Source organism: Vicugna pacos, chromosome 17 (assembly GCF_048564905.1).
Source record: "Vicugna pacos chromosome 17, VicPac4, whole genome shotgun sequence".
Lineage (NCBI taxonomy): Eukaryota > Metazoa > Chordata > Mammalia > Artiodactyla > Camelidae > Vicugna > Vicugna pacos.
The window spans coordinates 10,300,037-10,402,434 of NC_133003.1; the positions used below are offsets into that span (position 1 = coordinate 10,300,037).

Consider the following 102,398-nt stretch of genomic DNA (forward strand, 5'->3'; position numbering starts at 1 on the left):
CCTTGGATGTCTACAACCAGCGGCGTCAGAATGTCGGCTCCAGAGTGCCAGGGATTTTAGTCTATTTCTTCACTCCGGGTCCCCCCAGTGCCCAGACCAGGGCTTGGCACATAGTAGCTTCTTACTATCTCCTTGTTGCACCAATGAACAAAGGGTGAAAATTATACCTGACTTTCCTATGTCCAGGAACCACACTGCATACTTTACATGCGTGAACTCATTTGATACTTACAATGACGCTATAATCATAAATGTTATCAGTTGCTATTTGGTGGCAGGTGGTGGCTGTTCTCAGGGCTTTCCAGTATTGATTAACGTCATTCCGACAATAGCACTAGAAGGCTGGTTCTCTTACTAAGAGCCTGAGTTTCCCAGATGAGAAATTCAAGGCACAGAGAGGTTAAGTTACTTGCCAGTTGTCACACAGCTACAAATGCCAGACCTGGGATTCAAAGCCAGGTGTTCTGGTTTCAGGATCTGTGCTTCTGGTTACACTCCTGTCTCCCAGATAAGGCTCAGAGAGATCCAGGGACCAGCAAGAGATAAAATCGGATGGCTTTTGTGCATGCCTGAAGTCAGTCCAAGTCCCTGGCATTTGGCTATGGAATGCAGTCCTTAGATACCACAAATATTGACTGCTCACTAGCAAGGGAGACTAATGTGTCTCAGTTTAGTCTCGATTGGAACCCAGACTTCATTGAAACATATGAGAAATGGAAGAACTGAGTTGAAATCATACTGTAAACCTACTTGAAAAAGAGAGGGAAATGTTGGGCATCTTTCTGTTCGAAAGGCATTGATTTCCAAGTTCAGAGGGAGTCACCTTAATTACCGTCTCCCCTTCACCATTGCTTCCTGCTTTCAGCCAAGCTCCAGGTGCAGTCTGGTGAGAGAAACTTTTTTCCAAGTGAGACTGTTTGTCATATATAATATCTAAAAGGAGAGGGTAGAGCTCAAGTGGTAGAGTGCATGCTGAGTATGCATGAGGTCCTGGGTTCAATCCCCAGTACCTCCTCTAAGAATAAATAAATAAACCTAATTACTCCCCCCAAAAAACCCAAAAACAAAGAAAGGAGATTCAGATATATTTAGGTGATGTCCCACTCCCTCCACCACCACCAAAAAATAAAAAAACTTGCTCTCATGATATCAAGGAATTTGGATTCAAAGACGTACTTTTAAGGAGGATGATGGGGCCATCCCTTTGGGAGCACCATCCATTTCCTTGTATCCTTGGGAAAGTGATGTAATCTTTTGAGCCTTTCTGGTTTTCCCACTGAAAATTAAATCAAGACACCAATGACTTCCGCAGCCCCTCTAGGTCTCCTCTCTACCCTTTGCCATCTTGCTCTGATACCAGGCTGTCCAGGAGGCCGCCGTCTTTAGCCAATAGGGAGCCCCAGCAGGAAGTTGGAGGGAAGAGGAGATGAGGTCCTTGTAAGGTTGGCACAGGCTGGCTGCTTCAGCCTCGCCCCTCACACTGCCTCTCCTGTCCTCCCTCATCCACGCCTAGAGCAGCAACAGCCCCCAACTGGTATTAACCCTGGGGTCCTCACCCTCCCACCCTTCTCACAACTTTAGTCCCTTTACTAAACTTCTCAAATTCCCTGGACTGAGCAGTGCCAGCAGGGTCCCTGACTGATGCAGGTTTCTTACCAAGTAGGATGTTGTGCGAATCAGGGAGAAAGCAACTTTGGAAGACTGTTCCCCCTGCTGGCAGTTAGAGTGAGCCCTCTGGGCCTTGGGTGAGGCCAGGGAAAAGGTAGGGGGGATTGAGTGCACGTCAGCCACAAGCCCCCACCTCCCGCAGCCCAAATAAATCCCACCTGGGGCAGGTGAAGAGCAAAACCTTCAGGCGAGGAATCAGTCTCAGGACTGAAACTGCTTACAAAGACCCCATTGGAAAGCCAGCTGTGTTGGTTATTAAACGACTCTGCCAGATCACAGCCCTGAGTGCTCGGCCTGCGGGTGAGAACTCCAGTGAGAGAATTCCTTGGGCATTTACTGTGTGCCAGGCACAAATCTCTCAGCTTGTTCTTTTCTTTTCTTTTCTTTTAATTTTTAAAATATTTTTTCATTCCTTATATATTTGTTTGATTATTTTATTTTTATGGAGGTTCTGGAGGTGGAACCCAGGACCTCGTGCATGCTAGACATGCACTCTGCCGCTGAGCTACACCCCACCCTCTCTTAACATATTCTGGCCTCATACAAACCCAGTTAGACAGCAGGTAGTATCATTAACACCCCCATTTTTCAGATGAGGGGCCTGACAGTGTAAGTAGAGCTTGCACAAGATGAAAAAGCTGATGGTGGCTGTGCTGGTTATCTGCTGTGCTGTAGCAAACCATCCTGAAACTTAGTGATGGAAAACAAGCTATCATGTCAAGGATTCCAAGAAGCAGGAATTCAGACGGGGCACCTCAGAGCTGACTTATTTTTGTTCAGTAATAATAATGGACTGCTGGGCTGGAAGAATCTGAAAGCATTCTCACTCACATGCCTGGCATCTGGGCTGAGACGACTCAGAGACTGGGCTCAGCCAGGACAGCAGGCTGAGTGCCTCCCGTGCGCACGGCCTGTGCGTGCGGCTCGGGCTCCCTCAGGTCCTGGAGGCCTCACGAGAGCTGAACTTCCTACGTGATGGTTCAGGGCTTCAGAGGGAATGTCCCCAGGAATAGGGCAGGAGGAGCGTAGCTTTAGAGGTCACGCGCCTCACTCCACCCATGTTCGAGGGTGGGACATAGATGAGGGGAGACAGACCCCATATCTTTTTTTTTATTATTTAATTTTTTAAGTGGCAGTCTCTTTATTTATCTGTTTATTTTGTGCGGAGGGAGGTACTTAGGTTTATTTATTTATTAATGGAGGTACTGGGGACTGAACCCAGGACCGCCTGCATGCTAGGCATGTGCTCTACCACTGAGCTGTACCCTCTCCCTTCAGAACCCATATCTTGATGAGAGACGTGTGAAGAATTTGCATCTATTTTTTTATGTAGGGGAGGTAATTAGGTCTGTCTGTCTGTTTGTTTATGTATCTTAATGGAGTTACTGGGGATTGAGCCCAGAACCTCATGCATGCGGAGCTCATGCTCCGCCACTGGAGCTATACCCTCCCCTCTTGCAGCTGTTTTTAAACCACCACCAGAGTGAAACGTGAATTTGACCCTAGTTAATGTCTCAGCGTAGCTAGTATTTTATTGAGAATGACCTTCAAATGCAATCCAGGGCCTGAGACGTGTACAGTCCTTTACACTTAACAAATCACTGGCCTTATTTGTGAAGACTGGATATTTCTATTTTTGTTGTACAGCTAAAGAAACGAAGGCAGCTCCTACCTTTTGTTGCCGCCTAGAATTACACAAGTAAGACTGTACAGTTTCTCTGGGGTCAGAAGGCTTTGGTTCTGTGCATGATGGACGGGAGATGGTTGCAGGATCTTCAGTGGAAATGCAAACAGCGTAAGGTGGGCCTGGACAGTTACCTGTGCCCCCGACCCCCACAGGACACGAGGAGGCAAAGTCCGGCTGGCAAGCAGAAGGGGCTTGGGTGGTGAGGGAAAAAGGGTCAGGGGAGAGGAAGCATGTTACCGGAAGACCTCCTATGAGCCTGCACTTAGGCCAGGTGCTTCACTTACCTCATCTCACTGACTGCTTCTGGAGATGACCATCCCTCCCCTCCCGTCCCGTCTCCTCTTCTCTGCTTTGACACTGCCACTCCTCCAGCGAGAGGTGCGGTCTGACTCCCCTACCTCGAACCTAGGTGGGTCCTCTGACTCAGTAGCCACCAAAAGAAGGTGAAGATGATGCCGTGTGACCTCTGACGCTGGGTCACTGGGTCAGAAAAGGCTATAAGGCGTCTGCTTGGTTCCCTTGGGATGCTCACCGTGGGATAAGCCAGCTGTCAGGTAACAAGTCCAGCTACCTTAAGACTGCCATGCTGGGTAGGTCACACACAGGATCCCCCCACTGCAGTAGTCCCAGTGGAGCCCTGCCTTCCAGCTGTCCCCATCCCGCAAGATGCCAGACAAGATTGACACTGTCCTGGACGCTCTGGACCAGTCTATCCATCAGCTGAGCGATCTCGACAGACACTACAGGGACCAAAACAATCACCTAGCCAAGTCCTGCTCCAATTCTGACCCACAGAGTCTGTGAGATAGAATAAAAACGTGGTTGCTTTAAGCCACTGTGTTGGGGTAGTTTGTTACGCAGCAGTAGTAACCAGAACACATGCCTGTGTCTCCTGTGATCCTTATGGCAACCAGCAGGATGAGAAAACCAGGGGAGGGGAAGTTAAGGAGTTAACTGACTCTGCTCCACTAATAGCTGGGGTTATAAACTGAATCTTTATGAGCAGGCAATGTCTGCTGTCACTTGCTGCCTCCAGAGAGTGAGAAAGAACCTGGACAAGAGACTACAGAAGGTTAAGACACTCTCGATGCCTCCTTCATGTTTTTATCTGGCCAAGCTTGTCCCGAGATTACTAATTATGAAAGTGAACTCTTCTCCTCAAGGCTCTAGGGCTAGACTCCAGGACTCACCACTATGGCTCCAGCCTCAGAAGGGTCCGGTTTGTTTGTGATATTTCCCTGTGTTTCATAAAGGACAGGAAGCAGCAGGAGAGTGTGGGAGGCTTATGTCACCAGTTGTGATGTTACTCTGGGGCACTGATCCAGGCCCCCTTTATTGTCCTCCCACAGACTCACTTCCCATCTCAGTTAATGGCAATTCCATCCTTCCTGATGCTCAGGCCAAGTACCCTGGCGTCTTTGTTAATTCTTCTTTTCTTGCATCCCCATCCAATCCATCAGCAAAGCCTTTGGCTTTATTTTCATATTCTTTTTCATCACAAGTTACTACAAGATATTGAATATAGTTCCCTGTGCTATACAGTATAAATTTGTTTATCTGTTTTATATATAGCAGTTCATATCTGCAGATCTTGGACTCCCAGTTTATCTCTTCCCACTCCCTTCCCCACCTGATAACCGTAAGTTTGTTTTCTACATCTGTGAGTTTGTTTCTGTTTTGTAAATAAGTCCATTTGTCTTTTTTTTTTTTCCAGACTCCACATAAAAGTGATATCATAGGGTATTTTTCTTTCTCTTTCTGGCTTACTTCGCTTAGAATGACAGTCTCCAGGTCCATCTATGTTGCTGCAAATGGCATTATTTTACTCTTTTTATGGCTGAGTAGTATTCCATTGTATAAATATACCACAGCTTCTTTATCCAGTCATCAGTCCATGGACATTTAGGTTGCTTCCACGTCTTGGCTATTGTCAATAGTGCTGCTGTGAACATCGGGGTGCATGTTTCTTTTTGAATTAACGTTCCCTCTGGATATACACTTAGGAGTGGGATTGCTGGATCATATGGTAAGTCTATATTTAGTTTTTTGAGGAATCTCCATACTATATTTCCATAACGGCTGCACCAAGCTCCATTCCCACCAGCAGTGTGGGAGGGTTCCCTTTTTTCCACACCCTCTCCAGCATTTATTGCTTGTGGACTTTTGAATGATGGCCATTCTGACTGCTGTGAGGTGATACTTCATTGTAGTTTTTGATTTGCATTTCTCTGATCATTAGCGATATTGAGCATCTTTCATGTGCCTATTGGCTGTTTGTATGTGTTCATTGGAGAGTTGCTTGTTTAGGTCTTTTGCATTTGGCTCTATTTTGAAAATACATCCAGAATCCAATCACTTGCTGCCTCCAGGTGGTCTCACTGAGACTTAACCTGGATTACTGCAGTCACCTCCTTACTGGTCTCCCTGCTGTCTGCTCCCTATAGTCTATTCTTAAGGACCATCTTAAAAACCCATATTTGAAAGTGCTCGTCCTCTGCTTGAAACATCCAGTGGCTTCTTCACCTCCCTTAGAAGAAATTCCAAGGTCCTCACCATGGTCTAGAAGACCCTTCAGGATCTGTCCCCAAGCCCTCTCTGACCTCACCCCCAGTGCTCTCCATCCTGCTCTTGCCCCTTCAGCCGCAGTGGCATCTTCCCGGCCCTGAGATGCCTTTCCCTGGGGCCTGTGCTGTTCTCCCTGCCTGGAAGGCTCTCCCAGATCTTCCCTCCTGGGTCTTGGGATAGATGCTGCCGTTTCCTGGCCACCCTAGATGAACAGCACACACCTCCCTTCCTCTTTTTATCTTTATCTTTCTAACTGGCATTTATCACCACTTATGATTTATTTTCTGTCCCCCTCCTCTTGTATGGAAGTTCTATGAGGGAAGAGATTTTGTCTGTTTTGTTCGCTGTTTTATCCGCGGCACCTAGCACAGTATTTGGTGTGTGATGGACACACAGGAGTTATCCAGGTTGTTGAATTGAGTCACAGACTCTTAAAAATCTGATGACAGCAGAGATCTTCTCAGATAAATGCCCAGATGTACACAGTTTTGCAGACAATCTCTGGGGGTTCCTAGGCCCCCAGAATCCATGCAGGTTAAAAATCTCTGCTTTAGAATGACAGTTTAAATAAGCAGGAACTTCAAGTTTCAACTTAGCTGGATGCCTAGCTCTGGTTAGACTGTAGTTAGGCTGGGGTAACTAGTTCGATTATTCATACATTGACTTAATATATATTCATTGAGTGACAGCTGTGTGCCACATTCTGTGTGTAACCCTGGGGAAGAGATGCTTGACCTCAAGAGACTCGGTCCAGAAGAAAAGACTGCCAGGTAAATGCCTGTCTGTAATAAGGTCATTCCAATAGTAGAGTGATGCACATGGTCCAATGATGGCACGAGGGAGGCCATGAACTCTTTTAGGAAGAACTCACAAAGAAGGACAGGCTTGAACTGAGTCTTGCCGCGTGAGTAGGAGTTTGTCTAGCAGAGACGAGGGCAATCCAGTCAGAGGAACAGAAAGCAGCACAGCATCTAGAAAGAGAAAGCTACGCATTTGTTCTAAAAGTTCTACTTGAACAAAACTGTCTTAGCTTAGATTTTCCCCAGAAGCAGACACCAGATGAGGATTTGAGCACAAGTCGTTTATTTTGGGATCTGAAGGGAACAGGAGAAGAGAGGAAGTGATAGGGGAAGGGAAGGCAGCCAGTAAAGGGGGCATTGTTAAGTTAGCTACGGCCTCAGGGCCCCTCAGCTGAGTCCCTCAAGAAGCTCTCGGAGTTGGCGTGGAACACATGCCACAGATTTCTCTCGACCCAGGGCGGTGGAAGCTGGGCTACGTATGCACTGACTCCTCAGGGCCGCGTCGAGGGCTCCATCTCTGCTTTTCCCTCACGTGGGTTTGGTCCCCAGTCCAGCTCCCCTTCACAGTATTGAGATAGGCTTCTCTTCCAACCAATCAAGATGGCAAAGGTGGGATGATCCCGACTCCCTGAGCCAATCAGGGACCAGCTGTGGGGCTGAGCGTGGAGTCAGACTCATTCTCCCTTTGCGGCCACCCCACAACGATGGAGGGGTATGGTGGACGTTGGGGAGACAAACACAAAGTCCACCAAACCCACCCTGTCACACAGGAACTCACCCTTCATCTTCAAGACCAGGTTCAGGAAGATCGAAGGACGCGTGGCATATTTTCTTAGTTCCAATTGGCTGCTGCTTGGCCCCAGATCTGGGGAGGTGACCCAGTTACCCTGTCATTCAGCCTTGTATCTCTACTCCGCCGTATTTCATCGGTCACCAGTGCTGCAGACGGCTTCGCTTTAAGATGGCTTAGATTTAAGTTCTCTGGTTTTGAGTTTCAATATCAACTTCAACCCATTTTAGGAAACACGATTCTTTCCCAAGAAAAAGAAAAAGGAGGGAAGTGGGAAGATTGAAAGGTGACAGAAAAGCCCAGGATTGGGTTGATGACTGGCTTTCGGGGGGAGAGCACAGACCCTCTTCTGTGAGGCTGATCTGGAGACTAACAAAGCAAAGGGGTCCCCTCCCCCAGTGAAGGTCGCCGTATACAAAAGGACAACTGTTCGGTGTTGGATTATTTCCCTCCGATGCTGTCTGCCCTGCTTGATGGGTGCTGGCATGCTTTTCACTGTAACTGCTCAGAGCCGGGGCAAAGCATAAACTGAGCAGCCCAGAAGGCTGCAATCTTAGGCAAAATGGAAAATGTCCCTGAGTTGAGACGTCAGATCAATAAAAAACAAACAAACAAACAAACTCTTCATCCTGTGCTGAGGAAAAGGAGGTGAGTGTCAGGAAGCCTAATATGTATTCCGCCTTCCCCTACCCTCAAACAGCAGCTTGGAGAGAACTCCAGGCTGACACCTAGGGGTGCGGCTCTGGAGAGGGAAGGAGTAGAGAATTAGACATCAGGTTTCCAAATCAATCCTTGTAAGAGTTCAAGTCAGATCTTTAAACGCTGTATTTTTGCCTGGAGCTATTCACCATCCTTAAGCCTAAATCAAACAGTACAAATAGAGTAACTGCTTTCTTGGAATTCACCATTCTAATAGAGGTGGGATCTTTGGTACTGATTCCTCTGGTTGTTTTGGGGGGGGGGCAAGGAGAGAAGTGGGGTGGGGAGTTGGAAAGGGAAGACTCGTAAGGCCAGAGTTCTCAAATTTTGCTACCTATTTCAGTCATCTGGGGAGCTCTTAAAAATCCCAATGCCAAGACTGTACGTCAGACCAATTAAATCAGAATCCCCTGGGGAGTCTGGCCTCAGTAGTCTTTAATACTCCCCAAGTGACTGCATTGTGCAACTAGGTTTGAGAACCGGGGGCTTAAAGCAGTGCTTCTCAAATTCTAATGTGCACTGAAGCAAGCAGGATCTTGTTAACACACAGGGTCTAGTCCAGCAAGTCTGGGGTGGGGTGGGCCGAGGTTCTGCAGTGCCCCTGCTGTTGCTGGTGGTCCAGGGACCACTCTTCCAGTAGCAAGATCTTCAGATGTTTCTTTAACATAAGCGGGGAATGGAGCCACTGACAAATCACAGAGCCAAGCAAGCAGCTTTTCAAACACACAGCTTCCTGCTAAAAACTTTTCTGAAAGGGTTCCTCTTTGCTGTGAAGATACATTGCAAACACCCTACTCTGACCTACAAAGAATCACCTGGGGAATTTTCCCCAAAACATTAATTCCGGGATTCCATATTCCATCCCATCCAGACCAATCACATAGTCTCTGACGTGGGGATTGGACTTTGGTAGTTTTTTAAGTCTCCCAGAGTACTTTGATGTGCAGCTAGATTTGAGGACCCTTATGCTAAGTCGCCTGACCTCTACTGTTTCCATGGGAATGGTCCTCCCCCAAAACCTACATGGTTGCAGTGCACCAGCCATTGTTGATTGGATGAGGGGGAAGGTAGAGGGCTTAAGCTACACCATTTGGGCCCCTTGTCTGGGAATTTGGGTGGGAGATGTAGGTTCCAGTGTGGTCTGTCTGCCCTTGTTAACTCAGAGATGTGGAGTAGAGAACTTTTGACCATTTCCCCCAAGACAGACCAGGAACAGAGAAAGCTGGTCTCCTACAGGAAATAAGAGAAGAGGCAGGACAGTACTGAGGACATGGGGGTCTCCAGATCACCCATCTTGAGGGCTTCCATGGCCAGAATGAGAACCTCAGTGACCCTACCCTGCGGTGTCTCTAGAAGAGGGCCAGCTTCCTGGCTGGGGGCTTTATGTAACTGTCCCCTTCAACTCAAAAGAGTTGGTGTGACCGACAAATCTTGAATAGCCAAACCTGATAGGAAAAACCTCTAAAATTCAAATTTAACACAGCACTTTTGTATTATCAGCAACTGACCTCCCTCCCCTTGGATCTCCCACCATTAAAATTCATGAAAAATGAGAAGACACTTTGCAAGTTTCAAAAATAAGGACTTCTAGTGTGCGTTGGTGGTATAGTGGTGAGCATAGCTGCCTTCCAAGGATAAGGACTTCCGGGTTCTCAGATTGGTTGTTTGTAGAGGAGTCATCAGCCTTGAATTTGTGCAGCTGGTTTCTAAATCTAAGCCCTCTGTTGACTTTGGAGATATAATCGTGTGTCATGTCTGTTTTCTCACCTACATAATGGAACTAAGTCACAACAATCTGATCAGTTTGCTTTGAGGAGTAAGTAGTTAAAGGGTTATGAATCATGACACAGATGTTGTAGAAATGCTTATGAATGAGTCATCTTTTCCCCAACTGTCACTGTAGAATAGTGGAAAAGAGGTCGTTGGAGAAGGTTTGTTGAAATCTCAGTCTCTCCACCTACCAGCTATGTAATCTTAGGCAAGTTACTTAACCACTCTGAGCCTCAGATTCCGCATTCCAGATATAGGCTAACAATGCCTATTTGCAGAACTCCTGTGGGGAGTGAATGAGATAATGTGTGAAGACAGTGGGTATATAGGAGGTGCTCCAAGTGTTTCCCTTCCCTCTGCAACTTCTCTCTTGATCTAAGGTGGATTAGCTAGGTTATATTCTTACAGTTTTACTGTAACAAAGTCTACCCATCCTTAACCCTTCCTTGGCCCTCAGCATCCCACCACTGACTTCAGAGTTTACTCACCTCAGTAGTTCCTCCATGGTGTTGGGTACCCAGGCTCCTTCCATCTTGTCCTGACATCTTCAACAGGCGGTTTCCATCTTGTAGTTTCAGATGACCATTTCCAGCCAGCAGGAAGGAGAGACAGGGCAATGGGGAGCAAGCCTCTCCCCTTTGAGGGCATGACCTGGAAGTTCTGCTCCCATTCCATTGGGCTGGATGTGAGCTAGAATGCAAGCTCTGGGGCCCCACTTTTTGGGCTGACTTCCCAGTTCTACCACTTACTATCTGTAGTCTTGGCCAAGTCAATTACTATCCTTGCACCTCTGTTTCCTGTTTTTTTAAATTGGAGTATCATTGATTTACAATGTTGTGTTAGTTTCTGATGTCCAGCATAGTGAAACAGCTGTGTATGTGTGTGTGTGTATATATATATTTTTTTTTCATATTCTTTTTCATTATAGGTTACTACAAGCTATTGAATATAATTCCCTTGCTATACAGTAGGGCTTTGTTGTTTATCTACTTTATACACAGTGTATATCTGTTAATCCCAAACTCCTAATTTATTCCTCCCCCTACTTCCTCTTTGGTAACCATGTTTATTTTCTATGTCTGTGAGCCTCTTTCTGTTTTTGTAAATAAGTTCATTTGTGTCATTTTGTTAGAGTCCACATGTAAGTGATTTATGATATTTGTCTTTGTCTGACTTACTTCACCTAGTGTGATAATCTCTGGGTCCATCCCTGTTGCTGCAAATGGTATTCTTTCATGCTTTTTATGGCTGAATAGTATTCCTTTGTATACGTACATGACAACTTCTTTATCCATTCATCTGTCAGTGGACATTTAGGTTGCTTCTTCATGGCATTACTGTGAAAGTTAAGTGGGTTAATACATCTAAAGCACTTAGAGACTGTAAGCTGTTGTTACTGTTATTATTTGTTTAGCCACATGGCCACACCTCACTTTGAAGGGAGGCTGGGAAATGTGCTTAACTAGGTGGCTGTGTGTCCAGCTAAAACTCTAAAGTTCTATTATTAAAGGAGGAAGGGGACAGGGGACATCTGAAGACAATGAGAGTCTGTCATGTAAGAATTGCTAAAACAAGTACTGGAAAAAAGACTGCTGGGGAGAGGTGATTGTAATCTCTAATTTAGGCTGAAAAGTCCTCCATAAGCACCTCCTCTTGTGATAGGTGGGTGTGATCCATTCCCAGAGATGGAGACAGTCAAAAAAATGACACTAATAACGTGGGAGGCTCTGTGCCCGCAGTCTCTGTGCCTGTTCCGGTCTGCTTAGGGGTCCCATGATACTCTGGTTTTATGAAAAGTATCACCTCTTTTTACCCTACTTTCTGCCCAGATCTGGTTGCATGCTTATCCAGGCACTAGGCTATGAAGCCCTGGTGAATTCCGCTTTCACTGGCAGTGAGTTTCTAATACATTCTGAGGCTCTCACAGGATCCCCCACTCTGAAAAGCACAGATCCCACGAATCTAGTCCACCTGCTCCTTCTCCATCAACCCCAACCCCTGACGGTACCTGGAGACCAAACTGGCTTTTCTGGTTACAGATTCACCAGGCTGAGGGTGGGGAGAAACCAGAGTGCAGTTTGTCATCCATTAATAAGCCTGATGCTAATATGACTTCGGCTTGTGCAAAGGAGGCTGAGGCCATGCTACCCAGGCTCAGAGCCTCTCCCCCGCCATCTGAGGCAAGCATGTGCTGGCCCGAAGGAGCAGTAACTTACCTGCGAGCAAAGTGGACTTGAACATGGGAATTAAAAGGCAAATGCACAAGAGGGTGATTCTTGACTTTATCAGCAGGCTATGGAATTTCTAGAGCAACCCCATAATGCATTTTACCTTTTATTTGCCGGCAACTCTTCAAGAATGCCTATTTAAATGGGTCCTTTTATACAAACGTGGTGTTTCATTGGTGCTTCCTGGACTCTTTGGACAAAGATGCTAGCCACCTTGAAATTTCTCAGCTCCACCATCTCTCCTCAGTCAAATAGTTAATCGTCTATAAACAAATCCTCCAATTAATTCTTTCTGTCTTTTTTTGGCGAGGGGGTGACAGGTTTATTCATTTATTTAATAGCGGTACTGGGGATTGAAGCCAGGACGGCGTGCGTGTTACGCATGCACTCTCCACTGAGCCGCACCCTCCCAGCTAATTAATTCTTTCTAAAGCAAAAGTACTCAGTAAGCAAACATTCACTCCCTAAATTGCTTGCTTAATGTGCTCCTCCCGGAGAGTCTTCTGGTGAGACACATGACGTGTATAACAACCCTGCGTTTTATCTCTGCTGTCCAGTTTTTGCATGCGCTTCTGATTTCATTCGGGAAGATTCCTGGCGCTTCTTTGAGGTGTAGTCAGCTTTGAAAGGACAGGTCTTTGCGCATCCAGTACCTTGGGCAGAGGAATTCACACATGGGCGCCTAATTAACGCTAATGAATAAAAAAGTGTTGGCAACAGGACTCTCAAATTCACCTCTGTTCCAAATTGTTCTAAGAGCCTAGAATTTTTTCAGTCTTGCCAAATAAAACCGGTAGGTTTTGACCCACGGAACCTCCACCAGGTGCTATTAGCAAGCACAAGGTATTTTTAGCAGCCGCTGCCTTCCGATTTCTCACCACTCTTCCAAACTTCTAGGGCGGCTTCTCCAGTCTCATCGGGTCTCCTCTCTGAATCCAAGGTCTATGCCGCTTGGGTTTCATTCTCAGACACAGTCTATTCGGGGGTTTTCGTCCATTTTTGATTGATGCCATCTGTTTCCTTGTTTGAATGTGATAAATGGGCCTTGCGAGACATGTTGGAGGAAAACTTGCCCTTCCTTCCACAAACCTTAGTGATTTTCCACTCTAGGACCTGCTGTGGGGGTCAGTTAAGCTGCCCAGGAGGGGGTTAACTGGTACTCACTCCCATCCTCAAGTCCTCTTGTTGGTCTTTGGTTTGGTAGAAATATTATTTGTATCTTCAATTTAATTTTTTACTGGCTAGTGAAAGTACTTGCAGGGAAGAAGGTATATAGCTCAGTGGTAGAGCCCATGCTTAGCAGGCACAGGTCCTGGATTCAGTCCCCAGGACCTCCATTAAAAATAAATAAATAAAAGTAATTGCAGAAAAAGTAAAAAGACCAAGAGAGCCTCAAGTACTTGACCTTGGCTTTATTCGCTCTCTAAGAAGATGATACACACAAGTGTCCGTACATCTCTGTCTCAAACAGGAGAGGGTATGATATATGATCTTGAGCTTCATAAATGCTCATTGATGGAATTTCTCCATATCTTCCCCTTTGTCAAGCACAGTTTAATGTTTATTGACCCAATGGAGAGGGAGCAGGGAGGGCCCATTGTTCCTTACCCTGGAAGGCCAGGAAGGCTGAAACCCCCTTCCCGCCACATCTCTCAGCAAACACACTGGTCCAGTGCTTCCTGATGAGGGGGAAGGGTCGGTCGTGTCCCTCCTCTGGAATTTCCTCCTCTATCCTCTGTTTCTTTGCTTAATTAACGTTACCCCTTGAAAACAAATTTCAGCTCCTTGAGGAAACTGTCCCTGGTCCCCAGGCTGACCACGCTGCCCTCCCCCTGTGCAGACTGACACTTGATCCCACCCATTGCTGGTTTACTGCTCTCTCTCCCCTCTTTTTCCTTTTTGTTGGGGGGAGGTGCTTAGGTTTATTTATTTAATTTTCTTTTTTTAAATGGAGGTACTGGGGATTGAACCCAGGACCTGGTACGTGCTAAGCATGTGCCCTACCACTTGAGCTATACCCTGCCCCTCCCTTGATGACACATTCATTAAGGGAAGGAACAGTGACATACTGAGCTATAGTCCAGTAATGCATGACATATTGTAGATATTAGATAAATGTTTCTTGAGCCCTAAGAACTTTGGGGAGCCTGTCTTTTTCATTGAGAAGACCCTTAAGAAGATTTTACAAAAATCGATTAAAAAATAAAAAAAAATAGAATTGGAGTTAAGGTAATTCTTGACATAAAATAGGCCAGTAATAAATTATTTGCTACTTAATTATTATTACATCTTCCAAACACCTACTTCTAAATAAGCTGATTCTTAACATCCCATCCTTAACCCTTCCTTGGCCCTCAGCATTCCCACCACTGACTTCAGAGTTTACTCACCTCAGTAGTTCCTCCAGCTCCTCTGCTCTGAGTTGCCCCCTCTACCTAGACTCTGCATCCTCCCAGGCCTCTAGAGGGCCTCCCAGAGCAAAGGAGGGGGTCTGAGAGGGCTGGGGAGGGAGAAGATAATGAATCAGATAGTGCCAACTGATGGTTTCTCAGATACATCATTCAGCCCACAAAGGTAGCCCATAGAGTATTTTAAAACAATGGACTCTCGTCAATATTTTAAAAATATTTATTATTATTTTTAATTGAAGTATAGTCAGTTTATGTGTCAAATTTCTGGTGTACAGCATCATGTTTCAGTCATACACACACACACACACACACGTTCCTTTTCATATTTTTTCATCATAGGTTACTATAAGATATTGGATATAATTGCCTGTGCTATACAGTAGAAACTTGTTTACCTGTCTTATATATAGTAGTCAGTATCTGCAAATCTCAAACTCCCATTTTATCTCTTCCCACCCCTTATCCCCTGCTAACTATGAGTTTGTTTTCTATGTCCGTGAGTCTGTTTCTGTTTTGTAAATAAATTCATTTGTGTCTTTTTTTTTAAATTCCACATATAAGTGATATCATATGGTATTTGTCTTTGTCTTTCTGGCTTACTTCACTTCGTATGACATTCTCCAGGTCCATCCATGCTGCAGCAAATGGCATTATTTTATTCTTTTTTATGGCTGAGTAGTATTCCATTGTATAAATATACCACAGCTTCTTTATCCAGTCATCTTTCAACGGACATTTAGGTTGTTTTCACATTTTATAGTTGGCAATATTTTAAAACTGCAATTTCTAGAAATATCCAGAGTAAGGCCGAGAGTTTTGCATGGAAACAATCGGGTGGAGCAGAAACCCAGCTGGCCCTTTTAGAGCATTTGTGCTCTTGTTCGCCACAGACCCCACCACACTATTACATGCCCACAACAGAGTTTGAGTGTTGGGACTGATCTCACTGCATTCCCAGGTTCCCAAATGTTGCCTTATGGTAACAGGAAAGTGAAGTATTTCTGGTCCCCGGGTCTAAAACTAAAGCACAAAAATAAAGCATGACCCAGGAGATCATAGATTTCAAGAAAAATGGGAGTGAATGTATTCCTCTGTGTGAGTGAAGAACTTTATACAAAGTTAATATTTAAGCGCAAGTGTATCTGGTTCAGAAGACTACAATTAAAGTCGCCATTCCAAAACAAGACTGGCTGATGCACTTACTGGTCTTACCTTATCTGCCTAACCCCAGAAGATTTAAGACCTCTGGTCAAAACGGTAGAGCCTCTTGGAACCCAAACAAACCCCAGACCCAGAGGCTCACTGGTGAATGGATTTGGGCCCCATGTCTGTCTGTTTTCAAACTGAGGACAGACCAGACTGACTGGTAGCTTTCAGGGCTGAGTGGAAAGAATATTCTCTGGGGGAGGGTATAGCTCAGTGGTAGAGCACATGTGGTTAGCATGCAGGAGGTCCTGAGTTCAATCCCCAGTACCTCCATTAAAAATAAATATATAAAAACATCTCCCTCAAGACAAATTTTAAAAAGAATACTCTCACTTCTCAGTCAAGCTCCTGGTTACAAGATGCATTAATAGTAGAGGAGGGGAGGCAGGAAGTTCTGGGCTGGACAAACCACAAAATCAAATGTGTTTGGAGAATGTGAATTACATCTGGAATGAGAGAACTCTATCGATAATCAACCAAAAGTAATTATTTTTATTTTCTTAATTTTTTAAAATAATTTCAGGCTAGCAAAAAAGTGGCTGAAAAAAATATTTCCTGTAAACTTGCACCCAGAGTCTGCAGACGTTAGCATTTTACGTAACAAGGGTACCAAGACTGAAATCATGGAATTAACATTGAGACAATGCTGTTATCTAAGATACAAAATTTATTCAGAATTCACCCCCTGCCTCACTAAGGTGCTTTTTCTGACCCAAGATTCCTCTAGGATTTCACCTTGGCACTCGGCTCCCAGGTCTCCTAAGCCTCTTTGAGTGTGGAACAGTTCCTCAGTGTTTCTCTGTCTTTCATGACCTTGAGACACTTAATAAAATGTCCTTTAATTTTGGTCTGTCTGTTCTTTCCTCACAGCTGAAGTCAGGTTATTCATTTTGGTAAGAAGACCACAGAAGTGATGTTGCCTCCTTATTGACGCGTCAAATCAGGAGGTGCAGGCTATCTGGTGAAGCTGACTTTGTCTGGTGGTGTCGCACAGTTCTCGGCACTGCAGAGTTACTTATGAATTCATCTGTGTTCAGATGAAGACAGCATCTTCTGGGGAGACACTCTGAGATGATGTAAATATCCTTTCCTGACATCCTGCTTTCACTAGTTCTAACATCCACTGATGACTCTTGCCTGAAACTGCTATAATTAATTTTAAACTAGAATAATAACGAAGAGAAATGTGTGATAGGTGAATCGATAAGAAGTTCTTTATAAATGAGAACGTCCCTTGGTCCTCTTTCGGATAGCAGATGCAAGTCACAGGGTGTCCACTTTTTAATTTAAAAAATATTTATTTTTTAATTGAAGTATAGTCGATATACAATGTTGTCTTAGTTTCTGATGCACGGTATGGTGATTCAGTTATACATACATATATATTCCTTGTCATATTCTTTTTCAATATAGGTTATGACAAGATATTGAATATAGTTCCCTGTGCTGTACAGTAGGACCTTGCTGTTTATTTTATATATAGTAGTTTGTATCTGCAAATCTCAAACTCCCAATTTACCCCTCCCCACCCTCTGCCCTACTCTGGTAACCGCAAGTCTGTTTTCTATGTCTGTGGCAAGGGGTCCACTTTGAGTTACTGGTGAGCTCTGGGTCCTCATGGAATGGCCTGGGCTCCCTGGACTCTTGGCAGTGCTGTCTCATAGCTCACTGTTGGTCACATGGCCTCGGGGAAACCATATATCAGACTATGTGAACCCTCAGCGCTACACCCAACACAGGTACCTTCTTCCATGCAAACAGGGCTCCTTCGATTTCTCTGTATCTGTTTGTCTACGCCAGCTGGCACTTGTGGTGTCACTTGGCCAGTTCCTGTAGGCTGGGGTGATGTCTTACCTGTCCACCTTCTCCTCCATTTAACAGATTATATTACCTCCCACAAGGTCAGCTCAGACCTCTCAGCTCAGACCTCTGTTCTGCATGAAGTCTCAGAGGGCAGGGCCTACCTTTTCTTCCTTTGATATTTCTCTGCACTTAAGAATAATGTTTTTTTGGGGGGGTGGGAGTATAGCTCAGTGGTAGAGCACATGCTTAACATGCACGAGGTCCTGGGTTCATCAATCCCCGGTACGTCCATTAAAAAAAATAAAAGAATAATGTCTGGGTCTCAGTGTTCATTCTATACCTCCTCTGGTGTGAAGGGAGATAAAGAAGGGTAATTCACAGTCCCTCAAGTAGTGGTAAAGATCTTGTAATAACCTATAATGGAAAAGAATATGAAAAAGTATATATATATAAAACTGAATCACTTTGCTATACACTTGAAACTAACATTACATTGTGAATTAACTATATTTCAATAAGAAAAAAAGGCTAAAAACAGAAGTGGTAAAGAGAGGTGCATAAAATTAATGAATTCTAAAGCAAAGGACAGGTTTTATGGAAATCTAGAAGAAATCACAGACAAGATGGCTTTTGAAATGGGCCTTGAAAGATGCAGATTTTGCTCTGCAGGTGAAGGTTGGAGGCTTTCTAGGCTGAGACAAGCTGGTTATGGGCATAAAGTGGTCACGCCTAGAGACATGTGAAAATGCATTTGGGGTTTGAATGGGAGGCACTGCAAAGCAGCTGGGGAAGAGGCTGGAAGCGAGGGTTGTGCCACCTTCTAGTGACTTTTACACTGTGCACAGTGGGATGTGAGCCCAGGACAACAGGACAATAACTCTTGCAGGAAGATGAAGGGTGGACTGGGTAAATATGTCACTGGAGGGATGGACATCCAATCAGGAGTGATCCCAGTAGAAGATGAGCACCTGAATTTGGGCAGCAGTTGGAAAGGTCAACAACCAGGGTACAATCGCCTCTTTGTGATTCTGAAATCTAAGAAGCTGAAAACCCAAAGTTTCTTCTCAAGTTTGCTGAAAATTGATTTGGTAGAAACACCTGACTTAACCTGGTGCAGAGCTATTTATTGTCTTTACCTATCCCACTTCATGGATTAAAAGCTAGCTACAACCCTTTTCTGCTCCTCATCCAGACTCGGTGTCTGTTTTCCCTCTGTCTGAATCTAGGCTGCCCTGATCACCAGCTTTGACCTATAGAATGTGGCGGAAATGATGCTGTACAGCTTTCAAGGCTGGGCCTTAAGGGATCTGCAGCTTCTCCTTTTGCTCATCGTGTTCTGTCCTAGAAGCCTGTTACCATGTAGAGGTCCACCTGCTCTGCATTCGCCAGGCTGTGAGGAAGCCTCACGGAGAGAGGCTGGGGAGAGGAGCACTGAGGTGCCTGAGTGGGAGTGACAGCCGTTCAGACTTCCCAGGCCTGCCCAGCCACCCGCTGAAAGCAGCTGAGTGAGTGACTGCAGCCCACACCACGTGGAGCAGAAGACTCTACCCATCAAGCTCCGCCTAAATACCTGACCCACAGATTCATGAGTAAGTAAGATGGTTGTGATTTTACACCACTGATGTTTGGGAGCATTTATCACATTGCAGGAGAGAACCCAAACACACATTTCTGTCATTCATACATTTTCATTGCAGAAAACTAGTGCATGTGATTAAAGTACCACTCCAGACCTCACAGAGAGTGTTATATCATGTATGGTGTATGTACATTTTACCTATCTAGAATATATGTATATTTTTAATGAAGGCACTGGAGATTGAACCCAGGACCTCGTGCACACCAAGAATGTGCTCTGCCACTGAGCTATACCCCCATTTTACCTTTCTTAAAAAAAAAACAAACTGAGTTTTGAAATCCATCTGGTCTCAGGGGTTTTCTGAGAAGGGGCTGTCCTTTGTCATACAGAAATAGAGTTGTCTAGACTTCCTTCCTGCCTTCCTGCCTTCGCTCAGTGTCCTGCGTGATGCCACACACTGCTTCTCCAGCCCTGTCACGTGTGTATCTCCTATTTCCGCAGCAGCACTGTCAGTTTCTCTAAACCAGTAGCTCTCAAACTTCAGTGTGTAGCAGAGTCTCCTGGAAGCTAGGAAGTCTCCTAGTTCAAACACAGCTTCCTGGTCCCATGCCCCCATAGTCTTTCTGATTCAGTGGGTCTGGGGTGGGGCCTGAGAACTCACATTGCTGAGAATTCCTAGGTGGTACTGACGCTGCGCGGCCGGGCACCGCACTTTGAGAACCATTGCTCTAGTGGAAAGTGCTATATTTTTAGTTCTATTTACCCAGCAGCCCAAGATGCTTGGCAAATGCTCACGGATGGAATGTCTCTAAATCGTCATCTTTGTAATGCTTTTGAAGCCTTAAGGTTTACTCCCTGAGGTCCTTGTCGACTGAAATAAATGCGCAGCCTTAAAGTTAAGAGCTATATTTTATTTAGCGGGAGGACTCGAGCCGGGATGATAGCCTCTCAGATGGTTCTGAGGGACTGCTCTGAAGAGGTAGGGGAGGAGCTAGGATATATAGGAGCTTTACAACAAAGACCAGGTAGTTGGAACTATAAAAGATAACTTGTTATCTAAAGAAAACTAGTCATCTCAAGTTAAAGAATTTAGTGCTTTTCTGTCTATGGGAGGAAGCAAACATTTGGGCTCATTGAATTCATTCCTTTGACAAGCACCTAGCTATCTAGGGCCAGTATCCTTTCCTTTCTTATTCTGAGTCTGCTCAGAGTGCACCATTGTGAGTGGCTGCAGAGGCTGGGCTGCAGGCCTGTCCCCACGGTGGGGGGAGGGGATGGCGGCAGCCACTGATGACTTGGTGTTAGCATTCTTTGTTTACTGATATGGTTGCAGTATTTTCACTCACATTGCAGTATTTTCGTTCACATCCTTCTAAGTAGGCCCTAGACCTAATAGAAACTAATGCCTTGTTTTGTTTTATTAGATTGTAGTTTTTGCTTTCTTTTCAGCTCAGCTGATAGGACATCGTGAAAAAAATGTCCCTTGTGACCTTTTTTTCAAACGTGTTTTGGAACAGATAAAAGCGAATGCCTTTGCTGTGACCCCAAAGCAACTCTCTATATGCGAAAAAGGATTATTTTCTTTTCTTTTGGTGGTTTCCGAATGAAATAGAACGTTTCTGGCCATCCTTTCACAAAAGAGGAGAGACAGCCAGGAAGATGCTCTTGTTAGCAAGAGACCCATCTCTGCCTTCTCCAGATGGCACCGCCGAGGCCTAGAGAGGGTGGAGGTCCTCACAGGTGAGAAATGGAAGTGCGGGTGTTGGGGGTTAGGGTTAGGCGGAGCCTGTAACAACCTGCCTCACTGTCTAGAGCTCCCCACCACCCAGGAAAGCACAGGCTGTTCGTCGGAAACTTCGGTTTGCACAACCCACCCCTTTCCAGCTTTCCCCCAACATTTCCTTCCGAGGGTGATTCATCATGACCAGGGACCCCAGATATCTCCCCGCTCCCATCCCCGGCCAGGCGCCGGCACCGAGGCTCCGCGGATCCCCGCGATCAAGCCATTGCGAGCGCCTGGAAGCGCCAAGCCTTCAAAGCCAGAGATTAAGTTGGTTCCTCAAATTGTTCCCGACGGGAGGGGCAGGAAATCACGCCGGGCTTCGGCGGCGGCCGCAGCGGGAGGGGGAGAAGCTCAGTCCGGGCTGTCCTGGCGGCCTCGCATCGACCTCGGGTCTAAGGTCCGGCCGGGTCGTAATTCCAGCCGCTCTTTCGCCCCTTCGAGTCGCCACCCCCAACCCCCGCCTCCGTTCCCGGGGGCCCCGGAGCCCCAAGCCGGCCGCCGCCAGGTGGAAGGAGACAGGTTCGCAGCGGCCCGCCCGCGGGAGGCGGCGCCCGGAGGGGCCGGCGCCGTGCAGGGTGCAGCCGGCGGCCGCGACCCCCGCCGGCTCCCCGGCGGCGCCGTCGCCCCGTCACCCCGCGCGCGCCCCGCGCCTCCCGGCCGCGCGCTCCCCGCAACAGGTGAAGCGGCCGCCGGCCCGCGGCGCCTCCTCGGGGCGGCCCCTCCCCGCCAGCCGCGCGCCCGCCCCTCTCCACGCCCCCGCCCCTCCACCCGGCCTCCGCCGCCTCCCTCGGCCGCCGGCGGCCTCCCCCTCGCCCGGTCTCCGGCTCCGGGGCCCCCGAGAGCCAGCGCACCGAAGAGCCGGGGGCGCCGCGCACTCGCCGGGCACGCGCCGCGGCCAGACGGGCACCCGCGGGCGCCCCCCGCGCGCTCCGCTCCCGGCGCCGCCGCGCTCCCCTCCCCCTCCGCCGGTCCCCGGGCTCAGGGCCGCGCGTGCAGCCCCGCCGCGCCGGGGGTCTCCGAGGCGGGGTCGGCCCGGCCCGGCCGAGGCGCGACGATGGAGGAGCCGCAGCGCGCCCGCTCGCACACCGTCACCACCACCGCCAGCTCCTTCGCCGAGAACTTCTCCACCACCAGCAGCAGCTTCGCCTACGACCGCGAGTTCCTCCGCACCCTGCCCGGGCTCCTCATCGTGGCGGAGATCGTGAGTGCCCGCGGGCGGGCGGGCGGGGCGGGGGCGCAGGTGGACCCCGCGCCGTGCTCCTCACCTGGGAGCCGGCTCACACCCAGGGCGGGCTTCGAAGGAACCCTTTGCTCAGCCTCGCCTTCATCCCAAGGTGCAAAACTCAGAGACCCCCCCCCTCTGAACGAGGTCCCATCACCTTGGGCTTTCTTAGGGGAGAGGGCGGTGGCTCTTGGCATGTCTGCTGGGGGGGAGCCCAACTTGCTGGATTCTCTCTGGGTCACGGCGTGTACTGGGAGCAGGATGCTTGGTGGACATTAAGTTTGTGTTAATGAGTGTCAGGGACACGTGATGCCTCCCTTACCTGATCTCCACATGGGTGGCTTTTCCCTAAAGAAAAGCTTTCGGAAGATCAGGGGAGAGGAGAAGACTTCTTCTTTTTCCTAATTATCTCCTTGGTAGTAAAATTCAGGTGAATCAGGAAACGTTTACTGAATAAAATCTCAGGGTCTGAGGGCCAAAGGGTGTCCTCTCTGGTGCTGTGGACATCCTGATTAGGCTCAGAACGTTCCTGGGAAGGAGGCCGTGCATGTGCATCCTCCTCTCCGTAGGAGAACACGGAGGCTGAGAGAGAGGTCAGCTGATTGCCCCTTAAGGCCCTTTATGGCTGAGAAAGTTCCCTGGCCTTGTTAACAGCTAGAGGGTGGTCACTGGTCACTGTCTTCACCATGTGCCAGGGGCTCGTCAAGCCTTTTAGATGCCTTCATGCCCTCACATACCACACAAGAGCCCTAGCCTGAGACGGTAGCTTCAGTTATTATCCCATTTTATGTGTGAAGAAACTGAGGCATAGAGAAAGGAAATAAGTCACATCTGTGGTGGAGATCGGATTCAAACCCAAGCCTGCCTGTCTCCAGGGCCCTGCTCTTTAATGGCTAAGGGCAGCCCTTCCACCGTATCTCACATGCTTTTCATTTAAACATTTGTGAGATTGAAGTCTAGCTTATGAGGGGCCTAGAGCATGGAGCCATGATGGTGTAGAAATGACTGAGGACTCCAGTGGTTCCTCTGAGAAACGTTCAGCAAAAACCTGTGTCCAGCAAGTAGCTTACTTGCTCCTCCTGAGTCTCAGACCCCACCCCAGAGGGAGGGAATCAATCCCAGGTGGTTCCAGTGCACAGAAAGTTTGCAAAGGGTTGGCTTAGCCCATCCCCCAGCTGGTTCCCTCAGCTGGCATTGAGGACTTCAGGAGAGCCAATAAAAAGCGGGGGTATTGGAATCACCTTGCAGGGCCCGGCTTGTAGGAATTCAACAAATATTTGCTGTGTGAACGAAGGAGTTGGCAGGCTCCCCTGCTCCAGCAGGGCGAATGAAAGCTAAAATGACAGAGAGAGGGCTTCTCCCCTGGGAGATGTGGGTGTGGCCCAGGCAATGCCTCCCGTTTCAGATTTGTGATCAGTAAGTTCCATGGTCCACACTTTTTCTGAAAATAGGAAAATGAAAGAAAAATTGTAAATGGCCCACAATCCTATCGCTAGAAATAACCACTGTTGATATGTTGGCATGTATACTATTCGATTTCAATACATTTTTTGGAAAAAAAAAAAAAGGAAAAAACGTGTAAGAAAAATTATCCTTATTACTACTATAGCTGAGATTTTATTTTTGACCAAGCTCTATGTACACGTGTTTTAAAGAGTCCTACAGGGAGAAATAGCAGTTCCCCCACCATCTCCATACCTAGAGGTACCCACAGTCACTGACTCTACCTTAGTTGTTTAAAACTCACAGGAAACTAAGAGACAGCAGGTATCCTATCAAGGTCATCCTCATGACCAGCCACCTCTACCTGCCTTGCTCACCTGGGTGCAGCTGGGGGCCTGGAGTCTCCTGCACATAACCCTTTCCCTCTCTCCTGGGTTGGATCCCCTCCTCCCCATGACCAGTGTCCTTCTCTGTCTTGACTTACTCCCATGGAGGGAACACCAGCCTCTGCTAGTTTCCTAAGAAAGGATGCGTGTGTAAACTGAGATTTGCATCTTTCGAAATGTCTTGATTCCACTGTTACACATAATGAATAGTTTGACTTCGTAAAGAAAGGTTGGAAATTGTTTTCCTTCAGAATTTTGAAAGTATTCCTCTGTTAACATCTAGCCATTCTGATTTTTTTTTTTTGCTTTTTTTTTATTAAAGTATAGTCAGTTTACAATGTTGTGTCAATTTCTGGTATACGGTATAATGCTTCAGTCATACATGAATATACATGTTTGTTTTCATATTCTTTTTCACCATAAATTAGTACGAGATACTGAATATAATTCCCTGTGCTCTACAGTATGAACTTTTATCTATTTTATGTATCTAGCTATTCTGATTTTGTTTTTTAATTCCAATTCTTGATTCTTTCCCCACCCCCGTCCTTTCTGGAAGCCTATAGAATTTTCTTTCTCCCCAGAGGTCTGTAATATCACAGTGACATGCCTTCATACGAATCCGTTTTCTTCCTGGTGGACCTGGTGTGTTCTCTTAGTCAGGAAAACTCATGAATGTTTAAGATTTTTAAAAATTTGATCTTTATCCTTCCATATTCTCAGTTTTTTTCCTTTCATACTTTTTTTTTTTAATGGAGATACTGGGTATTGAACCCAGGACCTTGTTCACGGTAAGCAGGCACTCTACCACTGAGCTATATCCCGACTCCTCCTTTTATACTTTTTTCCCTATGCACATATTTTGCTATAACTTTTCTCATGGATTTGTGACCTGCTGTGTTTACTTACCATGAGCATTTTTCAGGGTCTTATATCTCTTGCATAATACATGTGCAGTGTGTCTGTCGTACAAAAATACTCTTTTTGATTTCTCCAGTCTTCTGTTTTAAAACAACATGTTTAAAACGAACATGTTTCTAGGTTTTACTAGGATAGCCAGGGCTGTAGCAATCTTCCTTTTTTGCCTCATTGCACATTTGTTCAGTGACTTTCTTGAGGGAGAGTTCCTTAAAGTATAATTGTTGTGTCAAAGGGTACACAGATTTTACGTATTCTGTTTTGATGCATATTGTGAAGTTATCTTTCCCCAAAGTTGTATTAAACTGTCATCAGTAGTGTGAGCCTATTCAACAACAAATACTTTTTTTTACATTAGAAGAACTCTTAAAATTAAAAATGTTAAGGATCACCCTAAATGGTGTACTACTATGTTTTATTGATCCAAGGTACTCTTTTGTTCATGTCTTACTATCTGAATCAGGGTGCAGCTTTACACTGGATGGTTTCTTACATATGATGAAAAAATGGTACCATTGATTGTTTATCCAGGGGTGGGGGTGCCAGATTTCAAACTGTTGCTGTCCCAGCCCTGAGATTACGGTAGACCTTCCCCCAGAAAAATGTTACTTTCTGCCTTGAAAAAAGCAAAGTATTGAGATGAAGAATTACTAGGGACCTGACTTCCTGTGCTTGAACCTTGGGAAACTGAAATAATAGAGAACAAAATACAATGTTTCCCCAAATCTGTTGTCAAAATCGGTTGCCTTGGCTTTCTTACAGGAGTGAGGAGGAGTAGCCAGCTACTAAAACATTCCAGGTTGTGCCAGCGTAACATCGTGTTGAAACCAAATTGTAGTTATTTCCTTCCTTTTAAAGTTTTATAACAAGCTAGAAGCAATCCAATGCTTGACCTGTGACTTGTAGGGTGCCGTGATCTTGTAACAGTTATGAGTACTGGGAGAATAAAAGTGATTTGTCAGAAACTGAGCTAATTGCACCCTTCCTGTTGTTGGTGACTTCAACAAGAATTATATCATCCGTGTAATAGTGTTAGATCACCTTTCATTTACTTACTGTCATGTGCAAACTTAGTTGGGGAAGGAAGTTACTGAGAGTTGGAATCTAAATTATTCTATCCTGTTGAGTTCTTTTTAAAGAATAGTGAACATAGTTTCCACTTCACAAAAACAATACCTAGTCTTTGTCGAAAAATAAGAAAAATGCAGGTAAGGAAAAAAACCCAAAACCTAATTGTAGCTCCCATGGTGGTTCCTAACAGGTATGGTACCACCCTGTGTCTGGGAGTGGATAGACTTTTCAAAAAATTTTGGTTATTGTAATGCCTGAGATTTCTACTGGTGTTGAGTGCCCTGGGGGCCAGGGACAGTCCCCAACCACGGAGAATTGCTCCCCCAGCTTCCAGAAGCAGCACTGTTGAGGAACTTGGAGTGAGCCATTCCAGAGTTCCTGAAGTGGTTTTATATCACTTATCTAGAGTTTTTTTTTTAAGTGCTGTCACTTGTAAACTACTTTTTGTTTACTGCTGTGCCCATCCGTGTTGGACATGTTCCATCCATCCCTCAGGTGCACTCTCCACCCTGATTCAGCTGACTTGCATGGACTGTTGCCAGGGTCCGCTCTGATGTCCCACTGGATTCTGATGTCCTCCTGGCCCCGAAAGGAGGCTGTAGGGTGAGGGGGAGCAGAGAGGGTCCTCATTTCCTAGGATTCCTCGCTGCCGGGACTTAGGACCTTGGCTGAGTCCCCTCCACTCAGCTGTTTTCCCTGGCCCTGCTGACTCTTTCCCGGCTGCCGGGTACTGCACTGCCACTGAGGTTTTCCTGCACCCTGCTTTCTAAATAAGACCTTTATTAAACTCCACTCAGGTTACCCAATCTGGATGTGCCAGTTTCCTGGGGAGACCTGATAAATTACCTTTCCTCATCAATGATTAATTTCCTATGGCATTCTTAATGGCCATCTAGTTTTCCATAAACATCCAGGCTCCTACTGATCACCTTAGGTTTCTTTCTTTCCTGTAGCAGCGTAGTAACAAACATCCTTTAAACTACATGTTTCTGGATGTTCTGTAATGTTTTCTAAGGATGAGTACTTAGAATTGAGTAAAGGAATATATGCATTTCCTTTCAAGTCCTCTTTATTGAGGTATACAGTAAAATTTCCCCTTTTCGGTGTAGGGTTCGATGAGTTTTGGCATATGCATTTTTTAAAAGCAGCTTTATTGAGATATCATTCATAAAATGTTGACCTTTTTAAAGTGTACAATTCAGGGATTTTTAGGGTAATCCTAGAATTGTACAACTTTTACCAATATCTATTTAGAGCATTTCATCACAGCAAAAATAAACCTCATACCTGTTAACAGTCACTCCGTACTCTGTCCTGCCCTCAGCCATCGGTAACCACTAATCTGCTTTCTGCACCTGTGGATTTGTCTGTTCTGGTCATTTCTTATGCATGAAATCCGATAATAGCTGGCCCTTTCTGTCTGGCTTCTTTTACTTAGCATGTTTTCAAGGGTCATTCATGCTCTAGTATGCCTCAGTACTTCATTCCTTTTATTGCCTAATAATATTTCATTGTATTTTATATGTAACATTTAGTTTATTCATTCATATATATAACATTCATATGTGTAACATTTAGTTTATCCATTCATCAACTGATGGACATGTGGATTATTTCCACATTTTGACTTGATGAATAGGCTGCTATGAACCTTCAGGTACACGTTTTTGTGTGGACGTATGTTTTCAGTTTTCTTGGGCATTTACCCAAGATAGGAATGGCTGGATCATATGATAACTCTTTGTTTAATATTTTGAGGCATTGCTAGGCTGCTTCCAAAGTGGCTGCACTGATTTACAATCCCAACAACAATACGAGTGTTCCAGTTTCTCCACATCCTCACCAAGACTTGTTATTTTCTGTCTTCTTGATTCTCACCATCCGATAAGGTAGAAAGTGGTACTTCACTGTGGTTTTGGTTGGTACTTCCATAGTGACTACCGATGGTGAGCACCTCTTGAGGGGCCTATTGGTCATTTGTGTATCTCCTTTGAAGACATGTCTATTCAAATCCTTTGCCATTTAAAAAATTACATTAATTTCTTTTATTTTTGGCTTGTAAGCATGCTTTTCATATTCTGGATACAGGTCCCTTATGAGATAAATGATTTGCAGATATTTTTCTTCCATTTTGTGTGTGTGGAGCACAAGTTTCTTAATTTGATTATGTGCAGTTTATACATTTTTTTTCCTTTTGTTGATTTTGATGTCATCATGTCTAAGAAGACAGCCTAATATAGGTCACAAGGATTGACTCCTGTTTTCGTCTGTAAGTTGTGAAGTTTTATATCTTACATTTAGATGTATGATTAATTTTGAGTTTATTTTTATGAAGAGTATAATGGAGTCTGACTTTGTTCTTTTCCTTATGGATATCTAATTGTCCCAGCACCGTTTGTTGAAAAGACTTATTTTTTTCCCCATTGAATTGTCTTGGCACCATTGTTGAAAATCGTATGTCCATAGGTGTAAGGGTTTATTTCTGGATTCTCAGTTCTGTTCCATTAATCTGTATGTCTATCCTTAATGCCATTACCACACTATCTTTATTACTGTAGCTTTGTAGAAAGTTTGAAATCAGAATTATGAGTCTGCAACTTTGTTCTTTTTTCAAAATTGTTTTGACTGTTCCAGGTCCTTTGCACCTCCTGTCGTGTTAGCGTTAGCTTGCCAGAGTCTGCAAAGAGGGCAGCTAGGATTTCAGAATGGATTGTGTTGAATCTGTAGATCAGTTTGGGGAATATTGCCATCTTAAAAAATTAAGTTTCCCAACTCATGAACATGAGATGCCTTTCCATTTATTTAGACCTGCTCTCATTTCTTTAACAGTGTTTTATAGTCTTCAGCATCCATGTCCTGCATTTCTTTTGTTGAATTTATTCCTAAGTGTTTTATTCTTTTTGCTTCTATTGAAGATGGAATTACTTTCTTAATTTCATTTTCAGATTGTTCATTGCTAGATCATAAAGAATCCAGTTGAGATCTGTATCCTTGACCTTGTATCCTACAACTTTGCTGACATCATTTGTTAGTTCTAACAGCTTTGTGTGTGGTGGGGGGAGGGTTCGGCTTTTGTGTTTTTAAGGCCTTTGATATTACTGCCAAGTTGTACATGAAGGTTTATACCAATTTGTATTCCCTCTAGTGGTGTTTCAGAGTGTGACAGGGTTGTATTTGTAAATACTCAAACTTCTACTGTTAGCCAGTTTTCTTGGGGTGGGAGACATTCAAATTAATAAAAACCTATTTGGCACAGGCACCCACTAGTCAGAACATCACCAAATACTTAGGTGAGCCCCGGACGTGTGAAAAAAAGCAGTGTTTTTATTTCTATTTCTGTGATTATTAAAGTTGAACATTTTATTTATTTTTTTAATTGAAGTATAGTCAGTTTACAATGTTGTGTCAATTTCTGGTATATAGCATAATGCTAAAGTTGAACGTTTTAAATACGCTTTTATTAGCCATTTATTTCTTCTTTTAGTAATTGCCTGTTTTTGCCCTCTACCCATTTAAGAAAAATGAGGCTCTTTCTTTAAAAAAAAGTTTTCAAGGGGGAGGGTATAGCTCGAGTGGTAGAGCGCTCGCCTAGCATGCATGAGGTCCTGGGTTTCATCCCCAGGACCTCCATGAAAAAAATAAATAAGTAAACCTAATTACCTCCCCCTATAAAAAAAATGTTTTGAAGATAAAAAAGGGAGTGAAAACTTTAATGAAAATTACCTCTCTGGAGGGATTTAAGATTGGTTTGGGGGCTATTTGGATAGAGAAGTTTGCTTTATAACTCCTTATCTTTTTTATACGGTTTACACTTTTTATGAGAATATATTTATGCATTAATGTAATTAAAGAAACTTAAAGCAATGCATTCATTGTTTTAAAATAAATTTCAAATCATTTATATGTAGAGTGAAAACTGAAAGTCTCTGCTAACCTACCTCCTTTACTCCACCCCTGGCCTCCCCCTGCCCTGGTGTGCTTACCATTCACATGTCTCCCAGACCTTTCTCTGTACGTGTGCGAATCCACACATGGTATAAGACACATGCATACATAAATGAGAGCATTATACACAATCTGCAACTTCTTTTTCATTGGATAATGTTTTGATATTGTTCCGTACTGCTTTTTTATTGACTTATGTTTCCTGTATGTCACAGGCATTGTCTCATCTGTCACTTGTTACTAGCATCATCCATGCCATTTTTCATCAAAATAAGTTTCTCATTTGCATGAAATCTAGACTGTTATATTTATCTAGCCTTCTGGGGTTTCCTTTGCTTCAACATGGCTTCCCTAACCCCAGAATTATACAAATATTTGAAGAAAATATGGGGGATTTTATTTTTAAATGTTAAGAATATTTACCATCTAAAGCCATTAGTTCTTTTTGTGTAGATGTGAAGAATGTAATTTCACTTTTTTCCCCAAGTGGATGTCTAGCTGTCTTATCCTTAATCACATCATATTCCCACATATTGATCCTGTTCTGTTCTATTCCTGAGTCAATTCCAAATTGACTGGAGCTTTATCATGCATTTTAACATCCAACAGGGCAAGCCATACAACTTTTTCTATTTCTTTGCCATCCTTGTATACTTAAGCTAACACTTAGAGGCGATTTTTAGAATCAGTGCTCCTTATGTTTCACTACAACTTTGATGTTGCACTAAATTTATAAATTAATTTGAAGAGATGGCTTTATGATATTGAATCTTATCTCCTAGTAATATTGTATCTCTGTTTATTTAAGGTCATTTTATGCTCTTGAAGTCCTAAGTTTTTTCCAAATGAGTTTTACATGCTTATTACTACTTTGGATAAGTGGAATTTGTCAAAAATGAGTTGGATTCATCAATTTCTGATTATTTGTGGTTTGTAAGAAAGTTGTTCATTTTCTTATTTTACTCTTGGTTAGCCATTTTATTTTAGTAATTAGTTCTAATGATTTTATTACTTTGTGAGTAAATTATACTAATATCTGTGAATAAAGATGATTTTCTTTTCCTTTTTATATTTATGCTTTTCTTTTTTAAATGATTGCATAGGTTAGGACTGCCAGTGTAATGTTGAATGATTGGGATGTGGTGGGTATCCTTGGCTGGCTCATAACTTTAATTGAGGTGTTTCTAGTGCTTTCTGATAATACAGGTTTAACTGCAGGTTCTGGTAGATAATTGTATTGAGTTAAGGAAGGGAGGTTTAACTGTGTTCCCATTTTAATCAGGAATGATTGTTGAATTTAGAAGATAGGGTTTGGCTGGCGGGGAGGAGCCTTTTTAGTATTCGATCATACAGGTTTTGGTTTCCTTCAGTTTGCTGATGGAGTGAATTATAGTAAAAGATCTAAAGCTGAAGTATCCTTGTACTTATATAAAATAATCTCTACTTAGTTACAATGCATTCTTTTAATAAACTGTTGTATTTTCAAGCTATTTTAACTCTTGAATTTGATTTGTTAATATCACATCTAAGGGTTTTGTGTCTATTTCATATGTAAGACTAGCATTTTAGATCACTTTGCCTATGGTCTATTTGTCTGACTTTAATATTGCCACCCCAGATTTTTTTTCTAGCTAGCATTTATCTGATACGTTCTTGTCCCTTTATTTTTTAATTGAAGTGAGAATCGTATAACATACAGGAATATCTCAGAGATAATTGTGATTCCAGATTACTGCAATAAAGCAAATATAAAAATAAAGCTAATCAAAGGAATTTTTTTTGGTCTCCCAAGTACATATAAAAGTTATATTTACACTATACTGTAGGCTATTATGTAATGCTGTAGTGCAACAGCATTATGTCTAAAAAGACAATGTAGATACCTTAGATAAAGAAATACTTTATTACTAAAAAATGCTACCCATGACTTGAGCCTTTAGCAAGTCATAATCTTTTTGCTGGTGGAAGGTCTTGTCTGGATATTGATGGCCACTGACTGTTCAGGAAGTTTGTTGGTTGCTGAAGGTTGGGGTGGCTGTGGCAATTTCATACAGTGAGACCGCAGTGAAGTTTGTTTCATCAATTGACTGTTCCTTTCGTGAACAATTTGTCTGTAGCATGCAGTGCTGATTGATAGCATTTGACCCACAGTAGAACTTTCAAAACTGAGGTCAGGCCTCTCAGACTCTGCTGCTGCTTTATCAGCTCGGTTTATGTAATATTCTAAATCCTCTGTTGTCATTTCAGTAATTGATCAAATTCACTGTCTTAGGTCGGCAGGGTTTGTGGTGCCCCCAAAACAATTACAGCAGTAGTATCCGAGATCACTGATCACAGATCACCATAACAAATACACTAATGAAAAAGTTTGAACTATTGCCAGAAGTAACAAACGTGACAGCGACATGAAGTGAGCAAATGCTGTTAGAAAAATGGTGCCAATAAGACTTGCTTGATGCAGGGTTGCCACAAATTTTTAGTTTGCGGGGAAAAAATCTTTTTTGAAGAAATCTCTTCGAAGTGCATTAAAAGCGAAGTGCAATGAAATAAGGCATGCCTATAAAATTAACTACTTTTAAAAGAACAATTGAATGGCATTTAGTACATTCAGAACATTATGCAATCACTTCTATCTAGTTCCAGAACTTTTTCATCTTCTCAAAGGAAACCCTAACTTTAATTTTTTTCCTTTCTCTGTCATCTTGTTAAATCTTCTGTATTCATCATACAACTAGATTTTAGTTCTATACCCAGTCTGAGAGCTTACTTGTCTTTCAGTATAGAAATTTTAACACATTTATATTTTTTGTGATGACTTATTTAGAATTCTTAGTTTTCCCTAGTGATTGAAAGTTATAAATTCTATTTTGATTTGGTTCAGAATTACTTTTCAAAATTTACCCAGGGTATTTAAACATTTTTCTAATTACCCGGAGAATTGATGTGTAACCACATACTTCTATCCAGAAGATAACACTGTCCTCCTTAGCTATTCCTCACCATGCACTTTTTTGTTAGACAATTTTTTATGGATTTTAAAGTAATCTTTATTGCGATACAATTCACATACTATACAGTTCACCCACTTAAAACATACAATTCAGTGGCTTTTAGAATATTCAGAGTTTCGAACTACCACCACAATCAATTTCAGAATAGTTTCATCATCCCAGAAAGAAAACCCATACCCAATAACAGCCTTTCTCCATTTTCCCACACTCTCTCTAAGGGTGTCCCTAATCTGCATTCTGTGTCTATAAAATTTGCCTATTTTGGACATTTCATATAAATGGAATCCCACAATATGTGATCTTTTGTGACTGGCTTATTTCACATAGCACATTGTTTTCAAGGTTCATTCACTTTGTGCCATGAATCAGTACTGCAGTTCTTTTTATTACCAAATGTTATTTCATAATGTGGCTGAACCACATTTTATCTATCCATTCATGAGCTCATGGACATTTGGGTTGTTTCCACCTTAGGTATTGGTAATACTGCTAAGAACAGTCATGTACAAGTCTTTGTGTGAACATACATTTTCATTTCTCTTGGATGTATTCCTAGGAGTGGAATTGCTGGATCGTATGATGATAACTCTACATTTAACTGTATAAGGAACTGCCAGACTGTTTTCCAAAGTGGATGCACCATTGTACAATCTCTGGACTACTTTTTAGAAGAATGATTTCTTAGGAATCATTTCTTGCTGGTTGTCTGAAGCTCTCCACCCATATTACCAAACAGCTCTTTTGACAACTACAAGTTAAAATTTTTTCATGCTGTTTTTTGCATGCCATTTTTCGTGTCATTTTCTTTGTGGTTAATTTTTTCACTTTCAAAATATCTCCTTGAGTAATTCTTTCAGAAAGGGTTTGAAGGTGTTGAACTTTTTGAATCTTTGCGCATCTAATAACATCTTTCTTTTACCTTTATTTTTGAATAATTTCGTTGATATAATTGTAGGTCTTACAGTTTCTTTTCATTAATCCTTGGAAGGGTTGCTTCATTGCCTTTAGCATCCAGTGTTGTTAATAAGAGACCTGATGGTCTGGTAGTCCCTGGTCAGGCCTGTTAGGTTCAGGCCCCCTCAGGCCTTGTGACTACCATTCCCACAGACTTAGCTGCAGTGCAAGCTTGCATGGATGGTGCCTTCCACAGTAACTTACCCATGAGAATCTAGGAAGATGGTATTGAAGGTGTAGCAAGAAATTGTAGATGGAATGTTACTGCTGTATTGAGGTGAAATGGCTCATGAAAGGCAGTTCTGCAACCATATGGGGTAATGATACTGGCGCTTCAGGTTGATGTGGGTGGAAGTAAAAGAAGGCTGTTGAGCCTCCACCGAGTTTCCTCAGTCCTCGTGCTGTCTGGGCAGGCAGAATGCCCTCACCCCTTCCTGGGAGAAACCAGGCAGACCTGAAGTCCCCCCTCGGGACAGCTGTAGCCCGATTCCCTGCTGAGAACGTGTCCTCTGCATCTGTTGCGGTAAACTGTGAGCTTTGTGGTGTTTAAGTCAGAGCTTGCTTCACCAGGCTTCAAACCCACTTGTCTGGGGAATCAGGAGCTCATCTCCTTTTTTTTAAATTTTCATTTTATGTAGTCACAGTTGTATTTTTTTTTAAATGTCCCTAGAAGCTTTTGGAATTTTCTCCCCCTCTTTGAGATCATGTTTTACCACTGTGTGTCCAGAAGGGCATTTTTAAGTTTATCTTCCCCAAAACTCATTTGGCTCTTTACAACTAATATTCAAATCTGTGTTCAGTAAAAGGAAATACCTTGTATTTCCTGCATCAATTTTTTTTTCTGTTTTCTCCTTAAGAAACAAAACAAGCAAACTTCAACAGAAGTTCCAGAAGAGATTAAACTGTCTCTAGTATCTCCTCACTTTCCTCGTATACTTTCCGTCTTTTTGTTCTTTTGCAGAGTTCTAGGGAAGTAACACTTCCAGTCCACATTCAGGTTTTCAGCTGCATATGTGCTGCTTTTCAGTCCAATTGTTGAATCTTTATTTTGGGTTTGATAGCTTTCATTCCCAGTATCTTGTCATTCTTTGTACTTTGTAGTCTGATTGCTTCTTGATTGAAACACTTTAAGAACCTTGGGTATACAGCTGGCCCTTGAACACCATGACTTTGAACCGCCTGGTTCAATTTACATGTGTGCATGGTTTTCTGTAGTAGATGCCACAGAACTACACCACCTGCAGTTGGCCAACTGTAGGTTATACTCGATTTCTCAACCACGGAGGGTCATCAGGGCTCCTAAGCCCTGCTGTTCAAAGGTCAACTGTATTTAAGCTTTTCTTTGTTTACAGAGAGACCACTTCTGCTTCTTGAGTCTGTTGCTTCTCAATCATTGGCTGTTTCCCTCAGTCACTTGGTGATTCACGCTTGTCCATTTTTAACTGTAGGTGAGGTGGTTGGTCTGTTAGCTCAGCTTAGGTGAGAATCCCTATGCCGCAAGCAGTGAATGATTTACATCAGATGCCCTGCGTCTAGTGGTTTTTTTGTGTTTCTTTTTTCTTTTTTCCCTGAGGAAGGGAAATATTAATGGGGTCAGAGGCGCATGGTGGGCAGTGAGGCTGCGTGTACTTTGCTACGAGGCAGGAGACAGTTTGTTGAAGGATCTGGAAGTGTTGAAGCTTTATCTTGGGGACTTTTTCCAGAAGTAATTGTTGGAGGGGATGTGGAGAGAATGATTAACTTGGCAGGTTTCTAAGCCTTTAAAAGGTATCCCTTATCACTTTACCCTTGGCCATTCCTTTCCCCACTTCTGATGTTATGACTGATCTTTGAATTTTTCTGAGCGTCTGCCTGGAAACTGCCCTTTCTGGTAGGTTTCTGGGGCTGAAGACTGGAAGCGCCATTGCTAATCATTACCTTGTTCCCACATGCCCCCTGGGAGTCCCTCACTGATACAGATCTCTGCTGCTATTCTTTGCAGCTTTCAGCATTGCTGTGTATTTTTAAATTATTTGTGTGTGTGTAGTGGTTTTTGGTTTTTTGTGGGGTTTATTTTTTGGTGTTTTTTTGGTCATTTCAGTGGAATTTTAGGGAGGATGGAGAGAGAAACATACAGGTCTAGTCAGTTACCTTAAGAGAGAAGTTCAGCTGTTTTATTATCCACGTAAAGGCATTTTTCATGCATATCAGGAATATCAACCTCCTTTCTGTGTTGCAAATTTTCCTTCTAACTTGTCATGCCTTGATTTTATTTACACAATGTAAAGTTTGTCTTTAAATCTATCCGTCATACTTTTCCTTACATCAGGTTCATTAGAACAGTCTACATTCCTAATAAAACTGAATATAATTAATTATACATTAATATTTACCCTGTATTTTTCTTATAGTATTTTTGAATATTTAACCTTAATATTGAAATTTGTTTTAACATAGAGTCTAAAGTTGGGCTCTCGCTCTGTTTCCAGATGTCTCCTCAGTTGTCCCAATATGATATATTGATAATCTGTAAATCTGTTTTCCATTCTCTAATCTGATTGCTTCCTTTTGTTCATTCCTTTAGTTTGTGTGTCTCCTTGGCTTAGTTTTTCTTTTTTTCTTTTTTTTCTTAGTTTTTCTTTTTTTCTTTTTCTTTATACTGTGATTCAGTATATTTATTTAATTATTATTTTTTTAATGGAGGTACCGGGGATTGAACCCAGCACCTCGTGCATGCTAAGCACACGCTCTATCGCTGAGCTGTACCCTCCCCTGTCTGTCTGCTTGGGTTCAATTCTGTACTTTCTAGTCTGTTCTAGTTTTTGTTCCCGTGTTTTAACATCTGTAGTTCGAGGTAGGGTACGTTTTAACATCTGACAGGGTAAACCACCTCAGCCATAATCTTTAGAATTTCTTTTTAAGTCGTACACTGCTGTGCCCCTCTCCTCTGTCAGATTGTGTTGGCTTTTGATTGGGTTATTATATAATGCCGATAAAAGAAATTTTCACATACTGAGGTATGGAGAAGTCATTCTGGCTTATACATGAGTTGACTTAAATTTTATGCTGAAACAGCCTGTTTGTGGCCTGTCAAACATCCATTGGACATCTGCTACAATTATTAAAGAAAATGGCACATTGAATAGAAGTAAAGAATGTCCATGTTAAAAATGAAGATTAAATGCCCCTCTTCCTGGGATGCCAGCACTGGTCTTTCTTTGATGAGAAGACTCCCTTCCCAGACGCCAAGGCTGCACCGTACATGCTGGACGTGTATGTGCTGGTCTGTTTTTTGCAACCTTGAAGAAACGTACCCCTGAGTTGTTTCATGTTCTTTGTCCTGACGAGATACAAAACCGCTGAGAACCCTGCTCCTCCAGAGCAGTTTCTTCCCTTTCTGGGAAGCCGGCTTCGGGGCTAGTCCTCAGTTTGGCCCAAATAAAACTCTTTTCTGTTCTTATTACTGATAGTTTCTTATTTTCATCGACATGATATAGATTAATTCATAATTAATTTTTGGAGAAAGGAGGATTTACACTACTTAACAGTTCCTAAGAAGAAAACGCCTCAGCTGTTCCCTTGTCTTCTGTTATATCTTATTCCTGATTCTTAAGCTCTCCAAGGTCTTCTCCAGTCTATGATTCTGTGAGTTTTACAGTGTCAATTAAGAATGCATGTATTATTTAGTGACCAAATATGTGTTGAGCAGTGACTGTGTTCCAGAATCTTTGTCTAGCATTTAGAATCTAGTGGTGTAGGACCTTTCTATTTTTATTTAAAGAAATGATTTAGAGTAGGATGTAAGACATTAAAAGAAAAATATGCGTAGGAAGATATTGAAAGATAGTAAAAGAAAAAAACCCTCAAGTTTTCAAATTTGAGCAGAAATTCAAGAGGCATTTGTTCCTTGATGTCCTTTGGTCTTTTATTCATCTCGGAGACCGAAATCTAAATTTTAAACAGATGCAAAATACATATATTTCTTGTTTTGCTACGATTTATGGCTAGAGTTATTCTCGGGAAGGTGGTAGTATTTTTCCTTAGATGATCATTACCGTTAATTTTCGTTGAAGAGTAAATGAGTTTTCACATTGATTATCTCACTTGATACGAAGCCAGCCCCAGGTTTGTGGGAATCCCTTCTTCATTCCCATTTCTAGTTGAGCATGATTTGAGGAAACAGCACCCAAGTTACACAAGAATGAGTCAACCACATCTTGTAGAGCGCAGGGCATAACACTTCCATCAAATCGGTTCCCCCTTGTCCACACCCACCGTGAAGTTCGTGGAAACCAGCCCAGGGGACTGTTCCTTCCATGAGAAAGTAGTATATCCATTGTCTCGGTCAAGCAAGGTTCAGTTGCTGATGCCAGCGTCCAAGCAGCAGGAGACATGTTGTACATCATTAGATGGCTTCCAAAATTTTTGATAGGGCTGGAGGAGGCAGGCTTTTGGCCAGGCTTCCAGCACACCGCCCACAGTCACAGCACGGAGCTGGCCTTTCACAGGAAGGCAGGGACGCAGGGTCTCCTCGCACAGTTGCTGGGTCTTGGGTCTCCACTGTGACACGTGGTCCCCCACTGGCTGCCCCTTGATTTGTCTCTCAAAGTTCTGAAGACAGGGATGGGGCACTGGGATTTCAGGTCTAGCTGCCACAAAAAGCCAAATGCTTCCTCAGCTGAGTCTGCCAGCGGGAACGCATCAGCTGCCGAAGCACGTCTTCTGGCCCCAAGATGTTGTCTTTGGCTTCGAGTCCTGCGTGGGAAGCTGCATCACAAGTGGGACCTGAGGCTGTGGTCCTGCTTTCCAGCCCCCGCTGAGAGTGGGGCAGGCTGCAGGGGGGCAGAGTGGAGCCGAGATGAAGCACGTGCAGCACTTGCCGCAGCCCCCTTCGCTGGGTTCTACCAGGGTCACTGCGCTGGAGGTGGAAGACCACCGGTGATCTGTCGTGCTTCCAGAACGTTCTAAGGACTTGCCCTTTTCCCATCTAGATGTGCATTTGATTTCCAGTTATACGTAAGGCCTTGCACAGCGGACGTAAAATTCCCAGGATTTCCATCTGTGATAAGAAGGGTGATGATGTCACAGGTTAGCAGGCAAAGTGAGCATAAGTACATGGAAGTCCTGTCTCCAAGGGAAATTATTAGTTTATTTCTTGGGTAAATGTAGCTATCTTTATTTCTTCCCTTCTTCTCACAGTAGGTCCAGACTGTAGATTAATGCCACTGGAACAGCGCTGCATTTGGAATGAGTAGTCAGATCTTAGCTTCTGGTGAGTTTTCATGCATCCAGCAGTGAGCGTGAACGTAGAATTTAGCCTCTGCAGTGTGTGCCTGGGTTGGGGTTAGGAGCAGACTTTTAACTAAAGAAAGCTTAAAAGTTACACTGAGAGCCACAGAGACCTGCTCACTTTAACTTTCAACATGACTAGTTCATTTAGACTGAAAAATTTAGTAGAAAGACCTAGCCACAGTTATGAACGATGCCAGCTTCGCAGGTGCAGTGAAAGGATATCGATTTGTGTTCCTGTGTAGACTTTATTCAGAGGAGATCTCAAAAGCCGTAAGGTGGGTCAGTTCTCCAGAGGTCTGAGTTTAATGTCCTGTTTCGGAAAACATGCAACCTTGATTCTTATCTTGCATGACTTTCCTTCATCTGTCCAAAATCTAATTATAAGAAGTGCCACTTTCTGGGGGAAAAGTAATTCAGGGGAGGAAAGACATCTTTATTGTTGATTTATCGCCTGCCTTGTTTCCAGAAAGGACTTGAGGCAGGACAGACATCTTTAAATTGAGGGCTGCAACAAGAAATCTCTATCTGTCAAGGATTGGCAGGCATAAAAGGTTACTTTAGAAGAAGAAACGCTTTATCTGAAGCACTAAACCTTGAGCTGACTTGAAGGGGCATTCTTGGGTAAGAGTTTTTAGAGACAGAAAGCCGTTGTATTGCCTGACACCGTGTGGCCGTCAAGGGGAGAAAATGTGGAGGACTTGTCTGCTAATCTTCATCTTTAGGGGTACTTTAGGGGAAAAAAAGTCTGTGTGGTTGGGAGCTCTGCCTTCTTCTGATTTCACAGGCCCAGAAGTGTCCTTTGAGATGGAGAAATTAGAGATTTGTAATAGCTGTATTTAATATTCTACTAGCTTATACTTTGGAAATTATGTCTAAGGTTCCTTTAACTGTGACATGAATTTTGAGTGGTTTTTTGTTTTTTTTTTTTCATTCATGTTTCACATCACCAGCTTATGTTTGCCCTGCCCTGGGAAGCTCCTGTTGGACTTTTTAACTTTCCTCGATGTGATCAGGTTGATTTAGTGAGAGGTAGAAGACCAAAGCTCAGTTAACTGGGTCGCTCGTTAATATCAGGCTGGTTTAGCTGCCGGCTGTGGAAGGAAGCTCAGGTGGGAGTTGAAACCCCGTGCTCTCCAGCTCCCGGTACTTAAAATAAGGTCAGGCCACCATCATTCAGTTGCTGGCTTGCATAACTGAGAAGTGGGAAAACGTCATCTGCAGATTTGCCTCATGCGCCTCGAACTCTTAAATTCCTTAAAACCCTTTTGTGTGAGATAGCATACAGTGCTAAAACCTGTGTACAATTTAAAGAATAATAAAACAAGTAACCAGCTGCTACCCACTTGGTTTAAGAAATAGAACATTATCTTAGAGGCCCGGGTGTGCCCTGCCTGCTTCCCCAGAGGGAACCGCTGTCCTGGCTTTGTATTCTGTGAAGTTCGTATTCTGGTCATCGCTTGGCCTTGACTTATTTCAAACTTTACAAAATATAGAAGCACAGAATATTTTCTCCTGTGACTTGGTTCGTCATTCAGTGTTTTCCATGTTGCTCCACGGGTTGTTCACTAACTTTCACCATTGTACTGCGTTCCGTTATGTGAAGGTACTGGTGCCTGCCTCTTCTGTGCTGATGGCCACCTGGGTTGCCAGGTTTTAGGTGGATTACATTTTCCCTTTTGCATTTCTCATTTTTTTTCTTTGTCCTATTTGTTTGGAAGTGATGCTCTCTCTGCTCTTTTTGCTGATTCCCTAGCTGTTGTGACGTGCATGCTTCCTCTGTCGCGTAGACATTTTCACCCCCACGTCAGCATTCTTACCCTGCTCTTAAACAAAAACAAAGACCTCAGAACTCTGGCTCAGATGACATCCCTCACAACTGAAAGTATGTCTAGCCGTTTAGTGCTGTGCTCTTTCCACCGCATGAGGAGCATTCTTCCACTCGCTGTAGACAGTCGACAGCCACGTGGTTGCCTGACATCTTTGCTCACTGTTCCGTCTAACATCTCAGACCTCCCATCTGTCTGTGTTCTTCTGAAAATCTTTTTCTTACTCATCCTTGAAAGATAATTAGACGGAATTCTAAACTGACAGTCGTTTTTGTCTCAGTTCGTTGAAGGTATCTTTCTTCTCTCGTGCTGGTTTCCATGGTTGCTGTCCAAGTTGGCAGTCAGATTGTAATGCCGTTCCTTTTTCATTGAGCTGCTTTTGCTTTTAAAATTGCCTTTGCCTTTATATACAGCAACTCACTGTGACAGATGTAGCTGAGGATTTCTTTTTATTTATACTTGGGTTTATTGGGGATTCTTGAATCCAGTTATTGATCTTTCAACAATATTGGAAAATTCTCAGCCACTGTTGAAATTCAGCCACTCTTGAAATGTCGGAAGTATTGCTTTTCTCATTTTATTTCGTCTCCGTCTGAAACTCTAATTAAATATGTCTTAGATCCTCACATTGTCTGCCGTGTCTTTTAAAATTGATAATTTCCAACTCTGTGTTCCTGGGCTGATATGACATATATATATTTATGTATCAATCTTACTGCTATATCTTCCACTTTAACAACTATCTCTTTAGCTGTTACATTCATACACTCAGATTTTAATTACAGTTCTTTCATGTTTCTAGAAATTCCTTTTCAGATCTACTGTCCTCATCGTGGTCTGCATAGACTCAGACCCAACCCAAATGAGAGACTAAACTGAAAGGCAGATTTTTCCCCCTTCTCCCAATTGCCAAGATTGAGATAGCTGTTATTTTGCTGTGGCCTCTGGACAGAAGGTTTCTTATCCGTCCTCACACTGATGGGATGGCCTTCTAAGATCCCAGCTTTACATGTGGATTTCCTGTTAGACTTTTCATTTTGGGCAGGCCCTTGGGTTTAATTATCTCCTACCATCTGGCGTCAAGAGGTAAGCTTGGCAAAGGATTGAAATAGAATTTTCTTAAAGAAAACATACAAAGAGCCAATAAGGATATGAAAAGATGCTCTTATATTATTAGTTTTTAGAAAAATGCAAATCAAAACCACAGTGAGATACCAGTTCATACCCACTAGGATGTAGTTAAAAGGACAGACAAGAACAAGTATTGGCAAGAATGGGGGGAAACTGAGACCCTCACATCTTGCTATTAGGATTGTAGAATGGTGCAGCCACTTTGGAAAATAATTTGGCAATTCCTCAAAATGAAAAACAAAGAAAGCATAGTCCATTCCTAGATATATACCCCAAAGAATGTAATGAAACATCTGTTTCCACACACAAAAAAACTTACATGAATGTTCACTGCAGCATTATTATAATTACCAAAAGGTGGAAACCCAACCAGTGGATGACTGGACAAACAAAACAGGGTATATCCATAAAAGTGAATATTATTTGGCAATAAAAAGTAATCAAGTACTGATGCAGGCTGCAACACGGACCATAGAAAACATGATGGTACGTGAAAGAAGCTGGTCGCAAAAGATCACATATTGTGGGATTCCGTCTATGTGAAGTGTTCAGAATAAGTAACTCCATAGGAGCAGGAAGTAGATTAGTGCTTGCCAGGGGCTGGGGGGGAGAGAAGAATCGGGAGTAACTGCTGGTGGGTGTGGGGTTTCTTTTTGGGATGATGAAAATGTTCTGAAATTAGATGCTTGTGATGGTTGCACAGTTCTGTAATTATACTAAAAGTCACTGAGTTGTATACATTAAAAAGGGGAGTTTTATGGTATCTGAGTTAGACCAAAAAATTGTTTTAAAAAATGTGGAAGCTCAAGGTCCCCACGAAGGGTAACAGACTCTCAACATGAAAACTAGCTTTGGCGTTCGACTACCCCCCAGGATTCCCGTTTTATTTCGTTTTAGGTCTCATAGGGTTCCTTCTTTTTGTGCCAGCTCAGCCACATGTTTTAAAATGTTCTTAGTTAATCCATACTTGTTTCGTTTGGGAGGATACCCAGCCTGTCATATCACCAGAAATGAAAGGCAGAATCCCCTTAACTTAAAAAAAAAGTTCAAGTTGTTAAGGAAAGTGATGAGAATGAGAACCCCCGATCCATTCACAGGGATTTCTCATGTGAAGATCCTGCTTCATCCTTCCTCCCTGTCTGTCTGTCTGTCTGCTTAATATTTTTGTGGAACCATTTGAGAGTAGTAGGCTGCAAACATCATGACCCCAAATACCGCAAATATTTTAGGATGCCTCTCCCAAGGGCAAGGATGTTCTGTGTAACTGCAGTATAGCAATCAAGTTTGTCAGATTTATCCTTGGTCCTGAGACAGCCCATACTCAGGTTTCACCAGTTGTGCCTGTAGTGTTGTTTTTATCAGCTTTTCCCCCCGATCAAGTTATAGTCCAGAATCTCACATTGCATTTAGTTGTCCTGTCTCCTGAGTGTCCTTTACCCGTACAGTGCCTTAGGCTTTTTGTCGTCCGTGACCGTGACAGTTTTGAAGAATCCAGGAGGGTCGTGTTGTGGAATGCTGCTTGAGGTGGGCTTGCCTGACGGTCCCCTGAACGCAGATTCAGGTTATCTGCCGTGGCAAGACGCCGGAAGCGGTGTGCGTTTCTCATAGTGGGATGCCGATGTGTCTCGAGATGAGAGACTAACCTGAATCCCTTTCCTGAAAAGCAAAATACGGCCTATTTCTAAGCAGAGACGACAACTGAATTTGGAGCCAAACAGATCTGGCTTTCAGGCTTGCCGCTGCTCCTGTGAGTTCTGTGATGGTAAGCAGAATATTTGACATTCTGAAGCCACCTGTAAAACACACCTAATAATACCTACTTCTTGAGATCATTGAAAAATGAAATGCAAATCGTGTAAATTGTTTAGCACAGTGACGGCCACAGTACGAACACATGACTCTTGTTTGGGGCCAGGCGATGTTACCCTCGGGGCCCCCCTCTCCCTTGAGGGTATTGTTGGAATTACTCAGAACCGCAGTGTCTCTGTGTGAGGAGCCCAGAGGCCTCTGGTACACCTGCATCAGTTCGCGACAAGCCCGTGTTCTCTTGGTCTTCTCTGCCTTCTTACCCACCTTCTCTCCCCCTCGCTGTTCACACCTCCAGTGTCCGTAAGTAGCCCGCTTGCCCAAGTGTTGGATTAGTTTCAGGTACCGACCAGAGATGGGGGCCGGAGCTCTTGGCGACTGCAAACCGACCTCCCACCCGATTCTCATTCTGTTTTGTCACCCTTTCCTCCCCGATTACACACCCTCCTCACCTCCAAGTCCTCCTGCCTCCATCATACAGGGAAACCCTCCCCAGCTCCTACCTCTAAACTTGTGTGTCTTGACCCAGAGAGGGCAGCACGGAACTAGGAACCAGCTCTGTATATAAATAGGAACGTCCTCTTTTATAACGTGATTTTTTTGTTCGGTTCGTGGCGCTACTCATTTGCAACAGTAATTACACTGCGGTAAGCTACTTCTCTTATCGTTACATCAGCTTGCAAAGACCTCACGGGGTCTGCACCTGTGTGAGTGAGACCTGGATGGTGTCACTGCCTCCGGGCGGTGATAGGAGTTGCCTCTGGCGAACCGTGGACCTTGGGTGGGTGATTCACCTGAATTCCCGGGGAGGAGGGTCGCTCAGCTGAAGCTGCGTCACATGGGAGATTACCCTTAGGACCACTACCTGGGGTCCTGCCCCATGTGATGCTGCTTAGGTTGTCTTCTGTAGCCTGTCTGGGTGGCGGATCCTGCAGGATCATTGTTGGATGGGGCACCCTCGGCGTCTCATGCCGCCTCCCAGCTCCTTCTCCAAGGAGCCGTCCATCTGGGTGAACTTGTTTGGTGAGGCTGCCAGACCTCTCGTACGAAACTGAGGGATGCCTTTTCCACCTTCTGTTTCTGGCACAGATGGGTGACATTTCCATGATACTGTTGTCCATCCCTGTCTCATGAGAAATTCTTTAACCTTGAAAGGAAGGGGGAAGGGAGAGAAAGAAAGGGAAGCATTCATCCTGGAAAGGCTGCTGGTATCAGGGGGCCCCTGCCGGGGGGGGCTGCAGGCTGTGAGACCCCCCTGGCGGCTGCTGACCTACAGGTGTGGGCAGCCGGGGCTCCAGGGGGCGGAGCTGTCCTGGCAGCTGCACTTGAGGGTGACAAGAGCTTGTCTGAACTTTCCTGTGTTGTCCAAACATGCAGGATTCTGAATATCTTGTCACTGTTCTCACCCTAAATTATGGTATTTATTCTAATAAAAAGTCTTTGTTTCAGAGAAGCCTGTGGAACAGAGCTGAGACTGGCACCCAGACCAGTTTTGTTGAGAATCAGAATTCATTGTCAAAGGTGGGAGGGTACAGCTCAGTGGTAGAGCACGTGCTTAGCGTGCATGAGGTCCTGGGTTCAATCCCCAGCACCTCCATTAAAACAATAAAATATAAATAAAAATAAATAAATCTAATTGCCTCCCCCCCAAATTTTTTTAAATAAACTAAAAATTAAAAAAAAGAATTCATTGTCAATACGTAAAAGTCAGATATTACAAGAAAATACGGATTTCCACATTCTCTTGGAAAACTGGAGACCGGCACAACACTGGGCCACAATCCCTCATGGCAGTGATCCTTCGGGACCAGAAGCGGCCACCTCTGACCTTAAGGGTGTGAGTCAAATGTGTGTTTGACTGTTGGGACAAAGACCAAGATAAGGGGCTTAAACAAGGCAGGAACTTGTTTTTCTCACATTCAGCAAGTCACAGCACTACTTGCCTAGAGCAGGTGTGATGGCTCCAAAGTGCCAGAGACCTGGCTGCTTCTGTCTGGTTTTCTCTCTGTCCTCCACAGTGGGTTCCCGCTTGTGGTCCCAGTTGCTGCTTTGTTTCCCACCATCATGTCTGTTCCAGGCTCCAGGAGGAGGGGGAGTGGAGGATGCACCCCTTCAAGACCATCCTGGACCTTGCAGGTTTCATTTCTTGTCTGTTGTCCGGCAGGTACTGGGGTAGCCACGTCTGGCTGCACATCAGGCTGGGGAAACGTGTCCACCTGCCCGGCCACGTGCATCGCTAAAACCCATTTCTTAATAGAGGAGGTGAGAGTGGGTCCTGTGGATAACTGGCGTTCTACACCGGGACAGGCCTCGTGTTCACCTTCCTGCAGCCATTCACCCTCTCCAATCTCCCCATGACTGAGGCCACGAGTCATTGCTATTCGTTGCCTTATCCCCAGTGTGTTTCACTTTTTCGGTTTTTTACGTTACCTGCTTGGTCCCAGTAGACATTCGAGGCTGCTCTCTCAGCTGATAATTCCAGCACTTCTTCAGGCTTTTACACTGCTGTTGCCCCTCTTTAGAATTTCCTTCCCTCCCTTTCAGGCCTGGCAAACTTCCTCAGGACAACTCAGCCCCCTCCTTCCTTTCCCAAATTGAGTTCTTTCTCCTTTGTCCCATCCTAATACACAAGCTGCTAATTCTACATGGTACCTTTATATACTTGATGCCTGACAAAGAACCTGGTACATAACAGACTAATGATCAGTACCATTTACTGGGTGTTCAGAGAAAGACACTTTCTAGAACTTTTATAAACATTTTTAATACATGTGAAACAGTGTATTAGTCATGGCCTTTCCAGTGGTAGAAGATGGAAACTTGACCCAGACCAACTTGAACAGTAACAGAAAGGAGGAACATTTATTGGTTCATGTATCTGAAAAGTAGAAGTGTGGGTCTCCCTTCAGGTATGGCTGGATCCAGGAGCTCAAATGATAGCAGAACTCAGTCCCTCTCCATCTCTTGGCCATGCTTTCTTTTGTGTAGACTTTGTTCTCAAGGAGGCTTCTTTGCATGGTGACAAAGATGCCACCCACAGTTTTATATTATTTTTATAGTTACTGATTACAGGGGGGAAAGAAAGAACATGAATCTTTTTCTTCATAGCGGTAACAAAGTGCTGGAGGAAGTCTCTCATTGACCTGTCTTATGTCATATGGCCATTCCTGGTCCAATCAGTATGGCCAAAGACATAGAGTACCTTGACTACACCTGGGTCATCTGTTCACCTGTGGTACCAGGGGTGGAGTCAACCCCACTCAAATTACATTGCAGAAAAAGTAGATCTCCAAGGATAGAGAAAATAGGCAAAAACATGTTCCACGTTTGGAACTACCCTTACCCCATTTTACAGATAAAACAACTGAGGCTAAAATAGGTTATTGTGACTTCAGGTCACAACCAGGAAGTGGAATAAGTGAGATTCAACCCAGATCTTTCTGACTCCAAATGGTTGGCTTTTAGTTTGCTGCCTTCAGCTGTTTCTGGAGTGAATGATCCTGGAGCTTCTGTGTGTGTGTGGGGAGAACTCTGAGGTCTGATGCTCCTGTGTGTGGCATTCAGGATACAGAAATGTCTTAGGACCCCAGCCTGGAAGGATTCTGTGTAGAGGGACAGATGTAGCCATCAGCTCTGTTTTCCCTGGAATACATCTGGCGGCTCTACCTGAAAACACTCTCCTGGGCCAGCAAAAGAACTCACTTCACATTAATGAAAGAACGAGGAGTCAGGTAGCTGGATTCTCAAAACATTTCAGTTATCTTAGCAGATGTATTCTCATCCAAGGCGTTATTACCTGCAAGGGAGTGAAAACTGGCTCCTGGTGGAGAGGGCAAAAAAAAAAAAAAACAACTTAACTCTTTTTATATAGAAGTGCATGTGTACCTATAGTGTGTAAATAGATACATGGTTTATCTGTGGTATTTTCAATATAGTTTTATTTAGCTACAATGTACCTGCCGTAAAATCCACCTGTTTTTAAGTGTGCAATTCAGTGTTTTTTAGTAAATTTAGTTTGTTTTTAATTGAAGTATAGTTATTTTCAATATTGTGTTTCAGGTGTATAGCAGAGTGATTCAGTTATACATATATATTTATTTTAGATTATTTTCCATTACAGGTTATTACAAGATAGTGACTTGTTCCCTGTGCTCTACAGCAGGTCCTTGTTGGTTATCTATTTTACCTAAAGTAGTCTGTATCTGTTAATTCTGTACTCCTCATTTATCACTCCCCACACACACACACCTTTCCCTTAGGTAAGTTTGTTTTCTATGTCTGTGAGTGTTGTTAAAAATTACACGAGGAGACTGTTCTGTGATGGAACCCTTCCTGGAAACAACAGCAAATTTCTCCTCAGGGTTACATGTGCCTCCGGTTGTCACTCTTTTTCGCTACTCCTCTTTGCAGCAAAACTTCTTGGAAACTTGTCTTTGTTTCCTGACTAATTCGTCTCCTCCCAATTGCTCTTATTAAAAATTGAATTATAATTGACATACAGTGTCAGATTAGTTTCAGGCGTGTAGCATACTGGCTCAGTATTTTATATGTTATGAAATGATCAACGCAGTAAATGTAGCTACCATCTGCCACCATACACAGTTATCACAATATTATTGACTGTATTCCTGATGCAGTACATTACACCCCTGTGACTTATTTATTTTATAACTGGAACTTTATACTTCTTAATCTCCTTCACCTGTTTTGCCCGTCCCTCCTGGCAGCCACCAGTTTGTTCTCTAATCTCTGAGTATTTTTCTGTTTTGTTTGTTAGATTCTCCATAAGAGTGAAATCACGTGGCATTTGTCTTTCTGTATCTAACTTACTTCACTTAGCATAATGCCCTAGATCGATCCATGTTGCCACAGAGGGCAAGATTTCATTCTTCTTATGACTGAATTATTCCTTTGTAAAAAAACATACACACACATCTTCTTTATCCAGTCACCTGCTGGTGGACACTTAGGTTGTTTCCATATCTTGGCTATTGTAAATAATGCTGTAATGAACATCGGGGTGCACATATCTTTTCAAATGAGTGTTTTCATTTTTCTTTGGATAAATACCCAGAATTGGAATTGCTTGACCATATGGTAATGATATTTTTAATTTTGGGGGGAACCTCCACACAGTTCTCCATAGTGGCTGCGCCAGTTTTTCATTCCTACCAACAGCACACAAGGGTTTCCTTTCCTCAGCATCCTTGCCAGCACTTGTTATTTCTTGTCTTTTTGATGATCGCCATTCTGACATGTGTGAGGTGGTGTCTAATTGTGGTTTTGATTTGCATATCCCTGATGATTAGTGATGTTGAACATCTTTTCATGTGCCTTTTGGTCTTCCATATGTCTTTGGAAAAATACCTATTTGGATCCTCTGCCCATTTTTGAAATTGGGGGTTTTTTTTATGTTAAGTTGTGTAAGTTCTTTGTATATTTTGGATATCAACCCCTTATCAGATACATTGTTTGCAAATACCTTCTCCCATTCAGTAGGTTGCCTTTCCATGTTTTTGGTGGTTTTCTTTGCTGTGTAAAAGCTTTTTAGTTCACTGCAGTCCCATTTGTTTTTTAAAAATATTTTTGCTTTTGTTATTCTTGCCTGAGGCTACATATCCAAACAAATACTAAGGCTGATGTCAAAGAGCTTTGTTGAGAGTTATCATAAATGGATGTTGAATTCTGTCAAATTCTTCTGCATCTACTGAGATGATTTTTATCCTTTGTTTTACTTATTAATTTTTTTTATTTTGGAGGGGAGGTAATTAGGTTTGTTTGTTTGTTTGTTTATATTTGGAGGAGGTACTGGGGATTGGACCCAGGACCTCATGCGTGCTAATAAGCATGCACTCTACCACTTGAGCTATACCCTCTCCCCTCTTTCAGTGTATTCTTGAATTTGGTTTATTGAGGATATATGCATCTGTGTTCATCAGGGATGGTGGCCTGTCATTTTCCCATTCCATTCACTCTTGAACCCACTCCAGCCTGCCTGCCCCTACCACACCCAGCCAGCTCTGGTCAGGGTCACCAGCGGCGACCACTCTGCCAAAGCCAGAGGTAAATTTTCAGTCCTCATCTTACTGAACCTGTGTGCTACAGATGCAGCTGACCACGCCCTTTTCCTTTGAATAGCTTCTTTTCTTGGCTTTGGGGTTACTGTCCTAAATTTGTTCTCTCTTATCTCACACCGTTAGTTTATGGCCAGAAAACAATGCCCTGGCTACTGGGCGTGCCTTTGGTGTATTTTTAGAAACTCCGTTTGTAATTATTCACTGGGTATTTTATTTGTAGCCCACTTCTTTCTAAAAGGCTTTGAAGAAGCTCCTAACCCCCACGCAGACATACACTTACGTTGAACAAAACAGTAGCGGGACAATCTCTGGCTTGGGAGAAGAGGAGGAAGCTGGTGGGTGAGCCCCAAGGGGTGAGGTGGCCCCCCGGGATCGCGTGCCTGGCGCTCTCTGCCACCCACGCCTGGATCTTGGGAGGTGGTCCACCCCCACTGCTGCCCCACTTTGCTGGATCACTCCTCATTTTTTCTCTTTAGTGATCTCCCCGTGTTTTTGATTGAAAAATCTAAGTAACTGATTCTAGGTACTTGGATGGCAGGAAGAAGTCAATAAATATTTTATTGAGTAAGTGAATGGCATACAGTTCTCCTTGCTGGAGAGGAAGAAGCCAGTCAGTTGTTTGTGGAAACCTTGATTTGTTTGCCGTTTTTCTGGCTCTCTTTGAGATTCACGTAGGCAGTTACATCAGGAATGTTGAGTGGTGTCCCTTATCTCGCCCTCAGGTAAACTTGGGAAAAACTTCAGACCCAGGGTTTGTGTGGCCCTTCCTTGCAGAGGGAAAGTTGAAGGCCTGGCACTGCAGGGCAGGGAGGTTTGTAAGGGGGAAGGGGGCGTTTCAGAGTCCCCAGCACACACAGTCTGGGCACATAGACTGTCACCTGACCTGATCCCAGAAGGAAACTAAGGACCCTTAGGGCATGTGCAGAACATCCCCTCAAAGTTACTGCTTCCAGGATAGAAGCCGGTATACATGCAGGTGGTGGTTTGGTTTGAAGTTATATAATATAGTAGTAAAAAGCAGGGGCCTTGCATAGAATTACACATAAATATATACCAAAAAAAGTATATGCAAACATGGATGAATCCTTGTAATTTCTGTAGACTTGTTAAGTGTATTGTGCCTGTATCAGTGTCCTGGTTTTAATGAAGTATTATAGTTCTGTAAAATGCCACTGTTGGGAGACGCTAGAGTAATGGATACAGAAGCCCTCTCTTGTACTATATTTGCAACTTCTAATGAGTCTGCAATTCAAAATAAAGGGTGTTTTTTTTCGTGGTGGTGGTTTTTTTTTTTAAAGCAGGGACACTGACAACAGAGCTGACTTCAATCTCACTACCCTGTGCTGAGTGGTGACTTTTCTCTTAGCCCTTATCCCGACTGGTAACTACATCTTGTTCTTTGCTTTTCTTCTCTCGGGAATATAAACTCCTGGAAAGCAGAAGCCTAGCCAGTGTAGTGAAACAATAAAAAGAAATAAGAAATATAAGGATTGGAGAGAAAGAAAAAAAAAGAAAAACTCATCATTCATCGCCAAGAGCAAAGAAAAATCTAAGACAGACAAATGATTAGCATTGTAGTGTTCAGCAAGGTTGCTCACCATATAAGATAATTACAAAAGTCATTTCCATTTCTGTACATAAGCAATAAAGTTTGCAAATATAATTTTTAAAACTTACTACATATGACCTACATCGAACAAAATTCTGAACAAGAAAGTTGTAAATAAAGGCCACGGTTTCTCAACCCCTGTGCTGTTGACATCAGGGCGCGGTAGACCTGTGTCCTGGGGGGCTGTCCTGGTCATACGCACCACCTGCCGGCAGCACCCACCCACCTGACGATCAAAAACCTCTCCAGGCTTTATCAAATGCCTCCGGAGGCAAAAATGTTGCAAAGTGGAAAACCACCTCTTTATGCAAATAGAGGCAAATGTCTTTATTGCCCACCTTTTTCAACTTAAAAGTAGCAATCTCTATACCTGGCTCCTCTTCCTGGGATGTCTGTTTTTACTTTCCCGTGTGTAGACATCCCCGCCACCCTGGGTCCGCAGGCCGGGCGTTCCTGGGCGAAGGCTCGGTGATGGGCTGAGCAGGTTCCCTCTCGCGGCCCGGCGCGCAGTCCGCTGCGGTTGAGCCGGGCTCAGTGCGGACGCTTGTTCGTGGTCATGCGTCCTCGGGCAGGTGTGTCTGGGATGGAGCCCCCACAGTGGGCTTGCTGGGTCAAAGGTAGATACCTCTCATTTTGGTGGCTGTTGCCAGATTTCCCCTCCACGAGAGCCATGCCCGTCAGCAACAATAGGGAGGCCCGTTTCCCCGCGGCCTCACCAGTGCTGGCCTGAACTTTTGGATTCCTGCCGGTGCTCTGTAGGTGAGCAGTGCCTTTTGTTTCCAAACAGAACAGCACTGCATTTATTTTAATCCTCTTACTCACCATGAAGGACGAGCTAAGTGGAACTCAGCCTGGTCTCCTTCCCCCGGAGCAGCATGCGCTTTGCTCCTGCTGCACCCTCCACCAGGAACACTTCCTCCTCACTTTGAGAGTTTTCATCCTCCTTCGAGGTTGCCAGATGCCATCCCTCCTGAGAAACTTTTCCTGATTCTGCTTTGCACCCCTTACCCAGACGTTTCCTCCTCCTCCTCCGCTTTCCCTGTGGCTTAACTACAGCTGGTTGGTGCTGTTGCCAGCTGTATAGCTGTCACGTTGCCCAGAGTCAGGCAGGCCCCCAGGGTTGGACCCATCTGGTTTTGAATTCCAGCTTTGCCACTTACTGTCTGCAGACTTTGGTCAGATTTCTCACCTCTCTGAGCCTCAGTTTCCTACCTGCAAAGTGGGAACAACGCTTCCCGCTTATAAGACTGTAGAAAAGAGCAGGAAGAGAACCCACAGAAAGTGTGCAGAGGCAGGCAGACATTTACTCAATATTGGCTCCCTGACAGCATCCACCTGTTTGTTTTCTCCAGTGTCTTCCGCAGTAAATAAAGGTATCACATCTGTTCTTTAAAAAACAAAACTGTGTAAAGCAAATGGTAACTTAATTCAAAAGTATTTGCGCACCTGTTGTGTTCCAGGCATTGGTCTCAGAACTGAGGATTCAGAGTGGAGAGAGACCTTTGAAGCCTGCACTCAGCTGTGGTGACCCACAATTAGCAGAAGCAAATATTGATACATCTATTTTGTATCATCTCTGAAATCCTGTAGCCCCATCTTTTCTATTAATTGCTTCAAAAGTTATTCATTTTTTTCTATATTGCACTTTTAAGTTTCTTGGCAGCTGGAATGATGACTGCTCTTTTGAGAAACTGACTTCCTTGGAGCCTCGCATGATGCACGAAACCCAAACCGAAATCAGTTCACGTCTCCTGTCTGCTTACGTCCCTCTGCAGCTCCTTGTGGCCTTCAGGTGCCCTCCAGACTCCTGTATGGCCTGGCACTGCCTTCCTTTCCAGCCTCGTCTGTTGCCTGGTGGTTTATATACCCCTGAGCCCCCAACACGTCCCAGCTACTCTGGACCTTGGCCTTATAGAATGCTCCGTGGTCTCTCAGCTCTGCTTTCTTGTGTGTGCTGTTCCATTTGCCTGGAATAGTTTCCTTGCCTCCCTCACCTGTCCATCATTCTTTTGGTCTTTGTTAGATGCAGCTTCCTTCAGGAAGCCATCCTCCATCTCCCCCTCCCTTCTCTTCAGACTGCACTGAAATTGCTGGTTTACTATCTGGATCTCCCGCACTGCTTGTTCCCCAGGGAGGAGGGCCATCCCTGTCACCGGCAGTGAGTGCGGGACACCCTGACGGGTGGTGGGAGTGTGGAAAGGGCCGTGGACACGTGTTCTCGTGTGTTTTCATTCAGTCCAGCCCCGATGGAACCTGTTTTTCCTTTTGTGGGAATCCAGTTTCCCTTTGCTGCTCCCTGAGACAGGCAGCATGTTTTGCTTCTGGCCCCGTGACTGGCCCGTTGACCCAGGAGAGATCACTCACGCTTCTGGAGCATTTATGAAATGACGTTCTGGGGCTGCAGGGTTGCTTAACTTTTGTGGGCTCTGTCGACATTGTTCCATGGGATTGGCACCCTTGGGGTTGCAGTGTGCTGTGTTGCTTCAGATACTCCTCGCGGATTTGAGCTTCCATACCCCTGCCTTTCTCATCCAGCTTTTTCTTGGGAAGAGCAGTGCCTGGTAAAACCACAGAGGGATGGGAGCCACGTGTGCACACCGGTGCTGCGTGCGTTTGTGTGTTGTTGATCCTTGGTCCAGCCAGTAGAGGGCAGCAGAGCAGTCCGCCTAATGTCCACCATTTCATTATTTTAATAATCTGTCCTGAGGATACCTTTTCATTTATTCCCCACGTACTTGCTCTCAAAAGATGGTTGTTTTTCTGGGAGATTCATGTTGCAGCCACTGGGCAAAGAGAATAAATTTCCTTATGTCGTGTTAGTGTAAAAGTAGTGGGATTACACCATTTCCTCACCTTGAATGGACACAGTCTGCACCAGAACTTTTTTTTTTTTTTTGCAGGGGTTGGAGGGGAGTAATGAGGTATTTATTTATAGGAAGGTACTGGGGATTGAACTCAGCACCTGCTGCATGGTAAACATGTGGTCTACCACTGAGTTATACCCTCCCCCTAACCAGAACTTTTAGCCAGGCCATTCTCTTGGATGAACCCACATTTGTGACTGAAACTCAGCTTGCCGAGTAAACGATGACCTCACCCAGACAGCGCTGTCGCCAGTGTCCGCCCTGTCTGCTGCAGGGGTGGACGCTCCAGGCTGCTGTGTCTGTCTGAAATCCCAGCAGTGTCATGACAGCATCTTGTGCAAAATGGTGATGGTGAATGACAACGGTTTCCTCTGTTGTTCACCAGCCTTACCTGGAAGGACGTTTAGTTACCAGCTCGTGGTAGTTAAGGAAAAATAAAGTCCTTAAACTCAGAGGGCTTTGGCAGTTTAACGTCAAGGATTGTGTGTAGGAAGATAAGATCTGTATGTGGGAAGAACTTGGGGGAACAGTTCGGGTACCACTTTAAGGACTTGAAATGTTTCTTTGGGAGGGACCCCTGGATAAGAACAACACTGTAAAAGTCAAAGATGAGGAGGAACCCCAGGTTCCCTTGCTCATAGGCTCCCCGCAAAATCTCTATAATCTCCTAACTAAAAACTCTGAATAGTGGAAGATCTAATATATGAGATGTGCAAAAGACAGGTGACATTTTCCTTTTGGAAATCTTTCCTTCTCTTAAAATGTTTTTCAGAACTGTTAGTCTGTTTCCAGGGAAGCCCTAGCTGGGAATTTTCCTTACATCCAGCTACTGCTTATAAAATGAAAACAATCCTGATGCTACATTTTATTTGTTCTCCCCTGTCAGCCAGCCCCTCATTACATTGCTAGTTTAAACCTGTCTTGGGTTCACTCCTCAGAGAGTCCTGTGTATCTCCATGGCGAAAAGTCTGTGGACCTGGGCACACAGAGTTCGAGAATGCATGGCGTCATTTCTAAATCTAAGTGTCTCTTCCTTGTTCCCTCCTTTTTGGAGAAGAGTTACTCTGTGTTTTGTACACATGTTGGAGCATTTCAGTTTACCCGTAGGAATGCCAGGATTCTGTGCAACTTGGCTGTTTCTACATTACAGGTAGGGTTTTCTTCTTCAGGACTTACTGACCCAAGGGGAGAAACATAGTAAACTGTTAAAAAGGCATTTTTAAGAAAAATTTATCCAAAACCTAGAAATAAGGCAAAAAGAGATTACTGAGTGCCCTTGCAGTATCCTACTAAGACGTTGTCTAACCAGCCTCCCAAAGCTCATGTGATGTTCTAGGGCAGAAGTCAGCAATTTTTTCCTGTCAAGGGCCACATAGTAAATATCTTACGCTTTGCGGGCTGTTTGGTCTCTGTGGTGACCACTGAACTCTGCTGTAACGTGAATGCAACCATGAACGATGCATAAACAAATGCATTCAGCTGTGTCCCAATAAAACTTTATTTATGGGCATTGACATTGAAATTTGATGTGTCATAAAATATTTTTCTCTTGATTTTTTTTCAACCATTTAAAAATATAAAAGTCATTTTTCACCCACAGGCCCTGTGGAAGCAGGCTGATATTAGTAAGTTGCAAATGATTTTTGTCCAGTTAAGACGAGAATGATTTCTCCCAAGTAGAAAAGGGCTATCAAGGGTGGGACATTAACGCGTTTTGTATCAAAGTTTCCAATCTATTCCAGCGTTCATTTTTTTCCCATGGATTTTTTTCCTCCGCTTAGGTTTTTGTGCCCTCCTTTGGGTGCTGAAAATTTTGTAGCAAGGATAGACTCAAATTCCTTTTGGTAGAATTAAGAGTGGTCACTAATTCCTCATTTCCCCTTAAATAAGAATAGCGTAAGAATCTAGATTTACGGGTTTGACTTCTTCTATAAAGGATAAAATAACCATATATAATAAAATAACGTATGAAAGATAAAAATGACCTCTTTCAAGTGAACTCTCTACTTGGAACCAATAGTGGTGGAAAAGTACAAAAATGGAACTGTGTGCCTTTATTTGCTGTTCAGTCTCCCAGGCCAAGTAGCTGTAACCGGACCTTTCTGTTCCGTACACCTTAGGGCCCCTTCTCTGTTCGAAGCTAGTTTTAAGTCCGAGAGCAGAGATTTCCTGGGCTGAGAGAGGAGGAGATGAACTGAGCTTCAGAAAGGCAGGTTGGCATCCTGACGAGCTGGAACGTTGGTGAGAGAGATGGAAATAGACGCCAAGGACTCAGAGGCCCTTTTGATAAAAGTGCACGTGTGGGTGCTTGAGGTTCCCTGGGTATTTCAAGCCCAGAGAAGAGGTTGTAGCCGATCTCAAAAGGCACCGGCACTTAACCTTTCGGGGAGATCGGGGTCTGTTGAGAACCAGGGAAAGCTAAGCTTATCTCTCCCCTCATAAAGGTGTGCACAAGCACACACACACACCAAGTTTTGCCTGAAACCTCAGGCTCTTTTGAGTCCCTGGGGAGAAGGAGATGGACTCGCTAAAATGTGAACAAAGGGACCAGGGCGTTTGGTGTAGAGACTTGTTGTCTTTGAAGAAGGACCTGGTCTCAAGTTGTAATACCCAAGTGGCCCTGTTAAACTATTAATTTTCTTTCTCTAACCCTGAACCCTTACAGACAACCACACGCCCAAATGGCCCACGCTCTCCTTTTCTCAACAAATTGTTCTTAGTCACCATTCCATGAACTCTCAGCCAAATATCCCAATTGCAGAAGTCCAGAATCCAAAGTAAATACATTTAGATTGTAAATAAGTAATTTTTTTTTTAAAAGAAAAGTCTTCGTTGTCTTATTGTAAGTTGCTGGTAGTCACTGCTTGCTGGGAAGTGGAGGCCTTTTGTGGCAAGATTTCTCGACATTCTCCTGAGAGTAGTTGTGTTAACATGTTAAACAAAGATTAATCTTTGCCAGGGACTCATTTAATGCATGCCTAAATCTTCAAGGCCCTTATAGTATCCACGAGAAATTTCTAGCATTTTTGAGAACTGATGCATCAAGACTTCTGATTTTAGCGCCTTCTTAATGTGGTGACAGAGTCAAAACATGATTGGATTCCGGGACTTTTTTTTTAAGTCTTATGCTTGCAAACACTTACAGTAACTCAGGTTACTTATCTTCAGATTTGAGGCAGAAAATAATATTTCGTTCTTAATGCTTTTTCTTCCCTGTGTGATATATTTCTGAAACTTTCTGGCTTGGTTACATGTTGATGGCAACGGATCTATACTTAGCTTTCTTTATCCCCCAACTTTAATTTTAAAAAACTTCAAGTCTATTGGAAAGCTGAAAGAACGATTCAGACTCCCTGAATTTTGTAGACTTCCTTCATTTAAAGTTTCTTTTTTTAAAAATTTATTTATTTATTTTGGGGGTGGAGGTAATTAGGTTTATTTATTTACTTTGATGGAGGTACTGGGGATTGAACTCAAGACCTCATGCATGCTAAGTGTGCACTCCACCACTAAGCTATACCCTCCCTCCTTAAATTTTCTAATTAACGTTGTCACACTTTATTGCCCTGTGTAACTCTGTATATTTATTTTATTTTTTGTTCAATCACTATGAAGTCCTAAAGACTTCAGTATGTATCTCCGAAGAACAGAGATACTCTCATACAACTGCAAGACTTTTTTTTTCTTTAAATAGATTTATTTTATCTGTATTTTGAAGAGGGGGAGGTAATTAGGTTTATTTATTTACTTATTTTTTAGTGGAGGGACTGGGGATTGAACCCAGGACCTCGTGCATGCTAAGCACGTACTCTACCACTGAACTATACCTGCCCCACACAATAGCAAGACTTTTCATCCCACTGAAGAAATTTCACATCACTTCAATACTATATAGTTCATGCAGCCCATATTCAAATTCCCAAAATGTCCTTTAATGTCCCAACAATGTCCTCTCCCTCCACCTTCTGTTCAGGGATCAGGTCAGGACTGACAAACTGCATTTGGTTTCCATGTCTCTTAGTCACCTTTAACCGATGAGTGTCCTCAGCCTTTTCTTGTTTTCGGACACTGACATTTTAGGAGTCCAGGCCATTTTCTTCTGGAATGTTCCACAGCCCGGGTATCTGTTTCCTCACGATGAGGTTCAGATTAGACAGCCTGGGCAGGAACACAAGCTGGTTGGTGCTGCGTTATTTCTGAGCATGTCACATCCGGAGGCCCGTGATAATGGCTTGTTTCCACGGCAGGGATGCCAAGTTCTGTCGCTTGGTTACAGGGGTATCTGCCGCGTCTCGTACAACGGGGCCCCCATCTCTTGTAATGAGTCTGTGGGGGCCTATTTTGAGACCAGGTGAATGTACTTTTCCCCAGCAGCTCTTCATCCATTGATGTTCCTCTTAGTTGTTTGACTTGTTGTTGGAGGTGACAGGGGAAAAGGAGAAGTAAAAGGAAGGATGTTGAGTCAGATCTTTGCAGAACCAGCCCTGTTGCTCCTTTATTTGTATAATTGCAAGAAATGGGTGATGTGGGCACTGTGTAGTTTCCAGAGTGTTACACTCAGTCTCTATGAACAAAAGAAGCTTAGTTTAGCTCTGTCTCCCCATAGAGAGACCTCCAAGGCAAATATTTGTCTGCAGCCAGTGGCCCGCAGTGATTACCGAAGGTCTGGGTAAGGTTACTGAGATGCCTGGTGTTTGCCCCTGCAGCGCCCACGAGACAAATGGGGCAGCGTCCTGTTAGCTTGGTCTCACGTTGGTTGTTGTGTGTGCTGAAGGGGACAGAGCAGGGATGCCGGCTGCTGCAGCCCCGGCGAGATAAACAGCCTCTGCAGTGTGATGGAGAAAAGTCAGTGGCGTCTATCGCTAGCTTAAAGAGACAGATTTAAACTTTGTAAGTAAAAGGTGTGACCAAAAACTTAGGAGTAGAAACATTTCTGCGTGGATGTGAAAACACAAGTGGGATTTGTACTTCACCTTTCTGCTTAGGGTAGCGAACAAAGACATTCGTTTTGGGCTAGTGGATGAGAACCAACTGAGAAGGGAAAAGGCTGGCCATCTGAATCCTCCTTGAGAGGTATTCTGTAGCTCGTGGTGTAAATGTGTCATCTCAGACATGGCTGGTTTCAAGCTTGTTCCAGTGTCATCTCAGAATCGGAGCTTTACGTAGCCCAATCCTTTGTGGCTGTGGTTCTCAGCCAAGGAGTGAGTTTGACCCACCAGGAACCTATAGCAATATCTGGAGACATTTTTGATTGTCACGACAGCGTGGGTGCTATCGGCATCTGCAGAGAAGAGGTGGGGGTGCTGCTAAAACATCCTACGGTGCACAGGACAGCCCCCTGCCCTTGCCACACACATACAGACTACCACTAACAAAAAATACCAGGTCCAAAATGTCAGTAGTCTCAAGATGGGAAAGCTCCTTTTACAGGATAAAAGAGTCCTTTTTTAAAAATATTTGTATTGAAGTATTGTCAATTTCAGTGTTTACAGTGTTGTGTCAATTTCTGGTGTACAGCACAGTGATTCAGTTATAGATATATACGTATGTATATATGTTATATTTTCATGTTCTTTTTCATCATAGGCTATTACAAGGTATTGAATATAGTTCCCTGTGCTCTACAGCGGGACCCTGATGTTTATCTATTTTCTGTATAGTAGTTAGTTGACGAAAGAGTTCTTTTTCTTTTGTGTGTGTGTGTGTATATGTATTTTTATTGAAGTATAGTTAGTTTGTCAATTTCTGGTGTACAGCACAGTGCTTAAGTCATACATGAACATACATATACTTGTTTTCACATTTTTTTCACCACAAGTTACTACAAGATATTGAATATAGTTCCCTGTGCTGTACAGTATAAACTTGTTGTTTATTGGATTTTGTGAGAATCTTCCTGTATTTTGAAGCGAGAGACACTCCAGAGTTCAGTAGGTGTTCTATGTGACTTATTGGGTTTGTAGATGTAATTCTTGGTGTATTTGTGGGTGAGGGCAAGCTGGTAGTCTCTCTACTCTTGCATCTTGGCTCCCTTCTTCATGAAAGAGTTCGTTTATCAACAGATGTTTGCAGGATACGAGGCACTGGGTGTTCCAAGAAAATTAAGACTCTGCACTCAAAGTTGACCATCTCATCGGGGAGACAGACCGGTAGATAGTCACAATACTCTGGTAAAAGTGCTTTCTTGTTTTACAAGACACCTTAACTGTCTGAGAGGAGATGGTGCAGCAGGCTGTGGACAGGAGCGTCCTCTGAGCTGGGGCTCACTGCACACATCAGCATGGAGGGTTGCAAAACCACACTTTTCCCTTCATTTGTCATCACCAACTGAAGCGAGGCCTCTTGCTGTGTATCCTCCTTTCCCTCTATATCACTGGCATCCGTCCCTTGGGTTTAAATGTATGTCTTTGATTTTGCATGGTTTTTTTTTTCCATAAAATGTGTATTATTGACAAGTGTGGACATGTCAACACCATTGCATTTGCATAAATTATCTAATTCAGTTTCTTGTCTAGTTTGCTGTATGATGTTAAAATCCATTCATTTTGCTGTGCACCCATCTGCTCCATCGCTTCTAATTGCTGGATGGTACTCCTTGGAGTCTGTATCAGTTAGTTACACTTAGTGATAAAACACTGCAGACTTAGGGACTTAGTCACTCAGTTTTCATGAGTCTGTGTGATTGGCCGACTGCCTTGGGTGATCTGTGCCTGGCTCTGCTCTTCTCAGCTGGTGTCCCTCATTCACCTGTGGTCTGCTGGGGGCTGGGTAATTTAAGAGGACTTGGCTACATCGTTGTCATCCTCCATCAGGCTACCCCAAGCTTGGTCACATGGAGGCAGGGCAGGAGTCCGAGAGAGGCGAAATGCACCAGGCCCAGGCTTGGAACTTGCACGTCGTCATTCCCACCATAGTCTGTTGGCTAAAACAAGTCACAAGTTCAACCCTGAATGGATGTGGGGAGAGAGCCTCGACCTGTTGAAGGAAGGAGCTGAAAAGTCACACTGCAAAGGGCGTGGTGACAGGGAGGTTTTCTGGGGCCATCAGTGCAGTTAGTCAAGCAGAGTGTGCGTTCCTTCCCCTTTCACCTGTCCGGTCTCCCTGGGTCCGAGCTGCTTCCCACCCTGGATTCTTGAACATGTCACCTCATGGGCCTCCATGAGAAGGTGGAGGTCTATTCCCAGGAGGAAGACTGCTGAGGCACAGCCTATGGCTGTACTCAGTTTGACTACACGGAGATGTTCTTCCAGATGCCTGCTGTGGTCCTCACCCCACCGGCAGTGCTCAGGGCTCCTGTGTCCCCTCACTGCAGCCAGCTTGTAACATCGTCCAACTTTTTAACGTTGACTTCATTAGCATGTGTAAAGTGATCCCGTACTCTCATGATTTGTCTTGCATTTCTCTGACAGCTGAGTTTGGACATCTCTTCCTCTGCCTATTAGCCTCCACTTCCAAGAGGTGGCTGAGTCCAGCTTTCCCAGACCAATTTCACCATTAGCCCTGTTTTCATGGGCTGACTCTGAGAACATGCTTTGAAAAATGTGACTTAGGGAGCAAGGGGCATTTGGGGCAGGGGGTCATTAGGTCTATTTATTTATTTATTATTCGCTTTTTTTTTTTTAATTTTTGAATGGAGGTACTTGGAATTAAATGCAGGACTTCATGCATGCTAAGCATGCGCTCTACCTTTGAGCTGCACCCTCCCCCCGAGTGGCATGTTTTTTGGCGGCTTATGGTGTTAAATATTAATTTGTAAATTACCTGGAGTTGACAATCTATACTTAATTCCTTTTATGAAAACCAAATGCCTTTCCCTTAAGAACAAAAAATGAATTAGCTCTCTTTTGAGAAACTTTTGATACTCCTTGAAATGACGAGACATCCTCTGGGAAGCTGTAAAGGTAATCACTGAAATCTAAAGTTTTACTTGATACACTGTCAGTGATTCCACATTTTTTACTTGCTGGGTCCATCCACTGGTTAAGCAGATTGGATGAGGTTTTGGTCATTGTCTTTTTTAAAAAAAAATTCCTCTGTGATTAAGTCAGAGTCTTCCAGATGCCTGGTGTTTGCAGGTTGGGTCTCCAGCCTTGACAGATGGGCAGCTTTTCAGAGCAGCTTAGAAGCCAGTTGACAGAAGGCATGACAAAAATGTGACCTTTATTGTTAGAAGGTCTGTGGCTGAATGTGTAGGGCCTTACTTGTAGACTTCGAATGTGTAGACTTCAAATCATCTGTGAGCTTTCTGAATCTGAAAGGAAAGCTGAATATAAAAGCGCCTGCTTGCTAGTTTTTGGTGTTTTTTTCTTGGACAGCAACAGTTTTGATTGAGACTCAGAATGTATTTGAGGGGAATGATGTCTGGGGATGAGAGGGGAAAGGAGGGTTGAATGACTTGAGTCAAAAGCTAAATTTTTCAGTTCAGTTTTTCAAAACTAGCTGGTTATGTGGCAAGAGACCTCCTCGGTGCTAAGTTCAGTCCTTTATTCCCCCCGAGTCATAGAACATAGGAACTGCTGTGATTCTTATGTGAAACATTTTCCATTTATAAATATTTCAGGCCTCCACGCTCAGCTCAAATCCAACCAGTTGTGAGCCCAGATTTGGACGTCTGTTTGCCAATATGGTAAATATTTCTCTCTGATAAGAGAGTGCTTTTGTGTATAATTGATTCCTGAAATTGCGGGACAAGCCAGTGTTTGAAAACTGAACAGCGGACTTACATGTTGCTAGGTGGGGAATGGCCTGGGGTGGAAATTTGCGGGTTTCCTAACTCTGGAGGGTGTTGTGCACAGACAGGCAGTGGAGGGAGGGGTGGGGGTCCCTTGACATCAGCCATTGTCTTGAGCCGTGTGACTCAGGACAGTTACTCAGCCTGGACCTCCCTCCTCGTCTGAACCGAGGTTGGTGACAGAACTGGCCCCCAGGCTGCACAAGGACTAAGTGTGCGGCTCCCTGGGAGTGCTCGGTGCGCTGCCTGGCCCCTGGGAGCCGCTCAGTAAATGCTAGTTTGTTTGTTACGAAAACATTTAAAACGTAGATTAAACAGTACGTATGGACAATTGTGGTGATGTTTCTAAAGTAAACTCTTCACACAGAGTTGGTCCATCTCACCTGAAACGGCATTTAGGGAAAGAAATTTTCACGTTGGAGAACAGACTTAACTGCTGGAGGGAAGGAGGCTAGAGATGGTCGTAGCTTTGCCTGGGTTTTATTTTTAAATTCAGTTAAATTAAATAAAGTAAATGAAAATCTGACCTTTCTGAAGGGCAGTCTAACAGCAGCAGGTATGGTAAGGACTCAGGAGCTACACTGCTGTATACAGTTGCCCTGTGGTGAATCTGAATGCTTGCAAAACAATATTTGGACAAGATGATTCTTTGCAGCGCCGTTTGCAAAGCAGGAGATGGGAAGCGACCCAGAAAGGCCCACCCGCAGAGAACTAGCAGAGATTGTGTGCTCGGGAACATTTCGTAGCAGCTTAATCAGAAGTAAGGAAGCTTTCTAAGTTCTTAGAAGAGATCTCCAAGATGCATTCAAGTCAGGACAGCAAGGCGGGCGGGAGAGTTGAGTCTAATTTGGGAAAGATGTGCAAGGAACTGGTAACGACATTCGCCTCTGGTGGGAGGGAGGGGAAGCTGTGGCCAGAGAAGCGCGCGAGGGACCCCGTGACCGGGAGACTCCTCGCTGACATTTCCGTTTCCGAGCCGTGTCAGTGGATTGCTGTTTGAGGAATTAAAATAATTAGCGGAAATTTCCACCCCAGCCTTCCTCTTTTGGTACAGGTGACAGCAGACTGTCACTGTAACAGGGCTGAGACCCTGGGAATTTCTCTCTGCGTTTCGGTCTCAGGAATGTGTGGCTGTATTTTTATTCTATATGGGAAATGCCAAGCTGAGCATAACTGAGCATAATAAACTCCCACTGCCCGGCGCCAGTAATTCCTCCTTCATTGTCAGTATTGCTTTGTGTGTATTCCTACCCATGCTTCCTCCAGGAAGATTTCAAAAGAAATGTCATTTCATCTGTAAGTATTTTAGTGAGTAGCCCTAAAAGATAGAAATTTTCTTTTAGTATTTTTGAAAATAGTTATTTTTTAAAATAGAAAATAAAAACTTAAGTCAACTTCCCTCTACTCCCTGCCCCCCTCCCCACATACAGTCACAACACTGTCCCACTTGAGAATTGGCCGTGCTGGGTTAGTTTCTGAAGTGTTAATTCTCAGTCCATACTTTAAAGGTTTCACCACTTCATCACTTCACCTGGCTTTTTAGATGCTCTCCAGAGACTTCCTTCCAGCATTTCCTTCATGGGAAGCTCGCTCTCAGTTGGACAGTCTAGTGACATGCAGCCTGTGCACCTTGTCACCCGCATGAGTGGTTCCACTCTCCCATTTAACACTCACTCTAATAAGCTAAGAAGGGTAAAAGGCAACAAGATATCCAGGTATTTGTGCAAACTAGCTCTACTGAGAAGGCAGAGCTGCCAAAACCAGCCTTGAAAAAAACCACCCTTGGTGGAAACAGTGGTTTGTCAGCTGACGTCAGGACTCTTAACGTGAGAGGCTTTGGGGGTTGCAGAGTGGACTTAACCGTGGAGCCCCTGTGACCGTCCTCCTGCGGGCGCGCTCTGTGCTGAGGGCTGTGGGGGACGGGGCACCAGGAAACACGTCTGCTCCTGACTGGAGCTGCGAGTCTGTGTCTAAAAGGCTGCACTGACCCCAAACCGAGCCACTCCCTCAGAGCCTTAGTAAGTGTCCCTTGTGCATCTGAAACAAGATTGCATTTAAGAGGAATGAAGATGTATGTCCATGCACAAACTAGGACATGAATGTTCATAGCAGCATTATTCATAAAAGCCGAAAAGTGGAAACAACCCAAGTGTCCATCAGTGATACACAAACAGCATGCAGTGTGTGGTACAGTGGAATGTTACTCAGCCACTGGAGAGACGACATGTGACTGACACAGGCTACCATGGGGGCAGGGGGACCTTGACAGCGTGGTGCCAGGTGAAGAAGCCAAACGCAAAGGGCTGTGTATTGCACGATTCCTATATGAAGTGCCCAGAATAGCAGGTCTGTAGACACAGTAGATGAGTGGTTGCTTTGTGTTGAGAGTAGTGATGGTGGCAGAAGATGGGGAGGGACTGCTCATGGGGAAGGGGTTTCTGTAGGGTGATGAAAATGTCCTGAAGTTACCGCGATGGTTGTACAGTTCTGTGAATACCTGAAAATCCATTGAGTTGTACGCTTAATTTTTTTTTTAAAAAACCTTTAAAAATTTTTTTAATTTTTAAATCTTCTTTTGGTGGGGGGAGGTACTTTCATATATTTGTTTTTAATGGAGTTACTGAGAATTGAACCAGGGCCTCGTGTGCGCTAAGCAGGCACTCTGCCATTGAGCTATACCCTCCCCCAGAGTTGTACACTTTAAATGGATGGGTTTTCTGGTGTGTAAATTACATCTCAATAAAGCTGTTATTTAAAAAACAGGGTTTGATTAACATACTGAACATGCACCTGAATCTCTTCCTTGGCATCTGTTTTTGGCTTCGTCCTGGACTTGGTGTGTGGTGCAGCCCCGGGGTTGAGATGTGGCGGATGAGATGAGGGAGGAAGCAGACGTGGTTTTCTCTCACCTTTGAAACTCCATGCAAACTTAGTCTCTCTTCCTATAAAAACCACTGGAAAACAGTAGTGACTTTATCGACCATGTGATCTTCTTTTACTTCCAGTCCTTCTTTCGGGGTTAGGACAGTTGTTCCTTGAGCAGATAAACGGCTTCCTTCCTGCTCTACCTGCCGCCCCCCCCCCCAACTTACTTTCAAGCATCGTTGTAATTCTTGGGCGACAGCCAGTGACTTTCCTTTTCTGGAGCTTTCCTGTGCCAGAAATTGCTTTGGTCTTGAGAAATCACTGCTGGTATTGGCTAAAGACAGGCTTTTTATTTATTTGACCCAACAGGGAGACAGGGTTTTGAAACAGCACCCCAGTCAGAGGTGTATTTTCCTGCCGGTCAAGGGACCGTCGTGCCAGGGTGTTTCCCAGGGAGACGTGGTGCTGTTTAAACAACATTGGGGACCTGAGGGGGGTTCGGGTCGTGCACCAGCTTGTTCACTCGACAACCTGCTGAAAATAGAAAATTGTAGGGGAAAGAAAGAAAGAAAAAAAAGAAAATTGTACGGGAGGCAGGGGAAGAATCCACAGCTGGCGAGAGTGCCTGTGCGTGCGTGTGTGCGTGTGTACTGAATCCGAGGGCCTCCCTCCCGGGCACATCCTGTCCTGCCATCTTCAGGGAAATGGTCTGGTGCAGGGCCTCATCGCTTACCTGGTTTCTTAAAATTACTTATTTATTTACTTTATTTTCTTGGGCGAGGGGGAGGTAATTAGGTTTATTTATTTATTTTAATAGAGGTACTGGGGGTTGAACCCGGGACCTTGTGCATGCTAATAAGCATGTGCTCTACCACTGAGCTACACCCTCCCTGCTATCACTTGTCTATTTATTTATTTACCTATTTATTTATTCATTTTTTTATTGAAGTCTAGTTGATTTACAATGCTGTGTTAGTTTCTGGTGTACAGCATAGTGATTTGGTTATACATACATGTATATATATACACACGCATATTCTTTTTCTCACCTGCTACTTAAATTCTGAAACAGACCGAGGGGTTACTAGGTGTCACTACAGCGAAGAAGTTCCGGTAATAGAGCTGCCTTGTTATTGGCAGGCTTAATAAAACCTCCGTGGTCATCTGTTCTTCAGAGAAGAGTCTGGGCTGAGCCACGGGGAATATGCTTCTCCCAGAGGAGGGGAGGGGGCTTGTCTCTTTTAGATGCTCGGTGGAAGGAAAGTGTGAAAGTCAGTGTCCAGATTCAGTCTTGTTCCCACTGGCCTGGGCTTACCAAGTGTTTCGACTGAAATATCCTCTGGGAATGAAGTCATTCTCTCAAGGAGCTGACTGAGGGTCAGGCCTGAGGCTGCCCAGGTAGAATTTTTTTTTTCAAGTTTTATTTTTGATTTTTAAAATTCCTGTGAGCTGTCTTCTCCTCTGCAGTATTTCTGGGTTTGATTTTCGATGAAAAGGTAGTCTTAGTCTGTTTGGGCCGCTGTAACAGGATGCAATAGACTTACAAGCAACAGAAATTTCTCTCTCACGGTCCTGGAGGTGGCAGGTCCAAGATCAAGGTGCTGGTGGGTTTGATGTCTGGTGAGAACCCATAAATGACTGGCTTCTCCCTGTGTCCTCACATGGCAGAAGGGAGCTTCCTGGTGTCCCTCTTATAAGGACCCTAACCCCGTTCAGGAGGGCTCCATCCTGATGACCTAATCATCCACCAAAGACCCTGCCTCGAGACACTATCACATTGAGGACTGGGTTTCAACAGATGAATTTGGATCAGGGAGTGGGAGGGGGTCACAAATACGCAGTTTGTAGCAGGTACTTAGTTATTTATCTGTGATGCACTTTCCCCTTAGCACCTCCCCAAATCTTTGGATAAAACTGATGCTAAAGTAAAGTGGCTTCCCATATTCCAGCAGACTACCGGGTCCTCCCTAAGATTACTCGTGTCGTATACGGTACTCCCTCTCATCACTGGGGACTCATGAAGGAAGTCGCACAGGGGCAGTGGCTGGCTGTAACGTGCAGGGTTGAGCACCTGAACCCACTGAGTGGAGGGGCGTTCCTCTCCTGGAAGCAGTGGTAGCCCATGGCATCAGCCAGGATGCAGACACTGAAGTAAGCCAGAACCTTCTCGCAGGAATGCAGGTCTGCTCCCAAGGTGAAGCAGAGGCAGCCAGGAGGTGTCAAGGGCAGGCTGGCAGGGCCCCGGGCCCGCTCTCTGCCACCATCCGCTGGCCTCCAAGGCATCATTCCATTGAAACAGACCCTCCTGACGACTAGCCCACACTCGATAACATGACTGGTTCTCCCCACGCAGCCATTGCCAAAGGAGATTTTGAAGGTGTGCCGACTCTGAAACGCTGATGCCAGAAATACCTGTTTCAAAAAGTGCCTCAGGTCCTATCACATCCACCTAGTGCATAAAATCTGAACTCCTTAACCTGCAGTCCCAAGCTCTCCCCAGTGTGACTCCAACCACTCCTTCCCTCCACCTCTCTTGCTGCCAACCCTCTGGTCTTTGCCCACATCCTTAGAGCAGATAGGTGCCACGTCCCAGCCTTGCCCCTGCCCGGAGGGCAGCTACTTTCGATGAGGTCCTGGCCCCTCTGAGCACCCAGAATCATTTTTTCGCTCCCCTTGAGTGAATCTCTCAGCATTTCTTGGCGCGATTGCACTTCCTTGGCCCTTACCATGGGCTGTGCTGCAGTGTTTTCTGTTTGTCTTATCTCCCTGGCTACACTTTCAAGGGAAAGTGCTGTGTCTTTTTTCTTGCATGCACGGGCCTCGTGCAAGCCCTGTCTCTGGTTGTCCTGGTGGCCGGTAACCTTAGTGACCCTCATTCAGCTGCTGGAAGGAGGGAAAATTGGAGTTTTATACAGATGTGCTATAAATAGATACAATGCAGGAAAACTCAAGTTTACGTGGAAACTGAATACGAAGGTAATTATTCTCCCGAACAGGATTTTATGCATCCTCTTGTGAATAGCACTTATCTAAGGCTTTTAAAATAAATTTTGATTCACAGCAAGTTGATAACGTCTTTTAGGAAAAAGGCTGGAGTGAAGTTTGAATTTGAGACTTCTATTCAACATAGTACTGGAAGTCCTAGCCAAAATTAATTAGGCAAGAAGAAGAAGTAAAAATCATCCATATAGGAAACAAGAAGTAAAATTATCTCTTTTCACAGTTGACAAGATCTTGTATGTATTTTAGAGAAAACTCTAAAATATTCCACACACACACACGCACACACACACAACCTGTAGAAAAAATAAATGGATTAAAGTCGCAGAATACAAAACCCACACACAAAACATAGTTGTATTTCTATACAGTGACAATGAACAATCCAAAAAGGAAATTAAGAAACAATCCCATTTACAATAGCATTAAAAAGAACAAAATACTTAGGAATAAACCTAACCAGGGAGTCAGAGACTTGCACAATGAAAACCACAAAACACTGCTGAAATAAATTAAAGAAGACGCAAGTAAGCAGAAAGACATCTCGTGTTTATGGATTGGAAGACTTAGTATTATTAAAATGTCCATACTATGCAGAGCAATCGAAGATTCAGTGCAATCATATCAAAATGCCAATGGCATTTTTTTCAGAAGCAGGAAAAAAATTCTAAAATTCATACAGAATTTCAAAGGATCCTGACCATCCAAAAATTTTTTTTTAAGAAAAATAAAGCCACAGGCTTCACACTTCCTGATTTCAAAACTTATTACAAAGTTGGCAGTAATCAAAACAGTATGGTACTGGTATAAAGACAGATGTCAAGCTGAGTGTCAGGCACTGGTTACCAACCCCAAGGGAGCAGAACCTCTTGCCCTGGTCACCAATCTCAGGGCGGAGTCCAGACACCTCTGCCGTTGCATCTTGGCGTTGGAGTTACCAAGAAAAACACAACAGGCTGGGACAGCGCTTCACCTACATGGAGAGGACACAGAGCAACGTCAGTTTCTGTAGTAGAGCTCGGTCCCTCCTCACTGGTAGCTCCTCCTGGCAGCCAGCACAGGGCAGTTGGTGCCTGTGAGCACCCCTCTTCTGCCACAGCAGAAAGACCTCAACCCTTCCCCTGTAGAGTCAGAAATACTGAAAACTGGGGGCATGCCCAAGGGCCTTTGTGGACATACTGAAGCCGAACAAAGGAACACTCGTTGCACCTGTAACGGGAAAAGGTACCCCTACACAAGGTGATAAGCCCTGCACAGGCTCCCTGAGTTCTTTATCTCTTGGTGAGGAAGTGTTCCAGGCTCGATGCCCATTCCTGTACAGCTGAATGGGGGTTGAAAGACCGTAGGAACGAGACTGCCTTCCCCAACAACACACGTGCAGCCCAGTGGGACAGAACAGAGAGCCCACAACCAACCCTCATGCGAAGAGTCAGATGACCTTCAACCAAGGTGCCGAGGCTGTACAATGGGGGGCGATGGTCTTTTCAACAAATGGTGTTGGGAGACTTGGATATCCACATGCAAAAGAGTGAAGTTGGACCCTTACCTTACATCATACACAAAAATGAGCTCAAAATGGAATAAAGACCCCAAGATAACACCTGAACTATTGAACTCCAGGAAGACAGTGCAGGGGAAAACCCTTGTGACTTTGTATTTGGCCATGATTTCCTGACTATGACACTCAAAGCAAGACAACAAAAGCCAAAATAGACAAAAAGGACTACATCAAACTTAAAAACTTTTGCACAGCAGGGGAAACCATCTATACAGTGAAAAGGTAATGGATAGAATGGAAGAAAATATTAGCAAGTCAAACATCTGATAAGGGGTTAAAATCCAGAATATATAAAGAACTCCTACAACTTAACAAGAAATCCAATTTTTAAATGGGCAAGAGACTTGAATAGACATTTCTCCAAAACAGGTAGAATGATAGCCAACAATAGGCATATGAAAAGACACTCACCATCACTAATCACTAGGGAAATGGGATGTCACCTCACACCCTTTAGGGTGGCCACTGTCAAAAGGACTTAAAATGACAAGTATTGGCGAGACTGTGGAGAAACTGGAACCCTTGGACATTGCCGGTAGGCATGTAAAATGCTCCAGCTGCTGTGGACAGAAATACAGAGCTGCCTCAAAAAATGAAAACTAGAATTAACATTTGGGTGATGCTTCTCTCCTTAGGTGCCTCTCTGCTCCCGCAGTGAGAGTACACGTCTGCCTCACTGTCTGCTGGGCAGGGGCAAGAGCTCGGTCCTGCAGGGCTTTTCTGCCTGAAATGGAGGGAAGGAGGGGCCCACGTGGGTCTCTCGGGACACCCGTGGGTCTGTTCAGCGGGTGCCGGGCTGTGCCCTCTGCAGCAGCCCTTTTCTGGGAAAGCTGGGACAGGTGATATCTTCCAGCAGAGGCCGTTCTTCCTGCCTGACAGGTGTAGACAAGGAAGGCCCGAGCTGGTGTCTGGGCCTCAGGGACTCTCGCTGGCAGGTGGGAGGACTCTCGTGAGGTTTGCAACTCCTACTAAACCAGCTTTCCTGCTGAAAAGCCTGCATGAAAATGTGGAGGTCGGACTCAGTCTGATACAGAGTTTGACATTCCTAAACTTGTTTCTAGGGGCCAGATGGTTATCCTTGTCCATTTCTGCAGCTGTGACCTCACTGACCATGGCCAGCAGACCCCTCTGAGCCTGGTCCAGCTCGTGCCACCAGGCAGAGGCTGATTGGGTCGAACACGTATTGAAGGTTGCCGGGTGCCAGATGTTTCCCGGACTGACTGTTATGATATGCTACTCCCCTAGATGTCCTTCTGTCCGAAACAAAAAGGCCTGGTGAGCACAGACCATGGAGTCAAGGATGGGCACAGCAGAGGGGTAAAGATCCCTAAGCCGCTGGGGTCTTTCCAGCTCTGGGGAAGCGAGTCCTGTCAGCTGAAGGATCAGAACTCTGGGTCAAAGACAAAGCTCAGCCTTGTTTCCTGCTCTCGGAGGAGGATAAGCATCCTGAGGGCCCTTGGACCAAGGGACGGACAGACTGCAGAAGACAGCAGCCTGCACGGGGGGCTGCAGAGCCTCGCACCTCGGGTGCAGTGGCTTCCCGCCCACAGCAGCGGGGCGAGCGCTGGGCGTCATTGATGGAAAGATGCAGCTCGTCACGCCTGCTTGGCTTTTATTTCAGTGCTTTTGAGATCGGCATTAAAGAGCGGCGTGTGACTTCTGATTTTATACTGTTTACCCACGTCTGAACCTCCTTGTCTGATCTCCTCCCTCCCTGCTGCCTCAAGGTGGGAGAACAGAGGGGGAGCCCCCTCCCGGGCCTGTGGGAGCCTGTGATACAGCGGAGTCAGTGCACGTGAGTGCTCGTTCATGTGCCGTGTTCCCTTGACCTCAGGTGGACCTGTGGGCAGTGCTGGGAGGTTCTGTAGCAGAAGGGAGTCCTCCGACCAGCTTTGAGCTGTGGCTCTGCCGGCTGTGTGGACTGCGGTCTTGGACCTCTCCTTTCACTGGGGATCATGACGATTCCCCGCGTTCGGCTGTGTGTGCTGAGTGGGAGGAGGGTGTAACTGACAGTGCCTGAGACAGACACTGGTGCTGGTGCGGAGCGGGACAGTGCCGTCCTGGTGGGATGGAGGGTCCCCCACATAGAGGAGATTTGAAGATGCTGTTTTAGAGTGGCTCCCGTCCCCTGTTCCTTCCTCCTCCTCCTTCCTGTAAGCCTTTTGTCTCTTCTGTTCCTTCAAAGGGGGCCCTTAGTCCTTCCCCTCTTTGCCTCCAGTACCCCAGTGCTTCAAAACGGAAGGAAACCAGCATTCGGAAAACTTTGCCAGAAGCAGCAGGCAGGGCTGGGAGCCAGGCTGGCGTCTGGCCACAAAGGGCTCTCTCAGCTGCGGGCACAGAGGTGGCCTTTGGGTGCCGCCGAATCCAGTCCCTTCACTCAAGAGTATTGCTGCCACGCAGGTGGTTCTGTGTTCTTAAAGGCTCTAAGCTCTTGGATCAGGACTGGCTGCTACTTTGCCTCTTGCTGGCCCAGGACCTTGAATCAAATGTTGTTCCTGATTCACGGAGAATATCGACATGGTGTCTGTTCTTTGTGTGGCCTGAGAAGCTCTTCCATCAGATCATTGTCATCCAAGATCCCTCGTTAGTCCCTGGTGTGAGGGGCTCCTGGGGTGGTGGGGGAAGGAAGGCAGGCCTTCTCCACTGGGGCTGCAGGACCCTCCCCCAGGGATGCCGTCAGCTGCTCCGGGTGGTCTGACTCTCTGTTGCTCTGGGGGCCACGCACATGGAGAAGCCAGGCTTGAGGGCAGAGGTTGGCCCATGACAGCCTGCCAGCCGGATCCAGCTGGCTGCCTGTTTCTGTAAATACAGTTTTCGTGAAACACAGTGACTCCCACCCTCGTGCACATTGTCTGTGGCCGCTTTCATCTGCGGTGGCAGAATTGAGTAGGTGTGACAGAGACCATATGGCCCACAAAGCCCGAAATATTACGACGTGGCCCCTTGCAGCAAACGTGTGCCAGTGTCCTTCTCTGCCCTGAGCCCAGTGGTTCTAAGTCCAGGAACAGATGCCACTTCCTTTCACTGGCTAAACACTGAAGCACCTTTACTGCCAAGATGCCAGCTGTGCTAAGCATTGAATCATGTTTCCTGGCAGAGAAGAACATGAGGCTAGTAGCCACTGCTGTTCACCTAGATCTGCAGACCCTGCAGCAACCAAGACGGTGCTGTGCCCCATCTTATGGAGGCGCAGACTGGGGCTTAGAGGGGACAGAAAGTGACAAACCAAGGTCTTCTGTCCTCTTTACCTGCCACTCTGCCCCTGGGACACAAGCCCAAATTGGATGACCTTGGTGTATTAATTATCTATTACTGTCTAACAAGCTACCCCAAGCTGAACAGCTTGACATAGCAGTAAAGATTTATGATCACTCCCAGTGTCTGTGGATCAGAACTTCAAGGTCAACTTAGCCGGGCGGTCCTGGCTCAGGTGTTTTCCTGAGGCCCATCTGGTGTGTTCTGGAGCTGCAGTCAGTTGAGGCCTGACGGAGCCTAGAGATCCACTTCCCAGTGGGCACTCGGCAGGCTGGCTGCTGGTGAGGCCTCCCCACAAGACTGTGTGAGTGTCCTCCCAGTGGGGCCGCTGATGTCCCCAGAGCAAGTGACCCGTGGGCGAGACAGCCTTGAAGGTGCTGGGTCCTTTTTATGGCCTGACTTCCCAAGTACAGAGTGTCGTTTCTGCCACACTCCATTCATCAGCAGCGAATCACTACGTTTGAGAAGCGTCTATATTCAAGAGATGTGTCAAAGAATTTGTAGGTATATTTTAAAACCAGCCCAGCCTGCAGGTTTCTATTCCATTGCCTGCTGGGATATTGGGATTCTGTGGATTCCCCAGTGCAGGCCTTCAGTTGATCGTAGGTGTCAGACTAGAGTCCCAGGAAAGAGCACGGTGAAGTCACAAACTGCCAGCATCACCGCAAGCTTTGCCCTGCTTTGCAGCATCCAAGGGTCTCCTGCGGTGGTCCTTGAGGAGGGGTCGAGGAGGGCCAGGCGGAGACACCCACCCGCATGGCCTGTGTGGAAGTGGGAAGACAACCAAGAAAAAAGCGGCTGCCAGCCCTCCACTCCCATTTGAAAACTGCTTTCCTAACCCTGGCCTGCCCGGTTCCCAGATGGGGAAGCAAAGGCCCAAAGAGGCACAGTTGCTTGTTGGAGAGAGCGGCAGGTATTAAGCACACTTGAGTAAAAACTTTGTAGCCGGCATGGACTAAATTTGCTCTTCTAGGTCTTTGTGTGAGTGAACCCTGATCTCAGCCAGCTGACTGCATTTCCTGTCAGATCTGTTTCCAGGCAGCGTGTGGGTGTAACGGGTGAGTCCCAGACTGAGTTGAGGCTTCCACCTCCTGCCACCCCTGTGGAATATGTTTCCAGGGTAGGGACTCACCCCTGAGCAGGGACTGTAGTGCCTGAACCTCTCGTAAGCAGTGTTTGTCCCCCTCTAGTGGATGAATGGAAGCGGTCGCCAGGTTGCTGAGCAGAAGCCGGACGTGGAGGGGACACAGCAGCTGGAGGGAGTCGTTGTCCTCTGGACGACTTCATTCCCTGCTGGCGCAGGGACGGGGGACACACTCTTGTCCCCCTCTGGCTCAGCGTATTAATAATCTGTTTTATTTGAAGCAATGCAGGAGAAAAAAATAGAACTGCATGTGCATGTGTGTGTGTGTGTATTTCCTGGTGCAGAGTGTGATGGTCGACAGGATTGGCTAAACTTTTTCTTTAAAGACCAGGACAGGAAATCAAATCATGACCGATGACACAAATAAAATGACCTGAGACTAGACGTCTTTTCTGCCCTAACGCCAAGTAGCCCCTTGACTGAGCTTGTTGGCCTGTTGGCCTCAGCATCTCCTGGACTTCTCTCCCAGCGCTATTGTCCTTCGGCTCTCACACAGCTTCGGAGCGAGTCGTGGCTTCGCGGGAGGATGCTGGCTGGAGACTGATCCCCGATGCCAGACCTCGGGTCAGCCTCCTCTGGGTCTGAACTTCCATCTGATTTCTGTGTGTTGGATCGGAGCCTGTGGGAGACTCAGCTCACCAGATGGGGTGTCTGTCTCAGAGTCTTGACTCTCCCGCCAGTGCCCAGATTCTGCCTGGCCATCTCCCATTCACCTCCTTAAATCTCAGGCGGCCTCTCGCCACCCAGATGCGGTTGGATCCTTGTACTTTACATCCTTGTAGCGGCTGAGTTTCCTGTCACAGGACTGATCACAGTTCGTCGTCAAATATCCACTGATGGACCTTCTCCAGTGGCAGAGACAGTGTCAGTTCCCCCGTGTTATTGCACCACCACCGCGCAGTCAGCGAGGTTTTTGAATGATGAATGTCACTACGTGTGTGCGACGTTAAGTACGTCAGGAGGAGACGGCTAGGCATGGTAATGTTTGGGTCCCTCCTTGCAGGACACATAAGAGTAAACCTGCAGTAGCCAGTTTCCAATGCCACTTTGTTGCAAGGAATTAACATGGTGAATGATTTAAAGCCCAGCGAGTTATTTTGGAGATGTGCTGGGCTCATACTTGGAACAACACAGCTCTCCTGGGCAAAGCCAGCTGGAAACAGCTGGTATGTTGCTCCCAGGGTAGCCTAGTTCACCGTCAGGAGTCACCGGTCTGTTTTCAAGGCTGACATACGGTGTTAGTGATGGTGCCCATGCTGTTTCCAGGCTGAAGCCAGAAATAAATCAGCAAACCAAGAGTGCCTACAGGGAGGGTATAGCTCAGTGGTAGAGCGCATGCCTAGCAGGCATGAGGTCCTGGGTTCAATCCCCAGTACCTCCTCTAAAAAAGAAATAAATAAACCTAATCCCCCCCCCAAAATTAAAAACAAAACAGTTTAAAAAAAACACATTAAAAAAATTTTTTTAAAAGAGTGCCTAGAAGAACCCCTGGCTTATAAGATGCTCAGTATATATATTTGACTTAACAAGACCCTTCCATAGCACCGTCTGGTCCCTCCTCTGAGCAGCGGAACAGCTGTCACACAGCTCAGTGGCTTCACAGGCGGGAGGGTCCTCACAGCAAGCTCAGTGTGTCCTTCTCTGTGATTTTTAAAACTCGAAGGCGTCTGTTTCCCTGGTCCACAGGACTCTGGAATAAGGGTGTGTACACGCAGAGGGCCCAGCAGGACAGTTGTCATCAGTTCACCGACAGCCTCAAGAGGTCGCAACGTTGAGGGTTTGCAATGTTAAAAAACTGTCTTCCTGGAAATGCAGATACCTGCTCCCATTCAGAGGAGGGACGCGCAATCTCGTTCCGCAAGGCAGGAGTCAAGTACTCAGCCCGCCGCGCCGTGTCTGCTGCTGTCCCCCTCCTTGTTACAATTTGTTCAGGTCAATGTTCAGCATTTATTATCATCTCTGTAGATGTTAGAGTTGAGTGTTCTAGTGAACTGCTGTAGTTTCTTTTGGTTTTTACTGAAGTTCGTAGCATATAATTTTACAAAATGTGCTCCTTTTTCTTTGTAGCTAATTGATCTCGCATTTTTCCAGTAGCCTCTCAGTCAAGTTTCCCACAAGCCAGATAGTCAGAGCTCTCATTTCTATCATGGGTGAATTTCTCCTTTACTTTTTAATTCCCTCTACCTTTCTGTTGGGTTGAATGTCTTGTTTCCTAGATCCTTCTTCTTCCTCTGTCTTGGCTTCCTCCCTGATTGGGGGGTGGAGCAAATTCCCTGAGTCTCACTCACCAGGTTGAAAAGAAAGTAAAATGACCTAAGTCACGGTGACGATGGCCTTGGCCATGCCTGACTTTTGAGTCACTTGGCTCCGTCTGGTGACCCTTCCGTGCCTGGAGCGCCTGTCACGCCTGGATTTCCCTCCTCCTGGGGGTTACCTTCCCCTCCCCCATGCCGTTCTTCTGTTGGTTTTCTCCATGGTTCCTCTTAGAAAGTTTATGCCCTCATTTTTTCGGGTCACACCCTTCAGTAGATTCTGAAAGTGAATGTGTGGAACGTTGCGTGTCTGAAAAAAAATGTGTTTGCCTCTTGTTCCTCATTGATCATTTTCCTGCGTAATTTCTGGGTTCAAAATCATTTTCCAACGTGAAAGCATTTGCCATTGTCTTCCAACATGCTTCCCGTTTGCTTTTAGGAAAGGTTAAGGCCATTCTTGTTTGTGGTCCTTGGTTTTTCCTTTAGTTATTTGAAGCATCTTCTCTTTGCACCTAATGTTCTGGGATTTCATGATGTACCTGGGTCAGGTATGTTTTCATCCACTATATTTTGGGAAGGGACAAAATTAGATTCATGTGTTCATTTTGACATCTTTACCCAAAAGCCTAAAATACGTGCTGAAGGTACAGGAGTCGGTACTGGGACAGATGCGTGGAACGGAAGATTCCAGAGTGTGACCCAATACATGAGAAGTCACCAGTCGGTGATAACAGATCCCTTGACCATCCTGCTAGAAAAAAATAAAATTGGGCTTTTTTCACCCCACATACAGAACTCAATTCCAGTTGGATTAAAGATTTAAGCATACATATAAAGCTGTAAGAAAATATAAGAGAATATTTTTTATGATCTTATGCTGAGGAAGCCTAAGGAATAGAGGGCTTTAAGAGTGACTAGTTAACTATGAAAACTTGAAACTTCCATGTGGTTTGAAGTTTAAAAAGCTGGATAGGAAACTATTGCCACATATGTGGTCATTTAGCATCCCTGTTATGCAACGATTTATCGGTAAGAAAGTGATTTTTTTAAGAAAAAACACCAGTAAACCCGGAAAGAACTAAATGTGGCTAATAAGCATCTGGAAAGATGCTCTTCCATCCTCACCACTGATCAGGAAAATGCAAACTTAAACAAACAGGAAGGGTACTGTATATACTTCGGTGGCTCTTACCGTGTGGTCCCTGGACCAGTAGCATCAGCGTCACGTGGGAACTTGTTAGAAACGCAGGGTCTCAGATCCCTTCCTAGACCTACTAATCACAGGCTCTGGGGGTGGAGCCCACCCACCTGTGGGCTGAGGAGCCCATCAGGTTGATTCTGACATTTGGGAACCATTGCTGCGCAGCCAAGGGAGTGAACAAACGACATTCAGTGTCATGGATGAATCGCAGGGTACTGAGGAAGAGAATCCAAACGAGAGAGTACGTCCTGGAGGAGTCTATGTCTATGAAGCCCCAAGCCAAGGATGACAGGAAACAGGAGGCTTGCTCGCCTTGAAGGAGGGAAGCGGTAGCCAAGAGTGAGTACGGAGCCCCCGGTGCTGGCTGGGTCCTGTTCCTTGCTGGGGATGCTGACGACTCAGCTTGGTCCAGTTTGTGAAAATTCATTGAGCTGTTCGTTGGGATTTGCCACTTTTCTCTATGCTGTACTTGAGTAAAGCAGTGAAAAGCAAAACATTAAATCTCTCTTTTTTTTAATCACATTTTTAATTATTTAAAACATGGGCATTGAGTGAGAGTGGAAGAGGTGAATCAGCACACAGTTTTTTAAAAAGATTATTTGCTATTATTTTTTTTTTTTCATTGGAGGTACAGGGGATTGAACCCAGTACCTTGTGCATGCTAAGCACATGCTCTGCCACTGAGCTATACCCTCCTCCTCCAGCACAAGGTTTTTGATGAGTAATTTGACAGTACTTCTAAAGCTTAAAATAAACTAGAAATTCCACCTGGAGGACTCTATCCTGGAATTCAGGTTTGCAGGGGTAAACGTTATATAAGAACGTTCCCCGGGCATTTTTGTGCAAACATACAGGAGACAACTTAAATTTCTCTCAATAGGGAGCTGTTTACATGAATTACGGAAAGCTGGACAACTGTTAAGAAGGGCTTAGATCTGGAAGGAGGTTCTCCGGGGTGTGGCTGACGGAGCAAAACAAGTTAGAGGCGCCATGTACAGAGTGATCTGTATTCTTGAAGGAGAAAGAAGAGGGTTTGCAGGTGATAGTTATAAATGCTAACGAAAGCAGTTAGGAAGGGTAGATATAAAATTTTTATATGGTTTCTCATGAGAATTTACAACTGGTGGACGGGGGTTGTAATTTCTTTGTATGCTTTATATATACTTTATATACTGCTGGGCTTATTTTTAACCTGCATTTATCACTTTCGAAAAAAATTCTTTAATCTTAGTTTTATCATTCAAAAGAAGTGTTAGCCTAAAATAATGCTTATTGGTGAAAAAGCAAATAGTATTTTTGTAGTCTAAGCAAATAAGGATCTAGAGTGTGTCTCACACACACACACACACACACACACACGCAAGGCAGGGGAGAGTAACGTTCTTGTAGAGTGATTTTCATCAGTGTTGATTAAGTGAGAGACAAGAAGTTTGCTTCTGGATGTATTTGTTACCTAGGAGATTCACTTGGGTAGAGCAATTCTTTTTGTGACAGTTCTTTTGCTGTGTTTGCTGATGAGATGTTGGGTCAAGTATTCACTCCTGCTCTTTGAGAGGCAGCTCAGTCGACAGTTTCATCCCTGTGTGCACAGATGACCGCTGCTGGCACAGAGGTCTCTAGACAGTGGACTCCACTTGCTTTAATAATGGAAAGCATTTTCACATCCAGAGCCAGGAGTTGTTCTCTGAGCCTGTTTGTTAGCTGGACACAAGCTTTTGCTGGAAGCACTTACCCCATTGTGTGCTCCTGGAGAGACACCCAGCAGTGCTGCTTCTCAAGGTCGTTTGCTGTGTGAATCATCAGCAAAGGGCCCTTTTGACCCTCCCAGTTTGAATCCAGAAGCCTCGGTGTTGTTTCCGACCCTGCCGTGCTGGCTTACGTCTGTTACCAGTCTTGCTGACCCCGCAGAATAGCGCATAGCCACGAGTGCAGACACCTGTCAGGTGTGGTGAGTTCTGGACCAACCCCCGCTGATGTGGGGCTTGCTGCTTTCTGGGATTTCACCCTGTTTTGTGCCTTTTCACTTTCAATAAATTCTCTTGCCACAGATGGAAGGACGAAAATACATCTCCACTAAACATTTCTTTGGAATTCATAGACAACAGACATCACACAGATAAAAGCATTCAGCGTTCAGCTCTGAGGAGGGGAGGCAGCAGGATTTAGAGTCTGTTCCCTGCCCCCCGGCACAGACGTCCAGACCTCGACCGGGAGGTGTGGGCTGCTCGCAGTGAGCCGTTTGAAGGTCTCTTGGAAACCGGTCTGCGGGCTTCGTGATCTTCACGGCAAGTCTTCCTTCTTAGACAGGGGCCTGATGTCTTCTCCCCGCGGCGTCCACATCTTCTAACCCCGCCTGGAGGGCCCTGGCTCCCCTGGACTGGATGGTTGTAAACTGAGCTTTTGAACTGTAGTTCAGCTCAGCCCCATAACCTGTTCCCGGTTCACTGTTCCAGCTGAGAAAATGACACCTGATCCACTGGGGAGCCTTTCTGGAGACCTGGGGGTACTTCTGCTTTATCCTAATCTAATCTGTTAAATCCACTAAGGCCCTGTTTACTGAAATTTGCCTTGCGTTCACTGACTTCCCAGTATCCCCCACCACTGTACTGGTCTCAGACGCATCATCTTCTTCCATGTGGATTATGACCACAGTCTCCGAACCTGTCTCCCCCCCACCTTCTGCCCTCTCTCCTCCGTGTCCCCGTTTACATAGTCTTTCAAAAACTTAACCTCATCTCATCATCCTCTTGCTCAAAACCCTCCCATAACTCTTAGGATAAAGTGCAAAATCCTTAGGTGTCCTGGGCCCACATAACCTGAGCCTCCTCAAGCTCTCTGACATTTTGCACCAATGTCCTAACTTCCCCACTCAGCCCTCTGGCCACACTGTGCTCTCTGCCTGGGGCATTGTCTTCTCGCCCATCTTGCTCTTAGTAGGTCTTCAGATTTTTCCTTAGCACGGCCTCCTCTGACACTTCCCATCCCTGCCAGCGAGGTTACACCTGCCTTAGGCCCTCCTCATGCCTTCCTTCCCTTCATAGCATTTCCCACAGTTGCAGCTGTTCAGATGTTCCCCCCACAAGACTGGAAGTTGTGTCCGAGCGGGTCTTTTCAGTTCGTGCCCTGCTCTGCCCTCAGGGCCTGAGAGCGGGGGGGCCTGGCCCACTGCAGGTGCTCAGGTGTTCAACACCGAGGAATCAGCTTTGTGATTAGAGTTACTTCCGTGCCGTGTTCCACAGACCATGGAGAGAGCTGAGACAGGAATGAAATCATTTGCCCCAAGTCACACAGCAGCCAGAGCCCGTCCCGAACGTCTGATGCTGCCTCCTGGGGCTGTGGCTTAGATGCCAACTTTCTTGTGACTTAGGAGTAAGGTCCTCCCGGGCCCTGGCAGGTGCTGGGATGGGAGACGCATACCTCGCTGTGGCCTCCCTCCTGGAGGACCAGAGATGCCTGCAGTGGGGACCAGCGTGCTTCCTTCGGTCAGTGGAGATGCAGCTGGGCTTCAGGCTGGTCTTGCTCTGCAGCGGCAGTGAGGTCGGATGCCCGTCGCTGGAATAAATGTGCGACTTGAGGCAGAACGCCGTGTGCCCGTGTTTGGGCTGGGTCCTTTCTCAGCTCCTCCTGACAGCACTCTCTGGCCCTGTGTTACTTGCTGCCTGTGAGGGGGTGGCAGTGGCAGGTGGGGACTCCTCAGAGGTCATCCCTGGACAGCAGGTCAGCCCTGGGACCACCTCAGGTGGACCTGCAGTCTTCTTCCCTCCACAGGTATCAGCCCGTGAGCAGATTCCAGCCATGCATGTGTGTTGTTTCGCCCTCTGTGTTAGTGCTGACATTGAAAAATCAAGAGTATTATGAATAAACTTGAGTTTCTGTGTTCTCCTGGGGCGGTGGAGGCGGGCAGATGCTCCGTTCAGCCATCTTCCCTCCCTGGCGTGCGAGTTTGCAGCCCCGTCACACACGTCACATGTACGCGTGTATACCCAGGACAGTTGTAATGGACACTTTGTATAATTATCTTTTTCTCTGTCCCCACTTCCTCCTCCTTTACTCTCTTTTCCACCTCCCTTTTCTTTTCCACTGCCTCTCCCGTTTTACAGGTTCTGGGACTGCTGGTGTGGACACTTATCGCTGGAACTGAGTACTTCCGGGTCCCTGCATTTGGCTGGGTCATGTTTGTAGCTGTGTTCTACTGGGTCCTCACTGTCTTCTTCCTCATCATCTACATCACCATGACCTACACCAGGATTCCCCAGGTGCCCTGGACCACGGTGGTAAGGAAGTCAGAGTGTTCCTCCTGTCCATTGCCCACTGGGTAGGATGGATTCAGTCCTCCTCCAGTCAGTTCAGGATCGTCTGTCTGCCAACAAAGCAGAGGGAAAAACCAGGGAGAACCCAGCACAACAGATAATCTCTCTATATCATTCAGTTGCCCGTCAGGAGTTTTACTCCCGAGCACAAAATGGAGCATGTTGGAAGGTCCGGGAATAACTTTTAGGCGAAATAGCAAACCAATTCTCAGAAGACTGAATCAAAAGAAGCTCAGTTCTCTATGTACACTCTTTTTTTTTTATTAATTCCTAATAAATAGTGTCACCTAGAAGCAGGTGTGTCGGGGAACAGCCTCTGCAGATCATTCGTCCTTCAGACCCCTCCGGGGACCCTTTGCTCACCAGAGTTCTTTGATGTTGCGATGCACAGTGTGTGCAGAGTTAGAATGAAAAATGAAAACCACTGTGAGTGCAAACTGGTGTCCTTGTGTTTGGGAGCAGGAGTGGCCAGGAGTGACTAGCTTCTTGGCTGGCTGCCTGCACCGTGCTGGATATAGGAAAACAAAGCAGGACAGTCTAGGGGGAAACAGAGAAGGAAACACATTGAGTATAATGTCTGTCTTTTGTTTGTTTGTCAGAGGGTAAGTAATTAAGTTTACTTATTTATTTATTACAGGAGGTACTGGGGACTGAACCCAGGACCCCATGCATGCTAAGCATGCGTTCTACCACTGAGCTCTATCTTTCCCCCCCCACTCCTCCCCCAAGTATATGTCTTAGTCTGCTTGGGTGCCGAAACAGGCTGCAGACTGGGTTATTTAAATGATGGAGGTTTCTCGTGGTTCTGGAGGCTGGAAGTCTAAGATCAGGTGTCAGTGAGAGGGCCCTTCCAGGCTTGCAGACGCCTGTAATCTCTCTGTGTCCTGAGGTGGCAGAGAGAGAAAGAGAGGATGTGAGCTCTTTCCTCTCCTCCTGCAGGGGTGCTAATCCTCTCAGGGGGGCCCACCTTCATGACCTCCTCTCACCCTGATTACCTCTCAAAGGCCCCATTTCCAAATGGCATCACATGGAGGGTTAGGGCTTCAACATCTGAATTTGGGGGCGACATTCAGTCCATAATATTCCGGCTCCCCCAAATCATGCCCTTCTCACAGGCAAGATACATGAATTCCATCTCAACATCTCCTGAACTCTTAGCTCATTCTGGCATCAGCTAACCTCTAAAGTATAAAGTCTCCTTTAAATGACATTGAAATCAGATAGGTGTGGGACTTGCGGTATAATTCATCCTGAGGCAGAGTTCCTCTCCAGCTAGGAACCTGTGAAATCAGACAAAGTGCAGGCTTTCAAAATACAGTGGCGGGACGGGGACAGGATGGACATTCCCATTTTGAAAGGGAGAAATAGATAAGGAAGAGGTGATGGACAGGTCCCCAGCAAGCCCAAAAATGACACGGCGCATTCCATCTGCTCTAAAGCCCCCAGAGTAATCCTTTTTGGTTCAGTGCTCTGACCTCCAGGTCCCCTGGGGTGGCCCTGTCACCCCTGTGTCACTGCAGGAGCAGGGGCCCCTGGGGCACTGGGTGGGGACATCCTGGCTCACAGAAACCAGAGAGGCAGCCCCACCCTTTGAAACTGAGAAGGAACCAGCCTGCCCAATGGGCCTGTGATGGGAATGGCAGCCCTCATGATCTCCTTTGGGTGAGAGGTAAAGCGTATTCATAGCCAAATGGTTCTATGGTTCGGTCCTAGAGAATCCAGGAAGTTCAGCAGCCCTCCTTCGTTTTGGCCCATCCCCACCCCCTGGAGTTCAGACTGTCAGGGTTCCTCCTACTGGTGTAATCCTTTGCCCGTTCCTGGCTTCTGCTGAGACAGTCAAGAAGACCTGTGTCTTAATACCCACGATCTCCTTATCGAAAGGTTGTTCAGCCACAGCCTTGGTATTCTTTTCAGAAGAGCTTTCTCATTTTCTGCCCTGTGGCTAAGCTGAGAATTTTCCAAGCCTTCAAGTTCTGGTTCTCTTTTGCTTAACAATTCTTTCTTCAACTCATCTTTCTCCTTTTGCTTCCTGCAACAAGCTGTCGGGGGGACCAGACCCCTCCTTTGGCACTTTGCTTAAAAATCTCAGGTAAATATTGTTTCATTGCTTGAAGTTCTGCCTTCCACAAATCACTGAAACATCTTTCAGCCAAGTTCTTTGCCACTCTGTAACAAGGATCACCTTTCCTCCAGTTTCCAATAACATAGATTCCTCATTTCCCTCTGAGACCTCAGCAGAACCGCCTTTCACAGCCATATTTCTAGCACGTGCCTCGGAACTCTCCTGCCTCTAGTCGTTAGCCAGTTCCAAAGCCAGTTCCCTATTTTTAGCTGTTCTGTCACAGCCGCATTGTGCTTTGAGTTCCAAAATCGATACCCAACTTTCCGTCCCAGTTTCTGTGTCCATCAGGGTTTTCTCGAGAAGCAGCAGCAATAGGATGTGTACATATGTAAAGAGATTTACTGTAAGGAATTAGCTCATGTGATGATGGAGACTAAGTCCCGAGATCCGCAGTCAGCAAGCCAGAGGCCCAGGGAGGCCGATGGTGTCGCCTCTAGGCCTGAGAACCAGGTGTGCTGATGCTGTAAGTTCGAATCCAGAAGCCAGCAGGCTTGAGAGCCAAGAAGACCTGATGTTTTAGTTGAAGTCCAAAAGCAGGAAAAAAGACTGATGTCCCAGCTCAAGGCTGTCAGGCGGGAGGCATTTTCTCTTACTCAGCCTTTTTGTTCTCTTCAGGCCTTTAACTGATTAGATGAGGCCCACCACCCTAGGGAGGGCCACCTGCTTTACTCAGTCCACTGATTCAGATGGTACTGTCACCCAGAAACACCCTCACAGACACACCCAGAACCACTTCTGGCCATAAGTCAACCCATAAAATGAACCATCACAGCACCCTGGGACACATGCCGAAGTGGGAGTGTGATGGAAGTTAACCCACTTTGGTATTTGGGGAAACAGATTGACCGACGCTTGCCTGTTTCCCGAAATACAAAAGTGAGGATTCTTTGAGACTTTGAAGCACGGGGTGCAGGTTCTGAAAGTCAGCTCAGTCGAGGTTCCGTAACTACCAGGGCTTGTTGGTGTCTTGCCTCCTGGGCAGGCACTGGAAAGGAAACACTTGTTTGCATGTGGGAGCTGAGAAAGGCTGGCACCTTGAGGTAGCAGTTAGGTGGGAATGCAGGTGAGGGGTGATCACAGTGAGCCGGGGAATTGAAGGAATGCCATTATGGAGATGGAGGAATCTTAAAGTAGGTCTTGAGGAAGGGGCTGGAGAACTGAGATGAAGGTGAGCGTGGCCAGGGTGACAGGGAGCACGTGGTTCGGTGCAGGAGCAAGCAGTGCCCTTAATTCTGCTTGGCCTGAGCCTCGATTCCCAACTGTGTGATCTGGCCAGAGGTTGGCAGGCTTTCTGTGTCACAACCACTCAACTCTGCTTACAGCATGAGAGCAGCCTTGGACAGTGAGTAAATGAACGGCCGTGACTGTATTCCAGCAGAATTTCTTTTTCTAAAAACTGGCGATGGGTCAGGCTCAGTTTATAGTCACTTGTGTGACCTGTCTGGTCTCTTCACATGTGTGAGTGTGCAACCCCTGACATGGAGGCTGACAGCCTTGCTTGATGAGGTGAAGGATTAAATGGTTCTGAAGGGACTCCAAGTCTTGGTCTCCTGAATGCTGCTGGGGATTTTTTTGTTTGTTTGTTTGTTTGTTTGTTTTTGCTGACCTGTGGCCTAGACCATCTGTTAGTCTCTCTCTCCTCCAAGCCTAAAACTCCCTTATTGATTTATTACACTAAGCGTTTAAAAAAATTTTTTTAATGGAGGGACGGGATTGAACCTAGGACCTCATGTATGCTAAGCATACGCTCTACCACTGAGCTATACCCTTTCTCCCCTGATTTTATTGCATTAAAATTGTTCAGATGTTGCCTTTAGTGGTACTTTTATAAAATTAACAATGCTCCCTTCTGAAACTCCCTGGTTTTAAAATGCTCTAATCTGCATTTTCAGAATTTATCATAAGGTGTGTCCTCATTTTATAGATGAGGAAACTGAGGTTTGGAGCTTCCTGACTTTGCACAGATTCACAAACAGCCAGGCCCTTGTCTCTCAACTTCCATCAGCATTTTTTTCCTGACACCATCCTGCTCCAGGCGCTCCTCTGCCCGAGTGACTTCGAATCTCTTCAGAATAGTTTAATCCTTTATCTCATCAAGCAAAGCCAACAGCCTGTGTCAGGGATAGCACACTCACACACATAAAGAGACAAGAAGGTCACGCATGTGAGTGTAAACTCAGAGTATTGAATTTTTGCCACCCAGACACACTATCTTCAACTGCTGAAGAATATTCTTCACAGTGAAATAAGCTGGAAATGTGCTCCCAGGATTGCTAGATCTTCAGCTGTTGTTTTTTCTCTCCATAAGAGAATCCAGAGACCTGGGTTTTTGTGTAAACTCTCCCAGTTTTAAGATGTTTACAGCCACCTTTTGAAAACTTCATTTGCTGCTGGCAGATGCAAAAGGTCAAAGGTGCCTGACTTCTGGTTGGGATGTTTTACTGGCTGGGCAACCTCCGAGCATCTGCGAGTTGAGTAAGCAGTGTTGACTGCACATCCCGAGGCGCTGATGAGCTGCCCTCTCACAGCCCTGCCCCCTGCCCTCCTCAGGGGTCCACAGGGGCCCCTTGCTGCAGCCCGGGTGCCCAGACCTCCCCAGGCTCCCTGAACACCCTGCCTCTCTGTCTCTCCAGGGTCTGTGCTTTAACGGCAGTGCCTTCGCCTTATACCTCTCAGCCGCAATTGTGGACGCGTCTTCTGTCTCCCTGGAGAGGGACAGTCACAACTTCAACAGCTGGGCAGCCTCGTCGGTGAGTGGGCCCTCCCATCCCCATCCCACCCCCCACCAGCTGTGGGTGGGGGGAGGACCAGCCACACAAGGGCCACCTTGGCAGTGAGCTTCCTGGTTTGAAAGGGGCCTCCTGGTGTGTGGAGAGGTTGACAGACTCTGCTGGAGGGAAAGCCAGGCTGTGACAAAATAAGTATTTGAGGGAACAAAATAAACATTGGAAGCCTTCTAAGAATAATTTTTCTGCCTACCGCGTAGTTTGGAGGAGAGAGCGGCACTGTGACTCTGTTTGTTTGTTTAAGTAGAATTGTTTCTGCGCTGAGGATGCCTACAAAGATAGTTCCGTCCAGGGACTGCAGTGGGACCCTGGGGAGTGTGGAATGAGGGGCTGCTACTCTTTGATTTACATGCTTCTCCACTGTTTGCATTTGAAAACCATGAGTGTGTATTTTTCTAATTTAAGAAACTAATTTTAAGTTTTTCTCTGAGACAGAATGTGCTAAAGTTAGACTGTGGTGGTGGTTGCACAGCCCTCTGAAATACTGAAAAAAGGAGCCAAACACTTTAAATGGTTGAATTATGTGGAATATGAATCATAGCTCAGTAAATCTGTTTTGAAAATGAATAGACGTACAGAAAACTGCATAATATTTAATGTGTAATTTTATAAATAACTGTAAGCAAAACATCAGTGTCACCTCCATCCTGATCAAGAAATAAAACATTTCTAGGATTCTGGGGGAAAAATATACTACTTAAATATACCTTGTAATGCAATCTAATAAAGCTTACAGGATATTAAAAAAAAAAGTTTCTCTGAGATTGGCCTTAAAATACCCCACCCACAGTAGAAGTGTTAGGGGGAGGGGGCAGTTAGGAATGCCAATGTGGTAATACTAAGCTGGGGGGTGAACATCATATTCTTCACTTCTATTTCAAAATCTCTCTTTAAAGGTAAAGAGCATGGGTCCACATGAGATTAAAAATCAAAGGCTTTGGGTGGCGAGGGTATAGCTCAGTGGTAGAGCACATGCTTAGCATGCACGAGGTCCTGGGTTCAATCTCCAGTACCACTACTTTAAATAAATAAATGAATAAGTAAATAAATAAATCTAACCCCCCACCCCTCCCCACACACACACCAAAAGTTTTTAAAGGGACAAATAAATAAACCTTAAAAAAAAATTGCAGGCTTTGGCAGCACTTGGGCTCAAGTTAGCACACGGCAAGGACTGGCTGGCACTGGGCGGTGATTGGCCCAGGAGTGGTCCCGAATGTCCCCACTCTCCACTGACACCCACGTGGGCTCCTGGCCTCTGCCCATCCTCTCGGCATGTTTGTGTTAATGGACCCTGTGGTCCTCTGCGGCCAAGCCCATGTCTAACACTGCGTACTAGAAATACGTGTGCTTTTCTCAGGTGCACACCACCACACCCACCCCTTTGTGAACACCCCGGGGTTGTAGGAGTCATTCGACAGGCTTTCCTGATACATTCCAAAAAAGGAAAACAGCAGAGCCAGAGATCATTTCAGATGGAAGGTACTTGAACTGTTGCAGCAAAGTGTGTTACAGCTCAGTGTTAAAGCTCAGTGTTACAGCTTAGCTGTGACAGCAACCTGGATCAGGGCTAGAGACCAGGCAGCACTCAGAGGGTTGGAGAACTCAGATTTATTATGCCAGCGGGCCCAGAGGAGTTAACACTCCAAGCTCTGGACCCCATCTGTAGATTTACACAGCCTTTTGTAGGCTACCAGTCTAGACTTTGCAACATTGTGCAACATCATATGCAAATAAGGTATAACAAAGATGACTAATTAGGAACAAGCTTTGTAGAAATGGACCAATCAGGAGTGAGAGAAGTGGACCAATTAGGAGTGAGAGAAATGGCCAATCAGGAGTTAGCCTAGGGAACCAATAGACTCTTAGGGGTAAGTTCCGCCTTCCTAGAAGTAAGCCATTTCAGAGTTTAAAAAGCGAGATACTGCTGTTGGGCCAGGGAACTGAATGGTGCTGTCAGGAGGGTAGCAGCCCTGCTTCAGGGTCCTGCCTTCTTTTTCATGGGGCTTCCCACCTTAGAACCAATAAAGCAGTGTTAGGTGAGAAAGGTTGGAGTCACGGGATGCTGGGCGTGCGTTACTCAGTGGAAGTGAAATGACGGCTTTTGGTGATTAGAATGTGCCTTCAACCCCCCTTCTGGTGTGCTTTCTTTTCTCCAGTTCTTTGCCTTCCTGGTCACCATCTGCTACGCTGGAAACACATATTTCAGTTTTGTAGCTTGGAGATCCCGGACCATACAGTGATTCACCATATGGAGAATTAAAAGAAGGAACAGAAAAGGAAGAATCTCACTGTAAAAACAGCTGTAGGTATAATGTATATTCCCAGAGAATTGTATTTAACTGATGTTTTTATATACTTAGTTAAATTTACTCACAGTGGTTTGTTACAGTTAAACCACATTCTTATTTGCAAAGTGCTGTCGCTTATACTGAACTCTTAAACATCTTGTTGATGTCTTCATAGACCTTATTTTCTTAGGCAGTGTATAGATAAATTGCTAATACGAAGAATGCGTCGAATTTGTAAACCTAACTTTTGAAATGCCAGATTCTTTTTTGATTAAATGTTTCAGAATCTTGGGTCACGTTGTGTCTGATTGAAGCGAGGAGCCCTGTTGCTGAAGCCTGAGGCTGGGTGCTGCGGGGAATGCTTCATCCTCACAGGGCTGGCCAGGTGCGATACTGCCAGGAGACACTTGTCCACAGCCCCCAGGCCTGGGTGGTAGGGGAGACCCATCTCCCCAGGTCCGGGGATCATCAGTGCCCACGATTCTCATGCTCACCAGTTGGTCCAGAAAGCATCTAAGGAGACACTAGCCTTGGAGCCCAGTAATGAGCTCGCCCCTGGCTGCTGTGCTAGTGGTATTTTTTCTAATACACATTAAAATAAGTGTATAACCTTTAAAAAGACAAACACTTACATGTTCTTTAAAATCATCTGTCTGACCACGGAGACATGGGTACCACATTTGGTGCAAAGTATCAGACCAAAAGGTCCCAGATCTCCAATCTCCAGCCCTAATGTTTTGTAACGTTGTTAGATACTATCAGACATTGGGAAGAACCCACTTGGCAAGGCAGGTGTGCGCTTAGAGGAAGCGCTTTTAGGCAGGATGGTTCTTGTTGGTATGGCAGTGTATCTTCGGTGATTTTTCAACCTGAGCCTCTTTTGAAAAACAAAAAACCACAGAAACGTTAGTATAGTTGGCGACAGAGGATTTCAGCCGCACGCTGTGGATGTGGCCCCACGGTTGCTGCTCTCCTGCGCTTGGGTGGCCGTGCTGTTTTTTTGTTGTTTGTTGTTTGTGTTGGTTTTCCTGTTTATCTGATTCTAATTCCTTATCCGGGCTCTGATTCCCCCTGTATAGGAGAGTTGGATTTCTTCAGTATTTGAAGGAAAGGATCCATGAAGAGTGTTCTTGGGTCCAAGGAGGAAGTGGGCGGGGACACCAGGTGTGAGAGGTGGCTGTGGGGTGTGGATGTGTGGGAACAGGTGGGCGTTGGGGGCTCCAGCAGCCTCTGAGTCTGACATTTAGCCATGAAGTTTCAGTTTCAGCAGCGCAGACCTGCGGGTGATCAGAGCTGCGCTCTTCCTGTAGCTGCATTTGCAGGCATCACCCAGAGAGCCTCCGACTCACTGATTTTTCCAAGAAGAGCTGAAATAACTAGTCAGGGTTTTTGTGTGCTCTGCCTCTGTGTCCATCTCTCCCTTTCACGGTCCCAGAAGCGTATTCGTCTTCCACGTACCCTGTGGCTTTTTGAAGTACTTTATTTTGCAGTCAAGTCTCCATAAAAGGCAGGAAACCTATAACCTAAGAGGTCTGTTTCTGGAAACAGTCATAAAGAAAGAAGCCTACTTTTATGTTCTTCTTTTCTCTCCGTGTGTGTGTGTGTGTGATTTATATAATCATGGCCACATTTATAGGAAGTAACTTCTGGGGTGAAAGGTTTCGTAAACTACTGTAAAATGCCCTCCAATAGGCTACAACCATAGGCCTTCCCTGAACCAACAGCACCAAAGATATCTATTTCAAGAGAGCAATGATTCATTTGTGTCCAGGGGGACTCGCTGTCCGGTCTTTGTGTTTTTATTTGTGGCTTTTCAGTAGTGTGACCCTTTGTATTACCTTAAAAAGAAACAACAAACCCCAAACAAAACCCAAAACATTTATTTTTAGCCAAAAGGAAATAACTATTTCTTCTTTTGAATACCGAGTTGGCTCATGAATAATTTTTAAGTGTGGGTTTCTAGACAACAGAATGCTTCTCTGTTGTTCAGCTAAAGCTATCAGTTTTAAACTGGGTTTACCTTTTCTTTTGTGAAAGAATTAAAAAACAAAGCCACATGCAGCACAGCCAGCGTAAGAAGAATAGGGTTCTAGGGTTGAAAAATATTATCGCAAGGATTGTAGAGAGTATCTTCTCTGCCATCTAGGCTCACTGTCTACATTCACCTCTCAGCCCCTGCAAGACCATCACATTCTCTTGAATGGTGCTGGGTGGGTTTTTAATTTGATGTGTTTACCCGCTTGTGGCAAATCAATGAAATGCCTTAGGCATTTAATCTCTCCATTGCAATTTCCAAATCATAGCCTGCAAAGATAAATGTTTAGCCAGTATTTTAAAACTGTAAGAAAATCTAGATGCAGGAATATTCACTGTCAGTTACTTTTGCACATTTTTAAATTGCTCCCTTCATAGAAAGAGCCCCTCAGGGTACCAGCACACAAAAGATTTTAAATACACAAAATATCTCTGGATAGAGCAGAGACATTTAAAAGCACTAACCGAAAGTGCAGGCCTGGGTAGAAAATCAATTTGAAGTTCGTATTTCTGTTCCCTAGACAATTACTAAATTGAAAAGATAGATTTTTTTTTCACAGTGGAAAACAATCCAGGCATACAGGCAGACCTTGTTGCATTATGCTTCACTTTACGAAACGTCGCAGATAATGCGTTTTATGTGATTTGAAGGTTTGTGGCGACCGGCATCAAGCAAGTCTCTCGGTGCCATTTTTCCAACAGCATTTACTCACTTCATGTCTCTGTGTCACATTTTGACAATTCTCTCAGGATTTCAAACTTTTTCATGATTGTTATGTTTGTTATAATGATCTGCAATCTGTGATCTTTAATGTTACTATTATTGTTTTGGGGTACAACAGACCACGCCCATAAAAGATGGTGAAAGTAATCAACAAATGTTGTGTATGTTCTGGTTGCGCCACCCACTGGCTGTTCCCCCACCTGCCTCCCTCTCCCCAGGCCACTCTATTCCCTAAGACACAACAGCACTGAAATTAACCCAATTAGTAGCCCTACAATGGCCTCTTCAGTGTTCATGTGAAAGGAAGAGTTGCAGGTCTCTCACTTTAAATCAGAAGCCAGATGTGATTGAGCTTAGGGAGGAAGGCAGGTCAAAAGCAGAAATAGGCTGAAAGCTGGGCCTCTTGTGCCAGACAGTCACGTTGTGAAAGCAAAGCAAACGTTCTTGTTCTTGAAGGAAATTAAAAGTGCTGCTCCAGCGAATAAACAAATGATAAAAAAGCAAAACAGCCTTATTGCTAAAATGCAGAAAGTTTGAGGGGTCGGGACAGAAAGAAGATCAAACCAGCCACAAGATTCCCTTGAGCCAAAAAAAAAAAAAAAAAGTATAACCCAGAGCCGGGTCCTAACTCTGCAATTTGGGGAAACCGAGAGAGTTGAGGAGGCTGCAGGAGAAAGTCTGAAGCCAGCAGAGGTTGGTTCACGAGGTTTAAGGAAAGAAGCCGTCCCCATAGCATCCAGGTTCAAGGAGAAGCAGCAAGTGCTGATGTAGGAGCTGCGGCAAGTTGTGCAGAAGATCTGGCTCAGGTCATTCATGAAGGCAGCCCCACTGAGCAACAGAACAGCCTTCTGTCAGAAGAGGATGCCATCTAGAATGGTCATAGCTGCAGAGGAGAAGTCAATGCCTCGCTTCAAAGGACAGGCTGACTCTTGTTAGGGGCTGGTGCAGCTGGTGACTTTAAGTGGAATCGGTGCTCACTTACCATTCCAAAAATCCTGGGGCCCTTGAGGGTGATGCTGAACCCACCCTGCCTGTGCTCTAAATATGGGACAGGAAAGCCGGGCCGACAGCACTTCTGTTGACAACATGGTTTACTGAATATTTTAAGCCCACCGTTGAGACCTGCTGCTCAGAAAAGCAAGATTCCTTTCCAGGTATTACTGCTCATTGACAAGGCACCTGGTCACCCAAGAGCTCTGATGGAGATGGACAAGGAGATTTGTGTCGTTTTCACGCCTGCTGACACAACATCGACTCTGCAGCCCGGGATGAAGGAGCCATTTCAGCTTATCATTTAAGAAATACATTTCGTAAGGCTACAGCTGCCCTAGGCAGTAATCTCGCTGATGGATCTGCACAAAATGAATTGAAAACCTCTGGAAAGGATCCACCACTCTAGATGTAATTAAGAACATTTGGATTCATGGAAAGAGGTCAACAAATGAACAAGAGACAGGAGTCTGGAATGTTGATTCCAACCCTCCTGGATGACTTTGAGGGGTTCGGGACTTCAGTGGAGGAAGTCACTGCAGATGTGGTGGGAACAGCAAGAGAGCTAGAATTAGACGTGGAGCCTGAAGCTGGGACTGAATTTATACCATCTCATGTGAAAACTTGAACAGTGGAGGAGCTGCTTCTTATGGATGAGGAAAGGAAGCGGTTTCTCGAGATGGAATCTACTCCTGGTGAAGAAGCCATGAAGCTTGTTGAAATGACAACAGGGGACTTAGAATATTACATAAACTTAGTATTATAAAACAGCGGTAGAGTTTGAGAGGACTGACTCCAACTTTGAAAGAAGATCTGTGGGTCGATGGTATCAAACAGCACTGCATGCTGCAGAGAAATCGTTCATCAGAGTCCATCAGTGCGGCAGACTTCACTGTTGTCCTATTTTAAGAAGTTGCCACAGCCACCCCGACCTTCAGCCACCACCACCCTGATCAGCCAGCAGCCATCAGCGTCCGGGCAGGACCTTCCAGCATCAGATGATTATGACTCGCTGAAGGCTCAGGTGATGGGTAGCATTTTTTCAGTGACAAAGGATTCTTTAATTAAGGTATATACATTGTCTTCTTAGACAAAATGCTGTTGTTGCACACTTAACAGACTACAATATAGTGTGAACATAACTTTCATATGCACAGAGGAACCAAAAAATTTCTTGTGACTGGCATTTAACGTAGTGGTCTGGGACCAAACCCGCCCTATCTCCGAGGAATGCCTGTGCAAGGCTAGGGGCACACGTGTGCACACTTACACTGAAAGGTGGCAGCCTGAGAAGCATTTGTGACCTTGGCCTCACATGCATGTCCTCCTGGCCATGTTGTGCTGCCAAAGTGAATTCTAAGCAGACAGCTGTAACGGAAGTTGAGTAACTAACGGTTCCAGTGTTGATGACTTAGGATAATGAGGAAGGATAGAATATCTGTTGTCACAAGTTAACTTTGTAAGTCAACTTAGGTGTTTGGTGTATGTAAAAGAGAATCAGGTTTGAGGGAAAGTGCTTGGCAACACAGAGGTGATACTTTTTCAGAAACCAGGAAGGTGAGTGGCAAGAAAGCTGTTGATGGAGGAAACATTCCATTTGGAATGTGTGTTTTGAGAAAACTTTAATGTCACTGGCAGATTTTCTTTTCTAAAATGTTCAGAATAACCATTCATCCAGGACACTGCAGACCTTGTTGCTGCCTCCCCAGGGTCTCTTCACCCTCCTCTCGTTTTCTGACTCCTCTGGTTTTTATTCCGTATCCGCCCCAGCCGCTCGCGGGGGAAGGCAGCGCCACCGTGACTCTCAGAACGCCGCCTGGGCTAAGCCCACCCCCGGCCACGGTGGCGGGTTCCGGCGCGGGCCTGTGACCCAGGGCTTGCTGGGGACTTCTGGGAAAGGAGCACTTAAGGAAGTATGTAGGGGCAGGAAGTTGTTGACAAATATCTTGTGACCACAAGGAAAGGCCAGTCTTGGGATGAGGGTGACTGCAAGAGCAAAGAGATGGAAAGAAACTTCTTGGTGATTATGTCACTGAGTCACTGAATCAGTTCAGCCCTGCAGGCTGCCAGGCTCTGGTCTTCACCATGACAGGAGTGAGTGTACCCACTTGGCTTAAGCTGGTTTCTGTTACTTACAACAGAGTGCATCCTAACCAGTACACAGGACCTCCTGGCTAATGGCTTTCAAGCAAAGGCATAACATCTTCGTTCTGGTTTCCTTTCTAGTAGGAGGTCACCACAGAGCCCTGGGTGGCTGGTCCTGGCAATGGGATAAGTCAGCTTTGGCTCCAGTGCCCGTTAGCAGTAGGAGGGTAGAGAGAGGCTTGTCAGAGTGACTCAACCTCTCCAGGAGCTATTAAGGATGGTGCTAGCTGGGAAGATTCTAGAAAGAGAAAACACAGCGGGGAGGATACTCCAGCAGAGGAGTTCTCATGACCTGGCTCTGGTCACTGCACTGGGAGAGCCGAATGTGTAGGGGGAAACACGGAGAGTCTGGCCGCCAGCTCTTCCAACTTACCATGAGAACTCCGCCTCGAGCCTCAAAGACAGTCACCCTTGGGAGGGCGTTTCCATCTCTGGAGGCAAGTTGGCCACTAAGTGCCAAAGAACATTGACCCAGGAGCCGGGGAGGGTATAGCTCAAGTGGTAGAGCGCGTGCTCGGCGTTGCACGAGGTCCTGAGTTCAATCCTCAGTTCCTCCTCTAAACGTATGTAAATAAATAGACCTAATCCCCCCCCAAAAAAACAGATAAAGAAAAAAAGAAATACAAAGAACATTTACCCTGTAAGGGTGAGGATTAGGTCTGAAGTCCTGACAGTTAGGAAAAGAGCTTAGAAATCAAAGGTGGCACATTCTTTTCAAATTAAAACCACGAGATGCTACATCACACCCTCTAGAATACCTAAAATTAAAAGACTGGCAAGACCAAGTGTGGGAGAGGTTATGGACTACCTGGAATTCTCATCCAGCTGTCTCATGGGACTGTCAAATAGTGCAATGATTTACACATCATTTGACCCAGCAATTTCATTCCTAGATATTTTACCCAAGAGAAATATGTCCACAAAAATACTTTCACAAGACTATCCTTAGCAACTGTATTCATAATTGGCCCAAACTGGGAACAACCAAATGGTTACCACATGGTACAAATTGTGTATTCATACAATGGAATACTGCCCAGCAAACTCCAGACAGATACGTGCAACAACGTGGATGAATCACAGAAAGAGTACATTGAATGAAAGAGGACACCAATATATATATTAAATATATATATATAAAATGTTTGTTTCAATTTATATGAAATTCAAGACAAGGCAAAACCAATCTATGGTGATCAGAAGCTGGTCAGTGGTTTTCTGGGGTGAGAAGTGGAAGGACTGGCTAGGAAGGGGCGTAGGGAAATGTTCTGAGGTGATAGAAGTACCCTACGTCTTGATTGTTGGGGTTGCACATGCATGTACATTTGTCAAAATTCACAAGGTATTTACTTAAAATGGGTGCATTTTATTTTTATTTTGTGTAAATTATACCTCAATAAAGTTGATTTTAAAGGAAAAGAAAACTGGGGTATTTTTTAAATATTCACTCTTAAAACACATGCTTTTTAATGTGATAGTCAAATCATTGATCATCTGTCTCCTGTCTGATCTGTGACCTTTTGGAGAATTGTGGTGGTGGGTTCTCATCTTGATCTTCCTTGCAGAGCTCAGCACAGTGTGTGGAACGTAGTATATGTTCAGTTAACACCTGCCCCGGTGAAGTTACTGGGAAGTTAATGAAGGGTCCCAGAAGGGCTGAAGGATGAGCAAGTTAGAAGACAAAGAAGAGGAGGTAAACCAAGAGAGGGCAAGGCTGAGCGTGGCTGCGAAGCCAGTGCGGTGGGGATGTGTGACTGCTGAGGGGGGTGCCAGAGGGGAGAGGCGGGCGAGGGGGGCTCCGAGAGTTACGGGGACCCAGCACTGAGCAGCCAGGAGGGACCTGCAGGTGAAGAGCTGGGTCGGTGGACCCATTTATGGTGCTCGGAAAGAGATGGTCAGAAACCTGCTTATTTAAATAAGTGAGAGCTTCCAGGTGGCTCGTGAGCTGGTTACCTGGAGAATCACACAATGAGCTGATTGGTTTTTAGAACGTATAAATGACTAATTGCCTAACAACTTCCAGCTGTTTAATGATAATAGGCTTAGGCTGAACCATACGAAACTGCCAGTTTTTGACTTGTGACCTACACACATAGTAGTTTCGTGTGATTCCACCGACAACTTTATACGTGACAAGTGACTCTCACACAGGATGTCAGTTGATCCTCAGAAGCTCTTTGCCTTTGATAAGGCAGGTGTCCCCAGCCCCATTTAGCTGATGAGGACGACTGAGGCTTCGTTAAGTGGTCAGTGATTTGACCAGGGTCACACAGCGAGTAATTAGAATAGCTTGGGCTGACGTGGCGGTCTTCTGACGCCTGGCTGCTCGTGGACTGGAAGCATCTGTGCTGAGAGGAAAGGATCCAGGTGAAGACTCTATAGGGTGGAGGGCTGAAGTGGTACATTTCCAGAAATCTCTTTATGAAGAGATTTTTGAAGAGCCTTAAAAATGTTCGTCCCCGTGAACTTGCGGGGTGCCTCTCTCAGGAGTCGTGCACAAAGATGTTAATCCTGGTCTGATGTATAATAGGAAAAAAGAAATGCTGGATCAGCCTAAAGCCCTAACAGTAGGGAAATGGCTCAGTAAGTAAATCCAACGAATGAGACTTTAGAAGTTAAGGCACCACAACCCAAGTTTATTCAGGATCAGAATTGATTGGCAGCCTCATTGAAGATTTAACTTTGTATTTTTAACACGTTTCTCAACCTGTGCTTGAACTGTGGTTGCTAGACTGCTGATTAATTGATTCAGTTGTAACAACTGAAGATCTGTTGTTAAAGTGCTGTCTTTCTAAAAACATATAAGGAAGAAAAATAAATTGTACAGACCAAAAAAAAAAAAAAAACCAAAACTATGCTGCCACTAAAAACCGTTTGTAAGGAATTTTTAACAGGAAATGTTTATGGTATAACTTAGAAAGCCAAACTCTGAAGGGTGGTGAGATCATGGGGTGCTTTTTATTTTCTTTGTTTTTTTCTGAATTTCCCAGTTTTCTACAGTGAGCAAGTAATACATTCAAAATCAGGAAATGGCAGATATTTTAAAATAAGGCAGTGGTTTCAGCAGGTTGAAAAGAAACCAGGATCCTCACTATTAGTGGAAAAATTAACATCATAAAGCCCCGTTATAAAGGTGGGCAAGTGACCCGAGCACTTACGGGAAAACCATTCAGGGGACTGTACCCATTGCCTTGAAGGGAAGTGTAGTGATTTTGACCATCATTTATCTCACCGATCAAAGATCTAATGGATAAAGAAGGAAAAAGAGCCTCTTCCCTCCCCTCCCCTGATGACTTCATAGGAGTACTGATTCTGGTAGAAAACATTAGCACAAAAATCTGATTATTCCTTACATTTGTATGTTGTTTTATTACTTCTCTTAACATTTTCAGATTCATTTCTGTTTGAACCTTAAAAACGAGTGGTTTCAGCCCATTTGACAAACAGGAACAATGAAGTCCAGACAACTTCCCCTGTGGGCAGACCAGAGTGCCCTCTCCTCATTCCAAAGGTCAGGCAAACAAAACCAGGACCTTTATGCAGACCGTTTCACTGCTGAAGGAGTTAGGGATCCTCCCCTGTCACATCCCTTCTAAATGTACAGCCCTGAAGCGTGGGTCAACAATTCAAACACATGGGAAATTATCAGAAAATCAGAGAAGACTGTCTGAGGCCAGCTTCACTGCCTGATCTGTCAAATGTCACTATGCTTTCATCAGCCAGCATCAAACCTCTCCTTGTCCATCATTGGAGCAGATATTGGCGGGAGTCAGTCTGTGAAGTGACGTCCACCATCTGGTGGGTTTTTCAGAGACGCACTGCAGGGGGAGGTAGGCAGGGACCACCTTTGCAGTTCAGCACCAAATTCTCAAATGCAGGCAGGAACCAAGTAGAAACGGCCTGAGCAGGGCAGTAAATATTAGCAATGTTTCATGTCCCTTGGTTGTGCACAGACCTTTCTCCTGGGGTATGTGAAGGACATGGGATGAGGCATGTAAGCTGGACAAGGGTTATGAGCAAAGAAGGCAACTCTGAACCAAGGGCAGCCCTGAGGTTTTTTGCTTTTTTATTTCTTTGCTTGCTTGTTTTTTGCCGGATCCTGGTTCAGAATGCTGTTTGCACCTGTTCGCCGATGGCCCAACCTGCCAGGCGCAACCACCTTCCATCCCAACCTATTTCAGGGACCGCTAACATCTCCCGAATGCCTGACCACGTACCATCTCCTTCAGTCCTCCCAGCAGCACTGGGAGGTAAGCAGCATCCACGCCCCACCCCTTGCAGGTATGGAGATCCGTGCTCCAAGGAGCCTGGATTCCAAGACAGGTCTTCTAACTCTGAATCCGATTCTCTGCCACTGTACTCCTTCCCTGACTCTCCAGATAGGTTTTCCTCTCATCACCCCCCCCCTCCAATTTTCAAAATAAATTCTTCTGTTTAAAACTGTGGTATTTGGTTGCAGCACCCCAAGCAGACTAACACTGTCAGAACCATTGAGAAATAGGTGCCCTTGTAAAGGGGTTGGATTGTTAGCTAGGAGGAAATATAAGCCTGTGCTCTATGCTGCCAGAGGTCATGAGAGGGCTACCTGGCAGTAGAGCCAGCACAGAGAAGATTGAAGCCAAGAGACAGAGGGCCTGACTGTGCCTGACTCCAGCAACTGGATCCAACCGTGCCTGAAAGATACCACAGCTGCATACCAGTTACACCAGCCACGGAATTCTTTCTGCTTTAGTTTCTGTCCCTTGCAACCAAAAGCACTGTGACTAATACAGAGTCAATGGTCATTATTTTATTTCATTATATCTGACCAGATATATCATCATGATCATACTGGTATACATGAGTTGTGGTCAATGACATTCTAATTGAAGCCTTGGAAGGTGCACTTCTTCAGGATAGATGAACAGAGAGGAACTTGGAAGTTCTTGAATTCTCACCAGCTAGTCAGAGACCAGTCACCTGGCTGGCTCCCCCCTTAGAGTGTGAAATCGTTAAAGGGGGCTGTGAAGTCTTTGCCTAAGCCCTTGCTCCCCAAGGGACAGCCCTTCACCCCAAGAAGGCATCAACCCATGTGAACATCTCTGGCTACTTGGCCATAGGTCTCGTGCATGGAGCCTCTTATCCGTCAGGCCAGCACACCACCTGATCACGATTACGGGATCATGATAAACTGACTCACAGAGTGGCCACCACCGGTGATTACTTCCTGCCTGGGCTGGGTGACACGCTGACCAACAGCAGTCAGACAAACCCAGCCAAGTCTCAGCTCTAATGGACTCCATTAATGACAGCGGTTCTCAGACTCCAACACACATCTGAATCACGTGGGAGGTGGAGGGACGACCTGTCAAATCACGGATTGCTGAGCCTCACCCCCAGAGTTTCTGATTCAGCAGGTCTGGGGCGGATGGGGGTGGGGCGCTAAGAATTTGCATTTCTCACAAGTTCCCAGGTTATGCCGATACTGCTAGTCTGGGGACCACACACTGAAAATCACCAATTTAGAAGATTGCTGAAGGGCCCCAGAAGGAGGGGGAATTAGCCAGTGCTGGGTTTTTCTCCTTCCCTGAAGCCTTCGCTTCAACAACGACCCCATGTCATCCCATGATGGGTTCCGAAGACTTGGAAAAAGTACAGAGGTGGAAATGTAAATCTACATGATATGCTATCCCAAGTTCATGCCTGTGGCATCTGGAACTGCCTGCACGGCTGTCCCATTGTCACAGCAGGCCCTGGGTGCAGCTGTCTTTATTTTAGAGAGAAAGAAATGGAGTACCAGGCACTGTGACTGCTGTCTAAAGAGAAGACAGATATTGGAGGCAATTGGTTTTGGTCATGAAAAATTCAGATGTACACAGAAGTAGAGAAAATAGCATAATGAATCCCCAGGTGCCTCAACTTTAGCAGTGATCGGTGCTCAAAAGTGAGCGTTTATCAGAATCACCTGGGAGACTTGTCAAACCATAGGTTGCATGAGTATCTCCACATTCTAGAATTATCAAGCCTTTGCCACATTGATGAGTCTTCTGATGATGGGACAGTCCTGGCATCCAGTGATCTCATAGAGGTAGACTTTTTGGTTATCTCTAAATGTTTGGAGCTATAACAAGTCTGGCCACCTAAACTCTACTCAAAGAACACTGACAGCATCTCATTTCCAGTCCTGCTGGCACCTATCTTCATTTAAAAAGTAACTTAGAAGGCTTGCAACAGTATGTTACTGGGGTAACTGTTTGACAGCTTAGTAGAGGTTAAGTCTATGCCTACTTTGTGACTCAGTAAAGTCACTCATATGTATCTACCCCAGAGAAATGAGAGTTTATGCCCCCCCATCTCACCAGAATGTTCACCGCAGCTTTATTGGGTGTAACAGGATTAGTCTCCATGTGTTGAGTGAAAGAAGGCAGACACAAATGAGATAGTCCGTGTTATTTCAAGTATGTCAAGGCCAAGAACAGGGAACACGA

General features: G+C 45.2%; 1 protein-coding gene across 4 annotated transcripts; it reads left to right on the top strand.

Annotated features, from left to right (window-relative positions):
- Positions 1-21,829: 21,829 nt before the first annotated feature.
- CMTM8 (CKLF like MARVEL transmembrane domain containing 8) lies at positions 21,830-90,329 on the top strand. Of its 4 annotated transcripts, none has more exons than XM_072940932.1 (5): positions 21,855-22,190; positions 63,084-63,149; positions 82,630-82,803; positions 87,595-87,711; positions 89,907-90,329. In XM_072940932.1, the coding sequence occupies exons 1-5, from the start codon at positions 22,044-22,046 to the stop codon at positions 89,988-89,990; spliced, it is 588 nt and encodes a 195-aa protein (XP_072797033.1). In that variant the 5' UTR covers positions 21,855-22,043; the 3' UTR covers positions 89,991-90,329. The 4 variants fall into 4 exon arrangements, with proteins under 4 accessions (XP_072797034.1, XP_072797033.1, XP_072797032.1 ...); XM_072940931.1 differs by lacking the exon at positions 63,084-63,149 and adding an exon at positions 76,892-77,008; XM_072940933.1 differs by lacking the exon at positions 63,084-63,149 and having other exon boundaries at positions 21,830-22,190.
- The last annotated feature ends 12,069 nt before the right edge of the window (positions 90,330-102,398 follow it).

Bases quoted from the DNA above. Each gene is read 5' to 3' on its own strand.
- CMTM8 (XM_072940931.1), top strand. From the start codon at position 22,044: ATGGAGGAGCCGCAGCGCGCCCGCTCGCACACCGTCACCACCACCGCC. The intron at 82,804-87,594 runs GTAAGGAAGTCA...CTGTCTCTCCAG, and splicing joins AGGTGCCCTGGACCACGGTG to GGTCTGTGCTTTAACGGCAG. The intron at 87,712-89,906 runs GTGAGTGGGCCC...TCTTTTCTCCAG, and splicing joins ACAGCTGGGCAGCCTCGTCG to TTCTTTGCCTTCCTGGTCAC.